The sequence below is a fragment of the Kogia breviceps genome, chromosome 5, assembly GCF_026419965.1.
Source record: "Kogia breviceps isolate mKogBre1 chromosome 5, mKogBre1 haplotype 1, whole genome shotgun sequence".
Taxonomy (NCBI): Eukaryota; Metazoa; Chordata; class Mammalia; order Artiodactyla; family Physeteridae; genus Kogia; species Kogia breviceps.
The window spans coordinates 51450962-51595140 of NC_081314.1; the positions used below are offsets into that span (position 1 = coordinate 51450962).

At 36.5% G+C, this 144179-nt stretch overlaps 1 protein-coding gene across 1 annotated transcript; it reads right to left on the reverse strand.

The window, feature by feature from the left end:
- Positions 1-1505: 1505 nt before the first annotated feature.
- On the reverse strand, positions 1506-118289 carry ZBBX (zinc finger B-box domain containing). Its single transcript, XM_059064171.2, has 20 exons — positions 118240-118289; positions 111140-111256; positions 107096-107209; positions 104581-104671; positions 97760-97808; positions 96777-96886; positions 90850-90945; positions 50128-50286; positions 45053-45227; positions 40546-40666; positions 31301-31410; positions 30820-30920; positions 29569-29648; positions 27794-27933; positions 22031-22338; positions 18445-18598; positions 17590-17706; positions 12070-12327; positions 3770-3908; positions 1506-1983 (listed from the first exon to the last, which is right to left on the reverse strand). The coding sequence occupies exons 2-20, from the start codon at positions 111205-111207 to the stop codon at positions 1860-1862; spliced, it is 2514 nt and encodes an 837-aa protein (XP_058920154.1). The 5' UTR covers positions 111208-111256; positions 118240-118289; the 3' UTR covers positions 1506-1859.
- Positions 118290-144179: the final 25890 nt, after the last annotated feature.

The window sequence follows — 144179 nt, forward strand, 5'->3', positions numbered from 1 at the left end:
GATGTGTGTGAATGCCTGTACAATTTTTTGATGCTGTGAAAAAAGTATCCAAGATTGATTTACACTAAACAAACATCAGTCTTGTATAAGGGGTTTCTACCCAGAATCTCAGAATTTAGAATCTTGGAGTACTACTCAGAAGGGTTTGAACCCCGAGATATGACTATGCTGTGGTGATAGCATAACCAACCTGTAGGGATGTTCTTCTGATAGGTCAACAAACTCCTTAAGGGGAAAGTGTCCTAAAATGTCACAAAGGGACATCCACAAAACTTTCCTCCCATGTCATCTTCTGCTCTTTTTTAAGCCCTTGCATTATAAAATTACATAAAACCTTGAACACCTACCAACCCCAAGATCCACTACCACTCAAGACTAGCAAAACACTTCCAAATGTGTTATTTTCTTTGGCTACCACAACAGTCCTTCAAACTGACTATGTTTGAATTAGTCAGGGTTCTCCAGAGAAACAGAACCAATTGTGATGGCTAGCAAATTCAAAATCTATAGGGCAGGCCGGAAGGCTGGAGGCCAGGGAAGAGCTGATGTTGCAGCTTGAACCTGAAGTCAGTGTGAAGGCAGAATTCTCTTTTCCTTAGAGGACCTCAGTCTTCTTTCTCTTAAGACTTTCAAATGATTGGATGAGACCCACACACACTATGGATGGTAATCTGCTTTACTCAAAACCTATTGATTTAAATGTTAATCTCATCTAAAAAATACCTTCATAGAAACATCTAAAATAAAGTGTGACCAAATATCTGAGTACCTTAGCCTGACCAAGTTGAGACAAAAAATTAACCATCACACTGATCCTCCCCAAATAAGATAATTAGGGAATCTTTTCTGTGTTTTACTAGAACAGAGAATGGCAAGTACTATGTCCACTTTATTTTAGGTCCCCTTTTGCTCTTCCAGCAGAAACTTTTTTTTTTTTTTTTTTTTTTTTTTGCGGTATGCGGGCCTCTCACTATCGTGGCCTCTCCCGTTGCGGAGCACAGGCTCTGGACGCGCAGGCTCAGCGGCCATGGCTCACGGGCCCAGTCACTCCGCGGCATGTGGGATCTTCCCGGAACGGGGCACGAACCCATGTCCCCTGCATCGGCAGGCGGACTCTCAACCACTGCGCCACCAGGGAAGCCCAGCAGAAACTTTTGATGTTACCAGAACTTCTGTAAATGTCAAAAACACCAATAGAAAAAAAAAAAGCTCTAATCACCAAAGTAAAAAATGGATTCCAGGCTCAATTAGTGATACTGCCAAGTATAACTTGGCTATCAAATGTACATTGATGACATAATTATTTAAAATGTAATTTAACAATTAGTGTTACTTTAAAGATAATCATGTACTAATTTATATATATTATACATCAAATGTACTTCAATAAAAATACATAAGTTAATTTTAAAAAGATAATCATGTACCATCTTATGATAAGTTTTTAGAGACATAGTTATAACTTACTTTTTATCATTTTCCTTTATTTTAAATTTTATTTTTTTATACAGCAGGTTCTTATTAGTTATCTATTTTATACATATTAGTGTATATATGTCAACCACAATCTCCCAATTCATCACACCACCACCACCCCCCTGCCACTTACTTTTTAAATTTCACTAAATTTTACTAATATGATCTGCAATATAGATTAGTATTTGACATACAATATACCATTTGGAAGAAAAAGCCCTTAAACTTGTAATTTCACTAACTTTTATCAGTCTGCAAACCTTGAAGTATCAGAGACAATAATCAAAGTCTCCAGCACCTGGACACGTAATCACTTGATTACTTTTTTCAGTTGTTCGCTTTATTCTGGGTACGAAATGGAAAAAGTAATGAACAGATGATCATTAGGTACTCTTTGACCACGGGAGTGGAATGACATGTTGCTCGTCAAGAAAATCTTCCTCCTCATCCATACTGCTTTCAGAAACTGTCAGCAAGGACTGGATTTCAGTATCTTTTTCAGAAGAGCTGGAAATACATTAAAAGATCAATACACAATATACAGAACCAGGTTTCAACTCTTCATTTATCTTCTGATCAATACTACAGTACACGCTGAAGTCATCGGAGGCAGGCAGACGTGAGGGGGCTCTCTTAGACTGAGACCATCATTTTCAATGTGCCCAATACACCAAGCCTCCTTGTAGTGAGAGATCCCCATCATTCTCCCTCTCCCAAGAAATAAAGCCACAGTGGAACCAAGGAGAGAAGATTTTATGGTCTCTTTTCGTGTCGTTCGTTGATGATTCAGAAGGTACTTCACAAACTTACAGAGCCTCCGGGTCATCGTTAAGAACATTCATCATTACATTGGCTCTTTAACAGAATCCCAGTGAATAGACTGCGAGTCTATTCTTTTGTGTACAGTAAATTAGGACTATGTGGATAGCCAGTCAAGATATGCCAAAGCCAAAATTAAGAACAGCAATTATATAGTTATTTTATTTTTTGCATTTTATGGTGGAAAGGAACTCGTGGAACTCTAGTGTGTTGCTGTCTGAGATTTGGGGAAAGACGTAGAATGGGGGAACAGAGAGGAGCCTGCATAGTTCAGATATTTTGGTCCAAGTTATCTAGAATTTCAGCTGATGTATGCTACTAAATAATATACAATAGTTCACCCTGTCACAGATAGAACTCTTCTTTGGATTTTATGCCCAACACAGGTTAAACCAGCATTTCCTAAACTCTTGTCGGTGGACCAATTCATATCTAACTGTGACTAAAAAAAAAAAAAAAAAGTTTTCACTGGTCTGAGAAAAGAAGGACAAGGTAATAATTTTTTTTTTCAAGGTAATAACTTTTTCATGAAATTTTTAATTGTAAAGAACTGTGCTTTATTCTATTAGTATATTCTCTCTATATTTAGTACTAAATGTCTTTCCTTTTATGAAATGATGGTGAGAGCATGAAGTTGATTTAATTACTTTGTTCTTAATGACATTTTTAGGGAAAAAATAGCAACTTTATATTGATCCCTTAAAAATATATATTCGTGATGTTAGAAATGCAAAAATCCTCGGACCACAGCTAAATGATTTCCTCCTTCAGAAAGACAAAGTAATGGACTCTTGATTCCCTTTTACTGCAATATTAGACTTCAACCAATCAAAGGAATTTACAATTCAAGGGACCTTTATTTTACATTTATCTCAGTCTTTCTAGAAGAATCCCTCTTCCTTTTTCAGGGAATTCCAGTATGTCAATAGTAGCCTGACATGATAGACTACTTTTCTGAAGATTTATTAGTATAACTCATGTTCCTTATAAACAGATCACATCTCTAAATAAATGTTCTTATGTAAGGAAACAATGAAGTTATACAGATTAAAATATGCTATCATCAATGATTTAGGCTTGATTTCAAGGAGACTTCTCAATATTCTATTCTATACATTGAGTAAGAGGCTATTAATGCAAAGTGTTGAAATTCAGTAAGTTAATGAATGCAAGCAAGGCAACTGTTTTTCAATATAAGAAGAAATGCTGAAGGATGATTAAATTCCAATTTTTTTCATTTTCCTGACACACATTGTGCAGCAGAGAATTATCTCTTCACGTTAAAGAACTTCATAAGCCTTTCACTAAATCCTGATAATAGATCAGCAAAGGACCTAAACATTTTACAAAGAATGACCATATAAAGTACACACATGAGGACAATCTTTCCTTTTGTAGTAAAAATAACTAGTTGGGGCTTGTCAAAAATTTTACTATGCACTGTCTGTACATATAAGCTGCAGATTTAACCTACCTCTGTTCCTCAACTTCACATGGGCCCCTCGCACGTGAGCTCTTATGGAAATTCCGGGTAGTCTGACTTGTATTCAGCGAATGGTTGTTGAAGGCTGGTAACTCTTCTGAGGTTAGGCTGTAAAGATTTTCTGCAGGATCTGAAATATTTTATTTCATGCATTGTCAACACATAAATTCAAGAAACAAATGTACAGCATATAGTGCTGGAAGTTTACTCAAAGTAAACTACAAGCAGTACAAAGATGGTCAGTACAGATTTTCAATCATCTCAATTTTTTAGTGTTGGTGGGGTGGGCTGAATGTGAGGTACGTTTGAGCTGAGATTCCAAATGAGGGCATGGATATCGTCACTTTAATCACACTGATTTATTTTTAGCAAATTCCCCAATTTTCTCAGCTTTGTTGAGATAACAATTGACATGTAACATAGTGTAAGTTTAAGGTGTACAATGTGTTGATTAGAGACACATATACTGTAAAATGGTTACCACCATAGTGTTAGTTTATACCTCCATCATTCCACATAACTACCATTTCTTTTTTGTGGTGAGAATATTTAAGATCTTCTCTCCTAGCAACTTTCAAGTATACAATACAGTATTACTAACTATAATCACTATGCTGTACATTAGATCCCCAGAAGTTATTCATCTTATAACTTATTCATCTTATAAGTTTATACTGTTTGACTAACAACTCCCCATTTCTCCCACTCTCCTCTCCTGGTAACCACCACTTTTCTCTGTTTCTATGATGTTGGCTTTTTCAGAGTCCACATATAAGTGATATTTGTATAGTATTTGTATAGTGTAGCATAGACAGTATTTGTATTCCTCTATCTGACTGACTTTACCCAGCCACATTGATTTTTTAGTATACGAATTTTGATTTTTTTGACATTTTAAGCGTCAAATGCCCTGAAAATTCCCAAAATTCCAACGAAAATCAAGCAAGCCTCTTTAAAGTTACAATATTGGGCAACTCCTAAACTTGCCTGAATGTTAAATACTTTATTATATCTTTTTATCTTCTAAGAATTAAAAGGTTTGCCCACACACAGTCTGAGGCAATGGTTAGTCTTGGAAAAGCTACCCTTTCGTTTTAGACTTCCTTGCTTTGTTTGGGTAGGTAATAGCCATCTGTATGTGAAAGGAGTGAAGCCTTAAATCTTCCTTTTCATGAAGCTGGCCAGTGATTCAGCCTGAATAAGGACAAATAGTGCAAGCTAAATAAGCAAATGTATAAGCAAACACATCTTTATACGAACTACCAAAAAGTCAAGTACAGAAATAAATACAATTGCTATGTTAGGTCATAATGCCCTCATTTTGTCATTGATAAAGTTGTAAGAGCCATCTAACTTATACATGAGGTTATGTTATGGAGACTTAAAACTGTTAAAACTACTGGCTGCTGTTCCTCCCTTCACTCTTATGAAAGCCCCAAGATCAGAAGGACCAAACACCAAACTGCGAGTATTATACACTTGACAAAAGATACTTTTGTGGTGGGGGGCTGGTAAGAAATAACTTGAAGTTTTTAAGCAAGCAGAGCTTCCCCTACAGAAGGTAACTTAGATTATTCCTCCTGCAAGATAGAGCTCAATACATTTACAACTGGAAGTGTCCTTAAAATCCCAGTGACTTCTAAATTACCATACATGGAGAAATTCCCTAGGCTGAGGGTTAAGGCTGCGGCTCCCACCACCACCCCAAAGCAAGCAGGACAGCTTTCCCTGGTCTCGTTTATGTTTGGGAACTCTCTATAAGATTAATTCTGAGAAAAACAAAAGATTCCTCAGCTAAAAGTTTTGTCCCATCCCCACTTGCTGGAGATTAGGAAATTGAGGGCCCACCGGGGATTGATAACTTATTCAAAGTCATGTACCTACATAACAGAAGAACTGGAACTCAACCTAAGCTCTTTTAGCTCACCAAAATAATAAATCACTATGTTCCAGAATCTAATTCTTTAGCATTAGGCTACTATCTTCTCTCCTGTTTTTCCACAAGATGAAAGAAAACAGGCAGGCAAGGTCCCTTCACATACCCCGGTGATAGAGAATGTTACCTGTGGGAAAGCAATCAATTCAGAATTTGGAATTGGTAGAACCACAGTGCTAACACTCAATGGTGATACTTAGATCTAAGGAATCCCACCAGGAGAGATATTCAACCTCTGTTAGGCATTTGAGTCCTAACTGAATGAGTGCAGAGCTAATTCAAATTGTGCAAATAGGATGAGACTATTTTTGTAAAATTATTCATTCTCAAAATTATATTTCAGAATACCTTGTGAAGTTAGCAGGAACAAAGGTGACATCACTTGACTTTCAAGGCAGAGAAAAATAAAACTGCTAACAAAAACCCTACTGCAGGTTAGCGTTAAAACCTAAGAGGTCAACCGTACAAAAACCTAAGTCTTCTGATTTTCCTCATACAGGACCAAGGAAGACTGCATTGATGTTTACATTGGAGATTTTACTTTATAACTGTCAAGTCAGCTGATTGTTGAGGAGTGGACTGAAGTTAAATCTTTTCTATCCCTGGAGTAAGAGTGTATGTTCTCTGATCACTGAAGAATCTCTTAAATGCAATAACAAAGAATGGCCAAGGAGGAAAATTGACTAAATACAAAGTTCTACAGTGTATTTCTAAAACTCAGGTCATTTAAAACATGTACATAAAACTTTATTCTACAGGGAAATAAACACATATGAATATGGGGATATATGTATACGTATAGCTGATTCACTTTGTTATACAGCAGCAACTAACACAACAATGTAAAGCAATTATACTCCAATAAAGATGTTTAAAAAATAGAAGAAATGAAGAAGAAAGGCAGGACCAAAGAAACAGGTTAAAAACTTCAAAGAACCAAAACAAAGCAGACAGGCTCTTTCTCAATAAGGAATTCACCACCAACAAAAAAAACAAGAACTAGATACACACAAAAAGGACACCCCATTGTTCGGGAGGTGTGAAAACCAGGACCCTCGCCCTGTAACCTGTGAGCCGGTGCCCAGCCCCCCAGCGTCTTCCTCCTCACCCACTGTCTTGCCTTCTTTATCCTCCATCCCTTCTCTCCTTTGCCTTCACTCTGCCGGTGGTAAGACAAAGGAATGTGGGGCAGATTTGCCTGGGTTTGTGCCTGGGGGCTTCTGAGCACCCAAGGGAGGCAGTTACTGCGCCATTCAGAGTCTCAGTTACTGTAGCCACACAGAGGGGACTAAAAGCAGCACTGGCCCCATCTACCTCATGCCCCATCAACCTCACAGGGTAGCTGTGAAGATCAAATGGAGCAACATTTCATGGAAGAATAAACAGTGATTATTACTACTCATTGAATGGTTTCATATTCCTTACATCAGAATGTATTTAATATGTTGACTTTCACTTTTATGTGTCACTCAATCTTTTCTTTCCGAAATTCAGATGCCCTAAAGCAAACAGACTGCCATTCTAACCCAAGTTAACCTGTCTTTACAAGGGTTATCTAGTTCATTAGCTAACTATAAATCCTGATTAGCCCTTTTACAGTTTAAAATCTTACTTGATGGTCAAACTTCTAATTACTCAGGAAACTACTGCCTCACTCTTTTACTTCACAGGCAGTATGGCTACATCTGCTAGTACCAGGTAGATTTTATTCTTTCTTAAGAAAAAATCTTTTCCTCTCTTTAATTACTTGGCTCAGTACCTTTGGGCTCGTACAAGCATAAGATTGCCATGGAAATGTAAGGACCACAAAAACTCTTAAACCACAAATCAGAATGAGTTTAAAACAAATGAATCATTTTTAACTATTGAAAAGATGAATGCTTTACTGTGTATTATTACTGATACTTTCTCATAATGCATATCTTCTGATATTTCCAAATTCTTCAGGCTATAACAATATCCAAAAACTGAAAAAGTGCCTTGGTAAGTAAATTATACTGGTATGTTGAGTTCATTAAGGGAGTGACTATAGTGTTATTTACAAAGATATTTGTGGAGGGAGTAAAAATACGGCCTGAACTATAGCTAACTATAATCCTCAAAGTGCCCAGAAAAAAACACAGTTCTAGAACAGAAACAGCTTTTATATGTTTTTGACTAAAAATTGGATGTGTCAAGTGCACCATACCTTACCATATGTCAAAAGCACCACCCATTGGTTTCTTATATAATTTAACAGTATTTTCAGGACAGACTATGTGCTAGGCACTTAAATGTTAAAATGCATGTGTGTGTGTGCATATGTGTGTGTGAAGAGAGAAAATGTTTATAAATATAATATTTAATATATACCTGTACTCAAATTCAATCATTGAACAATTTTATGATAGGGCCTATTATCATACTCACTTTTCATACATGGAAACTGATGCAGCGTGAGTTTAAGAAAGTAATTTGCACAATATCAAGAAGCTAGGAATTGGTGGTTCTAAGTTTCAGAGCTGGACCCCTGGCCCCAGAGCCTGATTCTCAACCACGCTACCTTGCTGCCCCTTGTCTCCTGATTCAGCAGGAAGTTGTATCTGCAACCTGCATACCCTTGCGCGCAAACACACAAACACGTGTGCGCACATCCCTAAGCCCCCTGCCGGCCCCACCTCCTTTTGAAATGGCTCTACTGTCAGCTTCAGCAATCAGAGTCAAAGGAGAAACTACTCAATGTATTATAGTTATTTTCTGTCTTTTCTTCTCCAGGCTCCTTGGCTCTTTTCCTAGAGCTTAGAGGAAGTGGATGAATCTATCCTAGAGCTAAGAGAAAACAAGTCAGAAGGTTTGCTGCTCACAAAAAGGCAGGTTTCACAGGGCTGCGAACTCATATATATTTGCTTAAGAGTCCAATTGTGTAGCTGTGTCTGTGTGAGACCAGACCTCATGAAGTTTTTCCAGAATGCACCATGAGTAGTGACATGTAGGCGGAATTTTTCTGCCCAGTGATGCCGAACAGAACACAAAAGCCTGTGCTGAATCAGTGAATTTTCTAGAATAAGGCCTGATTGCACCATAGCATCTGTCCCCTCACTGACTGTTGGGACGATTCAGCTGATGTGCTGTCCTCTTCCTTCCTCAGCTACAGGTGAGTGTCTCTAAAGCTGTGCACTCATCCAAGGCCAATCTTCCCAAATAGAAAGAGAGCTGTTCCTGGGTAGAGTGTGTATAAGTGACTGCATTCTGCTCCTGAACTATCAGAAAGCCCTGGCAGTTCACAGGCTACATAGTGGATGCTTACTTTTATATATGAAAAGTTATGCATTCTAGTGAAAATACTGGTGTTGGAGTACGAGGAAATGAGTGACATGGAGAAAAAGTGAAGCATGTAAGGACAAACCTGACAGAGGAAATGGAAAAGCTGAGAGGTTAGAAACAAAAAAGACTACTGTTTATAAAATATTTCATTTGTAAATAATGGAACTTATCAATTTATCAAAATAAAAAACCTTTCACCTTCTGATTTAAAATTGTACGATTATCCTTTTGATCCAGTTCAGAACTGACATGCTTCATTTTAGAATTGGCTTTTAATGCGAGAATTACCTCCAAGGATATTTCCATTTGATTTTTAGTAATGTGGAGTCAGGCAAATGAATGACAGGTAAAGATGGATCACAATCTCTCCTCCCCCAATCCCTAATGAAATGAATGGAAAAAGCAGAAAAATAAAAAATAAAATCAAATAAAAAAGAACCAAAGAAAGAGGTACAAGTTCACATAATAAACTTTGACAAGGGACAACCAAAGGAATAAACAGAAGATTCATTAAGGTATAGCTGGGGGCTACTGCTGTCCACCCCTCCCCTCCCCACCCAGTAAGCACACAAACTAGTAACAGGAAAAGGAGAGTCATCTAAGGTGCTGACAAGTCTCACCAATACCACACAAATTTAGAGAAAAGTGGATGAATGGGGAAGTAAGGAGAAAACATTATAAATATTTTTAAGCCCTAAACATCCACCAGAAGATCTCAGCAGAGGCAAGAAAATTGCAAACTCGCAGGTGTCCCCCCAGGGACAGAACACACTTGAAATGAGGTCCAGTAAATTTTGGTGTTTAATAAAATCCAGAAAAAAAAGACAAAAGAGCCCAGATCCTCCAACAAAAGAGGTTAAACTCCCCAGTCCTTCATGTATCCTTCCTGTGCCTTTGCGCCAGCAGGATACAGAAAAGAGTGCAACAGCCATCCCCCAAATAGTAGCTCCAAAGAGAAGATTAACACATCTCAGTACAGGTGGAGAGAGTTTCAGGGAGAATGTGGTCTCACTATATCAGAAAAGACAGAAGATATGAACAAAGCCACCCATGCATGTGAGCAAGTAAGATACATGGAACTGACAGCAACTAGTTATGCATACAAAGTGGAATCCAAGAATTCATAGCACACAAAGAATGATTAAATGAAAGATCAATCTGGTAGATAACAGATCAAAACCATAACAAAAATCCCCTATAAGTCCTTGGGCTACAGAAGAAATAATGAAAATGACATTTTTTAAAAGAATAAAACTAATATCAAAGATCAAACAACAACATGTCAGACATCAAAAAGGATAATAAATTAAATGATCACTTGTTCCTGGACTGGATCTTGCACCAGAAAATAACAAGCTATAATTAACATGACTGAGGCAATTTTTAAAAATTAGATACGCACTGTGGATTAGAGAATTATAGTGTATCATTGTTAAATTTCCTGATTTTGATCATTGTACCATGGTTATATAAGAAAATGTTGTTGTTCGTGGAAAATACACTGAAGTATTTTTTGGAAAAGGGTCATGATGTTTATAACTTCTTCTCAAATGGTTCAGAAAAAGTGTTGTGTTTGTGTGTACATATATGCAAATGAGGTAAAAGGCAAACAGGTGGTGAACTGGGTAAAGTGTATATGGCAGTTCCTTGTACTATTCTTGCGTTCTTGCAAATTATCTGTAAATCTGAAATTATATCAAAATAAAAATTACCAGAAAAAGTCAAAGCAATACCTGTAAAGGGCTAATTTATTAAGTCAATCAATAAAGAATGGACTAAAAACAGCTGAAAATTGAAATTCTGACATAGAAGATGTCAGTAAATGCAAAGGAAGATAAAAACAGGTTAAAACAGTTGAAGAAAATGTAAGAAGATCCAACATAAACAAAACAGGTCTCAGCAGGAGAAAGCCAAATGGAACAGAAAAGCAACTCAAATATACAATAGCAGACAATTTCTCTGAAAATAAGGAGAAACTTAAGCACTTTAAGAATGCTGAATTACTGACACTGAAACATAATCCTGGTCCAGTAACTGAATTTCAAAGATTAAGAAAAAAATTATTCTAACATCCAGTCAGGAAAGAAGCAAGTCACATGCAAGAGAGAGGGTGAAGTAAAAAATTGGAGAACTCAGACTATTTCACAGCAAATTCAGACCCAGGAGACAATGAAACAGTATGTTCAAGGTTGAAGAGAAAAGTGACCCAAAGAAATTACCGGCAGTCAATTTGCCATTCAAATACAAAGGTAGCAGGCATTCTCAAACATGACAGGACTCCAGTAATAGAGCTACCATGAGCTCTACCTGAGGGAAAGAAGTATTTGACAATTAAATTCAACCAAACAAAAGTTAAATGGAAAAACCATGCCAAAGGACTAACTAGCACCATATCCAGGGACAGAAGACACTGGAGAAATGTCTACTGAGTGCAGAGGAAAAGAACTGTGATCCACTAAATTAATCTAGCTAACTTGCCAATTGACCATAAAGATAAAACTCAGACATTCTCCAGAATGCCACAATCAAAACTTCTAGAAATGAATCAAAATAAAAGGTTCAAAATTGGGAAGTCATAAAAATGCAGAATCTCAGGCCCCATCCCAGACATAAGAATCAGAATCTGCATTTTAACAAGACCCCCGAGGGATCTGCATACACATTGAAACTTGAGGAACACTGCTTCAAAAGATTGAACAGCTCACTTCTCAAAGTGTGTTGGGCAATGGTTTTTATAAAGCAACAGAGATTAGCCACTCACTGAGTTTGTAGGAAGGAGAAAAAAATTGTTTTTCTGTCCGCATGAAGGCTGAAGGTCCTTAAGCCACAATTTAACAGTGTATTATGTGAGCTAAGGGGACTATCTCTGATATAGCTGGGCACCCACATGTTTTACAACATTTTCAGGGTGACATTGGGGGATAGTCAAGAAAACAGACACAAAAGTTGATGGTTAAAAGAGAAGGGAAAGGCTTGTTTTCTTGGAGCATGATATGAAGAATCAGGTGGAAGGCAGAGTTAATGTCGTCTACGGTGAAAAAAATAGCATTACCTGCAGGATTTCTCAGTGCATTTAATTCTTTTTCCAAATTGTCTAAGGTTTGTTGATCAGCAGTGTTGTCTAAGAAAGGCTCGTCATGGTCAGTATCATCAATATATTCAATTTCTGAAATTTCAGAAGCAGCTCTAGAGAGTGATCGAGCAGCTGTATTTCTTGACTGGGGATGAGAAGAGGAAAGGCGGCTGGAACTTCTTTTCACAGAGTTGCAAAGTGGTAAATTTGCTGTTGAAGGTCTCTGTGATGTCCAGCCTAAAATAAAAAATAAAAAAAAATTAAATCAACTGTTGTTAAAATTCTGAATGAGTGCTTTAAGATATAAAATACCAGTCCCCTGAACTTAGAACAGTTAAATTCATGCAACAGAGTTTATGAGAAAATGAACTTTAGATTATCATCCATTTTGGTTTACCTCAATTTGTGAATCCCAAATTACTTTCCCTATGTCATAAAGAACACTTCTGGTTTATTCTTCCCTAATTTTTTCAACATTCAGAGAAAGGCAAGCTAATTTTAACATTAACTAAAACAAAACATCTGTAAACCCAGTCAATTCCACAATTCAACACCCCAATCTTATCATCTACCCCATAGCCAACCACTGTGCCCTGTATCTCAAATTCTAGGACAATGCCACACTGTGTCTTGTAAGAGGATAGGATAAACATGGTACCACTCCCTAGTGAACGAATTTTATTTGATGGTGTGTAACATTCTTCTATTAAAACAGACATGGAGACAAAATAGACCAGTATGCAAAATCTTTTAGAAAAACACAGGCTTTAAAGAAATTGAGAGCACATCTCTAATTTTACTAAATATGAGTTCACTCTCAGCCACTTTATAGGGCGCTTCAGTGGAAAAGTTCCAGAAGCACAGATCTGAGTCAGGTTATCACTTTGTTCCAGTAGGGTAGTGACCACTTTATTTTGATCTATTTCAAAGGTTGACTTAGTTGGTTCCTTCAATATGTGTGTTTCTTTCATAGTAGGAAAACATAATCCATTCAAAATATACTAAAAGAACATAACTATGTATATCATTTGGTACTGCTCACAAGGTTCTTTAAAAAAGGCCAAGGGAATGAATATTCAAGGCATAACTTTGGAAATGCATAGTGCAGGTATATTTTTAATATCCTGAATCATTGTTCTGATTTAGATAAATATATATTAAATGTAAATAATTTATAAGATAATCTTGCATTCCCTTAATATAAATTGCCTTTGTGTAAAATATTGGATTCTTTAAAGAAGTGCTATTGTCATTATCATAAAAGTCATGATTTGACTTAACATATGCTATATAACATTATGCCAACTCTATTGACTCCAAGGAGAATGTAAGATTTAGAAGGGTGGCTACAGGCAATTGTCATGTATTAAACGGTTAATGATTATTGAGTTTGTCTTTTATTTTTAACTTAAAAGATCTATTTTGAAGGTAGCTAGTACCCTAAGAAGAATCTTAATGCAGTATGTAATTATTTAAGCAATTAAAACTGACTAAGGTAAGCCCCAAAGGGCACCAATTTTAATGAATATTTCAGAAATCAATTTTGAAAACAATTTTTGTGGGAGTGAAATTGTGAATAAATTAAGATTCTGACCTTTTTGTGTCTATTTGTGCTCAGAGACAATTCTGAAGAAAAATAACTGACAAAAACGTGCCTATGTTTTTTTAAAAAATAAATGTAAATATCCCTAAGATTTATTTTAATGACTAGAATTTGGAAATGATTTTACCTGTAATATGTAAGGAATCAATATTTTATTTATAGCCATCAAGAAAAGCAAACTTGCCATTCCCAAGAGTGAAACAGTTGTAGGAACAGTAATGGTGGAAGTAAAGGTCAGAGAGTATAACAGTAATTCAGCTATATAAATAGAAACTTCTAGATCTATGGAGAAAACCACACCCTTCGATTTGTATTGTGCTATGTCTCAGTCAAAATTAAAAGGAATTTAAAACTTGTTAAAATAAACAAACAAGGACACCAAGGGGGGAAATCGGTGGGGGGGGGGATGGTGGGATGAATTGGGAGATTGGGATTGACATGTATACACTGATGTGTATAACATGGATGACTAATAAGAAAAAAAAATATTTAAAAATTTAAAAATAAACAAACAAAAGAAGTTATTAGGAAGAACTGGACTTCTGCCAACACAGGCAAACATGAGGTGAGAAAAATTTAACATAATGTAGATGCCCTTCAGAAAATTCAGGAGAGTACAAACGCTTGCTGAATAACAACATCTGGCTGCTACAGTATTAGAGGTTAATTGATCCCAGTTGAGAAAAAAAAAAAGTACACTGGGGTTGGATCAGACTTATGCTTAGCACACAGCAAAGAGACACACCATCTTTCTTACTGGACATATACTCAAAGTGTAATTTAAAGTACCTAAAACATAGAGAGACAGTGAGGCTTCAGGTTGGTCCTTGATTTTATTTATTTTGTTCATTTAGGTATGTCATTTCCTCTGGTGTTTCCTGTATAAGCTTATTAATGTTATTGCTAGGGTTAAGATTAGAGAACCAGTTAAGAAGGTCACTAATGAAAAATGCCACAACTAAAGGGATCATCCCATATTTTTTTAAAAGTCCAATTTGTAGATTATAAAACATAAGAAATTCCTTTTGGAAGTAACTTATGCTATCATTGGCAATGTGAATAATATTCCCATATATGTTTTAGGAACTCTTAGAAAATACATTTTTTTAATGTATAAATTCTCAGTAATTTACACAGTGGAGCAAGAATATCAAAAGACAATAAAGTTTTGCGACCTTTATCCAGGTCGCAAAAAATATCCAGGAAAAAATATTGAGTCCTTTGGTCAGAATGTTACTTGTTATTGAAATAGTATGCAAAAAGCATGTTGCTCTGCTTATGTTTCATCCAATTCTAATGTTTTACTTAGAATAGTAATAATTACTGTTGTATTAAAGACTCTTCAGTGAGTGATTAATATTTTTTATATATCGGCATTCTTATGCCCATTAATGTAACCCAAAGCACCATTTTATATTATTTTCCCAATATTTCACTGGTCTTATAAGTAATCATAGCCTATATTCTTGAGCTAATACCAAGGACAATTTCTTCTGTTATATTTATAGTATAACTGTGATCAGTGTTCATCTATAATTTCCTCAGATTACAGAGATAGGAAGTTGGAGTCAGGGAGCAGTAGGTTTGGGCAGTGGGTGGGGAGAAGCATTGGACTTCCTGCTCAACACACATGTATTTCATAGCTATCATGTTTTTTCATTCACAAACTTAAAAATCTTACAGAAAGAGGCATTCCTTTAGATACTGGCATCAGTTCAGAACATAAGATTTCTGTAACTTGTGGCATAGTGAGGAAAAGTTCATTTTTATTTCAGGCCACTATCTCTGTCCAGAAAGCCATCTCTTTCCACCTCTAACTGGGAAGTCTTAATGCTTTAAGATTTGGCTGAAATGTCACCTACTCTCTAACATCTTAAATGTCAACATGTTTCAATGGCAAAGCAATTATTTTACTATCTCCATTCCTAAAGGACTGCACGTGCATCTACCTCTATTATAACTGATCATATGTACTATTATTAGTTACCTATCAGTCTCCAGAAGCATGTTACTCATGGTTCTGTCATAAACCTTTTATTATTAATACATATGGTACCATTTATGTATTTCCATGTCTATACAGCAGTTTTCTTGAAGTATGATTTTTGGACTGTCTACATCAGCATGACATGGAATTGTTGATAAAATAAATGCAAATTCCTGGACCTTACATCAGCCTTAATGAATCAGAATCTCTAAGAGCATGAAAAATCCTCATTGCAACAGGTTTCCCAGGTGATTATGGTCATGCTCACATTTAAGAGTCTTTGAACTGGACTCTAAACTCTCGGGCTTCTGGGAAGAAGGCTTATTTTATTTTTTATTTTTTTTATTATTATTTTTTTGTGTGTGGTACGTGGGCCTCTCACTGTTGGGGCCTCTCCCGTTGCGGAGCACAGGCTCCTGACGCGCAGGCTCAGCGGCCATGGCTCACGGGCCCAGCCGCTCCGCGGCACGTGGGATCTTCCCGGACCGGGGCACGAACACGTGTCCCTTGCATCGGCAGGCGGACTCTCAACCACTGCGCCACCAGGGAAGCCCAGAAGGCTTATTTTATATCACCAGCACCAGGCCTCAAGTAGGTGCTCCTTCAAACGTTGTTTACAGTAAGTTATTGATTTCAACTGATCACTCTAAGTTGATACTTAAAGGCATTTGGCTACTTACATATAAAGATTTGTCTTAGTAACAAAGTCTCATAGCATGCATGTGAACTTGTTTTTAATTAATATATAGTGACTTTAAAAAGTATCTTTGACTGCCTCAGAAGGAAGCAGCCAGAATATTTAAAGCTGCCCTAGACTTTGATGTGAGAATAGGTATCTAATTATAGAGCCAAAAAACATTTATCATAAATGAATGGATTTTCCACTAAAAGAAAACCTTTTAAAATCTGACAGGTTCTCAACATAAATGCACATGGAAAGAATCTAAGCTAGCCAACCAGTTTTAATCACCGGATTTAGGGCAAGAGAGATATATAAACCTTATATATTTGGACAAATCATATGTAATTAAATTTCTAGCTTGAAGATGGCTTTCAGACGAAGGCAAACAGTCCCCTTTGTCAAGTGTTTCTCCTAAACCATGGGCTCCCGAAGATCAGGGAACGTGCCTTATGCAACCATTTTCTCCCAGGACCCAGCACAGTGCTAACATACTCAACACGTGTATTGAATTGCCTTAATTCCTTAGTCATCTATTACAACTTCATATGAAATTCAGCACAAAGCAAACCTACATCAGAAGGTATTTTAGGATAACAATAATGATCTAATAATACTATTGATTTTAATCATGCCAAAATTCTCTGCATATCCTCGCTAGGAAAATAAAGCAATGAGCATTCAATATGTCGAAAGAGTTATCCTATAGAAAATCTTGAAATTATTTTGGCTAGAAAATAGAGTTAATGAACTGAAATCAAGATTCCAGGGCCAACATATTAAGCATCAGGTTTAAAGCAGAGGTTTCTTAACCACAGCAGCAAGTATCAATCTTACGGCTTTGTGTGATCATAATACAAATCAAGAAGAGGAGTATGCAAAATCTAGTATAGATATACTCTTTCCTGAAAGTGTAATGAAACCCAGCATGTATTTTATAAGAGTTGTTCAAAATATATGCCATATCCTGAGCTACATTTTAAAAATATTATTCTCTAATACATTGTTAAAGAAAGGAGCTAAGACTGTAAAATTTATGTTTTTGAGAAGAATAAAGACTACTCTTGGTTTTTTGGTTTTGGAAGAAAAGTCCAGGACAGTTTAAATGAGTAAGTTTAAATTAAGTAACTGCAAAAACGAATTTTCAGGTGCCTAGTAAACTGCTAAGAGACAAACTAATAAATGAAGTGAGCCACCAATATGGCACTGCAGCCTTAGAGCCAATCTTACCAGTCTTTTGCTGTGTTCTCCTTGATGATGGGTTCTGGGCCCGCTTCAGAACACCCAAGGCAACTGCATTATCAGCATAGGCACTTACGCTATGGTCTGGGATCCATTCTCTGTCTCCTATAAATGGAAAAATGGTAAAATTATATAAAGTTGAACAAGGAGACATCCATATTGTTGCTTTATTATATGTATTGCCTTACTGGATAATATTTAGCTAAATTAAAAAACATTTATAACAGTGAGGTATATATTATGAAAGAAAATCTCATAATTATACAACAAAAGGAATAAATTCTAAATTGCAAAGACATTGCACACACACGCATACAAGTTTGAACAGAAACAAATATTTTTAAAAGTATACAGCAATATAACATAAAATATAATCATTTGTATGTGAAAAAATATATTTGAATACATAGGAAATTTAAGAATACAGGTGACACCAAGACATGGCTTTAAAAGGAAATTATGGATATGTCTCAGAAATCTCACAGATCCTAAGATTTTAAGATGGCATTTAAGAATTATCATACAATAGTTAACATTGATTGATTGATAATCAATCAAGTGATTTGAAGAATTACTATTAATTTATTTAGGGCCACACTTCTAAAATACAAAAATAATCTCTCTCAGTCTCATTATAGCCATGTTTTCTGACAGTAGTCTTAAATATAAATATATGGCAACTCACACAGGGTTAATAATTCCAGACAGAAAAGAAGAAAATGATTTATTTGTTGAACAGAACTGCCCAGTATCTCCTAAGATGTTGACAAACTGTTTTAAAAAAAGGTGTCAGAAAACTGTTAGCTTGGTCCACCGGCCGTCTGATTTTATGTCTGAATTTACCTGCAATTGTAATCCTAGTACTGGAGTAGTTGCATTCTAAGCTATGAGAAGGAAGTAAGTTGAGTCTTTCATTTTTATCGAAAACAAAGAATCTTTCAAGTCCTTGATATTGTTCAGTTATGGGTTTACTTCTGAGGGCTATTTCCTGTAATAACTAGGAAACAAAATATTCAACAGTTAAGTTTATTTTATCTCATTCACACAAACCAGCATGTTAATTCACTGAGCACCTACTATGTTCTTGGCATGGATTCTGCCCACATCAAGTTTAGGTTCCAGTTGTGGAGACAAGTAATAACACAACATTTATATAGAGTAAATTCAGAAAAATGCATAAACCACAATTACAGTAATAATCTGAAAGTTGCCATCAAATCTAAGGAGGACAGAAGTTCATGAAAAAAAAAGTAGTTTTCCTATCTCTTTCCTTTATTTTCTTCCCTCAGTGTCTTTGCACATAAATTACTCTGGAAAATAGAGTCTCTCTCATATGCTATGCTTTTGTACTAGTAGTGTCTATGTCTATACATAAAATAAAATCAGAGACGAAAGTAAAATACTGATGGAAACAAATCTGATCTGATCATGGTCACAGAGAAAATCCAAATTAACAAAACATTCACCATGAATAAAATATACAAGTAGGAAACTGAGGCAAGGGTGAGCTAAGTAATGTGTGAAGTTTATACAGGTAGAAACTAGCAGACCTAGATTTTGAATATATAGATCTGGCTGATCTGAAGTCTAGGCTTACTCCAACACCCTATGAATTCATATTTTGATATGCTTTGATCCTAGGGAAGAATATAAATATGGGATTAAAATGTACATGGGTCTAGTAGGAAACAGATTAGAGATGTACCAGTGAGAGCTCTGGATGGACTTAAAATACAATCAGAGTGGCTATCAGTATTTAACAGTTCCCTAATGTATCTAACTAATGCCCAGATGCAGTCTGTTTCAAGGTGGTAATCACACAAAGAAAATTACGATAACTCTATTCAAATGTATAAATCATATAAATCATATTACAAAACCAAGCTAGTGACGAATAAAGCACTTCCTTCAAAGACAAGTCCAAATCCACCCTACTCATGACATCTTCACTGGCTCTCCCAGACACTGATCAAAAATTCACAGGACCCCTTCAGCTCTAGTGGAGTTCATATTTGGATTAGACAATTGAAAATATGGAAGCTTCTTGTAAAGTCTAGGCTAACAGAGAGCAATGAGAGTGAATCTGCTTGTTTGCCCAATGTCACCAAGTTAACTATTGGAAGTTTCAGATGCAAAACAAAGAGCCCCTGACAAGTCCATGTTCTTCCTGGCACATGCCCCTACCTCACTGCTGCTGCTTTACAACTTAGTACTCAATTCCACACCTTTATGAAGAACTCAATTTCTGGAAACTGAAGTGCAAAATGTACTGTCTTATACTCCATTTTGAAGTCAAGTAATGCCACTGCCTAAAATTGCCCCTACTGTCCACTCCTGAATTTTCTACTGGAGCATAACTGATTTCTAAATAGTTTCTGCTCAGGGAATGGTTTCTGCTAGGGCAGGGGAAAAGTAAAAGCAGTTCATGTAGAGTCATTAGGGATGAAAAGAAAGTAGATTCTACCAGTAAGTGTAAAGCACTGTGGTTCTATGATATGATCATTTACCACTTATTTGTTTTATAATAGTAGCATAAGAGATCAAAATTATTAGTAGTTTTTTAACATTTCAATTTTAATGATGAAATACATTAAATATATAGATATGTACAACACATAATATAACTTTCTCACACAATATCAGTAATTTAAAAGACTTGCTTCCAATATCTATACCAAAATATATATATATTAGACTTTATAAGTAGAATTTATTGCATTATTGTATTGAAGTTGACATACACTATTAACAATGTAAGTTTTCGACTATTATTTCATCTGAGTGTATCCATAAAAAGTTCCAATTATCTTAAATGTTTCCAAAAATGCCATCAGACTTATATATACTCTATGTATCCTTTCATATTTAAATTTTAACTCACATTTTTGAGATGTATCCACGTTAATAAAAGTAGTTATGTTTCATTCATTTTAATTGTTACATTGCTTTCCATTATGTGAATTACCACAGATTATGTATCTGTGAGTTTTGTCAAATGTCTTTTATTAGGTTACAGAAAATAATGTCCCCCCCAGGGCAGAGGTCAGGCAGGCTGACACCTAGTATAAAAGAATTGGGTTCTATATGCTCAGAATTCCTCTCTTATAACACAGCACACAGCATGTGCAGGTGTCACCTAGCCCTCTGCATGATGCCCTGTGGAAACTGGAAAATCAGAGTCCTTGTTTGTTCTGTTTGCAGAAATTCATTCTATGATTAATTGTTTTCTTCATTGGGGGAAAGGGAGAAGCTCATCTGCCATGGGTATTGATTTGGGGAATATGTTATTGGCTAAATTGTGGGAATGTCTTCCTAGAAGGGATTGGGGTTTACTTTTGCCAGATACATCAGGGCATCAATAGACATGGATCAACATGTCTATCAACATGTTAATTTATTGGCTTGCAGATTCCAAGTAAGAAATGTACATTCAAACTCTAAACTGAAGCTGGATTAAAGCCCAAGATTTCCATTTTTCAGATAAGATATTTATTGACTTGGGCCAGATCCCCTGCAGAAATCAGTTTTCTTTCATCTTGTACCTGTGAGTATGTCTCCTTGTGTATTCCTTCAGAGACTGAGCAGACTTTTAGGGATCTAAGGTTTTTGCAGAGGTCTCAACTCTAATTTCTCACTTTGAAAAGGAAAAAGACCTGTCACTAAGTGGGCATAGAAATCCAAACCCCTAAGCAGAAGTAGCAGCAACTCAATATTCATTCTTCAACTTTTTTGGTCCCTCCTTCAGTTTGGGCACCATGGAGATTCATTACAAATGACTGTAAAGTGTGGTTAAAGTGTTTAACTTCCTCAATTTCTAAATAATTTAACATTTGACTTGTCCAATTTCTAAATAACTTATTATTAATAATCATAATTACTTAAGATTTTTAGTACATAGAACAGAGATTCAAATATAGTTTTTAAATTTGGCAATAATGAACTGCTTTATCTTTTTTTCTCTAAGAAGAAACAAAAACTACACCCCTATTTCTTTATTAGCCATATTCCTGAAGAATGACCTTTCCAACCTTATATTTACATTAAGGCACAAAAACTGGTTTTATCTACAAAAACTGCATTTTTTTTTCATTTTAACCAGTGACTATAGAGTAGAAAGCTAGAAAGGATTTATTACAGTAAATTATTCATAATAATGAATTTCATTTAGAAAATTAACAGCACTCTTACTATGGTGCGTGAGGTGGGTCTTAAATTATTTGTCATAGAAAATCATTTGTTATAATGGCATTTACCATATTACAATTTATTCTGCAAGTCATTTATATTATTTCCCATGTGAGTTACTCTTCAACTATAAGGTCGCACATTTTAAATTCAATAGGAAGTAACATTTAAGAATATATGTGTCAATATGAATTTTTTATGTTTATTATAAAATTTTTAATAAATAAACATAATTGATATTTACCAGTGGTGACTCTGTAGTTTTAGAATCTTCAGAGTTTGGCCTCTCATGTAGATTGCTAAATTCCAAGGGCTCCTTGTCCTCTTGAGATAATTTCCCCTTAATGGAGGCTTTTTCTAAACCTGTACTTGGCAAAGAATCCTTGCTCTCAAGTGATATGCAGGAATCGTCATACTTTTGACTACTTTCTATATCTATGCTGTCCTCTTTGAAATTTCTCTCAAAAAAGCTGTTTTCCTCTAATTTTTCAACAGCAGGAGAGTAAGCATCAGGATTCACAATGTCACCAAAATCTGCACTTGAAGTTCCTGCTGTTGAAAACACATATTTACAAAAGTTAAATAAATAAATATAAACAAATAAATTGATAAAACTGTTCACTAACCAAAAGTTCTGTACTATAAACCTTTATCAAGAAACACTATTTTTTAAACCAATGTTTCTTTACTGAGTTCTCAGTGTTAAAATGCTTTTACATGGCTTATGTTCATAAATGTTAATTATATATACATATTCAAGCCTAAATTATTTACAGTAATGGAGGGAGACAAGATATTGTTTTGTAATGCAACCTTGAAATTGATGCAAATTTTCATTTCAGCCTGTGGTTCAATTCCCACTTTCCTACCCTCTCTCCCACTCAAGTTTTATATCAGCAATTTATGAGAAATAATACAGAGGGAACCTTATTTCCCACATTTTACCTCTTTTGCTTAGCATGACTAGTGATGAGGAGAGGGCAAAGGGAAATCTGCCAGATGAAAGAACAGCAGCATTTAGGGGCACAGAAATGTTTAAGCTGGGACACCTCCCTCTAAAAAACTACAAAATGAGCAAGATTATATTGGTCACCCACCTCATTATGTCTGCTTTAAAAAATCACTTGGTTTAGATCACTGGTTTTCAACCTGGCTGCACAATGGAATCATCTGAAGGTACTCTAAAACCGTCAGCGTATGGGCCTGACCCCAAACCTATTAAATCAAACACTGACAGTGGGACTTAAGTACTGTTTTTTGGTTTTTTCCCCCTCCACCAAGTTCTCCAGGTGATTATAATGTGCAACCAGGATTATGAAACATTGTTCTAGATTTTCTTAAGAATAAAAATGCTTTAAAAAGCTTTGTACCATATTGCTTTCATTATCTCTCTCTCTCTCTCTCTCTCTCACACACACACACACACACACACACACACACACACACACATATTTATCCAGACTGAATACAGCTTCATCTGATTATCCCTTATTCTCTTTCCAATATACATGTCTTATCTCTATAAATAGACTGTGAAAATAGTAGAGGCTATGACTAAAATAGTCTCCAGTGATACAAACTCTGCCTTACAGCCCAAAGGACTTACTTGTTGCAATCAAATATTTATACAATTCAGCAATTACACACAGTACTTAGAACTTCCACTTCCAGTATCACCTCTTAAATTGAACAAGTACTGTGAGAAATGCAATAAGTTGTATGTCAGAGAAATATTTTATAGAAAAACTTTATAAAAGCTATTCAATTGGGCTTCCCTGGTGGCGCAGTGGTTGAGAATCCGCCTGCCGATGCAGGGGACATGGGTTCGTGCCCCGGTCCGGGAAGATCCCACATGCCACGGAGCGGCTGGGCCAGTGAGCCATGGCCCCTGAGCCTGCGCGTCTGGAGCCTGTGCTTCGCAATGGGAGAGGCCACAACAGTGAGAGGCCCGCATATCACAAAAAAATTTAAAAAAAAAAAAGCTATTCAATTTAATGAAACTTTCATGGTAATGCTGTACTTTCCTACTAAACTTGAAAAGAAATTATCTGAATCTAATATTTTTGCAGAAAGAGCTGCCATTTCCTACGTATAAATGTCTACAACGAACCTCTACAATATTTTTGCAGGATTGTAAAATTCCATTAGGATTTATTGCTACTAAGAAGGTGAAAACACAGCCTCTTAATAATGTTTAAAATGCAATGCAGAAAGTATAGATATGATTTAATTTAGTCTCATCAGAAGCCCTTTTAAGTCATAAAAAATAGATGTCTTGGTTCAACATTCAAAAATCAATTATTCTAACCTGTCACATCAACAGGATAAAGAAGAAAAATCACAGGATCATATCAATAGATGCAGAAAAAGCATTCAACAAAATCTAACACTCATTCATGATAAAAACTCTCAGCATACTATAAACAAAGGAGAATTTCCCCAACTTAATAAAGACTACCTAAAAAAAAAACTACAGTTAATATCATAATTAATGATAAGAAACTAAGAAACTATTATCTCTAATATCAGGAATGAGATAAAGATGTCCACTCTTACCACTTCTTTTCAACATTGTACTGGAAGCCCTATCTAATGCAATAAGACAAGAAAAGGAAGTAAAAGTGTACAGTTTGGGAAGGAAGAAATAAATCTGATTTTGTTCACAGATTAGATGATTGTTTATGTACAGATCCAAAAGACCAAAAACTTCTGGAATTACTAAGTGATTATGGAATGGTTGCAGGATACAAGGTCAACATACAAAAGTCAATTGCTTTCCTACATACCAACATGAACAAATGGAATTAAAAATTAATAACACAATACCATTTACATTAACATGCAAAAAATTGAAATACTTAGGTATAAATCTAAAAAAATATAAGATCTACATGAGGAAAACTAGAAATCTCTGATGAAAGAAATCAAAAAACTAAATAAGTAAAGGGCTAGTTCACATTCATGGATAAGAAGACTCAATTTGTCAAGATGTCAGTTCTTTCCAATTTCATCTAAAGATTCAATGCAATCCCAATAAAAATCCCACAAGTTATTTTATATACATTGACAAAGTGATTTTAACATTTATATGGAGAGGCAAAAGACCCAGAATAGGCAACACAATATTGAAGGATTGACACTATACAACTTTGAAAATTATCACACAGCTATAGTAATCAAGACAAAGTGGTATTAGCAAAAATATAAAAATAGATCAATGGAACAGAATGGAGAATCCATAAATAGATTCACTTAAATATAGGCAACTGGGCTTCCCTGGTGGCACAGTGGTTGAGAGTCCGCCTGCCGATGCAGGGGACACGGGTTCGTGCCCCGGTCCGGGAAGATCCCACATGCCGCGGAGCAGCTGGGCCCGTGAGCCATGGCCGCTGAGCCTGTGCGTCCGGAGCCTGTGCTTCGCAACGGGAGAGGCCACAACAGTGAGAGGCCCGCGTATAAAAAAAAAAAAAAAAAAAAAAAAAAAAAATATATATATATATATATAGGCAACTGATTCTTGATGGAACAGTAAAAGCCATATAGTGGAGGAAAGATAGTCTTTTCAACAAATGGTGTTGGAACAAGTGGACATCCATACGTCCCCAAATAAATCTGGACACAGAACTTACACTCTTCACAAAAATTAACTCAAAATGAATGATAAACCTAAATGTAAAATGCAAAACTATAAAACTCCTAGAAGATAGGAGAAAATCCAGATAATCTTGGTTATGGTAATGACATTTTAAAATACAACACAAAAGGCAGGATCCATGAAAGAAATAATTGATAAGCTGGACTTCATTAAAATTAAAAACTTCTGTTCTGTGAAAGACACTGCTAAGAGAATGACAAGACAAGCCACATATTTGGAGAAAATATTTGCAAAACACATACATAAAATACTATTATCCAAAATATAGAAAAAAACTCTAAAATTTTCAACAGTAAGAAAACAGACAACCCAATTTAAAAATGTCCTTAACAGACACCTCATCAAAGAAGATATATATGGCAAATAAGAAGATATATATGGCAAATAAGCATATGAAAAGATGCTCAACATTATACATCATTAGAGAATTTCAAATTAAAACGAGATACCACTATACAATTATTAGGATGGCAAAAATCCAAAACACTGACAATGCCAAATATTGGCAAGGGTTTGAAAAACAGGAAGACACATTCGCTGTTGGTGGGAATGAAAAGTGGTAAAGTCAATTTGGTGGTTTCTTACAAAATTAAACATACTCTTACCAACAATTGTGCTCCTAGGTATTTACCGAAATAAGTTAAAAACTTATGTCCAAACAAAAACTCAAATATGGATTTTTACAACAGCTTTATTCATAATTGCCAAAACTTGAAAGCAACCATGATGTCCTTTAATAAGTGAATGTATAAATAAATTGTAGTACATCCAGATAATGGAATATTATTCAGCACTAAAAAGAAGTGAGCTATCCAATCCATGAAAACACATGGGGGCACCTTTAAATACCAATCTGAAAAGACTACTGTATGATTTCAGCTAAATGACATTCTGGAAAAGGCAAAACTTGAGACAGTAAAAAGATCAGTGGTTGCCAAGGGTTAGCAGGGAAGTTTGTGTGAAAAGACAGAGCACAGAGGATTTTTCGGGCACTGAAACTACTTTGTATTATTCTATAATGTTGGATACAAGTCATTATACATTTGTCCGAACCCAGAGAATGTACAACACCAAGAGTGAACCCTAATGTAAACTGTGTACTCTGGGTAAAAATGATGTGTCTATGTTCATTGATTTTAACAAAGTATTGTTAAGTAATTTGTACTACTCTGGTTTGGGATGCTGATAGTGGAAGAAGCTATGAGTTTGTGGAGTCTGAGGGTATATGCGAACTCTGTACTTCATGCTTAATTTTCCTATGAACCTAAAACTGCTCTAAAAAATAAAGTCTATTCAAATAAATTAAGTATCTTTAAAGTAACACTTAATGGGCTTTTGTATTCAGCATTTTCCCAAAGGCAATTGGAACTCCATGCTCCAGGTAGGTTAAAAATACCTTCTGGCTTAGACCTGGAGCCCTGTAAAGCCCTAAATTCCCCTGTGGGTATAGTTCATTGTATTATGATTTAGGGGTTTCCTATTCCTAGCTGAAAATGTTAAAATCAGCATGATTACTACAAATCATTGTTCTCTACCATCTGTTACCCAATGAAAAGGTAATCATCAGTTTTACAACTAGTCACTTTAAATAATGATCTCTGGCATCTCTCAAATTCTTCACATAAGATATATTTATTGGTTTTTCTGAAAATCCTAAGTAGATAAAATAAAATCCTAAATAGATAAAAGCAGATTAGAAATAATCTAGTTCCCATATTTTAGTTTTGGAAAGTGAGATCTAAGAAAGAAAGTGACATGTTCAAGGTCACACAGCAATTTAAGGCAGAAATGAAAACAAAATCTCACTCGCAGGCCAGGATACTTTGCTATGACTGTCTTTAAATGATGATCTCAAGCATCGAGAAATTAAAACCAGACATTAGCACACAGTATTCTAATCTGTAGATCCCAAGGGTACTACTAGCAATAACAATGTAGATATATAAACAGATGATTTGTTTTGGTTTTATCACTAATGTGAAACTTTACACAAACTTAAATATTTTAGGAAAAGATTTAGTGCAAGGGAGGGAGGACAAAAGAGTATCAATCAGACTTTTGTCACTAAAAGCCCATCTATGTTAAATGCTAGCTCAGTCCATAATAACTTTTAGAGTAGTCCTATACTGGCTGCTTTTTCCTCTGAATACAAATACCATTGTCCATTGACCAAAAAGAGTATTTGATAGAATATTATGTATTTTCAACCAATTTTCTCCTGAGGACTAAATCTTCTGGGTTTAAAATGAACAGCAAAATAGGCAAAGCTTTTATATACTGCAATACCTATTGGTTTTATTAAGTTACTAACATTCACCATGAATAATATTAAGCAACAACAAAAAAAGTTACCTTTTGGGTTATCTTTACAATAAGAAGTGTTGTTGCTCAGATGAAGATGTAAGAGGTGTGTTTTTCCCTTGGTGAAAATATGATGTTGATGGATGTCATTTTCATATAGAAAAGTATTCTGATAATCATGAAATGTGCAACTTTCATGTTTAGGGACAAGCAAAAAAATAGAGTTGAAAGAAATTATATATAAAAACGTTAAAAGACCCAGCTTATTAAAATAAATACAGTAAAACCTTAAGGGAATAGGGTTATTCACATTAATTTAATATTTCCTTCAATGTACTGTGGACAAATTCTAAACTACAAGTAACTAAACAGTATTATGAATTTAAAGGGAATAGGCAACGGGGACAAACCTGATTTAACTATAAATTTTTAATTGACAGTTTCTTGTTAAAAATATTCTGAAATAAGTTTGGTTTCTCATGGTCTTTCTTCTAAAAATGGAGAGTTATCTTTCAATCTCATCAAGCTCATGAAATCAAGGTTTTATTAATTAAATAACCTTTTTATTTGTTCATCATGAACTATATGAGTTCAAAAGCCTCATGTGGTATTTATATCTCAATTTTAATGAAGATTACCATATACAAGCATAATTACAATTGAATAACATTTTCTATAAATGGAATAATATATTTAATAATACTTGATATTTATGTAAGCTCTACATAGTACCATCATAAAAACTCATGGATAATGCTTAACCAAAAAGGTCCTCTTGTGTCACTTATGATGCTTTATGACTCTTAGAAAAGAAGCTCTATGGGCAACTCCAAACCCAAGATGCAAAACTATTGCCAAACCGTAATCAGTAACTTTCTCTGCCTTGTCTAACATGGAGGTCAAAGCAAAGACTTGTGATGTTATATAAAAGAATCAAGTTAGAGAGTAGAAATCCATTTCCTTAGTAGTAGTCGTGCATATAAACCACTTATATACTGACCAGAAGGTTGTCTCCTGCCAAAAGCACATTTGCTGCTAAATATCTGAGTCTATGTGTCCAAACGTGGGGCTTTTTGGGTCTGAGGGCATCACTTAGGCCCACTGCTGTTCCAAAATGCTGACAGGGGCCTAAGGTGATCTGAACATATAAACAAAGAATCGGTGTAGGGGCTACTTAATAGGAACTTCATTCTGCTGTTTACCCAACTTAATGCTTTGTAGTCAAAACATGTGAAATCCTAGCTAAAGTTTCAACAGCAAAGAGGAATTAGAATAATTTTTAGCATTACTAACAGATACAGCTAGATATTATTTTTCATTTGGAAATGAAAAAATTCTAAAAAAATTTTACAAGCTGAATCATTATAACTCATTTATTTAATTTATCACACAGTAAAATCTACCTAGGAAGTAATCTATAGTTTGGGGGCTTTTCTTGTCTCTCAACTTATTAATGTACCTGTTTTTATTTAGGGTTCATAATAAACTGAAGAAAAATCCAAAGAGTATCTTTGGAGAAAGTAAGGAAGTTCATATGAAATATATGACTTGGGAGGCCATTTCAAATAATAACAATTCCTAAATTCAGAAGCATCTATTAAATAATCCAGATATTAGGTAAGAGTATAAACATATCATTACAGATAATTTTCTAATTACTGAATGCTGATAAATATTAGGAATATTGTACCCAAATTTAAACATAGTTTAAATAAAATACATTCTAACATTAAAGTCACATTTTTTTATGTTGTGAATTTCTCAAGAGATAGTTAATTTTTTGTGAGTTTTTAATAAGTATCAAAAGTGAATTAGAAAGATCTTACCTTTGTTGATTGTCTGCATTTGCTAACTCAACTTTATAAGGCACAACATTTCCCAGTTCTTCAAATTCGGCTCCATCAGTCTTATTAAACGCATGTTGTATAATATTAGTATGTTCAACAAATTTATAATACATTAACCAGCTAATTTGTGCATAATATTTAGAGATTTTTTTTTCTCACAAAGAAATGTCATGAGCTCTCTGACTACATGCCATAGAGCATTAGTTCTAGGAGAACTAAACAAATTCAACAGATATTTGCTGAGGGCTTTCGCTGTGTCAGTACATTTATTACTACTATCACACCCAGAACCAAATATAACAACTTAGGTTTTATTTTGTAACTACTAAGTGCCAAGTAGGTCAGTGACTAAGATGTTTTTCATTCGCTGGCCAGCATGTCATACCACATGCATCAACAATTTAATGAAGAGCACACACAAATACACATGCATGTATGTATTTATTTGTTCAGAATCTTCAATTTATCCAGAGCAGAAATAAAAATGTTGCTAGGCAACACACACACACACACACACACACGCACACACAGCAGAAGCTATTAACCTCAAGAAGAAAGTAGTACTTAAAAAGGTACTTCCTCATTGTAGTCCTTCTCTGTGACAACCACAGTAAGAGCAACATTGAGGACAGGGGGTATACTCAGCTACTAGAGGACTAGAAAGTCAGAAATGCACTGAGTTTATCACAACTTAACCCTTCAGCCTGGAGCTCTAGCTCTGACTGGCTCTAGCTCCAGCTTATTCTTCCTGGTGTCTTCTAGAGGTTTGTATTCAAGTTATTATTATACTAAATCCCTTAAATCTTAATACTATTTTTCCTTTAAATAGAAAATATTAAATGACAATCAACAAACTAAATTTATACAAATTTTATAAAATAAATATCATATAATGAGAATAGTCTTTGTTAAAAAGCCTGATAACACAGAGAACTAAATAAAACAAACATTAAACTACATTTCTACAAGTTAAAAGAGTGAAACGTCTTCTCATCTCCCATACTATGACACAATATCAATTTAGCTCACAAATTTACTGTCTACATTAAAATAATAGTCTGTTGTATTCCTGTCACCATATTTAAATTCAAACTTATAAATTTATAATACTTGTTATATACTTGTAAATTTATTTCAACAAGAAATCTTGTTGAAAATAACATGTAGTTGTAACTGTATGTTATGAATTTCCTGTTTGTTAAGTAATATGAGTGGTCATTATGAACTTACATCATCCAGTTCGACTATTTTTAGAGATGGTTCAGGTCTCTCTCTGTTTAATTCTTCTACTGGCAGAAAAAGAGCTGGGGGTTGTATTTTGATATCTTCAACTAGAAAATAAGATTAAAAATAATATCATCAAAACATACACCTTACCTGATGATTCATCTTCAAATAACATAGGCAACAATAGAAGAAGAATGTTCTCCTGTGCATCCACACAAAGGTATAAATACTGTCAATTTTCCCAGTTCAAGTAAAATACACATTTACTTAACATTCAATTTTTAAATGAAACTATTTAAACTAAGGCAAAGTAAATCTAGAGAACGGCAAGGAGAGTGTGCATGATTTTGATCTGGAGATAAAGTGTACGCAGTGCAGTTGAGAATGATACAGTAAAGAAAACCAAAAGCAGATGCTGATTAATGCTCAGTGTATATAATTTGAAATAGCAAATTTGAAAATATCTAATCAAGGCTGAACTAACCATCACTATCTTCATCATTTTCATTCTGAGAACACTGTGTCTCACTACTGGTTTTACACTGAGGTGTAAAGGTGTCCAGTAGCATGTTTTGAAGTTGCTCCTGTGGAGTTCTACAAAACAAGAAAGAAGCAATTAAAAGCCTAAAGTACATTATCTGAAATTTCTCCAAACAAGATCTTGATGTATTTCACAAACAAGTGAGTCTACAAAATTAATAATGAAAACCATAGCCATACCTCTAATTCACAGAAGAAAAGTACAACTGTATAACATAATCTTAATCCACTAAAATAATTTTGTAAATCAAATTAACATCACACGTTTTTAATTTCATATCATATTGTTTTTCCTTTAGGATGAAAATCAAAGTTATGATAGAATTCAGTATTTTTGCAAAAAAACACATGGAATCCATGAAACATATCACACTGTTTAAAAAGCTAATTTACAAAGGTGTGTTGTACCTCACAGACTTGGCATTATGTTGATAGTTCTAAGAGAACGGAAGACATTTTTCTGAACTTCCACCAAGCCAGTCGGGTAATAAAATAGGCTTCCACGATAAGAATGTGAGGTGTTCCGGGTGTAGCATCTATTATCTAGTTAACAATGAGGTCTGATATGGCCTGTCTCACATACAAGGCAATGAAGCACAGGAATTCTTAGAGGTCTTGTGCATTTGTTTCCAAAGGATAGTCCCAAACAATGGACAAGGGAGTCACTTTTTAACTGCCCTGAAACCACACAGCTCTTCTAGATTATGCATGCTCATGGAGTCCCCATATAAAAGTCAGGGCCTTCTTAATAATATTAGCTGGTGACAATAATATAAAAAATGTACCAGGCTATGTTCTAAACAATTTGGGGTACTGAATCTTAACAGGAATATTAAATAGGCACTAATATTATCTAAGTTTGATGAGAAAATTAAAGCACAAAGAAGTAAACCAACTTGTTCAGTCATTCAGGTAGTAAATGCAGCACAGACAATTTGAACTCAAGCAGTCTGCCTCCCTAAGCCCATGTTCTTAATCATTACTCTATATTGCCTCTCTCACAATTTGCAAAGGTACTAAAAATTTAATGATCTCCTGGCAAACTGTGACTATGTGCATTTCCCCAGTATACATAATGTATATATCAGAACACTCCAAAATATTTATATATTATCCAGCTTTGAAAAGCATGTCATCTTACATCCATAATTTAATTAAATGATGGAAAATATTAAAGAGTAAAGGTCAAAGACAAACTGGCATCTGGTCACCAGAAACCTCTTTCCAGTTTGACATAGATATACTGTACTAAAAATTCAATCACTGATACACATAAATGTATTCATATCCAGACACTCCTTCATGAAGTGAAAACTTACCTAATTTTAGGAGGAAAGCCCTGAACCAAAGACTTAGAGAGTCCAGTTAATAGAGCACTGCAGCTGAAGGGGTCCCTCAGATTATTTATTCCAAACTCGATGTTTTTCAGGTGATAAAATGTGGACCAAGAGAATTAAAGTGATTTGCCCATGAACAAACAACTAGTTAGTCAATAAACTAACTCTACATTCTGGATTGCTTTGTTAAAAGATCATGCCACATAAATAAAAGATGACATATGCTTTAGAATAGGATTACCTTACCAGATTTTCCTCTTTTAAAATTTAAACAAATATGTATTGAGCATTGGCCAATTCATCTGGGGAAACCAAACTGACCAAATCATACTTGTGATGAGTGGTTCTAACACTGTGAATCAGTGTTAGGCTGTTTGCATCAGAATCACCAGAGAAGATCTTTTTGAATGCAGAGTCTCATGCCCATCTTTAAAAACACTGATTTTGGGGTCTGTCTGGGGCCAGAAGGAGAAATCAGCATTCTAAAAACCTCCCCCTATGCTTCTGATGATCAGCTAGAACTGAGAAGTACATATAATAAAAAGAGTAGGGGAACTGGAGTAGAAATACCAGCTAATTTTTAATATCCACCTTTAAAATACTCTACATCCAAATCGTATGATCTCTTTCATGAAACTTTCCTAGCATTTAAAAGATCCACTAGAAACATAAGAGAAAATAAACCAGTGGGACTACATCAAACTAAAAAGCATCTGCACAGCAAAGGATACCATCAACAAAATGAAAAGACAGCCTACCAAATGAGAAGATATTTGCAAATCATATATTTAATAAGGAACTAATATCTAAATAATATCTAAGATATATAAATACACAACAAAAAACCCAAAGAACCCAATTAAAAATCAGCAGAGGATCTGAATAGACATTTTTCCAAAGAAGACATACAGATGGCCAATAGGCACATGAAAAGATGTTCAACATCACTAATCATCAGGGAAATGCAAATGAAAACCACAATGAGATATCACCTCACACCTGCTAGAATGGTTATCATCACAAAGATAAGAAATAGCAAATATTTGAGAAGATATGGAGAAAAGGGAACATTATACACTGTTGGTGGGAATGTAATTTGGTGTAGCCGCTATGGAAAACAGTATGGAGATTGCTCAAAAGATTAAGAATAGAACTACCATATGATCTAGCTATTCCATTTCTGGGTATTTATCTGAAAAAAATGAAAATAATAATTTGAAAAGATATATGTACCCCTTTGCAGCTTTATTTACAGTAGCCAGGATATGGAAACAACCTAAGTGCCCAGCAACAGATGAATGGATAAAGATGTGGTTATACACACACACACACAAACACACACACACAAACACACACACACACACACACACACTATGGAATACTACTTAGCTATAAGCAAACATAAAATCTTGACATTTGTGACAACATAGATAGACCTTGATAGTATAAGTGAAAAATGTCAGAGAAAGACAAATGATTTCACTCATAAGTGAAATATAAAAAAATCAAAAATAAACAAACAAAACAAAACAAACACATTAATACAGAGAACAGATTAGTAGTTACCAGAGGGGAAGGGGAGTAGAAGATGGCGAAATGAGTAAAGGTGGTCAACTGCACAGTAACAAATGGAAATTAAGCTTTTGGTCGTGAGCAGGTTGCAGTGTATACGTGAGCAGGTTGCAGTGTGAAATATAATCTGCACACATGAAACATATATATAATGTTGTAAACCAATGTTATCTCAACTACAACAAAAAGAACCACTGGAGATATTAAGATTGCTATTAAGGTCTATTAACACTTACGTATTGGCAGGTAAAATACAAAAATCATTACTATCCAAATCAGAAAAGTGATATAAAAACAAAATGCAATAGAACATATATTTATAAGTCTGTTAAGCCTTTTATAAAATATGACAATTATAGACAGAAATGAAGTCAGTCATTTAACAAAAGTGTTCTTCTTTTAATGTATAGGAAACTCAGTGTGAAGGGACTTGAAAGGTAGCCACTAAAAAAGATAAGTGACCCTGGGATTACTTTTATGTACTAATTCCTAAGCTAGAAAGAGGCAATTGACAGATATACACTACTAAATTTCACACCTGAAATACTGTTATGGACATAATACTTTAAAAGAGATATAGACAACTTGGACAAGAGTTACATAGGAATAACCAGAATAGTCTATGTATGAACTTAAAACCCTGCCATGTAAACCACAATGGGATATAACTACACACCTATTAAAACAACCATCAGAAGAAAAAATAACCTGAGAATACCAGGCACTGGCAAGGATGTGGAGCATCCTTGTGTGGAACTCTCACACATTGCAGAAAAAAATGCAAAATGATTCAGTCACTTTGGAAACAGTTTGGCAGTTTCGCATCAAGATAAACATATATTTACCATATAACTCAGCCATCCTGGTCCAGGTATTTACCCAGTAAATTAAAAACTTATATTCAAACAAAAACTTACATGCAAATGTTTATAATAGATTTAGTCATAATTGCCCAAAACTAGAAACCAGCAGGATGTTGTTTAACAGATGAATGGATAAAATATATACCATGATTATGAAATACTACTCTACCATAAAAAGGAACAGACTTTGATTCACTCAAGAACATGGCTGAATCTTAAATGCATCCTACTAAATGAAGGATGCAAAAAGCTACATATTTTATGATTTAATTTACATGATACTCAGAAAAAGGCAAATGTATAAGGATGGAAACAGACCAAGAGTTGCCATGGGTTGAGGAAGAAGAGTTGACAAAAGGAAGAGGAAGCATGAGGGATTATGGGGTGATGGAACTGTATTCTTCAGTACTGTGGTGAACACATGGCTCTAGGCATTGGCAAAAGCCCATAGAACTGTACACAATTTTATTCAAATTTTTAAAAGTACTCAGGATATGGGCATACCCCCAAAGAATGGTAGAACCACTCTAAAAGAGATGGGAAAGTAATGAGTGCCGTGGCCTAAACAACTTTTTTGGAAAACAAGATTTTGACTGGATACTATAGAAAGCACTATACACAGTGTACTCTAATTGGTAAATTTGTTTCTCACAGTGATATTAGTTAGAGATTCCTAAATTTCTTTACACATATATTAAGGGTGATAAATTAATAAATACATTATAGATACTGAGAGCCAGGATTCTCACTGCAGGTGAAAGAAACCACAAATAAGCAAAGGGAGAATGTAAATGAACCAGTTGTTGGTTTGGATGTATGAATATGAACTCATGTTTACTTTAATAGATATCCAGGTAGACAGGTACAGAAGTAAATTTAGTTGTGTGTGTATCCTGGGTTAGTATATATACATGTATCTCCTAGATGTTCTCTGAGAAAACCTAGGATCTGTGCTCCTGAGTAGCAAGGTGCATACCTAAGTTGAGATCTTGGTTTCTGAATAACAGTCTCCAGTAACAGGAATCAGGTTTCCTTGGAAAAATGATTCCCAGGTTAGGACAGGAAAATGCATCTCAGGTGCTAGAAAAATAGAGATGTTCAATGCAAACCAACCAACAAACAAAAAAGGGCAAGAATGTATTGAAAGGAGTGAGAAGTCAACCTGAAAGAGATCTCAATGATCAAAGCAGGAACTTGAGTCAAAAAATAAATGACAATCGTATTGGATATTAATCCGAAATAAAATAAATATCCATGAGTCCACATAAATAAATAATTGAATAAATAAACCAAAGTGGGAAAAGAGATATTCTTCCTTGAAGAATTCCAATTAATAAATGTAGAAGGAATAGAGGAAATGGAAAATCCCCACTAGAGCAGCAGAGTAATAACTGCTATAGGCAAAATCCACTGACAAATGCTAAAATTAGTAGATGAAAGTTTAAAGAAAAACAGAATTTTGCATCATCTCAAAGTATCTCCCCTAAAATATTTATTACTATGATGTGATTATGTCCCCCCCCACCCAATTCATATGTTGAAATTCTAACACTCAGTGTGATGGTATTAAGAGATGAGGCCTTTGGGAGGTGATTAGGTCATGAAGGCAGAGTCCCCACATGGGATTAGCACCTTTATAGAAGAGGCCCATGAGGGCCCTGTGAAGACACCATGAAAAGATTTCTCCTATGAACCAGGAAGCAGGCCACCACCAGACTCTGAATCTGCTGGTATCTTGATCTGGGACTTCCTAACTGCAGGAACACTGAGAAATAAATGTTTGTTTTTTATAAGCCACCCAGTCTATGGTATTCTGTTATAACATCCCAAATGGACAAAGATAGAAATTGGTACCAGAAGTGGGGTGCTGCTATAAAATTCCTTAAAATGTGAAAGCAGCTTTGGAGCTGGCTAATTAGTAAATGCTGGAAGAGGTCTGAAGTTCATGTTAGGAAAAGGCTACATTGCTATTAATAGACCTTTAAAGACAATTCTGGTAAGGGCTCAAAAAAAAGAGAGAGCTGTAGAAAGAGCTTCAATAGTCTTAAAGAATACCGAAGTAATCCTGAATAGAATGTCAGTAGTAATATGTATGGTAAATGCCATTTTGATGAGGTATCAGATGGAAGTAAGGAACAAGTTATCATACAATGGAGGAAAGGCAATCCTTGCTAATAAAGTGGCAAAGAGCTTAGCTGAATTGCATTCATGTCCTAGTGTTTTATGGAAGGTAGAACTTGTGAGTAATGAAATTAGACATATGGCTGAGGCAATTTCTAAGCAAAGTGTTGATGGAGAGGCCTGGTTTCTCATGACTGCTCATAACAAAATGCAAAGAAGAGAGAAATGAATTAAAGACAGAATTAATCAAAAGAGAAGCAAAACTTAAAGATTTGGAACATTCTCAGCCTATTTATATTTATATTGAAAAGTATGACACAACCTATACAGGAGAGAATAGGAAGTATATGGCCAAAGGATCATCTCACAGGGAGATCAGTTAGCCATCTAAACAGAAGATATGACCTATTATCCAAGACAATGGAAGAATGATTCTGAAGGCAATTCAGAAATCATCAGGGCTATCTCTCCCATCACAGAGAGCCCCGTTAGAGCAACAGCCCAGTAAATCCCTGGGGGCAAGGCTGCCCTTGTGACCCCAGACTAGAACAGCCACACAATTCAAGCTCAGGGGAGTCACAGGCATGTCACCGAGCTCAGAGCCATCTTAGGAATGGGGCCACTCAAAGCCACAGGGCAGGGCCAACCAGAGCCTTGGGGGCCCAGCCCCTGCCAGGCAAAGCTGGGGGCAGAACTGCTGCCTCAGTGTGTCCAGAAGTGGGGCTTCTATCCCAGTGGGCCCGGACAGCAGCGGATACTCTCAAGATTTAAGGTCTAATAGCATTTGCCCTGCTAGGTTTCAGACTTGCTCATGACCTGTTACTTCTTTTTTATTTCCAATTTCTCCCTTTTAGAATGGGAATATCTATCCTATGCCTGTCCCACTTTTGTATTTTGGAAGCACAGAACATGTTTGATTTCATATGTTCACAGTTAGAGAGCAATTTGTCTCAGAATGAATCATACATTGAATCTTATCCATACCTGATTTACATGATACTTAGATAAAACTTTAGAATTAAGACTTTAGAATTTTGAGTTGATGATGGAAGGAGTTAAGACTCTTGGCGCTATTGGGATAGAATGAACATATTTTGCATGTGAGCAGGACATAAACTGGTGGAGAGCAAGGAGCAGAAAGCTCTCTCCTGAATGTTTGTGTCCCCACAAAATTCTTATGTTGAAATTGTAACCTCCAAGGTGATGGTATTAGGTGGTGAGCCTTTGGGAGGTGATTAGGCCAAGAGGGTAGCACTCCCATGAATGGGATTAGTCTCTCCCCAAGAGAGACTAATCCAAGGTGATGGTATTAGGTGGTGAGCCTTTGGGAGGTGATTAGGTCAAGAGGGTAGCACCCCCATGAATGGGATTAGTCTCTCCCCAAGAGAGACCTCTCACCACTTCTGCCCTATGAGGACACAGTGAGAAGACAGCCCTCTATGAACCAGGAAGCTGGGTCTCTCCAGTCACCAAGTCTGCTGGCACCTTGATCTCGGACTTCCCACCCTCAAGAACTGTGAAAAATAAATGTGTGTTGTTTATAAGCCACCCAGTCTATGGTATTCTGACAGCTTGAACAGACCACAATGTTAATTATGAAAGGAAAAGGGTGGTTTTGCAGCAGGGAACCTTGGTGAGTACCACATTAACCATGTGTTCAAGGTTAACATCCAGGTGATGAGATCTGCTGATAGTATGATCTGGTGATATCATGCACTGAGAAGGGTACATCCTCTCTGCGGCATTCTTCCTCAAAATGCACAACCTCAATCTAATTGAGGAAACACCAGATAGACACACACTGAGTATATTCTATGAAATACCCAGCAAGTACTCATGTCCAGGTCATGAAGACAAGGGAAGACTGAGGAATTGCAATGGATAAGGAGATTGGACAAAACTGCAATGTGAGATTCTGAATTGAATCCTGTAACAGAATAAGGACGTTAGTGACAAAAACTGGTGAAATCCAAATAAAGTGTGTAGTTTAGTGATTTATATTGTACTAATGTTAATTTCTTGGTGTTGATACATGCACTATGATTATATAAGATGTTACCATTAGAAAAGCTGAATGAATGGCAAGTGGAAATTCTTCATGTTGTTTTGCAACTCTTGATTGCATGTCTTATTTCAACATTAAAAAAAAATTAAAAGAAAAGAAATCTGCCCATGAAAAACAGTTGAAGGGGCGTGGGGGCAGATGGTAATCTGTCAAACAGAAGCTTCAAGGAAGTCATGAGGGCTGATTTTTTAAAATATGAAGGGATACCATGAAGAGGAGAAATTCATTTTACTCAGTATTGGTTTAATTGGTAGAATTAGGACCAAGTTAGCAACTAGTCAGAAAAAATTACAGCTCACTAGGAGATATCATAGGAGGCAGAATGTTCCAAGGATGGAGTGGGCCATCTCAGGAGATGGTTTTGTATGACTGGAAGTGAAGCAAGGGCTTGAAAACCACTCCTCAGGTACATTCTAGACAGGATTTCTAACACCCTGCTACTCAAAATGTGGTTCAGAGACTAGCATTATCCACGGCAGCATCACATGGGAGCTGTCAGAAATTCAGAAATGCAAAAATCTCAGGCTCCAGCCATACCTACTGAAGAAGAATCTGTATTTTGCCATAGTCTCTAGCTGATTCATAGGCACAATGAAGTGTGAGTAGCACTGCTATAGGGAAAATTGAGCCCATGGTCTTTAAAGGTACCTCCCAATGTGGTTCTTATATCATGGTAGAATAATGAATGACTCCAACATGTACTCAGTCATCATTTTGGTTTGATATTTAACTTTTAAACCATTTATGAAATGCTACATCTAATGATATAGCCTTTGAATAAAATATATTTGAATATTATTAATAAAACTATAAAATCAAAGGTCTGCTTAACTTAAAAGTAACATAAAAAGTAACTTAAAAGTTTCTGAAGAGTACAGCCTCAAAAATTACCTCTTCAAAGTAATCTTTCATTTATCACATTATTTTTGCTATTATTTTTAAATTCTATACCATATTTGTGCCTTGTTTCCCACATACACATTTCCATTTCTCAAGCCAAACCCTAAATCAATCAAACATTACATACATAAATAGAATTAAAATTCTTGTCAGAATGGTAGAAGCTTCACAGGGATTTAATATTGCTTTTAAATTATTTATGCAGCAAAAAAAAAAATTATTTATGCAAATGTGAAGTACATAAATAATATTGCTACAAAAAAGCATGTCACACACAGATCATAAATAGCTTTTACATTTCTTATTAATAATGCAAAAAATCAGAAAATACCTTCTGTGTTTTTTAAGCCATAATTTTTCCATGTAGGATAGACTGTCTTCTTTAAATTCAATCATAAGTGGTTCTGTCCAAATTCTCAGATTAGTTTGTACTTCACATTCTTCCAATGACTCTATAAAAATAAACATAATATGCATAATTAAAGTAACTAGTCTACAAATTACCACATCTTCTCTCAAGATATAGAACTCACCATTTTAGAGGCAAATGTGCTTTGATATTTGTCTGTATAATCAATAGTTCTAGGCTTAAATGATGCAAAAGTGTTAAATATTGGTGATTTATTATATTACTGTATAGATAGTTTTCTTCAATAATTTCTTGAAATGAAAAAAATCTTATGATTCACAAGGTTTTTTAAAGCAACTAATTATTTTACACGATAAATACAAATAGATTCATTATATATTCTATAAATGCATACACACAAAAAGGTATGTGTTAGAGCCACTGACAATAATATTTACACATTATGGGAAACAGAAAATAAATAACTCAAAATGGCACCTGGAGGAGACAACTGTCCTCATGAATTTATATCTACATGGCAACTTACTTCCAGATGCTTAAGATGTTTCTGAAGTACTACTAAATTAAAACCACCATTCAAAGATATTTAAAACTGATGGAGATTTCTGGGAAAGAAAGCAGCATAAATACAGAGTTACTAGTCTCTCCACCCTCCTAGATATTAGCCCTCTCTCCATAATGACTACAACAGGAGGAAAAATGTGGGAGAAGATAGAGAAGTAGTAAAGAGGGAAACAATTATTTTTTTTATAGACTGAAACTAGAGAATAATCCCAAGCTCATACTGCAGCCTTTAATAAATAGCTTTTAGCTTTTAGCCAAATGCCAGCAATAGAAATAAACCAAAAGAATGTAAGTCATCCACTCCTATTCTTCCCAAAGTTTAGAGCAGTGTTGAAGAAAGCAACTGGAGGATGTTCTAAGAACCACCATCAGAACGCATGAACTGAAAGTGTAGGAGTCAAGGACAAGAGCAAGTCATAGAAGAAAGGAGAGCCCTCCACTGTGAGTCCTCCTTTTCATAAGAAAACAAAATATTTCCTGGCAGGGAAGCCGAAAGAGAAAAAAAATGTGGACTCACTTTTTTTTCTGTCCAGGTCATGGAGAAGAGTCACTTGGCTTGAGAGATAACCCCCAAGTCTAGAAGGGTGATGAGGAGGAAGGAGATGAAGCATCTGACCTGTGACTCACTCTTCTCCCATCACCATGAATTCCATGAGTATGAGACTATTCCTATAACTTTTTCATAATAAAATGAGTGTCTTGATCTAAGACACTCATTGTGTAAGACACCACAGTGACAAATAAAGCTTCTGCTGGCAGATACACTACAGGAAGAGAAGGCAAATTCTTTTCTGAAATATGTAGCTTTTCCCATGAGGACAAATTACTGCCCTACCCATGATGGAAAGGGTCCAATATAATCATTCTGTAACAGATACTCCCTGTTCACAAAATCCACTTAGCATCATGCCATCAATCTAATGGGCAAACATTATCTTCTGTGCAATAGCAAGACAATCAAGGTTCTTTGGGACTATATAATGCTAGAAAGCTGGAGAGTTAATGTAGGTCTGAAGCAAGACTGTGAAGGTATACTGTAACCTCTGCCATATGATATCAAACTATCTCTGGTTATATTTATTAATAGAAATAGAAAAGAATACATTTGATATGTCAAGGAGCAGTAAATTATAGCCCTTGGGCCAAATCTGGCCCACTGCTTTTGTATGGCTTTCAAGCTAAGAATGGTTTTCTACATATTTTAATGGCTGAAAAAAATCAAAAGAAGGATAATATATTGTGACATGTGAAAATTATGTAAAATTCAAATTAGTATCCATAAACAAGGTTTTATTAGAAAATAGTCACTCTCGTTTGTTTATATATTGTCTTTCATGATACTGTGGCAGAGTTGTATGGCCCTTCTGAATGGCCCTCAAAACTTAAAATATTTACTATCTGTCACTTTACAGAAAAATCAACCCCTAGGCTAGGTCAATAGCTGTCTCCCTCCTCCAACCATGGAGAATGTGTTGGTTTTCTCCAGCAAAGATACGACATCCAGAAAAGCAACTGTGACCTGTATCATCATCATCGGATCAAGTTTACTCTAATCTGTAATCATTTTCCAAGATCATTGGCTTTTGTACCAAATAAGTAAGTTAAATGGGAATATAATAAAAAGCAGTATTCCTGAATCTTTCAGGTCTTTGATGTTGGCATTAATCTTTGCAATCCCCAGGTATTGCTTCTGGCATGGTATTTTATTAGCATGGACATTGGCAAGGGAGGGAGACAGTTCTAAGGTCTTCTACTTACGTACTACCATAACAACCTTCATGCCACAGGTCAGATCATCAACATAGGCATTATTCCTGTTACTAAGTATATCTGTTCCCAAGAATCAAGACTGGGAAAATAACCACATAATGGTCCCACAGTCCCAATGCACTATGAGATAGAATAAAGACAAGATTCTATCTATCATTCCACTTCCATAAATCTCTAAGACTGACTGGTGGATTATGGTGGTACTTAGGGTCTCCAGGGTCTCTAACTGTCAGTTCAGACCCAGAATCTAAAAACTCCTCTGAAGGTCTGGGCATTGCCTTTCCTCAGTGCATGTTTATCCTGGTAAATAGCCATAAGTTCTGTAGTGAAAACTTAGAGGAAGATTCATAGTGTACCCTCTAACCACACTACAAAATCCTGCAAAAGGACCCAACCTCTACCTCAAGGGGCTTCAGATTTGTGGTCTGGTTTAGGGCTGAGAACTTAATAAAAAACTCTGAATCCACAGTATGGTAGCTCAAGTTGGGTCTCCGTGCATAAGGATGGAAATTTTCTACTCAGATAGGAAAAACAGAAGTCTATACAAACTTTTTCATTCTTATGTACTCCAATTAGTACCACAGATCTCTGTGAACTGAAACAATCTAATTACTAGTCTTCCTTGCCCCTTATTTTGGTAATTTTTCCACTATAACTTTGATAATTATATGCCAACATCTGGCCTCTACCATTCCAGGTTTCCATGATTCCTTTGAAATCAGGCAGTTCAATTCCATTCAAGCATCTTTATCCACAATCTTCGGCCTATAGAGGAAAGCTACAACACATCAGTTCTTTTATTATTTTTAAATACTATGTCTTCAAAGTAGACAATCAAAAAGGTATTTCTATAGAAGACTTAATCCTTTTCAGAGTAAAAAAGTAAAAAATACATCAAAATGTGAAAGCACAAATAAAAGGGCACATAAAATAACATAGTCAATGAGAGTTATGTTGATGTGCATACTAAAACAGGGTATACAAATAAAGTCTTGGAAGTATTAACAAAATTGATGTATCATGAACAAATGTAGGAAAAATATTTGAAAGAGAACATTATTTAGTAAAAAATCAGATTTTAATTGGGAATAAGGTGTGTGATATCTTGACATTAGGAATTACACTATGTTACAAAAGGAGAGTTCCTTCACTGGGAAAAAAATGAAATAAAAATCATAAAATTGAATGCTGTTAACTAAGTTACATGATTTAAGTTTATTATCTAATATTTTATTTTTAATGAAAAGCAATTGGAAGCCTCAACAAGATTCTGAGTAATAAAATTAATAAATTGAATACTTCTAAAGGTATGATTTCCCTCAAAAGGTACTGGGAAACAAAGAAAAGACACTGTACACTTCGGTCATCCAGATCTTCAATGTCTAGAATATGGGTGTGAAAATTACCAAGGAAAAATAAAAACAAATATTTATTCAAAAAGAAAGAAAGGGCTTCCCTGGTGGCACAGTGGTTGAGAGTCCACCTGCCGATGCAGGGGACACGGGTTCGTGCCCCGGTCCCGGAAAATCCCACATGCCGCGGAGCGGCTGGGCCCGTGAGCCATGGCCGCTGAGCCTGTGCGTCCAGAGCCTGTGCTCCGCAACGGGAGAGGCCACGACAGTGAGAGGCCCGCGTACCGCAAAAAAAAAAAAAAAAAAAGAAAGAAAAACAAAAGACAAATTAATTATCACCCTGAACACTTCACAGCAGTCCCTGAAATATATTTCTCAAGACACATACAACATACAAGAAAATTCTCTATTCCTCTCATCTCATAGATCCTCCTGTTTTATGTGTTGTCATTACAGTTCAATAAAGGAAAAGTTGTTCTGACAAAACTTTCTGCTAGAAGAGGAGCTGAGAGAATCTAATTCTGTATTCATTTGACAGCCTGAATTTACATAGGAAACAAAGGCAAATATATCCCCAATGCCCAATTCAGGGGTTTATAAATATTAAACCACTAAACCAATGGTCATAGAGTGACTACTCCTTTGAAGAGTTATATCAAAACTACTATCCCAACGTTTCAGTGTTTCTGAACACTGCATTTATATTCACAGAGAATGGAGATAAAATAAATTCAGCTTTATTTTAAAGCATTCATTTTATTAAAAAAAAAAAAAAGCGGTACCTGGTTTTGCTGCATGTAACTTCTGTTTCTCATTGTCATCATGATGTCCAGTTCTCCATTGACTTAGAACTTCTTGAAAGGATTGGGCAGAAGCTTCTTCAACAAATGGCCCTTCACACAAGAGCCTATCTCTTGGATTTGCACATTCTTCTTTTTTTGTTGTTGAAAGTTCTACCTAAAACAATCAATAGTGTATCTAAGTGTGCTTTACTAAATGTTCTGTATCTACAATACAGGTAGCATTAATTACTGAGCATTGTGAATCACATATTATTTTCAAACTTAGAAAAGAATGTTTTTAAGTTGTACTTATTTATGTGCTTTACTGATTTCTTTAAAACTATAGACAGTTTTTAACGGTCTCTTCAGAAAGTACTAAAACGAGAGCCTACAGGACTGAGGGTTTATCATTATGTTATCCACCAGTGTTTTCCCTGGAAAGCAGTGATAGCCTTGTATCTAATCCTACTTCTCCAGTCTCCTGCTCCCTGCAACCTCCCTACAGAAGATAGAACAGTTTCTTAACATGTAAATCTGCTGTCACTTCTCTGCTCCAAACCCTCCAATGACTCTCTGTGAAACCCTCAGTTCCTACTAGGACTTACAAGGCTGTACACAACCTTGTACCCCTCTGCCTTTCACTTCACTTCCTTTAATTCTCCCCTTCATTCACGCTGCTCCAGCCTTTCAATTCTAGGAACCCATCAAGCATATTCCACTCGAGGGCCTTGCACTAGCTATATCCAATGCCTGGAATGGTCCCCTTCATATCGTCACACAGCCATTCCACTCATTTAATTCAGTCTTGGCTCAAATGTCACCTACTCAGAGAACAGGTGATGACGCTACTGATGACCCTAAAAACAAAGCCTCTTTCTCCCCGACTTTCCAATCTCTTATCTGCTTTATTTTTCTCTCAATAACTTATCTCCACAGGAGTTTACTCTACATGTTTGTTTATTGCTGGTCTCTCCCCATTAGAATGTAATGGGATCAGGAATGTTGTCTGTTTCCTCAGTGCCAAGAGTAGTGCCTGGCACAAAGTAGGTGCTCATTAAAAGTTAGCTGAATGAATGGACAAATTAATGAATGCATATGAAAAACTGCCTGCTTCTCAATGTAATGACGGGGGGAAAGGATGAATTCCGTGCAAAATATAGATCCACTGTGAACACACAGAAGAAAATAAAGGTAGGATTTGGCAGTTATCCACTGAATCAGAGAAAACAGCCAAATTAGGAAACTAAAGCAAGATAAGTTCTGCACCAATGCTGAATTATCAAATGTGTATTACCTACACTGATGAAATTGCTAAATCTCCATTGTGTATCTTCTAGATACAACAGTAGAATCCTCTATGTTCAGCCCTTAATTGCAAAAAAACCAGGCAGATTGTCAGAGGACAATTGAGAGAAAATCGTTAAATATATGCATATATAAAATTCAGTATAAAGAGAAAGCATCTGGAACCTACAGACACTATGCTAGTCGTTGACACAGAAACACAGAAATAGAAATGGGAGCAAAGAGCAGGAATTTAACTCAGATAAACAAGAATCCCATGGACAAAAAGTGGCAGGGGCAGTATTACAGAGTGAGAGAATGGTATATATGTTAAGGCATGGAGTTGAAGAACACAGTGGCATGGAACTGTATGCAGTTGTGTTGCTATAGCAAAAAGTGGTATATGAGAAAATATAAAGGGTGGAAAGACAAGTAGGGGCAGATTGTAAAGGATCCTGCCTGCCATCCAGAGAAAATTACACTTAAACATATTGGAAATGCAAACCTACTGAAGAGTCCCACCCAGTAGCTACTGAAGAGTCCCACACAGTAGTGTGTGAGAGAAAGAAATTGGAGAAGAGTGAGTTTGGATGCAAGGAAACCAATTAAAATTTACATCCATTTCTCAATATCTATCAACATTACAAATGCATAACCCTCTTCACCTAAGAATTTTAGGATTTTATCATATGGATATACTCATATATACGCAAAACAATGTTTTTCAAAATTATTTTTTATACTATAGTTTATACTGGCAAAAGATTAAAACTGTATAAATGCTATCAGAGAAAACATAGTTTAAAAGTTATTTTATATCCAATCCAGTATATAGAATGAGAAGCCTGTGGAATACACTTATATGGATAACAAAACTACTGTTTAGTGTAAAAAGCATGTTTACAGAGCAGTAGGCAACATACTAATATTTGTGTTAAGAAATACATACATACAAAAGTAGAATAATTATTAACTTCTAGAAGGGGAGAGAAGAAAATGCACTTTTCACTTTATAGACCTTTTGCACTTTAAGCAAAAGCTAATTTCAGTATTTGGAATAGCAATAAGAATAGAAGTGACAAAATATTCAAGAGTTTTCAGACGGTTTTAAGATGAGATGTGGTAACTGATTGGATATGAAAAGGAGAAAGAGAAATGACCTTAGAAAATAAATGTTCCTGCTGGCTTGGAAAGCTAGAAGAGAGGCTGCCACCAACAGTAGCAACCATAGGTTTTAGAGAAGACATGATGAATTTCGTTTGGAAATACTGAGCCTTAGAAGTATGTGGGAAGGTATTTACAGGTATTCAGTAAGCAGTATATGAATGCATGTGTATATGTATGCTGCACTCATGAAGATGCACTGAAAACTCAGTGCTTAATACAAAATGAGTCAAGTATTCTGGTGATTCTAGCAGCTTTCCATGGCAGCTCCTTTCCAAGCAATGAATCAGAGACATAAGACATTTGCATTTTACAGCTATGCCTATGGAATACTTGGCTTCCATGCAGCGGTGGCAGGATAAGAAAAAGCCAGAGGATAGTACATTGGTCTTAAATGTTTCAGCTCAGAACTGTCATATGTCACTTCCACTCAGAGCACATCGGGACCCTGCCCGATTCTACAGGGGGTAGGAAATTTGAAGAAGCACATGGAATCCAATGCTGTGCATCCATTACTCCTCTAGGCTACAAGATACCCCACAAAATACGTTTTAATATCCCCACTTTCCAGAAAAGGAAACAGAGGATCAAAAGGCTAAAGTAAACTGCCCGATGTTACAAAGCTAGAAAACCAGAGTCAGGATTTCAAACCCAGGTTTCAGTCTTTAAAATGAAAGTTCTTTTATGAACTGCACCCATTTCCAAGGACATCCACTGGCTTGAATCCATAAGAAAAGTCCTAAGACAGATATCAGGCTTTAGCCCCGTTTTGACTCTTCCAGGCATTCAAATTGCTTGGTAAGCCAATTAAAAATCAGATTCCTGGGCCCAACCTAGATGTAAAAAAGATCAAAGTTTGAGTGGCAGGCCAGGAATGCACATTTTTTACAAACTCACCCAGTGATTCTGATGCTTATTGCAGTTGGAGAACCTCTGCTCTTCAGCACAGAGCAGTACCAAGCATATGAGGGGGATACTGCTTTAGTGTGTGCACTGTGTACAGGTGCACACCTGAGGGTCGACAGCAGGGATGCCCAACCAGGACTACTCACCAGAATGACTGAGCAGGTGTTAAAACCACACGTCTGGACCCACCCAGAGAGATGCTAACCTCAGTCACGTGTGTTTCTCTAATGTTTCTCCAGTTGATTATAATGTGCATTCCTGGATGAAACCACTGAATTAATGGCTTTAAGTTAAGACCAGGGGTGGAGGGTCTATACAGTATACACAGTTACCAATGGGGACAAGAGGCAGCATTTATTTTAGGAATTAAAAGAGCAGGCAAAAGAGTAGCTCTATAGCTTTCTAGTAGAGCTAGTTACTTAAATCCTCTCTGGCTTTCTCATCTCTTAAGTGAGATAATAATAATGTAAAACTTATATGGTTATTGTGATTATTGGATAAGATAAAGCAATTAAAGGATTAAGCCTAGCATACAGTGTTTAATAAATGTTAGCTGTTGATTTAACACTATTTTTATTGGTAGGATAAATTAGATAAAATGGCAGGCAAGAAGGAGAAATCCTTAAAACCACAGCCTCTGGGTAATGGTTAAAAGCAGGTAATTTGGGGTCATAAGGCCTGGGTTCAAACTGAAGTTCCACTATCAATGATATCTTGGGCAATTTAAAAAAACTGCTTTGCCACTATTTTCTCATCTGAAAAAAAAGAAAAAAAATTTTAAAGGGTAAAAAGAGATAATACACGTAAAATATGTAGGATGGTGTCTGGCACATAGTCGGTCCTCAGTACATTATTATTCTAATAAGACTGTAACTCATTCAGTGATTATTCACAAGCACCCTTGGCAGGTCTGTTAGTGAAATTCATGCCAAACTGCTAACCTTCCTGGACAATTCAAGTATAGTTTCTCTGCTGTAAAGAGGTCCTACTACCATAGAGCATGTTTTCTTTTATGTTCTCTGAGCAAGGGTTAGGAACTCACCGGACTGAAGTTCAAGCCTGATTCTGTCACAAAGTAACAAGCTGTGTAACTCTGGCCAAGTTACTATTTCTGAACTACAGTGAAAAGGTGAGTGGCATCTAAAAGAATGAGGATTATTAATTACAAGGATCAAAATTTGAGGAAGTTTCTGTCTTGCTAAAGAATCAATACAGCAAGTCTATTATTAAAACACAAACATGAGCTGATGAAAGCTTATCTAGTACCTTATAGGATCAGTAATCAATCTGAAGGACCACACAATTTGGTATAAATCTGATTTTAAATAACTGTGAAATTGCCTGTCACCTAAAACACTTGGCAAGGTTTTATATTTTTAGCCTCTCTAAGATCCTGATTAATATAAAATTGTTATATTGCACTGTGGGTTTTTTTTAATATTTCTCCCAAATATTCATTTCCTGATGTGGTGAAAATGCCTGGAAAGCAATATGATCAAAGGATCATTCATCAAAAAACTAGTAGCCAGAGAAATCAAAGCTATCTCTTTAAACGGATTTTTACAGTGAAAGTGTTTCTGATTAATAAAAAACCAAATTCATATTAACCAACAATGTGATCAAATAATCTCCAAAACTCTACAGCTCTAGTTGAGTATATGAATGACAGTTTCCATGATCATGTATGACAGAAAATGTCTACTATATTTTCCTCAGCTTACCTCAGAGCTGCTCCCCTGAAGAAGAAGAGATTTGGTTTTATGCTGATTTTTACTAATCCTTTTTGTAGAATGATTCTCCCCTTTGGGTTCATCTGGATTAACTTTCTTTATAAACCGATGGGCAACATCCAATACATTGGATAATATTTGAGATTTTGCCTATAAATAAACAAAATAGGAATAAAAAGTCTAATATGTCAGCCTAAGTAATTTAGATATATTAAATCATGTTTTCATTATTCTATGACTGATAAAATGCAATGCATTTTATTTAATATTTAAAAATACAAATTGCCATTTATATCAACCATGTAATAGTGACAGCTGCCATCTACTGAAGGGCTAGTTTGAGCTCATACTATCCTAAGTATCATAAAAACATGTTATTTAATCCTCAACTCTAAAGCATAACTATTTTTACCATTGTTTTAGGGATAAAGAAAGGAAAGTTTTGAGGGTTTAAATAACTTGCCCTTGGTCACATGGTGAGTGGGTGGCAGAGCTGGGAAGTGACCCCAGGTGTGTATAATTCTAATGACTCCTACCTAGCCTTTCCACTATATCGACCCTAAATAGGTAGGTGTGCTATTTTGCACACATCACGGCTAAAGAACTAAATATAATCTAGAAGGAGCCTGAATAAGCAGTAATGAGTATTTTGTTGGTGTTAAAACATCTTTAGAAAGTATTAACTGCTCAGAAGTGCACATCCAGAAGTGCCCTAGCAAACTCCAAGTTGTTCTTCTCGCCATGCCTTTGCTCATGAGTTTCACTTACCAGGAAGGCCTTCCCTCCTCTATTATCTTCTTTGCCTGGCACACTCCTACCTCTCCTTCTAGATTCACCCCAAGTTACTCCCATGGGTCCAGGCACCTCTCCCTGCCGCCCTCCCACAGATGCATGAGGCGCCCATTCTCTGCACCCTCTTCCTACCCTGAGGAGATCCCTACCAGCCCACACAGTATTGATTTTATATCATCTTTTGATGTCTGTCTACACCATAAAAGTTCACAGAAGAAAAACATCATGTCTTCTTCAATCTTTGTGTGGCTACCACAGTGCCTGACAAATAGCATATGGCAAAATAACATAAAAATAAGGTGTTGGGGAAGAGAAAGGGAGAATTACAGAATTATAATAAATAACTGGGAAACAAGAATTCAAAAAGTCTTTTCAAGTGCCTTCAGAGTGGCCGGAAAAGAACAGGCAAATCTCAGGAAGGCCCTATTTTCTAAAGGACTTCCCATCGGCAATAAGCCCGGTTTGCCCAAGGAGACCCTGCAGGATTCTGGATCCCATCTGAGCTTGAACCAAACAAACTCCAGAGGGAAGATAGGCACTTCAGAGACTCTCTGAAAACCTGACATTAGGAACACAAGTAATAGGTCTTACTTCTTAGCAAATGTTCTCAAGATAGAGGAAAACTTCAGCAGGGATCAGAAATGATTATTTTATACTCTCCCATGAAAATGTGCCTATTTTAAAATTTTCATCTAGCTACCTATTTAAATAGCTAAGACTACTTTCCAGTTATGATCTTTAGTAAATCTATTAAGATTCACTGCAATCTGATTCTGGAAGAAATCAGTGAACATCAAATTAACTAGTGTTACTTCACACTGAATTAATAAATTTAACTATGAAAAATGACTAAAATGACCTATGCACACATATTGCTGTCCATATACAAACCTATGGCATCTGCTCCATATTTTCCCAAAGATCATCAAAAAGCCTTTACAGACATAAGCAGTCCTTATTTTTAAAAGAAATTCATATTTATAATACAAAATTGTTGTCTATATTCATTATACTGTGCATTAGATCTCCATGGCTTATTTACTACTTGTTGCAAGTGTGTACCCTTAAACAACATCAGTCTTATCCCCTTCGTGGCCCCATCCCCTGTAAACACCATTTTGCTGTTTGTTATGAGTCTGACTTTTTGGATTCCACATATAAGGGATATCATACAGTATTTGTCTTTCTCTGTCTGACATATCTCACTTAGCATAATGTGTTCAAGATCGATCCATGTTGTCACAAATGGCAAAAGGATATTCTCCTTTCTCATGGCTGAATGATATTTCATTGTGCATATATACCACATCTTTTTTATCCATTCACCTACTGATGGGCATTTAGGTTGTTTCCATATCTTAGATATTGTGATGATGCTATATAGGAGTGTATCTATCTCTTCAAAATCCTGTTTTAATCTCCTTTGGAACAGAATTTAATCTCCAGAACTGGAACTGCTGAATCGTATGGTAGATCTATTTTTAATGTCTTGAGGAAACTCCATATTATTTTCCATAGTGGTTGCACCAATTTACATCCCCAGCAACAGTGTACGAGGGTTCCCTTTCCAACACATCCTTGCCAGCACCTGTTATCTTCTTGAGGACATTACTTGGTTTGGGGTGAGTGGAGATTATAAAGAGGCACAAAGGAACATTTGGGAAGTGATAGAAATACTGTGTATTTATTTATACTGAAGGTTACACAAGTGTATTGTAATGTATTTTCAGAACTAATCAAGCTGCACACTTCAAAGGAGTGCATTTTACACAACAATGTGAACGTACTTATCATTGCTGAACTTAAAAATGGTTAAGATGGTTATGTTTACATTTTTTGTATTTTACCACAATTTTTAAACAATGTGGACACAGAAATAATGTGTGATTTTATTGTTCATAAATTAAACCTGAATAAACCTGATTTATCAAGAAAAAAAAGGAAATTAAGCCAAAGGTAATGTTTCGTTTTTCCAGAAACATCTGCATATTAACAAATATTTTTTTAAGAGAAGTAATCCAATTTAACCTGGTTTTAAATTCCCTAGAATAAAGTAATATTGACTTCAAAGGTGGTTAAAATTTCTAGTTTATATTTTTTAAAATATCAAAAAACAATAGTATTTTATATAAAATTATCAAGATAGAATTAACATTCAAATATATATATACATATTTAAATAGCACAGAACAAAGATTATTTCTGTCCTAAAATGAATCTTGCTATCAATGATTCAGTAATTTTTATAACAGTTTTAGGTAGCATATTAAGATACCCTTAAATGGCAAAAAAAATGATTTTATTCTTAAGTTAAATTTAGTGGGCTTCCCTGGTGGGGCAGTGGTTAAGAATCTGCCTGCCAATGCAAGGGACATGGGTTCGAGCCCTGGCCTGGGAAGATCCCACATGTCGCAGAGCAACTAAGCCCGTGCACCACAACTACTGAGCCTGCGCTCAAGAGCCTGCAAGCCACAACTACTGAGCCCACATGCCACAACTACTGAAGCCTGAGCGCCTAGAACTCGTGCTCTGCAACAAGAGAAGCCACAACAATGAGAAGCCCGCGCACCGCAAGGAACTAGAGAAGGCCCGTGCTCAGCAACAAAGACCCAACACAGCCAAAAATAAAAACAAACAAATAAATAAATTTAGTGCTAAAAAAAAGATAAATATCATGAATAACTGATAAATTGGAATCCTATACATAAATGTCCTAAGATTCCATTAATTCAACATAAATAAAATGCCAATAAATGTGAATTTTTTTTCCCATGACACCTTCCATTTAAATATTTTTCTTCTTGGTTGTTAGAGTGTATATGTATACTCTATTTTTCTCATTCTTAAAAGAATTTTACAAGGAAAGTGAACAGAATTGTGATCCCCATTACTTAGACAAGAAAACCCAAGCTCATAAAGCTTAGGTCAAAGCCAAGTGGATACAAAACGCTGCGGCCTGAGTTAGAATCAAGGTCTTCCTTCTTTCAGCCTAATCCCTTTTCCCTACCAAATTATGTTAACACAGAAAATATGTCTTACTTTTGACTTTCTGAAACTTAAAATTATTCAATTGTATCTCTAATAATGGATATGAACATTGTTCCTTCCATTTAACAAAACAAAACTACATATATCGTGAAATGTTTACCACAATAAATTTAGTGAACATCCATTATCTCATATAGATACAAAATTAAAGAAATAGGAAAAAAAATTTTCCTTATGATGAGAACTCTTATGATTTACTCTTAACAACTTTCATATATAACACTGATATATACAACTGTTTGTGCAGAGATTAGATTGCTGAGTTCTTGTTTTTAATTATATTTATTGTGCTTATTTATTTTCATGTTTGACCAAGCACTAGCACATTGAAGGGAGGAAAAGAGATACTCCTTTCACTCATCTCACCTACATATTGCAGGAGAGAGGGGAATTGGAGGGCTACATGAACTTTGAAAAAACAAAACTTTTGAGCAACAAAGTTAAAAGTATTCTATAAGAGTAGAATTATACAGCAAACTTAAGCTCTATCCCCTAACTAAGAGGTGTAAAATTTAACAGAATCATTAAGATTAGAAATTCACCACAATACTATAATATGCTTTTTTTTTTTTTTTTTTTTTTTTTTGCAGTACACAGGCTTCTCACTGCTGCGGCCTCTCCCGTTGCGGAGCACAGGCTCCAAACACACAGGCTCAGCAGCCATGGCTCACAGGCCCAGCCACTCCACGGCATGTGGGATCTTCCCGGACCGGGGCACGAACCCGTGTCCCCTGCATCAGCAGGAGGACTCTCAACCACTGCACCACCAGGGAAGCCCTAACATGCTATTTTATAATACTTAAAAGTTCCTACGTATGTGAAAAATATATCACTCATATGTTATTTTTAACAATGTTAATTATTCCAATGATTGCAGAATATCTTTCCATTTGTTTATGTCTTCTTCAATTTCTTTCAGCAATATTGTTAATAGTTTTCATGCACAGGTCTTTCATCTCCTTGGTTAAATTTATTCCTAGATATTTTATTTTTTTATTGCAATGGTAAATGAATTGCTTCCTTAATATCTCTGTCTTCTAATTTGTTGTTAGTGTATAGAAACACAACCTTTTTTATATTGATTGCAAATTTATGGTTTTTGTTTATTATTCTAATAGATTTTCAGTAAAGTCTTTATGGTTTTCTGTAAATAAAATCATGACATCCACAAATAGTGACAGTTTAACTTCTTCTTTTCCAATTTAGATGCTTTTAATTTCTTTTTCTTACCTAATTGCTCTGGCTAGGACTTCCAATACTATATTAAATAAGAGTAGTCTTGTTCTTGATCTTAGAGGGATAGCTTTCAGGTTTTCATCATTGAATATGATGTTAGCTGTGAATCTGTCATATATGGCCTTTATTACTTTGAAGTATATTATTGTATACACATTTTATTGAGAGTATTTATCATAAACGGGTGTTGAATATTGTCAAGTCCTTTTTTTGCATCTTTTGAGATGATTACTTGATTTTCTCCTTCATTTTGTTAATGTGGTGTATCATGTTGATTGAATTGTGAATGCTGAATCATTTTTGCATCCCTGAAATAAATTCCACCTGATCATTGTGCATGATCCTTTAAATGTATTATATCTGGTTTGCTAATATTTTGTTGTGAATTTTTACATCTATGTTCATCAGAGATATTGGCCTATAATTTTATTTTTTTGTGCTGTCCTTGTTTGGTTTTTGGTAACAAGGTAATGTTGGTCTTATAAAATAAACATTCCCAACTCTTCAAATTTTTGGAAGAGTTTGAGAAGGATAGGTATGAAATCTTCTTTGAATGTTTGGTAGAATTCACTCATGAAGCTGTCTAGGCCTGGACTTTTGCTTTATGGCAGGTTTGTAATTACTGTTACAATCTCCTTACTAGTGATTGGTCTATTCAGATTTTCTATTTTTTCATGATTCAGTCTTGGAAGATTGTTTGATTCTAAGAATTTGCCCATTTCTGCTAGGTTGTCCTATTGTTGGTGTATATCTATTTGTAACATTCTCTTACGATCCTTTGTATTTCTGTAGTATCCACTGTAATTTTTAGTCTTTTGTTTCTAATTTTATTTATCTGAACCTCCTCTCTTTCTTTTTTTTTTTTTTTTCTTTTTGCGGTATGCGGGCCTCTCACTGTTGTGGCCTCTCCCGTTGCGGAGCACAGGCTCCGGACGCACAGGCTCAGCGGCCATGGCTCACGGGCTTAGTTGCTCCGCGGCATGTGGGATCTTCCCGGACCAGGGCACGAACCCGTGTCTCCTGCATCGGCAGGCGGATTCTCAACCACTGCGCCACCAGGGAAGCCCCCTCCTCTCTTTCTTAGTGAATCTAGCTAAAAGTGTGTCAACTGTATCTTTTCAAAGAATGACCTCTGTTTAATTGATCTTTTCTATTGCCTAAAGTCTCTATTTCATTTATTTCCACTCTGAGTTTTATTATTTCCTTTCTTCTACTGACTTTGGGCTTCATTTGTTCTTCTTTTTCCAGTTCCTTTAGGTGTAAGGTTAGAATGTTTGAGAGGTTTTTTGTTTCTTGAGTTAGGCCTGTAATGCTACAAACTTCTCTCATTGTACCACTTTTGCTGCAGCCCATAGATTTTGGTAGGTTGTATTTTCATTTTTATTTGTCTCCAGGTATTTTTTTATTTCTCCTTTGACTTCTTCATTGACCCAACAGTTGTTCATTGGCAAGCTGTTTAGTCTTCATACATTTGTGACTTTTCCAGCTTTCTTCTTATAATTAATTTCTATTTTCATACCACTGTCAGCAGAAAAGGTGCTTCATATGATTTCAATCGTCTTAAATTTATTGATATTTGTTTTGTGCCGAAACATATGGTCTATTCTTGAGAAAGTTCCATGTGCATTTGAGAAGAATGTGTACTCTGCTGCATTTGGATGGAATGTTCTATACAAATTTATCAAATTTGTCTGGTCTAATGCTTCATTTAAGGTTGCTGTTTCCTTGTTGACTTTCTGACTGGGATGATCTATTCACTGATGTAAGCAGGGTGTTAAAGTTCCCTACTATTAACTAATTTTGTTTTGCTGTCAATTCCTCCCTTTAGGTCTGTTAATAATTGCTTTATATAGTTTGGTGCTCCTATGTTTGGTGCAAATATATTAATAAATGTTATATATTCTTGATAAATTGTTCCCTTTATCATTATATAATATCCATATTTGTATCTTGTTACTTTTTTTAGCTTGAGGTTTATTTTAACTGATATGAGTATGTTTACAATCACTTTCCTGTGGCTACCATTTTCTTAGAATATCATCTCCCATCCCTTTACTTTAAGCTTATGATGCTTTTAGAGCTGAGATGAGTCTCCTGAGGCAACATGGAGTTGGTTCTTGTTTTTCAATCCATCCAGCCACTCTGTGTCTTTTGACTGGTGAGTTCAATCTATTCACATTTAGGATGATTATTGACAGATGAGGACTTAGTACTGCCATTTTATCTTGTTTTCTGGTTGCTCTGTATCTCCATTGTTTCTTTTTCCTTGTGTTTCTGTCTGCCACTTTACTTTGGTAGTTTTCTACAATGTTTTTCACAGTTTTCTCTTGTTTTATATTTTATGCCTCTGCTCTAGATTTATGTTTTGCAGTTAGCATGAGGTTTATATAAAAGTTTCATAGATAAAAGAGTCCTTTTTCTGCTGATAGCATATTATTTTCATTTGCCTATTCAAGTTCCATTCTTGTCTTCTTCCCCTTTGTATGTTTTTATTGTTTCAAATTATCCATTTTTATGTTGTGAGTTTGTAACCAAATTGAAGTGTCTATACTTATTTTTACTGCTTTTTCCCCTTTAACCTCTATGCTATAATTGTTTAACAACCTAATCTGAAACAGAGTTGCAATTTTCTGATTCTATTTATCATTTTACTCAAAGTTTTGTGTACTTTTGCCTTCTGATTTTAGGTAGAAGAGCCCTCTTCAACATTTTTGGTAAGGCAGGTCTAATGGTGATGAACTTCCTCAGCTTTTGTTTGTCTGGTAAATGCTTTATTTCTCCTTCATATATGAAAAATAACTTTGCTGGGTAGAGTATTCTTGGCTGACAGTTTTTATCTTTCAATATTTTGAGAATATCATTCCACTCTCTTCTGGCATGTAGAGTTTCTGCTGATAGCCTGATGGGGGTTCCTTTGTAAGTTACTATCTTTTCTCTCCTGGTTGCCTTAAAAATTCTTTATTATTGCCTTTTTTTTTAAATTTTGTGGTACGCGGGCCTCTCACTGTTGTGACCTCTCCCGTTGCGGAGCACAGGCTCTGGACGCGCAGGCTCAGTGGCCATGGCTCACAGGCCCAACTGCTCCGCGGCATGTGGGATCCTCCCGGAACGGGGCACGAACCCATGTCCCCTCCATAGGCAGGTGGACTCTCAACCACCGCGCCACCAGGGAAGCTCTATTGTTGCCTTTTGACAGTTCTAATATAATGTGTCTTAGAGAGGTCTTTTTGCACTGAGATAATAATGTGTTCTCTTAATTTCTTGGATTGGTATCTCTAGATCCTTCAGATTTGGGAAGTTCTCAGCTATTATTTCTTTAAGTAAACTCTCTGCTCCCTTCTCCCTCTTTTCTCCTTCTAGGATACCCATTATCCTTATGCTGCCTTTCCTAATGGAGTTGGATAGTTCTCATAGAATTTCCTCATTTTTAAAAGATCTTAGTTCTCTCTCCTCTTCTACCTGAATCACTTCTATATTTATATCTTTGAGTTCACTGATTCTTTTTTGCATATGGTCTCTATTTCCAGTGCTTTCTAATGTCTTCTTCATCTCACTTATTGAGTTCTTCAGCTCTAGATTTTCTGTTTGTTCTGTTTTTCAGAGTTTCAGTTTTGCTAAAGTATTCCCTCTGTTCATTAATTTTATTCCTGAGCTCATTTGAACGGTCTTTCTGAGTTTCCTTGTAACTCACTGAGTTTCCTCATGACAGCTATTTTGAATTCTCTATCAGTTAGATTGCATTATTCTATGACTTTAAGTTTGATTTGTAGAGAATTGTCATTTTCTTTTTGTGATACTGTGTTATCGTGGTTTTTCATGGTGCTTGAGGAGTTGTTCCTCTGCCAGCACATTTGAAGTAGCAAACACCTGTCTTATTTAGATAAAGCTTTATAGCTTTGATTCTAACAGTTAAACAAGTTGGTATATATTAGAAGCATTTCTTTTGTTTTTCAGTAGGTGGCACTACAGCACAAGTTTTTGATTTCTCTTACCTGAGCTGCCTCTGGCTATGTTTGAGAATGGGCACTTTCCACCCTCCACTGCCTCTGTCAGAGGTGTCCTCAGTATCCAAGTTGTCTCTGCTTGGGTCTCCCGGGTTGCTGGTGCCTTGCTGTGCCAGTGTCACTGCTGTTGCTAGCACTGCTACTGGGGGCAACAGGGTAGTGGGCACCCCACCACATCCAAGGTCACCCGGAGTGTGGGGAGAGTAGCATGGGTCATGAGCACCCCTGATGCATCTGGGGTTGTCAGGTTCAAGGATGCCACTGCCAAAGGTAGGGGGAGGCCAGAATCACAGGCACCCACCATGGATGGAGGGACCATGGTTGTGGGCCCTTGCCGCCAGCACTGCTGCCTGGTCCCCTGTGGCCATGGGTGCCACTGCAGTTGGGATTCCGGAGTTATGTGCTCTGCTACTGGGTTCTCTGGGGCTGTGGGATCACCTGCCATGGTCAGCAGGCTGGGATCATGGGTACCACCTCTGCTATTCCAACAGTTCTGCCTCTTCTTTGTGTTCCAGTCCACTCACTTCCAGATGTACAGATGTGTGGAACTCTCTGGCTTCCTAATGTGTTGGACAGAGGAAGCTTTGCTGAGTTATGGATGTTTTACTAGTTGTAGACTGAAGGAGAGAGACAAACAGAGCATCTCATGCTACCATGATGTTGACATCACTCCAAGAGTAAATTGTTTATCCTTTTGAGATGATGTTTTCTTCCTTAACTAACCACAGCAAAAAACCTCCCATCTTCTGGGTGCTCTTATAACTCCCAGCTTACATCTATGCTGGAGCTTTGCTTTTCAGTGTGATCCATATATCAGCAGTATCACCATCACCTGAAAACGTGCTAAAAATATGAAATCTGTGTCCCACTCAGACTCATTGAATCAGAATCTGCAGTTTAATATGTAATTTAACATACATTAAGGTTTGAGAATCACTATGTCAGAACACTTAGTCAACTGTGTTGCAGTTGTTTGAAAATATCTATCTTCTCTTTTGTGATGATGAATTCCTTGAGAGAGGGGACCATGTCATATACATAAATGTGTACACACACATATATATATAAAATTCTCCTCCCTGCAGCCCTGTTCTTCATGCTTTGCAACTAGAACATTGTTTGATGCTGGTAAGTACTTGAGAAATATTGGTTGAATCTAATTTAACTGACTTACTGAGATTAAAATGACTAAAAATTCCATTTGAACATTCATTCCTTATACCCAAGCTATCTGAGTCAATGTCAACACATGCAAAATAAGTGGCACTATTAATAACAGCACAAAAGGGCAAATCATTTACCTCTCTAAGCCTAAATGTTTACACCTGTAAATGAAGACAACCTCTACCTTGCAGGGCTGTTGTGAATACATATCTTTTATGAAAAACACCTAGCAGAGTGATGACATAAGGAAGTGCATTCAAATGACTGCTATCATTTTATCTAGATCACGATAGCATACTATTTCTCTGTAAATAAGATAAATAGTTTAAATATCCCGAAAATAGAATTCCTGCCAAATTCAATAGACCTCTGACTACGGTATAATGAAGAGGTCAGTAAATCATTCTATCAGCATAAAACAAATGCTAAACTGGATAAATTTGTTAAAAACCATTTCAGAACTCTGGAAACCAACCAAAAGCAAACAAATTAAGAAATATTTATTCAAGAAAAACTATGCTGAAATTAATGAAGAACAGTAAAAGTGCAAGGCTTCCCTGCCTGGGGCTACTCCTATATTAAATGTTCCTTCCCAAGTTGGTCAATTACTAAGGCAAGACTGGCCTTGCTGAACAGGGAGTGTGCCTGATTCCCAGGGGAGGAAAGAGTCTTGAAGTTACATTGGCATTATCAGTGAACTAGAAAATTTGGTTATAAATGAATGGGGAAAACCTTTGGTTCTGACAGCCTGAGGTTTTGGTCCCAGTTGGGAAGAGCAGTGGACCAGACAAACACTTAATGGAATGATCCTGAAAATGAGATCTATATAAGCGCTGATTAAAAAATGGAAATCACAAAAAAAAACCCAAGTGAAAATTCTTGAGTATGACTTATATAAACTAACAATAGATTTGAAATGAAAGGAAGAAGATTCAATCAACTTGAAGACAGACCAAGATAAATCATCTAAATTGAAAAGAAAAATGTAAAAGATTAAAGAAAATGAACACAGCTTTAAAGACTTATGGGACAGCATCAAGCATCCAACATACATTTAGTGGGAATATCAGAGGGAGAGAAATGAGCATAAAAATATGAAGAAATGAGGGCCCCAAATATTCATATTTGATGAAAAATTATCACTTCAAAAATCCACAAAGCTCAACAGGTCCCAAGAAAGATAAACATAGAGAGATCCACACCAAGACATATCATAATCAAATTACTGAAAGCCAAAGACAACTAGAAAAATTTGAAAGGAAAAAGGGAAAAATGACTCACTACATATAAGGCTACTTCAGTATGAATAACAAGCTGATTTCACATCTGAAAAAATTGGAGACCCAGAAGGTAGTGGAATGATACAAAGTGCTGAAAGGAAAAACTGCCAAAGATAATTTTATATTCAGAAAGAGGGATTCATTTCTAGCAGATCAGCCTTACAAGAAATACTAAAGAAAGGTTTTAAGGCTGAAAGGTATTAAATCTACCAGAAGAAAGATAGAGGCCTGGAAGCATAAATACATGAGTAAATAGAAAAGATGCTTAAGTATTTATTTTCTTAATTTCTTTTAAAAGCATAAAATCATATATAGCAACATCATCAGCATTATCATTAACACTATGGCCTTACAGATTTTCTGCCTAGCTGTTGCATTAGAAATTTCAATACCTCCTTCTCAGAAATTATTGAAACAGCTAGGCAGAAAATCAGTAAGGCCATGGAAAACTTTAATGACATCAAGTAATTTGACCTAAATAACATTTAAAGAACCCTCAACCTCACAACATCAGATTACGAATTCTTTTCAAGATCACATGGAACATTCTCCAAGATAGACATATGCTCCACATAAGTATTAATAAATTCATAAGAACTGAAATCATAGAAAGTATACTCTCTGATCTCAACAAAAATATATAAATCAGGAACAAATAGTTTTGGGAAATAATAAACTATTTAGAAGTTGAACAACCCATTTCTAAATCACCTTTGGAAGAAAAATAAGTCACAAGGAAAATTAGAAAATTGACTGGAAATAAAAACACAACATATAGAAATGTATGGTATGCAGTAAAAGCAGTGGTTAGAGTGACAGTTATAGCTTTCAGTGTTATTTTGGAAAGGAAGAAAGACCTAAAATCATAATCTAAGCTTCACTTCAAGAAGGTAGAAAAAGAAAAGACAAAAGTTCAAAAGGAGGTAGAATTCACAAAATAAGGATCAGAGTAGAATGAATGAAATAAAAACAACTGCAAAAAAATCAAGGCAAGGGCTTCCCTGGTGGCGCAGTGGTTGCGAGTCCGCCTGCCGATGCAGGGGACATGGGTTCGTGCACCGGTCCAGGAAGATCCCACATGCCATGGAGCAGCTGGGCCTGTGAGCCATGGCCACTGAGCCTGCATGTCAGGAGCCTGTGCTCCGCAACGGGAGAGGCCACAACGGTGAGAGGCCCATGTATCGCAAAAAAAAAAAAAAAAAAAAAAAAAGCAACTAAAATTGGAAAGACTTAAAAATTTATAAACTTTTAGATAAACTGACCAAGGAAAAAAACAGACTAAAATACAAATTAACAAAATCAATAATGAAATAAGAAACATTGCTATAGACCTACAGTAATTTCTGGATTAGAGTGGAATTTGAAACATTTATGCCAACAAATGGACCACTTAGATTGAATGGACAAATTCAATGAAAGACATAAATTACCAAAACTGACTCAAGAAAAAGAAGAAAAGTAGAATAATAAGGTAAAGAAATTGAATTCATAATTGAACATTTTCCCATGAAAAAAATCCCAGACTCAGATTGCTTCACTGGCAAATTCTATCCAACATTTAAGGAAGAAATTAAACCAATCCAATACAAACACTTACAGAAAATAGAGAAGGAAATACTTCTAAATGAATTTTATAAGGCCAATACAACCCTGATACCAAAGTAGATAACCATATTTCAGGAAAACAAATCTACAGCTTAATATTCCACATGAATGTAGATACAAAGTTCCTTCCCAAAATATTAACAAATTCAATCCACCAACATGTAAATTATGCATCATGACCAAGTGAAATTATACCCCAGTAATGCAATCATAACATCTGAAAATCAAGTACTGTAATAAGCCATGTGAATAAAGGACAAAGAGCATGATTATTTCAGTAAGAGCAGGAAACACACACACACACAACAAACAGGAAATACAAAGGAACTTCCTCAAACTGATAAGAGCATCTACAATAAAACCTATAACTAACATCAGAATTAATGGTGAAAGACTATATGCTTTCCCTTAATCAGAAACAAAGCCAGGAAGTAAACACTTACTACTTCTTTTTAACATCTACTGGCAGCTCTAGCTAACACATTAAGACAAGAAAAAGAAATAAAAGGCATCTAGGTTGGAAAGGAAAAAGTAAAACTACTTTTATTTGTAGAGGATACAATCCTTTATGTAGAAAATCCCAAGGTACCTAAAAAATAGCTATTATAATAAGTGAGTTCATCAAGGTCACAGGACTCAGGATCAACATTCAAAAATCTATTTTATTTCTATATACTAGCAATGAACAACCTGAAAATAAAATTAAGAAAAGAATTACATACACAGTAACTTCAAAAAGAATAAAATACTTGGGAAAACATTTAACAGAAAAGCATAAGAACCTAAGGCTAAAAACCACAAAATGTTGACAAAGGAAATTAAATAAGATCTAAATAAATGAAATAAAATCATGTTCATAGACTGAAAGACAATATTGTTAAGTGGCAATTTTCCCCAAATTGATTTGTGGACTTCATAAAATCCTTATCAAAATCCCATGAAGATTTTTCTTTGTAGCAATTGACAAACATCCTATTAGGTATATGGACACAGTGAGATATCATCTCATACCCATTAGGATAGCTACTATCAAGACAACAGAGGATAGCAAGTGTTGGTAAGGATGTGGAGAAATTGGAACACTCGTGCACTATTAATTGGAATGTAAAATGGTTCAGCAGCTATGGAAAATGGGGGTTTCTCAAAAAATTAAGTATAGAATTACCATATGATCCAGCAATTACATTTCTTGGTATATATCCAAAATATCTTGAAGGGATATTTTCATACCCATGTTTATAGCAGCATTGTTTCTACCTCTTGGCAGTAGCCAAGAGGTAGAAATAATGCAAATGTCCATCAGTGGATGAATGGATAAATAAAATGTGGTATATAGGTACAGTGAAATATTATTCAACCTTAGAAAAGAAGGGGCACAAGCTGCCGGCCTCAAGCCTGGGCCGAAGGCCCACAGGGGCAGGACAGGACAAGAGCCGGTGCCTCCCAGCCCTGCGGGGAATGAGGTCAGTCCTTCAGCCCTCCATCAGCATCTGGGTAGCCCCTGGAGGCTTGAGAGAGCTTGGTGAGGCCTGAATGCCAGGGAAGAAGCTGGCGGAGGAGAGCAGATCAGGGTTAAAAGGAAAAGCAGAGAGACGGCTTAAAGATGGCGGAAGAGTAAGACGCGGAGATCTCCTTCCTCCTCACAGAGACATCAGAAATACATCTACACGTGGAGCTTCTCCTGTAGAGCACCCACCGAACGCTGGCAGAGGACCTCGGACCTCCAAAAAGGCAAGAAACTCCCCACATATCTGGGTAGGGCAAAAGAAAAAAGAATAAACAGGGACAAAAGAATAGGGACGGGACCTACGCCAGTGGGAGGGAGCCGAGAAGGAGGAAAGACTCCTACACACTAGAGGCCCCTTCGCGGGCGGAGACTGCGGGCGCCGGAGGGGGAAGCTCCGGAGCCGCGGAGGACAGCTCAGACACAGGGGTGCGGAGGGCAAAGCGGAGAGAATCCCGCAGAGGATCGGTGCCGATCGGCGCTCACCAGCCCGAGAGGCTTGTCTGCTCGACCGCCGGGGCGGGCGGGGCCGGGAGCTGAGGCTCGGGCTTCAGTCGGATCCCGGGGAAAGGGCTGGAGTTGGCAGAGTGAAGACAGCTTGAAGGGGGCTAGTGCGCCACGGCTGGCCGGGAGGGAGTTCGGGAGAAGTCTGGAGCTGCCGAAGAGGCAAGAGACCTTTTCCTCCCTCTTTGCTGCCTGGGCGCGAGGAGAGGGGATTAAGTGCGCCGCTTAAAGGAGCCCTAGAACCGGGCGCGGAGCTGCCGAAGGGACAAGAGACTTTTTCTTGCCTCTTTGCTTCCTCGGGTGTGAGGTGAGGGGATTAAGAGCACCGCGTAGAGGAGCTCCAGAAACGGGCGCGAGCCGCGGCTGTCAGCACGGACAGTAGAGACGGGTGTCGGACGCTAAGGTTGCTGCTGCCACCACCAAGAGGCCTGTGTGTGAGCACAGGTCACTCTCCACACCGGCCCTCCCGGGAGCCCGTGCAGTCCGCCACTGCCGGGGTCCCGGGATCCAGGGACAGGTTCCCCGGGAGAACGCACGGCGCGCCTTGGGCCTGTGCAGCGTCACGTCGGCCTCTGACGTCGCGGACTCGCCCCGCCCCCGTGCCACTCCCTCCCCCCAGCCTGAGTGAGCTGGAGCCCCCGAATCAACTGCTCCTTTAACATCGTCCTGTCTGAGCGAAGGGCAGTCGCCCTCGGACAACCTACACGCAGAGGCGGGACCAAGTCCAAAGCTGAACCCCAGGAGCTGTGCGAACAGAGAGGAGAGGGGGAGATCTCTCCCAACAGCCTCAGAAGCGGCGGATTAAAGCTCCACAATCAACTTGAAGTGCCCTGCATCTGTTGAAAACCTGAATAGACAACGAATCATCCCAAGTTGAGGAGGTGGACTTTGGGAGCAAGATATACTATTATTTTCCCCTTTTTTTTCTTTTTGTGGGTGTGTATGTGTGTGCTGCTGTGTGAGATTTTGTCTGTATAGCTTTGCTTGCACCATTTGTCCTAGGGTTAGACCGACCCATTTTTCTGTTTTTTTGTTTGTTTGTTTGTTTGTTTTTTGGGGTTTTTTTTGTTTTTTGTTTTTTGTTTTTTTTTTAAAAGGAAATTTTTCTTCTTAATAATTATTTTTTATTTTAATAACTATACTTTATACTACTCTGTCTTCTCCCTTTCTTTCTTCCTTTCTTCCCTCCTTCCCTCCTTTCTTCCTTCCTTCCCCCTTCTTTCCTCCCCTCCTCTCTTCCTTCCTCCCTTTCTTCCTCTGCACCTTCAGTCCTTGCTTTCTTGCTTCCTTCCTTCATTTCTTCCTTCCTTTCTTCCTTCCTTCCCTCCCTCCCTCCTTCCTTCCTTTTCTTTCCTCTCTATTTATTCTACCTTTTATTTTGAGCCGTGTGGATTAAAGGTTCTTGGCGCCCCAGCCAGGCACCAGGTCGGTGTCCCTGAGGTGGGAGAACCAACCTCAAGACACTAGTCCACAAGAGACCTCCGAGCTCCACGTAATATCAGACGGCGAAAATCTCCCAGAGACCTCCATCTCAACACCAAGACCCAGCTTCACTCAAGGACCAGCAAAGAACAGTGCTGGACACCCTATCCCCAACAAAGAGCAAGACAGGTCTACAGCCCCATCCATTAGCAGAGAGACTGCCTAAAATCATAATAAGGTTACCAACATCCCCAAGCACACCACCAGACGAGGACCTGCCCACCAGAAGGACAAGATCCAGCCTCATCCACCAGAACAGAGGCACTAGTCCCCCCAACCAGGGAATCTACTCAACCCACTGAACCAACCTTAGCCACTGGGGACAGCCACCAAAAACAACAGGAACTACGAACCTGCAGCGTGCAAAAAGGAGACCTCAAACACAGTAAGATAAGCGAAATGAGAAGACAGAAAAACACACAACAGATGAAGGAGCAAGATAAAAACACACCAGACCTAACAGATGAAGAGGTAATAGCCAATCTACCTGAAAGAGAATTTAGAATAATGATGGTGAAGATGATGCAAAATCTTGGAAATAGAATAGACAATTTGCAAGAAACAGTTAACAGGGACCTAGAAGAAATAAAGAGGAAGCAAGCAACGATGAGCAACACAATAAATGAAATTAAAAATACTCTAGATGGGATCAATAGCAGAATAACTGAGGCAGAAGGACGGATAAGTGACCTGGAAGATAAAATAGTGGAAATAACTGCTGCAGAGCAGAAGAAAGAAAAAAGAATGAAAAGAACTGAGGACAGTCTCAGAGATCTCTGGGACAACATTAAACGCACCAACATTCGAATCATAGGGGTCCCAGAAGAAGAAGAGAAAAAGAAAGGGACTGAGAAAATATTTGAAGAGATTATAGTTGAAAACTTCCCTAATATAGGAAAGGAAATAGTCAATCAAGTCCAGGAAGCACAGAGAGTCCCATACAGGATAAACCCAAGAATAAACACGCCGAGACACATAATAATCAAACTGTCAAAAATTAAATACAAAGAAAACATATTAAAAGCAGCAAGGGAAAAACAACAAATAACACACAAGGGAATCCCCATAAGGCTAACATCTGATCTTTCAGCAGAAACTCTACAAGCCAGAAGGGAGTGGCAGGACATATTTAAAGTGATGAAGGAAAAAAACCTACAACCAAGATTACTCTACCCAGCAAGGATCTCATTCAGATTTGATGGAGAAATTAAAACCTTTACAGACAAGCAAAAACTGAGAGAGTTCAGCACCACCAAACCAGCTCTACAACAAATCCTAAAGGAACTTCTCTAGGCAAGAAACACAAGAGAAGGAAAAGACCTACAAGAACAACCCGAAACAAGTAAATGGTAATAGGAACATACATATCGATAATTACCTTAAATGTAAATGGATTAAATGCTCCCACCAAAAGACACAGACTGGCTGAATGGATACAAAAACAAGACCCATATATATGCTGTCTACAAGAGACCCACTTCAGACCTAGGGACACATACAGACTGAAAGTAAGGGGATGGAAAAAGATATTCCATGCAAATGGAAATCAGAAGAAAGCTGGAGTAGCAATTCTCATATCAGACAAAATAGACTTTAAAATAAAGACTATTACAAGAGACAAAGAAGGACACTACATAATGATCAAGGGATCGATCCATGAAGAAGATATAACAATTGTAAATATTTATGCACCCAACATAGGAGCACCTCAATACATAAGGCAAATACTAACAGCCTTAAAAGGGGAAATCGACAGCAACACAATTATAATGGGGGACTTTAACACCCCACTTTCACCAATGGACAGATCATCCAAAATGAAAATAAATAAGGAAACACAAGCTTTAAATGATACATTACACAAGATGGACTTAATTGATATTTATAGGACATTCCATCCAAAAACAACAGAATACACATTTTTCTCAAGTGCTCATGGAACATTCTCCAGGATTGATCATATATTGGGTCACAAATCTAGCCTTGGCAAATTTAAGAAAATTGAAATCGTATCAAGTATCTTTTCCGACCACAACGCTATGAGACTAAATATCAATTATAGGAAAAGATCTGTAAAAAATACAAACACATGGAGGCTAAACAATACACTACTTAATAACGAAGTGATCACTGAAGAAATCAAAGAGGAAATCAAAAAATACTTAGAAACAAATGACAATGGAGACACAACGACCCAAAACCTATGGGATACAGCAAAAGCAGTTCTAAGAGGCAAGTTTATAGCAATACAATCATACCTTAAGAAACAGGAAACATCTCGAATAAACAACCTAACTTTGCACTTAAAGCAATTAGAGAAAGAAGAACAAAAAACCCCCAAATTTAGCAGAAGGAAAGAAATCATAAAGATCAGATCAGAAATAAATGAAAAAGAAGTGAAGGAAACAATAGCAAAGATCAATAAAACTAAAAGCTGGTTCTTTGAGAAGATAAATAAAATTGATAAACCGTTAGCCAGACTCATCAAGAATAAAAGGGAGAAGACTCAAATCAATAGAATTAGAAATGAAAAAGGAGATATAACAACTGACAATGCAGAAATACAAAAGATTATTAGAGATTACTACAAGCAACTGTATGCCAATAAAATGGACAACCTGGAAGAAATGGACAAATTCTTAGAAATGCACAACCTGCCGAGACTGAACCAGGAAGAAATAGAAAATATGAACAGACCAATCACAAGCACTGAAATTGAAACTGTGATTAAAAATCTTCCAGCAAACAAAAGTCCAGGAGCAGATGGCTTCACAGGCGAATTCTATCAAACATTTAGAGAAGAGCTAACACCTATCCTTCTCAAACTCTTCCAACAGATAGCAGAGGGAGGAACACTCCCAAACTCATTCTATGAGGCCAACATCACCCTGATACCAAAACCAGACAAAGACGTCACAAAGAAAGAAAACTACAGGCCAATATCACTGATGAACATAGATGCAAAAATCCTCAACAAAATATTAGCAAACAGAATCCAACAGCACATTAAAAGGATCATACACCACGATCAAGTGGGGTTTATCCCAGGAATGCAAGGATTCTTCAATATACGCAAATCAATCAATGTGATACACCATATCAACAAACTGAAGGAGAAAAACCATATGATCATCTCAATAGATGCAGAGAAAGCTTTTGACAAAATTCAACACTCATTTATGATAAAAACCTTGCAGAAAGTGGGCATAGAGGGAACTTTCCTCAACATAATAAAGGCCATATATGACAAACCCACAGCTAGCATCGTTCTCAATGGTGAAAAACTGAAACCATTTCCACTAAGATCAGGAACAAGACAAGGTTGCCCACTCTCACCACTCTTATTCAACATAGTTTTGGAAGTTCTAGCCACAGCAATCAGAGAAGAAAAAGAAATAAAAGGAATCCAAATAGGAAAAGAAGAAGTAAAGCTGTCACTGTTTGCAGATGACATGATACTATACATAGAGAATCCTAAGGATGCTACCAGAAAACTACTAGAGCTAATCAATGAATTTAGTAAAGTTGCAGGATACAAAATTAATGCACAGAAATCTCTGGCATTCTTATACACTAATGATGAAAAATCTGAGAGTGAAATTAAGAAAACACTCCCATTTACCATTGCAACAAAAAGAATAAAATATCTAGGAATAAACCTACCTAAGGAGTCAAAAGACTTGTATGCAGAAAACTATAAGACACTGATGAAAGAAATTAAAGATGATACAAATAGGTGGAGAAATATACCATGTTCTTGGATTGGAAGAATCAACATTGTGAAAATGACTATACTACCCAAAGCAATCTACCGATTCAATGCAATCCCTATCAAATTACCACTGGCATTTTTTACAGAACTAGAACAAAAAATTTCACAATTTGTATGGAAACACAAAAGACCCCGAATAGCCAAAGCAATCTTGAGAACGAGAAATGGAGCTGGAGGAATTAGGCTCCCTGACTTCAGACTCTACTACAAGGCTACAGTAATCAAGACAATATGGTACTGGCACAAAAACAGAAATATAGATCAATGGAACAGGATAGAGAGCCCAGAGATAAACCCACACACATATGGTCACCTTATCTTTGATAAAGGAGGGAAGGATATACAGTGGAGAAAAGACAGCCTCTTCAATAAGTGGTGCTGGGAAAACTGGACAGCTACATGTAAAAGTATGAAATTAGAACACTCCCTAACACCACACACAAAAATAAACTCAAAATGGGTTAAAGACCTAAATGTAAGGCCAGACACTATCAAACTCTTAGAGGAAAACATAGGCAGAACACTATACGACATAAATCACAGCAAGATCCTTTTTGACCCATCTCCTAGAGAAATGGAAATAAAAACACAAATAAACAAATGGGACCTAATGAAACTTAAAAGCTTTTGCACAGCAAAGGATACCATAAACAAGACCAAAAGACAACCCTCAGAATGGGAGAAAATATTTGCAAATGAAGCAACTGACAAAGGATTAATTTCCAAAATTTATAAGCAACTCATGCAGCTCAATAACAAAAAAACAAACAACCCAATCCAAAAATGGGCAGAAGAACTAAATAGACATTTCTCCAAAGAAGATATACAGATTGCTAACAAACACATGAAAGAATGCTCAACCTCATTAATCATTAGAGAAATGCAAATCAAAACTACAATGAGATATCATCTCACACCGGTCAGATTGGCCATCATCAAAAACTCTAGAAACAATAAATGCTGGAGAGGGTGTGGAGAAAAGGGAACCCTCTTGCACTGCTGGTGGGAATGTAAATTGATACAGCCGCTATGGAGAACAGTATGGAGGTTCCTTAAAAAACTACAAATAGAACTACCATATGACCCTGCAATCCCACTACTGGGAATATACCCTGAGAAAACTATAATTCAGAAAGACTCATGTACCAAAATGTTCATTGCAGCTCTATTTACAATAGCCAGGACATGGAAGCAACCTAAGTGTCCATCAACAGATGAATGGATAAAGAAGATGTGGCACATATATACAATGGAATATTACTCAGCCATAAAAAGAAATGAAACTGAGTTATTTATAATGAGGTGGATGGACCTGGAGTCTGTCATACAGAGTGAAGTAAGTCAGAAGGAGAAAAACAAATACCGTATGCTAACACATATATATGGACTCTAAGGGAAAAAAATGTCATGAAGAGGTTAGTGGTAGGACGGGAATAAAACACAGACTTACTCGAGCGTGGACTTGAGGATATGGGGAGGGGGAGGGGTGGGCTGTGACGAAGTGGGGGAGTGGCAGGGACATATATGCACTATCAATTGTAAATTGGATAGCTGGTGGGAAGCTGCTGCATGGCACAGGGAGATCACCTCTGTGCTGTGTGACCGCCTGGGGGGGTGGGATAGGGAGGGTGGGAGAGAGGGTGATGCAAGAGGGAGGAGATGTGGGAGCATGTGTGTATGTATAACTGATTTAGTTTGTTGTAGAGGGAAAACTAACACACTATTGTAAAACAATTATACTACAATAAAGATGTTAAAAAAAAAAAAAAAAAAAAAAGAAAAGAAGGAAAACTGATATGCCACAACATGGATGAACTTGAGAAAATTATGCTAAATGAAATAAGTCAGTCACCAAAAGACAAATATTGTATGATTCCACTTAGGTATCTAGAATAGTCAAAGTCATAAAAACGAAGTACAATGTTGTTTAATGGGGATGAAGTTTTAGTTTTGCAAGATAAAGTTCTGGAGATTGATTGTACAATAATGTGAACATACTGACTTATACACTTAAAAATGATTAAGATGGTAGAGTTTATGTTATGAACGTTTTATCACAATTAAAAATTTTTAAATGTATATGGAATGTAGAGGATCTGGACTAGCCAAAATAATTTTAAACAGAAGAAAAAAATTGGAGAACTTATACCACCTGATCTCAAAACTTCTTATAAAGCTACAGTAATCAAGACAGTGTAGTACTGGCAAAAGGCTAGGTAAATAGATCAAAAGAACAGAATACAGAGTCCAGGAATAAGACCTTATGTTCAAGCGACTTTTAACAAAGAAGCCAAGGAAATTCAATGGGAAATGATAGTCTTTGTAACAAATAGTACTGGGCCAGTTAGAGGGCAATATGCATAAATATGAACTTACAGACACTCACCTCACACCACATACAAAATAAAATGCATTGTAGCTCTAAATTCAAGGGCTAAAATTATAAATCTTATGAAATAAAATAAAGGGGAAAAGTTTAAGGACCTTGGATCAGGCAAAATTTTTAAAGATGACACTTAAAACATGACCCATGAAAGAAAGATAAATGAAGGCTTTGTTATGAAACTTGATCAATGAAACTTGATCTGAGAATGTCATATATTCTATACCAAAATTCCATCAGGTTTTGTGTTTGTTTGTTTGTTTTTGTAGTAATTGACAATCTTATCCTAAAATTGACAATCTTATTCTAAAATGTATATGGAAATGTAAAATATCTAGAATTTGAATTTTTAACTTTGCATTAAAAAATAAAGTTGAGCCATAGACTAGGAGAATATATTTGAAAATCATATATCTGATAAAGACATATATCTAGAATACATAAAGAACTCAAACCTCAATAAACAAAGACAAAAAACCCAATTTTAAAATGGTCAAAAGATATGAATAAACATTTCACCAAAGATATATAAATGGCTAATAAGAAAATAAAAAGATGTTCAACATCATTAGTCATTAGAGAAATGCACATTAAAACCACAATAACATATCATTACACACATAGTAGAACAGCTATAATGCAAAATACTGACAGTACCAAGCTTTGGCAAAAATGTGGAGAAAATAAAACCCTCATATGTTAATGGTGAGAAATGTAAAATGGCAGACTTCCCTGGTTGTGCAGTGATTAAGAATCCACCTGCCAATGCAGGGGACACTGTTTGAGCCCTGGTCCAGGAAGATCCCACATGCCGTGGAGCAACTAAGCCCATACACCACAACTACTGAGCCTGCGCTATACAGCCTGCAAGCCACAACTGCTGAGCCCACGTCCCACAACTACTGAAGCCTGCGTGCCCGAGAGCCTGTGCTCCACGACAAGAAAAGCCACAGCAATGAGAAGCCCGCACACCGCAACGAAGAGTAGCCCCCGCTTGCCGCAACTAGAGAAAGCCTGCACACAGCAATGAAAACCCAACACAGCCCCCACCAAAAAAACAAAAAAGAAACGTTAAATGGCACAGACACTTTGGAAAATAGTTTGATAGTTTCTTGAAAAGTTAACAAGTACTAACCGTGGGACTCAACAATTCCACTCCTAGGTACCTACACAACAGCAGTAAAAATATGTCTTCACAAGGACCTGTACACAAAGAAATATCCCTAGCATCATTATCCTAACAGCCAAAAGTCTAAAAAAAAAATCTATATGTCCATCAATTGATGATTGAATAAACAAAATATGATATATCCATACAATGGAATATTATTCATCATTGGAAAGCAATGAACCACTACAATGAACATGCAACGCTGTAGAAGAACCTCAGAAATCTTACGCTAAGTGAAATAAGTCAGACACAAAAGATTGCATAGGAATGATTCCATTTAAATGAAATTTCTAGAAAAGACAAATCTATAGCAACAGATAGCAGACCAGTGGTTGCCCAGGGCTGGAAGTGGTAGCAAGGATTGATTGCAAAAAAGTACCAGGAAATTTTTGGTGCGATAGAAATGTTCTAAAACTCAATTGTAGTGATTATTGCACAGGTTTGTAAATTTACTTTAAAAATCATTGAATTATTTCCCTGGTGGTGCAGCGGTTAAGAATCTGCCTGCCAATGCAGGGGACATGGGTTTGAGCCCTGGTCCAGGAAGATCCCACATGCCACGGAGCAACTAAACCCGTGCACCACAACTACTGAGCCAGCACTCTAGAGCCCACTAGCCACAACTACTGAGCCTGCATGTCACAACTACTGAAGCCTGTGCACCTAGAGCCCATGCTCCACAGTAAGAGAAGCCACCGCAATGAGAAGCCGCGCACTGCAATGAAGAGTAGCCCTCACTTATGGCAACTAGAGAAAGCCTGTGTGCAGCAATGAAAAATAAACCCAATGCATCCAAAAAATAAATAAATAAATAGATCTATTTTTTAAAAATCATCGAATTGTACAGTTATAATGTGAATTTCAGAGTATGTAAATTAAACCTCAATAAAAGGAATTTAGACTAAACAATAAAACAATAGAAAATACTAGGCTGACTGCAGCAGAGACTTGTATTAGGGTGAATGCTCAGTCTCTTGTCATGTCCCCTTCTATCATAATTTCTTCCTGACCCACAGCAGTGCTCATCCTCACCAGCCCCACCATGGAAAATAAAACTGCTCAACATATTTCTGCCCTCTGGGCCATGGTTCACTGGACAATAAGTGAGCACCAGGTTGAGCTCATGAAGATTTAGATTTGAAATCAAGAAAGCAACATTGGTCTCTCTGTCATTGATCCTCTATTATGTATCTTCATAATTTGTTAATTACAAGAAAAAAAAAGTAGATATACAGGAAAAAATAATAAAAGTGGAAGAAGGAGTCTGCCTAGTCTTTCAACAATTTCCAAAATCCAGTCCTGGTTCTTACCATGATTCAGCTACATGACCCCTACTCTCATAGAGTGAGACATCTGTGAGGTCTTTAATAACAAGAAAAAATTCTTTTTGACCAAGTTAGTGTAAAGAGTCCTAACTAATGCAAGGATCAGTGCTTTCCAATTGAGGCAAGGAAACCTGAAGATGTGGGGAGGTGTTTTGGGTTTTCACAAGCTTTGGAGAGCATTACTGACATTTAATGGATGATAACCAGGTTTAATACATATTCTGAAATGTGAGGAATGGTCCACCTCAAGAAAAGTTCCTGCCCCAAACACTCAAGAGATTCCCATTGAGGAATAGTAACACAGACCTAGACTTACACTAGCAACATTTAAAAAGAAATTACAGAAACCCAGTGAAAATAAATCATCATGCCATCACACTAAAAAGTAAGAAATAGAGGTTCCTTCCAATTCATGAATACTACTTCTCAGGGGTAACCACCATTAACAGTTCAGTGTATATCCCTGTAGCCTTTTGTCTTTGCTTAGAAGAACACATCTAGATTTGCAACACAAAACACATTATCTTTCACTTAAAAATATATCAACTATCATTTTAAGTAATAAGTAACCAAGGAACAAGAATGTAAAGGTTATTGTTATAAAATATTTAAAATAGATAACTATAAATGTTGTGTCATAACACTGTCTGATATGTATTATAAGATATTTTCAAATTTTAAAACTCAAATATTTATGTCAAAGAGTGTTCTGCCTATGTTTTCCTCTAAGAGTTTTATATTGTCCAGCCTTACATTTAAGTCTTTAATCCATTTTGAGTTTATTTTTGTGTATGGTGTTACGGAGTGTCCTAATTTCATTCTTTCACATGTAGCTGTCCAGTTTTCCCAGCACCACTTACTGAAGACACTGTCTTTTCTCCTTGTACACTTCTGCTTCCTTTGTCATAGATTGGGTGACCATAGGTGCATGGGTTTAGCTCTGGGCTTTCTATCCTGTTCCATTGATCTATATTTCTGTTTTTGTGCCAATACCATACTGTCTTGATTACTGTAGCTTTGTAGTATAGTCTGAAGTCAGGGAGCCTTATTCATCCAGCTTCATTTTTCTTTCTCCAGATTGCTTTGGTCATTTGGGGTCTTTTGTGTTTCCATACAAATTGTAAAACTTTTTGTTCTAGTTCTGTAAAAAATGCCATTGGTAATTAGATAGGGATTGCACTGAATCTGTAGATTGCTTTGGGTAGTATACTCGTTTTCACAATGCTGATTCTTCCGATCCCAGAACATGGTATATCTCTCCATCTATTTGTGTCATATTTGATTTCTTTCATCAGTGTCTTGTAGTTTTCTGCATATAGGTCTTTTGCCTCCCTAGGTAGGTTTATTCCTAGGTATTTTATTCTTTTGTTGCAATGGTAAATGTGTATAGCACAGGAAAAAAAAATAAGGTACAATCTGTTTGCGGGACATTTATTAAGTTAACCTTAGAAATACATTTCAATATACATTAGGTGCAGACAAATACTGTTTGATTCCACTTATACGAGGTACCTAGAATAGTCAGATTCATAGAGTCAGAAAGTACACTTGTTGATGCCAGGGGCCGAGGGGTAGGGGTGGGGGTGGGGTGGGGTTGGGGAGGAAGAATGGGAAGTTAATGTTTAAAGGGGACAGAGTTTCAGTTTCAGGAGGGTTAAAAATTCGGGAGATGGATGATGGTGAGAGTTGCACAACAATGTGAATGTACTTAGTGCCACTGAACTGTGCAGTTAGATATGGTTAAAATAGTATGTTTTATATTATGTGACTTTTACCACAATTTAAAAAAACATTAAAAAAACTCGAAGATAATTTTATTTCCATCTTCATGAAAATTTACATATAGCAGTACTTCATAGGTAGCAACTAATAGGAGGTGGAGGGGACTAAAATTGAATAAAATGACCTGTGCAACTTCTCTACATGCCAAAAATGTTTAAAAATCAAAACAAAACAGCCTTCAGGGCACATAGTAAATCATATATCTCACTGTGAGAGAGGCTTAAACTAAAGCCAAAGAATGTGATTTACTACCAGCATTACCAAAGTCCCCCACAGCCTTCACTACACTGCATGATGGTAGGATTTCATCTCGTAACTGTTCTAATTTCTCACCTGAACTTTTTTTCTCCCTAGAATGATATTATCTTTCAAATTACACTCTAGAAGAATTCATCACTCTGACAATGTATCATTAATCAAAGTAAAGAGGGTTGATATTTTATAGCATTTTGGAATGGATGGCACCTTATAGAAATTAAGGTCCAACAGTAAAAGTTTTAGTTTAGTTAGAAAAATGATATACTTTATGCTAGTGTCAGTGCTTCAAAACTCTATCATCATCATCCCAAACCCTGTCTATCCAGCAACATTAATAATCATGTTGACATAACCATGCATCCTTATATGATCCAGAAGTTCTAGCTCAAAGAAGTTCACATGTGATTTAGACCGACATTACTTCCTGTTTGAAAAAAAATGTTGAAATGTCTCTTTTCATGGTCCTAACTTTCACTGATTTTCCAGTTGCAAAATTTTAGAAGAGATTTACTGCAACCACAGCCTTGTATTAAAAATGGAAAAATCTACTGATGTGTATAAAATGGATGACTAATAAATAAATAAATAAACACTTTTTTAAAAAACAGAAAACTCTAATTCCTGTAGAAGAGTTTTGTTATTTCATTGGTACTTGCTAGGCAAATAGATAATACAGGTAGAGACAGAGGTATACACATATACACATACACAGAAAAAATTGTGTTACATATACACAGAACCCAAGAAACATTATGAATTCACTGGTTACAATGACTGTTGAACACAGTTGGACTTTTAACTATAAAAATCATTTCAGGAAGATGAAATTTGCACTAATGGAAATTTTTAAAAAGGAATATATATATATGTATATATATATATAATATATATGTGTATGTATATAGGGGTTTGGGGCCTTACTTTTGAGAAAACACTTCCCTCCCATATAGAGAATATTTTCCCAAGTACAGTTTTTTCTGGTTTCCTTGACGTGAATTAACTCATATGCAATTGGTAAATAGGGGAATGATGTCAGTATAAAACTATGGAGTTTTATTGATTAAGTTTTTCTTTTCCAGCATATTACTGTTTTGAGGCAATCGGGGGCAAGCTGTCTCACAATTAAAGCCAAAATCTTAGCAATATATAAAGATCTTAGGGAAAAAAGAAGCTGAAAATCTATAAAAATGCCTCCCCACAGTGCAAGTTCAGACTACTTTAATGACTTTAATGACCATGCATTCCACTAAGTTAAGCTATCTGTAAAAAATGTGAGTGCAGATAAAGAAGTAGTAAAGATACTCTCTGGGCTTCCCTGGTGGCGCAGTGGTTGAGAATCCGCCTGCCGATGCAGGGGACACGGGTTCGTGCCCTGGTCCGGGAAGATCCCACATGCCGCGGAGCGGCTGGGCCCGTGAGCCATGGCCACTGAGCCTGCGTGTTCGGAGCCTGTGCTCCGCAACAGGAAAGGCCACAACAGTGAGAGGCCATACTCTCTGATTTAAAACAATGGATTAATAAAGGAGGCAACAGTTTGATTCAGAGTTTTCATTTTGACAAAAATGACGTCATTAGAAGTGAATTCTACGAGGACCTATATCACAGAGAAGGAAACACAAGTCCTCAAGGAACATGTGCCAGTGGTTTTATAAGGATGGTAAACTGTTTTTGTTAGGGCTCTGATTGCAAAGTGCCATGGGATTTGAGTGGCCTTCCCCTAACCCTAATTTTTCCTGGAGCCCTATTAGATAGGTAGGGGATTATCCAGAATGGGAAGTTTTTCAGAAATTGTATATTGTTACGGCAGTAATACATGTACAGTAAAGAACTGTGCTTTATAGTAAAATATATTTTTTTATTAAAACTCATCAAAACATTTGCTCAATGTATATTTCTCCAAAGAAACCTCCAAAGATTATTTTGCTAGCATATTTCTATTTATATATTTATATATATATATATTAAATACAGTGCTTGATGATAATGTAAGAATCCTGTTAACTAAAATCAACAATAACAAACCAGACTAAATCTCTCTGAGTTGGAACTACATAGAAAAGAAGGAATACTAAACATACCAAGCAGATAAATTTTCTCAAATTATCATGTATCTATGATAAGATGCAATAAGCCCATGAAATTTCCTCCTAGTAAAACTATCTTTGCAGAGTAAAAATTATTTATAAAAATATATAACTATGAACATCCTAACCCAATAAACAAGAATGAAAAAGACTGAGATAAGAGGTGGATGGGCCCCTGGGCTGGACAGATGGTATTTGTCAAGCGGAGTAAAATTGGAGCTTTGTTTTCCCTAGACACTTCAAGGACCAAGTTAATGACAGGAGCTGAGCTCTGCTGGATTAAAGAAATAAGATGACCACTCTTGAGGTCAAGGAGACCTCCTTGACTGCACATGTGCAGAAAGGCTCCTTGGGGGTCAAAAGGGAGGGGCGCCACCCCATAATAGGTGCTGTCAAACCTCCCACTGGCCTCTGTGCTGGAATCCATCTTGGTAAAACATGCGCAGGCATGTTGGGGAGTGTCCTAGAACAGGTCAGATGTGGGAAGAGAAGTGAAATAATTGGTCAAAGGTAAACAAAGACTGGGACTAACTGCCCTGTACAAATGATTTAACCATCTCTTTACTACACTCCTCATTAGGGAGGACACCCACACCCTTCCTCTCCAGGTGTGTATTTCTGCCTTGCTTCTGTCTTAAATAAAAAAAAACAGTTTCTCTGTGTTCTCCCCCACATATCGCACTGTGTCTCTAATAATAAACTTTGTACCTGTTTTTACAGTTTTTGCCTCCTTAAGAAATTGATTTTTCAAATGGGGCAAGAGCCAGGGGAACTTTGCTTCTGGCCTCTAGCCCCTGGTGGCTAGGATTCCTGGTTTTCATTCAGGCTACCCAGGTTCAATTCCTGGGCAGGGAAATAAGACCCTGCTGCTGTCTCTCTGAGATCAAGATGGAGCTACATCTCTCAATTTTTTCACATTATTAAAATATATACTCTATTCTTAGAGCAAATTGTTATTTTGCTTTTCTGATGAATGCACCTTTACAGATAGTCTTAGTACAAATTTATTCCCTAAAAACAGGCTTTACCATAGGGTCAACTCTGAATTTTCCATGAAAGTTGAAGTAAAAGGTATCCATAAATAAAGGACTTGACCAAAGTTTTCGTCTACTGTTAGGATCAAAAGAAAGAAAGAAAAAAGTCAACTTCAGGCCAGCTGAAAGATAAAGAAACAAAGGACAGGAATTTCCATATAGCAGACACCAGAAAGAAAAACAGAGTTTGAGTAAAAGTCCCCGTATAAATACATGAAGAAACAGGAGAAAACTAAATATTTATAGGATGAAAGAAAATTGCAACAGAGAAACTCAAAACAGAATCGTTTCAAATCCAGTTCTGCTCATCATATTTCTAAAAACAGATATGAAATTTGCATGAGTAGTACAAAAATGTCAATGGTATAAAGAACTACTTATTGCAAGCTAGTTAGGAATCAAATCCTGGAAGTGTGAAATTCATGTGACTGAAGTTTATTGCTTATTCCAGCATCATTTCAGTATAACTTTAAGTAGAACTTAAAGGACCCTTAGATTTACCTTTCCTCTAAAGGTCTAATGGAAACCACAGGCTTTATTAATCAAAGATTTATGTGTTATTATTCCTCCTTGACACATAAGGGATAATAAAAAAATAAGCAAGTACCTGGACACAGGCCTCAGATTATAAATGCAATTTACTATTCAATAGACAGTAAATGTCAAATAAAAGTAATCTGGACTCAGTATTTAGTACTATCATAAAGTAATGTGAGAGTAACAAAATAAAACACACTAATGCCATTAAACTATTTAAAAACAAGACAATAAAGCATATAAATGTAATAGCTAAAAAAATAATATGTCAAAAATTTTAAATCACTTGATATTAAGAAAAATAACAAAATGTGATCTCAGCCTTTCAAATTTTATTACAACATTAAAAATTCTATTTAGACAGCAATCTTAAAAGTGAGCCAGGGGCTTCCCTGGTGGCGCAGTGGTTGAGAGTCCGCCTGCTGATGCAGGGGACACGGGTTCGTGCCCCGGTCCGGGAGGATCCCACGTGCCGCGGAGCGGCTGGGCCCGTGAGCCATGGCCGCTGAGCCTGTGCGTCCGGAGCCTGTGCTCCGCAACGGGAGAGGCCGCGACAGTGAGAGGCCCGTGTACCACAAAAAAAAAAAAAAAAAAAAAAAAGTGAGCCAGAATAGCAACAAGAAAACAATGTAGTAAATTCACACCTGCAATCTGCTTTCTATTTGCAGCTTTGATGCCATATAATTATGCACTATATTAATTATCTTAGCAAGTACTTACTATTGTTTTCAACTAATATTACATGTATAATGCATCCAGATGAGTTAGCTGCTTTTAGCAATTACGCATATTTGAGATACATGAAGAACAAATGATTTAATATGCAATGATTTGAATAACAGATTTTTAGGCATAGCAGAATAAACTCACTAATAAATAACAATCAATAATTTGTCATTCGTTTTCTTATACATAGTAATGCTACTACTATGTATAAGTAGTACATCACAATTGACAATGTTTATCCCATAAATACCAATGAATGTAAAAAATAGAAAAAAACTACTGTAAAATTTGTCAGACTCCATGAAAAACATGTAAGATAATATGGGTAGCACCTGTAAATTATAAAGACTCCTCAAGGGGCCTCCCTGGTGGCAGTGGTTGAGAGTCCGCCTGCCGATGCAGGGGACGCGGGTTCGTGCCCCCGTCCGGGAAGATCCCACATGCTGCGGAGCGGCTGGGCCCGTGAGCCATGGCCGCTGAGCCTGCGCGTCCGGAGCCTGTGCTCCGCAACGGGAGAGGCCACAGCAGTGAGAGGTCCACGTAACGCAAAAAAATAAAAAATAAAAATAAATAAAAAATAAAGACTCCTGAAATAATCAGCATCAATGTGATTGATTAAAGGTTCAGACAGGTGGTTAGACTAATGATTTTTTTTTAAATAACACACATTTATTATCTCATGAGTTCCATGAGTCAGAGTCTAGTTCCAGCTTAACTGGATGCTCTGCTCAAGATCTTAGAAGGCTGCAGGCAAGGTGTGGGCCAGGCTGCAATCCTTCCTGAGTTTGGGGTTCTCTTCCAAGCTCACAGGGTTGTTGACAGAATGCAGTTCCTGAAGCTACAGGACTGAAGTTCTGGTTTTCTTGCTTGCTGCCAGCCTGAGGCTGCTCTCAGTTCCTAGAGGCTGCCCACACTTTCTTGCTATGTGTCCTTCTCCCTCTCCCAGGCCCTCTCACTACAGGGCAGGTTACTTCTTTAAAGCCAACAAGAGGATCTCTCTGACCTCAGGGAGGGTCTCGGTCTCCCTTTTAAGAGCTTTCATGTGATTAAGCCAGGTCCTCAGCTCCTTTTTGATAACTCAGAATCAACTTATTTGGAACCATAATGACATCTGCAAATCCCCTTGACCTTTGTCATATTCTATTGGCAAGTCACAGGTTATGGTCCCCTCCAATATTGAGCTTCTATTATTTTCTATTTGCATAAGGAAGAAGTCTGTATTTTTCTAAAATTTTACCTCACTGTATTTTCACAAAAGTCTTCCAAAATATGTATTATTATAATACTTTTTAAAAATCCCTAAAACTAAAAGTAACAATTTCATTAATTCTTTAGAGTCATTATCATTAAAATACTTTGTTTTCTAGATTCTAAATTTAGATGGTCTAAGAACTGCATTGAATTTTTACAAATACTATATCCTGACTAATAAAACCTAATGCATGGAGCACCTGCTATGAGCAGAATACTTTTATATTTGTTGTCATTTAATCAGGTCCTCACAACATCTCTGCAAGCTTCTGAGCTTGCATATATGAGTTTTATCTTAAAGATTCTTTTAGCATAAATATTACAGAAACACCCTCTTTTCCCTTTGAGATGAATTCAGGCCACCTCTGCATTAAACCCTAGCACTGCATCTTCCTTCTCCACTGCATCTGTAACTCTGTCACTTGATTCTGTAATATATTCCCTGAACCATTAATGTTCTTCCAATTCTTCACTGGTGGTATCAGAAGCCATGCTCTTACTTTTCCACACACTTTTCAAATATGGTCTTTTCACTTTCCCTAGCTTTTCCTAGTACTGGCATCTAAAAATATCATCATCACAGATATGGTTTCACTGAAGTGCAGGTTATTTAAAATATGTCTCACATTTTGAAACTGTCTTCTCAAAAATCCTTATCAACATTTCTCCAAGGAAGATATAAAATGGCCATAAGCACATGAAAAGATGTTCAACATAATTAGTAATCAGGAAAATGCAAATGAAAACCGTAATGAGATACTACTTCACGCCCACTAGGTCAAAAAGTGAGATTAATAACTGTTGGCTAGGGCACAGAGAAATCACAACTTTCATATTCTGTTGATAGGTGTAAAATGGAGCAGCCACTTTGGAGAACACTCTGGCAGTTCCTCAAACAAATATTAGAGTTACCATACAACCCAGTAAGTTCACTACTAGAGATATAACAACGAAAAATTAAAACATATGCCCACAAAAACCTGTCCATAAATATTCACAGCAGCATTATTCATAATGGCCGAAAGATGGAAACATCCAAATGTCCATCAGACAGTGAATGGATAAACAAAATGTGATATATCCATACAATGGAATGTTATTTGGCCATAAATAAATGAAGCACAGATACATGCCACAACATGGATGAAACTTGAAAACATTATACTAAGTAAAGGCAGCTAGTCAAAAAGACCACATATTGTATGATTCAATTTATATTAAATATCTAGAATGGGCTAATCCATAGAGTCAAAAAGTAGATAAGTCGTTGCCAGGGGAATTACAGGGAGGATGGTAGGGGGGATGGGAATAGTAGCAAAATGGTACAGGATTTCTTTTTGAAGTGATAAAAATGTTCTACAATTAACTGTGGTGATAGTTGCACATATCCGTGAATGTACTAAAATCTATTGAATTATAAACTTTAAATGGATAAGTTGTATAGTATGTGAGTTATATATTAATAAAACTGTTTTTAAAAAATTCTTGTCTATGATGCCTCTATAAGTGCTCTTGATCTATCTTTTGGGTAACCCATCATTCTGTCTTTAGAAATTTTGGTTAATCAAAGACTTAACTGCAATGCCCTCCAAGGAGTCTACCTGGGTAAACTAAACTTTCAGACTCACCAGGCTGTCAGCAAACCACTCTTGGCAACAGTCTGCTCACAAGGATAAGAACAGGAACAACAGTTTACCAAGGGGATGGCATCAGTTGTTATTCTTGGGAGTCTTGCAATAGTTCACGCAGAAGTACAGCTCAGATAGATGAGGGGCAGACCTGGTTTAGAAGCCTTATTTCCCACCAGAGTCAATCCCCATCTGCAGGTTTCCAGAGCCCCACAGCCCACGTGCCAGCTACAAAGCTCGCCATGTTCAGGGAGCTGTGGCTTACCCCAAGTATTTATAGTCCTCCCATTAGATGCAATTTGCCAATGAGGAGTCATGTTTACCATGAATATTCTGTCTAGGAACATAGGTGACATTAGGACCTTTGTCTGTTTCCCAGGAAAAGGGCTGGAAAGTTAACTAAAGGTCAAATTCTCAGACACAAGAGGAAAAGCTTTTCTTAACCTTTCAACATAATATATAACCATACGTTCTTTTTTTTCAGTACGCGGGCCTCTCACTGTTGTGGTGGCCCCTCCCATTGCGGGGCACAGCCTCTGGACGCGCAGGCCCAGCGGGCATGGCTCACGGGCCCAGCCGCTCCGTGGCATGTGGGATCTTCCCGGACCGGGGCACGAACCCGTGTCCCCTGCATCGACAGGCGGACTCTCAACCACTGCACCACCAGGGAAGTCCCATACATTCTTTTAATTGTCCAATCTTCGGTTTTCAAAATTTAGAGAGAAATAAACTTTGCCATTTAAAATGTAATTATAAATTATTTCACGAGCTTGATCATATCATTCAGGATTTATTCATGCTTTCACTCATTCAAAAATGAGATTTTTACATGCCAGGTACAATGTTAAGCACTAATACAGTGATGAACATGACAGAAATAGTTCCTCTCCTTACAAGATGTGAAATTTATCAGAAGAGATAAAAGAGTAAAAAGTCAATAACAATATAGTTTAAAAAATCCTTTGACAGAAGTTCAAAGTTAAAATCATATTGAATCACATTCATAAATAGCAAATTTATAATTTTTTTAGGATATTGACATTATCTGGACTCTAAAATCATGTGAATTTATGATAATTCCTTTTTGAGAGAACATTTACTCCCCAACCTTATATTTCTATCTTATTTGTGAGACTGGGAGAAGAAAGTGAGTGTGCTGACCTCTGCCCCTTCCAGGTTCTCCAAGGGCTACCTGTCCAGAGAGGGATGTATTCCAGTCTAGATCTCCACTAAGGAGTTTTTCTGGGTAGGTCCTGCCCTGTCAAAGGGAAAAGTCTATAACATTGGGGTGGGGGGGAGGGCAAAAAGTTCAGTTCCAGGAAATATCAGGAAGCTGATCTGTCTGAACACCCATGCTACAACCACCAATTCTGATTGTATCAATAATAAAACTGATATTTTGATTTCTACTTTCTGACTCTAATACCTATTTCTCAATTGGTTTAGAACATGGAAAGTGAAGAAAGAGATGTTATATATTGCCCTTCAAAAATTGCAGTACACTCTAAAACTGGCCAACAATTATCTGTACTGTAATCTCATTCTGAATTACATATTGTCACAGGTCAGGTTGACCAAGAAACAAATTCTGAGATTTGCCTGCCTGACTTTTACTGGGGAGTTCTGTGAGAAGAACACCTGTGGGTGAGTGAAGGAAGCAGAACTGGGCAAAGAAGAGAGTTGAATTTGATGCAATTGCCAATCCCAAGGGAGGAGCTGTGATGGCCCATCGGAGTTGTCCCCAATTGAGGCAAGAGGTAGCTGGGTATTTGTACCCTAACACAGACCACATATTGGCCCAGAGGACGGGCTGCCTCCAGGGATGGAGTGTAGGCTTGCAGGTGGCAGTTCTCTTTGGGCAAAGTCAATTCCAGGGGAGAGACTCAACTATGATACAAATGCAGGCAACATTCCAGGCAGCTAGGGTAGTGAGTGTCTCATTTCTAAAGAAGATCTGCGTGGCACACATAGCATCTACATTATGTGTGTACACAGCATTTAAAATGCGTACATTAGCATCATCCAAGTAAGCAACCACGATATTATCCAAATGACCAGCTATGGCCTAAAATTACTGTATTATCCTGAACATTACAGAATAATGGTAGTGTGAGCCTAAAAGCTGATACTGGTCATTGTCAAATGAAAGAAAAAAATCTACCATTTTTCTACCAAAGTTGGAAAGCATAAATAGTATTATGATAACTGAGGTTCTGCCTGGTAATTATTTTCCTGTAGTTATGTTCAAGCAAACAAATATTCCCACTTATAATCCATATTTATGTAGGTATACCTTACTTTGTAGATAAAAAAGTGAAAACGCTGCATATAGATGCCTCATATTAGAAAACATAAAAATTCTACCTCAGTTATCTCTTCTCTCATTACTAACCACCCATCTTCCCAAGGTCTCTCCTTTCCAGTTAAGAAAATCTCCATTCTAATTAAGAAAATATATATTCCAGAATCTATTAATGATTTTCTTAATCCAGCCTCCCCTTGCGCATGTCATACTTCACAATGAAATGCCTTTTGTTTGTTTTTCCTCCTATTTTCCCTTATCTCTGATTAACCTTGTCTCTTCTTTGATCTTTTGCTGTTAAAAGGAAATAGGAATTCCTGATATATTGAGGCCTTATTTTTCACCAATGTGAGGCTTACCAAGTGAAAAAACCTTTTGTTTTAACCCTTAGTGTTGAAAATCATTCTAAATACAGAAGTAGAATTTTCATCCTTAGTAATTCCCCTCATGAATTTACACATCATTTTGCAGATAATTAACTATTTCACAGAGGTTAGAGAAGGTTAAAAAAAAAAAAAACTTGTGCTGAAATCACTTCCAAGTATTAATCAATCGTAAATCAAAAGAAAGACCCTTTGAAATTATGTTAGTCAACATGGAAATGGTAATAGTTTGTCTTCAATTTTTCAGGGATTTATCTCTTAAGTGAAACAAGATATGCCAGGACAAAATGGTCCCTACTGACTGTGAACTTTGTAAAGACTCACTGGTATGTAGGCTGGGGGCTGAAATGATTAACAACACTCAAAATAAGCTATTCTTCATAATAACCAGAAATGCCAACATAGGTTAAATAATATAAAGTACAGCAGTCATTAGCCTAGAATGCTTGCTTTTTATATAGTAATGCTTAATATTCAGATATAAGATGTCTGCTCTAACTTCTCAGATTAGGTATGAATTCAATAGTCAACAAAAAACAAAATCTCATGACTTCTTTTTCTTTGTCTTCACAGTTTGCGTATTTTTAAAATTGAGATACAGTTGCTGTACAATATTATATGTTACATGTGTACAAAAAAAAAAAAATCTCATGACTTTGACAGTTACCAAAGTGGTGGAAAACTAAAAATGCTATGGCTCGTTAATTAGGGCTAAACAGAAAGAGGTATCCACTTGCTGAACAATGGCCATCAGGCCAAGACACAACAGCATCAAGAACCTTACCTTAATGCACAGGGAAGAATGATGGAAACAAGAAGAAGAAAAGCAAGATGACTGAAAAAAAAAAAGGGCTAAATAGTAGACAGAAATAATAAGAAAATGGCAGATAGTTAATGGGACAATTGATTAAATTCAAGATGGGATGGCAGAGAATGGATAAGGCCATGATAGAGAAGCAAAAATAAAGTACTAACCAGAAGAGCAAATCGCTGAGGATGAATGTGTAGCGACACATATTACATCAGCTAGTTGAGACCTCCTATTAACTGTTATAACAGCTACTGGTCAACATAATGGGCAGGAGTCACCAATATATAGTGAGACTCTGTCCACTGTACACTTTACTAAGATCGGAGGGAGTAGGTTATATATTCTGAAATAGCTTCCTCTAAAAAAAACTTTTTTTTAATTTTAAAATTTTAGTTGAAAAAAATAAAGGGTCAAATTTACTTGAATTATGTAAAAAAAGATAGCTCCTTCAAAGTATTTCATTACTTAGAAATCTGTGTACATAAAATGATGTTATATACAAAGAGAGTAGTAACCATGTATGTTTAGCTCCCAATACAGGTGGTCTCTGTTTGCTCTTTTCTAAGGGTCAGCCTCACAATCTGACTTCCTCAGCAGACAATGAACTTCCCAGGAAAATCCTCAAGATAGCACCAAGTAGCAAGTTTGGTCTCCACAGACTAGAGGGCAATCCAGAGGAGTAACATAAATATAGAAGATATATAGTTATTTATCATTATTTAACTTTAAAATATATACATAAGAGAATCCCTGTATTTGAAAAAAAACTCTCAAGGATTCATTATTACTTGCTATGCTCTTTGATTTGTATACATATTATGAAATTCATTTATGTTAATTTCTAGAGATGAATGCATCTTCTACAATTAGAAATTCACTAGGAACTTCAATACCATTCTACTATTTCTGGCTTACCAACCTTTCCTCCCCTGCAACCAAAACTAGAAAATGTGATGCTGGGATGAGATGAAGCTTATATTCAGTAAATATTAATCCTCTCACTTCAGCATCAATTCCACATTTAGAATTTTATAAGAATATAATTTACAAAAATCATGTTCTTTTATGTTAAGATATCAAATATATCCATTTTAATGACATTAACATGGAATAGAAAAGCACTCAGTGTTTACTATAATATGCTATGTCACATTACTTTTAGTAAGCATGATTTGACCATGTCATATCTGCCTCTGGATTACAATAAACCATATCATGGCAAAGTCTGACAGTGTTCTGAAATTGAATGTGGGCGGGGGCGAGGACTGAGAGAGAGGAGAGAGGGGAAGGAAGGGAGAGAGAAAAGAGAATCCGATTTAGATAAATCTTGAAGGTCAAATACTGAAGTTGAGGGAAGGAGCCATGTCTGATTCTTCTTTGTACCCTCCACACCAGCTAGCACAGTGCCTAAATTCACTAAGCGGTAATTCAGAAAATGTGCTGAATAAATCACTGAATGGAAAATTCTAAGAATTCACACTGGGATAATTACACTCCTTACCCTTACAGTGGAGTGCCTTTAGTTAAATTCTATATTATTTGCATATTAACAATTACACTCACTTTTGTATACATTAATTTTCATTTCCTATGACTGTCCAGTCTTAGGATACTTCCTGAGGCAGGGGAGTAGTTGCTGGATTTCTTTTTGTTTTCCCTCCATCACTTCTGCCAGAAGGCTCTAAACACTGACTAGCCACTCAAAAGTTAACAGACTTCCGGTAAATACTGATAAAAGTAAGGTCAGTTTTATGCTTTGTGGTTATCATGACTTGGGTCATCAGCATCTGTGAGAGCTACCAATATTTATATATGTTGAAGCAACACGTAGATTGAAGTCTACCTTCTAAATACAGATAATATCAATATTAAAATTTACAAGATAATATTTAATCCTTCAATCCATTATACAAGGTACTCGATTCTCACTTTTATTTCCAGGTCCTTAAGAGGAGGATCCTAGTGTTATTCATCTGTGTAGGGTCAGTGCTATGCACAATGAATGAAATCTATGACAAAACAATGTATCATCAAACGTTAACTGGTATAATGTTATATCAATATTTAACCATATTTATTTTTTAAGTATTAGAATCTTAAAGCCATCTGACAGGGTTTGAGTTTAGGCATTTCAAAAAACAACAACTATATGAGGATAAATAAAAGTTTGTGATATGTAGGAGGAAAAGTAGAAACCTGAGAGATAAGCTTATTTAAAAAATAGTGGGGGAGGAAAAATTAAAGACAAATTTTTTTTAAATAAACATGAGAAGAAAACGAGATTTCTATTTATAAACTAGATAGAATAATACTTAAAACAAATCGTGTGTTCATTTGAAACCACAATAGATTAAAATATTGTCTAATTTTTAAATGTCAAGTTCACAGATTGAATGTGTAATGTAAAAACTCTAATCAAGCTAAGTGTTTCAGGAGCTATATTAAAGCACAGTTTAAACAGCAAAATAAAATCCAGATTAGCATTCAGTAAAATAATTTTAAGTTATATGTAAAGACTGTAGATAATAGAATTTTACAAATTAATGCAAATCATCCTAAGTTCTAGATAATTAAACATGTTTTATATGTCTTTGTGTTGAAACATTTTATAAATACACTACAAGTAAAGAGTTTTAAAAAGTCATACCTGCAAAAGAGTTGTTCTATGGAGTTTCAGTGCCCCCTTTTGATGAATTTTAGCAAAGCATCCTGAACAATAATCTTCTCCACATTCAAGGCATACCTTAAAAGATATTGAAAAATCATACAATCTTATAAAATATGACTTTGAGAAAATATTTGCATAAAAAATTCATTGCTGTCATCTTTACTTCTCCAATTACACACCTAGATGTCAGCAGAATTGAGAAGCCCAAGGAAACGGAACATTTGTCCCAGTTAAGATGTAACTCTGAGAAAAATTAACTTGTAAACTTTAACTACTCTCATAGCAAAATAAATATAATAGCTGTAAGTAGGTTTTAGATATATGTGTTAGGTGCATGTATGTATGTACAATTTCTGAATAAATCACTAAAAAAATGGCAACCTCAGATCAAACTTCGTAACCTGGTAAAAATTAACAGCAGTATCTCTGGGTCAAAAATGTTTCATTATGAGTTCTTTTATCTTTCTGTATGGATTTACATGACACAATTAGTTTCAAAGGATGTGTATACTATTTGTCTCCAAAAATCCACACAGTCTTCTTTGAACGGCACTACTTCACTGGTGATTCTCAAAATGTGGTTTTAAAAGCATTCTTAGAAGATTCCTCAAAGGAAAAAAAGTATAAGAAAAAAAAACTGGATGGATCTTCATCAACATGTCAGCAATGTTTATGACTGGTGAAATGGTTACAGACAAGTGTATATTTGTCTTGTAAGTTCTCTATGGTGCTAAAATGTCATTCTTTAAATTTGCGGATAAGTTGGAGAATGTGATCTACCTCTACCTATGATGGTGCCAAGCAAGGATGAAAATGAGAAAAGGAAATGGAATTTTTACTGCAAGAGTAATTACTACTGTGCAGACGTACAGCCACTCTAACACCCTTTACAGTATGGTAAAAAAATAGTGCAAATGGCTAGTAGCCCCCATTTTCTTGAGTTCGGCCTAGGTTGAGAACATTCAGTAGTACAAATAAGAAAGCATGAGGCCTGGAGAGAGAGTGACAGAAAGTCTGCCAAGGAGCTCACACTCCCTTTAGCTCTCTTTCATTTCCTCTCCCTTTAGGGTGCCCACCACCCTTCTCCCCCTCCTTCCTCTCCCCTCTCTCAGGGTATAATAAGCATAAAGCAGCTGGGGCAGACTGGGGAGAGACAGACCAGATTCTTCTGCCTTGTACGGGTCACTGGTGACCTGATGCGCAACTCAGTGACACTTCTCAAACTGTACCATGCATACAAATCTCCTGGGATTTCCTTACAGAGCACACGCTGGTTTGGGAAGTCTGGAATGGGACCCAAGATCCTGCATTCTAACAAGATCCCAGGTGATGCCCATGCAACTGCTGGGTGCAGACCACACAGGGAGTAAGAAGGCACTGGAGTGTATTGGATGAAGAAAAGGAGACTAAACTTAGGGGGATATAAATTAGGAGCTTGGGATTAACAGATACACACTACTATATATAAAATAGATAACCAACAAGGACCTACTGTATAGCACAGAGAACTATTCTCAATATTTTTAATAACCTATAAGGGAAAAGAATCTGAAAAAGAATATATATACAGGGCTTCCCTGGTGGCGCAGTGGTTGAGAATCTGCCTGCCAATGCAGGGGACATGGGTTTGAGCCCTGGTCTCGGAAGATCCCACATGCCGTGGAGCAACTAGGCAACGTGAGCCACAACTACTGAGCCTGCGCGTCTGGAGCCTGTGCTCCGCAACAAGAGAGGCCGCGAGAGTGAGAGGCCCACGCACCGCGATGAAGAGTGGCCCCCACTTACCGCAACCAGAGAAAGTCCTTGCACAGAAACGAAGACCCAACACAGCCAAAAATAAATAAATTAATAAATTAATTTTTTAAAAAAGAATATATATCTATCACTTTGCTGTATACCTGAAATTAACACAACATTGTAACTCAACTATACTTCAATAAAAAAAATTAAATAAAACCCAATAAGAGTCCATTAACTTTTTAAAATTGTATTGCAAGTTCCCACATGATGATTCAATTACCTACAATAATGTAGCCATGTTTATTAAATATGAAATGATTAGGACAACACTCCAAAAATAGGTTAAAAGAGTAGGAAGTTGTATATAACTAAAATGAAACTAAAAAGGAAGGGTCAAATAACAATAACAATATCCACAACATTCAGGGAGCACTTACTCATTGTTCTAAGGGCTTCGTATGTTCCATCTCATTTAATTCTCACAATAACACCATAAGGTTAGCATGACCATTGTACCTCCATTGTGAAGACGAGGCAACAAAGGAACATAATGATTGAGAATTTGTCCAGTCATACAGCTAAAGGAGACAGGATTTCAACCCCAGAGTCTGGTTCAAAGCTTAAGCTCTTACCCAAGACCCACATTACTAATAATCATTGACCATTAATTTCAGTATTAATCATTTATTAGAAAACCTTCATAAAATCTACAATAAAATAAATCCAAAATGTCAAATGATTGCATGGTCTGGTATTTATCAAAATCCAAATATATTTTTCAAATGTGATTATAGCTACACAGAACTGGATTTATAATTTTAGTGGAAGAAAAATAAATACTAATCCTAGTATGAGAACTAATCCTAGCCTTTCAACTCCTGTTTCAAGAGCTATAGACTCTTAGAGAAATGATGATACAAACATTATCTAAATCTATAATTTTTAAGTGCAAAATTAAAAGCTATAACTTCACATACACATATGGAAGTATTATTGTATTAATGTAGACTTCAAAATGTATTCTACAACATGTCAGCTAATATTTTAATGAATTTCTCATAAATGTTCGGCACCATTTTTACAATGTAATATAGAGGACTGAGAGTCAGTTTCAGCATATAATTCTAAGCCAAATATTTGCTAACAATAGACTTTCAATGAAAGTAGCCAAACGGATGTTATACTGGAAGATCAAAGCTGGAGTCACAGCGTAAGCTTATATATTTTGTTATACAAGCATATTTGGATTTAAATTGGGTTAAAATGACCACCAACTGGAAAATCTTTTTAGGTAGTTTGTATAATTGGCAGGAACATACTAAAAATATAGATAAGGATGCCATTCCATCACAGATGCTTCTTTGACGATGGAATACTAAAGTGCTGTTTTAGCAAATATTTTTTAATTTGTTCAAGGCTAGATCACTTATGCTAAGCCTTCAGAATCCATTTGAGTTTAATTAAATTATCCACATTTGCCAAATTAATATGCAATTTTTAACTATCCATTTCACTTTTTTAATGTAGAAACAGCCTAAAGACACGGGAATTTCTTTTAAAAATAAGAAATCTGCAAATTTGGGGTTTTATTTTTACCACCAACATATATGAATGCAACATATATAAAATGTGCCAACAACAAAAGGCATACAATTTACTATCTCTTCTCAATGTGCTAGGCACAGTGCTAAATACTTCACATGCATTAACCATTATCCTCAATAACTTTGAGGTCATTACACTACTGTTACCTGTTTTATCCCATTTTACAAATGAGAAGACAGAAACAAAAGAATTAAGTCATTTGCTGAAGTTCACATAGCTAACAACAGGTAAAGTTGAGATTCAAACCCCCAAAATGTAAGCTTTTACTCCCCACCTCCCATCCCTATACAATTTTCCCTGATTAAGGTCCTGTCATAAGATATAGAAAGGTTGACTCTGATTATCCAGTCAGCATGACCATCTAGAATGATGGAAGCTAAGAACACAAGGTAACCTCAGAGTTCAACACTGTAGAGTTCATTACATCTACTGAGCTTGAATTTTTAAATAATTTTTTTGCTTTTAACAAGTATCATGGGATATTATTTTCATTTCAAATCAAAGAATATCTTTTCTTAAATCTTAGTAAATTCTTTAAGAATGGTTAGGGCCTAAACCCCGACTTCTATTTACAACAGTTTTCAGGCAAATCAGTTTTGTAATCACTACACACTTCATCACTCTCATCTGCTTTCCAGCCAAGGCACATGCCATTTATACTGTCCGGGAATGTCCTTTGCTTGCTTTTCTTTCTCTCTGGAAAAACAGATCCTTTATTTCCTAGTCAAATCTTATCTACATATGCCATATTGTTTGAATTCCATGGCCTTTAAAAAGTGCTCAACATAGAAGATGATTAGTAAGAAATATTGACTCATAGCTCCTATGCAAATACTTTTTCAGATCATGAACAGTGGACTCCAACAATTCAGTTCTGCCATAAGACCTTTTAGCTTTCATACTTCAAACTTCAGGAATATTAGCATTTGTTTATATTTTCTAAACTTTTCTGGATAGGTATAACTTGTTAAAATTCCACCATCATATCAAGTAAGGAGAAAAATAGTATGATATATGATGTAAAAGTAAGAGCATTATACCAAGAGCCAGGGTTTTACATTTAATATTATTAGTGCTTTATCAGACTTACAGCACTCTAACTCTCTGAGCTCAGTTAAAACTGCCATGAAATAAGGCTAGTAATACAATCTTAAACCAGAAGTGATTATAACTAAATTCTCTGAAATTTAATAAATATTAGTTATAGTGATCCACAAACATTAGTCATAATCATTAAATTCTTTGGGGGAAAACTGCTTCCTAGGTATGTATAATATTTTAATTGCAAAATATATTGGATATCTTCTTTTCAGTTAGCTTCAAAGATAACAGTGTTTTCAATAACAGAAATGCTTTAAAGAAATGACTCATTCAACAAACATTTGTTGAGTACCTATTAAATTGCAGGCATAATTCAAGGTGGTAAGCACACAGCAGGGAACAAAAGTAAATCCCTACTCTCATGAAATTTACTTTGTAGGTGAGTGGAAAATAAACAAACATACACTAAAGGGTGATAAATGTTATGTAGATGAATGAGGCAGCTTCACAAAACTATAGAGAGTCATCTCAGCTGTTGCTATTTTATAAAGAGCTGTCAGGACAGGCAATGTTTGAGTTGACTTTTATTGATATGAGGAGATCTTCGGGGGAGAAAATTTGATGGGGAAATATTAAGAGTTGAATTTTGAACACATTTAATTAGTGATTTTGGTTAGACATCCAAGTAGCAGTGTTGATTAGGCAGTCTGAGTTGAAAGTTCAGGGGAGAGATATGAGTTAAAGATGTAAATTTGGGAACCATCAAAATAAAGATGGGCTTTAAAGCCAAGAGAGTAGATGAAACTACCTAACGAACAAGTATAAACAGACTAGAGAAGAGGCCTGAGGACTAAGCCCTGTGGCACGCCAACATTAAGAGGTCAAGAATACAGAAAAACAACAAAGCCTTACACAGAAAAATACATACCATACGATTCCATTTATATAAATTTCAGTAGGTCTTGCACCACTACATGTATGCTGCTAAAAATCAGAATAGTAGTTGGCTTTGTAGTGGGAGTTAATTGGAAAAGGCACAAGGGAACCTTCTGGGGTATTCTATTATCTTGATGGGGGTGTATACATTTAAGATTTGTCCATTTCTCAGTAGGTAAATTATACCTCAATAAAAAAAAAAGAGAGAGAAAGAGAATGGGAGGAGATAATGTGATGACAGCAAGTGTAGACAACTCTTTAGAAATGTTACTAAAAGGGGTACAAGGGGAAATGTGAGGATCAAAGAAGAATTTCTGTTCCAGTTTTGGTTCGGGAAATACTGCAGCATGTTCTTGTGCTGATAGGCACGATCCAAGGGAGAGAGGACAAAAGTTAGGTGGTGTCTTTAAACAAGAATGAGAGGATGGGATTCAGGGCATCGTGCAGCATTGGCCTTTCCTGGCAGCCTGCACACTTCACCCTTAGTAATGGTCATGAAGGAAAAGATATGGCTACCAAGCAGGTTAAGTCGGGACAGGTGTATGAGCCCATGTGAAAGTTTGATCTTATTCCAGTGTACGTACTAGCAGAGCGGCTTTGTTCTCACACTGCCCACAGACCTTCCCTTTTATCTTGGGTTTTTCATGTTCAGAAGAATTTGCCATTTTATAATTAGATGGTTGTTTCACTGGCTCTGAAAGGGAAAAAAAAAAACCAATCACATTAAAATACGATGTTCAGTTTTCTGATTGATAAAGGAAATTATGCACATTTCTAAATTCTCAAACAGTATATAAATATTAGTTGCCCAATAAGAATGGCATGTAGCCAAGTCTAATCTTCCCAGTAGACTAGGGAGCCCACAGTCTCCCTCCCACCCCCTGTGACCACAGGGCCACACATATCCACCCTTATCCATTCTGCTGTAAACTCAGTTGAACTGGACATGTAAAATTACAGAATGTTAAAAACTATGCTTTGGATAGAATTCCCATAGCGTTCTGCCCCATCTCTGGATCAAACTAAAGTCCACACAGAACAACTTCTATAATAAATGTTATATACATTTCTATAATTTGTTCTATCAAATTATCTTAACTATCCAAATTAAATGTTTATCCTCTATTTTTAAAATCTTATTTCTTTTAGAATTACTGTAAATTCAAAATTTCTTTTCGGTTTTTGCTATTTTCAAATAATGTATTAAAATATAAAGCAATTTTCAATATTCTTTTAATTTCCCAGGGTAAAATTTCAATCTATAATTTTATACTGCTAAAAGTTTCTTCCTAGAGTTTAAGGAACAATGCTATGACAGCCCTCACTTTTCAAAAATACTATTATTATGATCATATCCTAAGTTGATTTTTGACATAAAGTAAGCACCCCTCCCCAAAATACAGATAAAATATATTTTGAGTATCAAAGATAAAGAGTCACCATTTTGGGGTTTAGAATCTTTATGCTGCATGAACAGTTCTAGCACTTAAATTTTCTATGTAATTCAAATGTAAATAAAAAGAAATTATACCTTCAGCATCTAATAATACAATGGTAAACTGTTTACCTTGAAGCTGCTCCTTAAGTAATTTTAATTTCACTTTTCCAGCAGAAAGCTGTATTAATACAATAGACATTGTATGTCAGGTATACAAACTCAAATAAAGTTTAAGTTACTAATAAAAATATTATAAAGCCATAACATTTTGGTGTCTCTTGAACAAAACAAACATTTTGAAAGAATAATATGAGATCTTTAATGCATATATAGGAATATTAATTAAATCAAGAGAAAATTCATAAAATAAAAATATATTTTGGAAATATATATAAACCAGTTTTTTAAACAACCATGCCACAAATTATCTTTAAACAAAAATTACGTATCACCATGAAATAATTTTAGGAACCCACTAGCATTCAAATATTGTAAAGGCTCAGTAAGCCTTTTCTATCTCTAATCTTTCTGAAACACACAAAGCCTAATATTTGTGCAGACTGAATCCAAGCTGAATTCTGACTAAGTTATTCTGCTCACATAACTGTAGAAGCTAATATTATTATCTTAATTGCCCAAATTAGAGAACCACATGTTTAAGCGTCATAGGCATAACCTTCAAATATATTATTTGTGATCCCTGACTTTCCCAAGTTGTAGCCAAAAAAATTGAGTAAGTAACAATTATGGATAGGTATTTCAAATAAATAATCACTTAAAATCCCTGGATCTTAAGAGTTGAAGAAACGAAACAGACTCGCCAATTGCACATACTTGCCTTGGTCTTATTAAAACCAACATCTGAAGTACACAGACATTCACGGAGCATGGTACACACTTACACACACACACTGTCAATTCATGCCTCATTTTCAATTTTCAATTTGCATGCTCAATTGCCCAATTTGTACATGAGAATATGAGAACAATGGTTGCCTCTTTGTCTAAGGCTGTACCAACTGCAGTCATCTTTGAAAATTTAGGCCTAATTATTTTCAGTGAATCTAGTGGTTTTGCTTCAAAAGGGCATTTGTTTGTTCCCATTCTTTAAGGAGCTGCTCAGATGCTATGTACCAAACACAGCAGACAAGAAAATAGAATTGAAATAATCAATTTTTATGTGAACGACACTTTTATTTTTTAAACTGGCAGTGTTGTACAAGTTACAGATAATTTAATCCTATTTTTTATAACCAAATTATCCAATACTATTACCTTAATGATACATCTGAATTGCACCATGATCTATGTGTTTATAGGCTACCTGGGCAGAATGCATATACCAAAGCAAAACGAATTCATTATCAGGGACATGTTATACTTTGTTCTTGTTACTGTGAATAATATTTTTCTGCTCTATGAATATAGCCATATTTACTTCAAATGAATCAAACTGCATACAAATATTTCAATGAACAAACTGCTAGCTTACTATTTTTAGGCAAATAGAATTTCCTCCTAAGTCTGACTTTTATCTGTTGGGGAAAGAGATGAGGGTGGAGTAGGGTTGGACCAGGGATACACACACACACAGGCAAACACCATAAAGATACATGTATATGGATATGCATATGTGTGTATATATAAAACACCAGGAATTCAATATACTGAAGCCTATACCTTATTAACCCACTTATGACTCCACCAGGAGATGCTGAAGGGGTCCTATCAGGAGTCAGGGCAGCTTAGTGTCTCTACCACACAGACATATCATCTGGGCCCTTGGGGTCAGCTACATTGTATTCATCAGCCTCCCTGGCATTCACAAATGCCTCCATCCTGCCACTAATGTGCTAATCCACCGTGCTGGGCCCACACTCCTTCCACAAGCCACCTTTTCAAATATCCTCCTTCTTAATCCAATTAGCTACTCAACCTTTGCCATTCTCCACTACTTGTCCTTCTGTCCAAGCTGCTCTGCCCTTCTATGAAGCCCTTATTAAAGAGTCCTTTAACTATCATATGCCTTAAAAATTTCCTGAAAATATCTCTTCCGAAAGTTCACAGTACCTGGACCCACCTTTCCGCACACACGACCTTCTCCACAGAACTCTCCAGAGGAAAGAGCTCCATTTCTATCCCCTTTCACTCACCAGGAGAGAAGGAAAATGTTCTCCCTGTTGGCTCCTCAGTGCTGCTTCCAGAATACTGTTCCGCTCTCACCATTAGGCGAAGTTGCCTCTACTGAAGGTCCCCACCATCCACTTACTGCCTTTATCAATACCCAGGATCCTCTGGCACCTGAACCTCAGCAGTCTGTTCAGTATTTCTCTCCAGCACATTTCTGGGTGATGATCATGGAGACTTTACTGCTCATGTTCCCTTGACATCCTGATGCTGAAAACCCTCCCACATGCTGACTACTATGAACATCTAAGTGCCTCCTCAGCCACCTGACCATTATGACCAAACCTTGGACCTAAGCAGCAATCTGAATGGCCATACTTTCAAAATCCCAAACTCAGAGTTTCTCAGTGCAAAATGCAATCTCCTTACCTCCTTCCTCTTAGACCTCCCATTATCTACCAACCATTATGATGAAATAATAGCAACTGGGTCCCCTACAAATCCATGCTGAATAAGCCCCATGGGCTCTTATGGCTCTCCAGCAATCCATTCATTCATTTGCTACTAAACCTCAAACATGATTCTCACATGATTTGGCTACTCCAAATCTTCTCCATTCCAAAAAACTCAGATTCACCCCCATTTCCTTTCCTTAATCTAAACAGATGATCTTGTCTTCAGATTTACTAAGAATGTCAAGGTCTTCCTATTAATATTTTTCCACAGCTTCCTGCCTCACTGCCTGTCAAAAACAACCTCTAAAAATGTACCTTTACTGCCACCTGTTTTCTCTTCCATTTTTCTTGTCTCAGAGAAAATGTGCCCTCCTTCCCTTGGTCAAGCCCTCCTCAAGGAGCTACCTCTTCAAAGCCCTCAGCAACTGGCACCTCCCTCATTTGAATCTTCAATCTTTCCTCCACTAGTGAATCTACAAATTGGCTCACATCTTCCCCCGATTCTAAATATATATATATATATATATATATATATATATATATATATATATATATATATATACACACACAGAGTATTTATATATATAGTATTTGTTTATATATTTTTGTATTATATATATAAAGTCTCCTTGATCCTATTAAAGCCTTGAGAGATCACCCTCTGTTCTCACGTTTACTGAAACTTTAGCCTTTACTCATTGCCACCTGCCTTTCTTTTTCAACCACTTGAAATATATTTTTACATCTGATAACAATCCAACCATCAAATCAAATTTATTGTTTTTAAAAATTGTCATTCTCCGTAAATAAACATTTTAATGTGATTTTCAGTTAATATTACAATTGCTACACATATTATCTCACACCTTGCTCAAAACTCTGAAGTAGTCAGGAAGTACTGTTATGCATGTTTACAAATATGGCAACAGTAGCCCAAGAAAGGTTACAGCATTTGTCTAAAATCACAAAGCTAATGAGATGAGTCAGGATTTTAATCTATATTGTGGCGAGCATTGCCCTCTGAGGAATGCGCCACTGAGACCCTCATAAGCCTCAGGGCCCGATTGTACTCTCCTTGGTATGCATCCTGGACTTTATGGTATGAAAGTAAAAAAGGAGATGGCCTTTGGCCAGATCCTCCAGGGACCTGCTCAGATAATGAGAGTCCCTGGTTGTTCCCTAAAGCTAGGAAAAGCAACCCTGGAGGGGAAATTGGTGACTTTGTGGAACAAGCAATAAACCCGCTGATGCAGATAAGGTGGTGACTAAGCCTAAGATGAAAGACTAGTTCTATAGAACAATGACTATGCAAAGTCCCTGCTTTAGGGGTAGTATATATATGACTGTGCTTTGCTATTAAATTTGCCTTGCAACCATCAGTTGTTTGTGCCCTTCTGATCCCATACCTTGGTGCTTTCCGTTCCCTACCCCCTCTCGTCAATTGTTGCTGCACTTTGAGGACCCGCCGGCTGGCGACACTATATAGTCTAGCAAAGGGTTTCTTGTTCTTGGTACCACTGACATTTTAGGCCAAATAATTCTTTGTTGTGGGGTCTGCCCAGTGCATTGTAGAATGTTCAGCAGCACCCCTGGCTTGTAGCCACTACACACCATTAGCCAAAAAAATCCCTCTCAGTGGTGATAACTAAAAATGTGTCCAGGCATTGCCAAATGTCTCCTGGGGGACAAAATTGCCCCCTGTTGAGAAACACTGCTAAAACTAAACCCAACTTTTTCATTACAAATACATCAATCAAGGTTGACTTCTCCATTTTTTTTCCTAAAAATGTCCTCCTTTACTTTCATCTCCTACGAAATTATATTACTTTGACTCTATTTCTCCCATTTTTCTCTTCTCAGGCTCCCTTTACTGGAGAGCTGGCAAATTATCTCAGAACTAGTCTGAAAGCCTGCATTCCAAATCTTGGCCCTGACCCTCGTGAGCAAGTTATTTAACTTTTTTGATGTTAAATTACTTCATTTGTGGAACTGGAAAAAATAACAACTGCCTCTTAAGAGTGATATAAGCTTAATGAGATATAACAGGAAAAGCACTGTTGACTGGTATAAGACAGATAGTGAATAAATATTCAAGTTGTCTTTGCCTCCATATTCTCTGGGCTTTATCCTTCATACCTGCCCTTTATCCTTTACACCTTTCTTATCCTTTTTATAAATTCTTAGGGAGCACATTTACTCTCTCAGCTTCAACTAACACATAAGAATGCAAACAAAACTCTAAAATATTTGAAATTTGCTAAGAGAGTAGAACTTAAATGTTTTTATTTTTAAAAATGAGGTAAATATGGATGTGTTAATTAACTCGATAGAGGGAATTCACTCACAATGTATATCAAATCATCGTGTTGTACACTTTAAATATCTTACAATTTTACTTGCCAATTATACAATAAAGCTGGGAAAAGGAAGTAAGAGAGGGAGGGTAGAAGGGAGGGAGAGAAGGAGGAAGCCAACTATCTAGCTCTAAATCTAAACACCAGAACTTTTTTTTCCAGCTCCTTTATTTATTCTATCTCCTAGGCAATTCATCCTGGAATATCAGTTATATATTTGACTTCTTCTTTTCCTTTCTCACTGTGTTTTGGGTCCATGTTTCCTTTATATTTCTTCTGCTACGTTCTCAATCAGACTCTTCTCATCTGACCTTTTAATAGACTTAAAAATAGTCTCTCTGCTTCTGTATCAGTGGCCTCCAAAGTAGCATGTATGCATGCCTGAGGGAGCTCAGGAAAAGATCAAAAAGAAGCATCTATTCATGTTTATATCATCCTTGATTAATTTCCATATTTTGTTTTACAATGAACATGACATATTAGTAAATTAGTATATATATATATATAAATAAATTATATTTATAAGTAAATAAAAAATTCATGGATAGAAAGTCCATTCTCAAAATATATTCTTTATTGCTATGGTGGTACATGATCAAAAGAGTCTGAATATCATTTGCTCTATACTCTACTTATATAAACTTCAAGCACTGGATATTAACAAGATCAACCATCATACATCATTACCTTAAACTTGCTACTCTCCTGCTTCAAAGTTGTCAGGGAATTATATTCACCCAGTGAAAAAGTCAACACTCCTGAGTCTGGTATTCAGGCCTCTGCCCAATCTTATTTCTACTCCCGCCTTCTGTGACTCCCCAAACCCCCATGCTTTCACCCTCAATTATGAGGTTTATGGGAATGGGCATTATGACTTATTCATCACTTTTCCTTACAAATATATCTAGTACACTCTCAAATATTTGTAGAGCTAAACTATTATTTCCCAAGCACAAATGATTCATACACTACATGGCAAAAATTACATAGTGATTTTTCCTATAAATATTTTCATATGTGCATCATCTTTTACATTAGGTAAGGATAACCTTGAGAACAAGGATAATTCACTATAAAACAAAGAAGGCACTTAATAAATGCTATTGAATAAATAAATCAATAATCACAAAGAGTCAGCACTTTTAATATATTATATTTACAACAACATCTAAAGTATGGAACACTGTCTCAGAAAGATAATGAAAAATGCAAAGTGGATTATAAAACTTTTAATGCAAAAATTAAAGAAACATATCTCAGTAAGAGAATGACACTAAAGAATAAAATGCTTTTTCTAAGCCAAAAAGGTTAGAAGTGCCAAGATGTCTGTAGATGCCAAATGACCCAATGAAAGTTTAATGATAGGTATATAAAAAAGAAAAAGCTATATAAGTTAAAACTTACAAAGTCACAGATTTTGTACTAAAGAATCCAGAAGCAAAACAGTTTTCTTTACATAAGGACACTCATTTGTCTTTAACCTTAAATATTATGTAATACTATATTTTACAATACACAGTAAAGATAAAGCAATTCTATAGCTGGGAAATTTTAAAGCATTTTCCCTTGGGTATCTTCACATATGGAATCAACAGTTTATGAGTAATTATTATTCAAGCAGAACATAAATACATTAAATAAATGTGATATAATAAAAAGGCAGAAAAAAGTCAGTCCTTTGTTATATCAAATAATTTCGCTTTCACCTTAATATAGAACTACATAGTTCTATTTCACATACTTAAAACCAGAACTGAACTGAAGGGAAAAATTCAGCTTAGAAAATTCACCTGAAGATGAATTTTTAAAAATCAACTTTCAGATGAAAAACAAAAACATATCTGAATAATGAAAGTTGCATATTAGCCCATAAAATATAATTGAAAGCCAATAACATGCAAAGTTGTTAAAACAAGAATAGGAGGCTCTTAGGTATGGAAGGGAATGCAAGATCTGAAAAAATAATTTATATCTTCTCAGCAAACTGCGTAAGAATCAAATGGTATTTTCTTACCTTAATAACATTTCCTTTATTTTGTGACATCATGCATGATTGATTATCCAACCTGCCCACTTGTCCAGATTGCCAGTGACATCCACTTGACCTTCAATATATATGAACAGAAGACAAAATGTAATTACTAAATACATTTCTCCTTTTAATGAAAACAAATATATTTTCCCTGTTTCAGAAAATGGAAATTCAGTTGTTAACATTTAACAGATGACCACAAAATGAAAATGAAATATCAATAATGCCACAATATCCTCAGTAATTCTAAAATATAGCTCTGTTATATTTGGAACTTTTGAGAAGAAATGAATAAAAGTAAACTGTCCAAACACAGATGAAGAATTTCATTTTTTAGACATTTACAATGACTAAAGATAGCTTTACTGATTTATAGAAAATTTTACAGATTGTCATGCAGTTTTAAAGGCTAAGCATTCACAAATGTAAAGAGAAAAAGGAAGCAAAACAAGAGCCACCAAAATTCAGCAGATCTATTATGTGATGAATTCCTTATTAAGACTTCAAATTAGCTCCCACAGCAAAAGGTAACAGAGCTTGCAAAGAAGGCAAACTGTTTCACTTTACAGTTTTCAAAGCACTTTTATTTGAGCCTCACAAAATCTTTTGAAGTCAACAGAGCAGGGAGGCCAATTCCCATTTTTAAACAATAATGAGAGAAAAACTTGCCCAAAGCCACAGAAATAATAAATCATAAAACCAAGATTGGAAAACCGGACTTTCCATCTTCCTGACCAGTGACTGGCAGGTTCTCATTCTGGCTGTGACATTTACTATCTGTGTGACCTTAGAAAAGCATTTAACTATTCTGAAAACCCAGTCAAGCTTTAGAACATTTTTGAAAACAGCTAGAAAAGGTTCCGCAACTGATGAAAACTTACTCTTGGGGACTGATTTCAGGAACTCTGATTCACAGATATATTCATGATCCACGGAGAAGCCCAAACTAAATCCAAATTAGTGAAGGTTTAAAAAAATAAGAAAGAAAAAGAAAAACCAAAAAAAACACAATAAAAAAAGAAAACTGGCCATTGGATCATTAGGATAAGAGCAGCAAGATACAGAATAAACTTTGTCACCTGGAATGTACTACATTGAGATGACTTTGATTAAACCCATACTCTGATTATTAGAAAGGTTGTGTGTATAGCTCATGAATACTTTTTCAAAGAGTTAATCTCTAAAGATAAACACTACTAAAACTATAATAAACCTTTGAATTTTATTTAATGGTTCAGAAGGTACTTCATAGGTATTTGATAATCATCATTTTGAATACTAAACAAAAGCAAATTTAATACACAAAGAGTCTGATAATATTTAGTACCACCAAAAGCATATGAAATACTTCCACTCATTCTCTGTAGGAGAAAGTTATACACTTTTGAAGCCTATTTGAAAGAAGTTCTCCAATGTCTACCAAAATGTAAACTGCCATATACTTTGACCTAAAATTATATGGGTGGAAATTTATCCCATAGATACTCTTATATATGTAAGCAAAAATATATGTAGAAACATATTCATGGCAGCATATATAATCACAAAATACTGAAAACTTACTAAAGATTTGAAAAATAAATGCTATTATAGCCACACAAAGTAAAACTATGCAGCCACTAAAAGAATGAGATCACTGTGCACTGACGTGGCAAGAGCACTAAGATACATCAAGTAGAAAAATAGAATGTGAATCCACCCACAGACTTTTATAGATGAACTCATTTGAAAAATGTAAAAGACATGTTAGATACAAACCTACACACACACACACACACACACACATTCAAACACATATATACATAGGCTTGTACAAAGACAAGACATTTGTGGGAAGAAACATTTTAATTGTTAAAAGTGGTACTACAAAATGGGCTGGAAGTCAGCCTAAAGTGCAGAAGAGATCATTTTCATTATGTAACTATCAGCTATACTTGATTTTAATTATATTTATGTATTATTTTTACAACAAAGCAAAATGTTCAGTAAAATTAGTACAGATATGCAAGCATAATATTAGAGAAGTCTCATTAATAAAATTTCAGCTAAAGCACATTTGCTAAAAATATTTCAAACATACATGAGGGTCTGAATGATTCTTATCTATGTGCATGTTATCCCCTGCCCCCAAAAGTCTTTTAATAAATAAAAATGCCCTACACATAAACTGGCAATCTCCTACTGATGGCAATTTTATGGGAGCAAAGGGCAAGTTCTGCATTGTTGTCCTCAACATTCCAGACTGGTTCAGAAGAGGAATGTAAGAAGAGAAATAAGAACATGTAAGACCAAATAAGGTTCAGAGGAAAGGGACACAAATAGAAAAAGTAGGGGAAATTTTATATTGCTTGTTCATCAGGAAAAGCCAGAAATGATTCATTCAGGACAGATAATCATTAGAATGACAATAATATATAAAATAGTTCTTGGCATAAGGACTTCAGTTTATAATAAAATTCATTTTATTCCTCTAAAATCCTCTAAAAATGTCACCCACCCTCTTTCTTCCTTTTCTTTGCTCCCTGTTGCTTGGAATTCTCGTAGTTTCTTTTCCATCTCTTGGTTCTCCAACTCTAACTGCACTTTCTCCATTCTCAGTTCTTCAGCATTTCTGAATAAGATTTAAATGCAAAATGTTCATTTGGGGTAAACAAACAAACCCCCCAAAAAGAAAAAAAAAGGCAAAATAAGTTTATATCGTGGTTTGCCCTTAATTAAAATTATGAATAATAAATATGTGAAAAACTATTTTAACTACTTCCTTTGTAGTCTTTGAAATATGGTTTCTAAAGTTAGCATTTGCCTTTGATTAATATTCTCCTGAAGCAAAGTATCACTTCAAATCTTAGACTTTTGTTTTATTACACTGTTAGAGGTCTCAAATCATAATTCATGTTATACATGAGCTATGTCTTTATATGTGTATAAATATCCATGACACACAAATAGAAAATAAAATAAAAATTATTTTCTAATTTCCATACTGTCTTTAAAGGATTCAAGTAGTAATACTTTGAATCATAGTGTTTAAAATAACTATTCTGTATGGGCAGAATACACATTTTTGCTAAATTAATCATCTTGGAAAACTTCAATAAATTTCTACCTTTATGCCATGTATGTATAATACAAAAAGAGAAAGAGAGAGAGAGAAGGGCCTGCTTGGAGCCTATTAGGAAGAAAACACCTATCAAGGGTTTTGGAACAGGAGTCATCAAAGGGATATATGGGAACTGAGCCAAGCATCACCTGTTGTTTCCACTGAAGGAAAGCAACGAGAAGAAAACTTTCTGAGGACAGAGCAGAGCCCCCTTACAGATTCCTGTACAAGAGCTTTTGTAATATCTGAAGTTCATCAAGCTTTTGACACAAGCTGTAATTCTATAATTCTGGTCCCTTGTCAGCATTAGTCACTGAGTCTCTCTTTCATAGAAGTAAACCAACCTAGTTCTCTAGCTTTCATTCTCTATCATGAGTTTAAATCTCTTCCTTCATTATTTTATTAGTGTCTTATAATCAAGTAGTGTGGGCTATTTGGGTATGTGTGCCATGGCAAGGAACCAAAATAAGAATAATGAAGATAAGAGAGGGAAATAATTGAGAGGTGGTGAGCAATCCACCAAAGAGCAAGCAGGCCAAAGATATGTCCCCAAGTGGACAGTCCAGGAAGATATATGGAAAGTGACAGGAGGCAAAAACTGTCCAGAGCGTAATTCAGCCCCTACTACAAACAAGCACTGTCATAAGTGATAGAATGTGAGACCCAATGGAGCTTCCATCATAGAAAGAACGTAGACAAAGGTGAAGGTAATTGAAGTATAGTATAATGGTTTTTTCATTGGAGAAGTACAGGGAGACGCCTAAGCACACAGAAAGGGCACATACCCAGCTCCTGGGGCCGTAGGAACAGTACCTGGTGGAAGTGAAGACTAAGCTGAGTCCCAAGGGATGAAAGGACTTAGCCAGCCAAAGGGAAGTGGTGAGAGCAGTGTTCCAGGAAGAAAGAAGAGTGTGGGTACAAGTAGAAAAGAGTGATGTGTGGGTCCAGGAACTAGAAGCTCCATGTGCCCAGGCATTAAGTGCAGGACGGGGAGAGTGGCAAGAAATGGAACTGCTGAGGTGGACAGTGGCCAGATTATGAAGAGCTGTGTAGGCCATGATGAGGAATTGGGATTTGTATTTCTATGAGCAATAAGAATTTTTAAAAGGTTTTAAGGGAATTGAGACTTGATAATACTTGCACTTTAGAAAGATCACTCTGGCTGTATAATGGAATATTAATCAGAGGGTGTAAGGCTGAGAGCAAGGCAGCCAGTTAGGAGACTATCTCAGTAATCCTAATAACAGAGAGACTGTGCTGGTCTGACTGGACAGAGACAGTGGAGAGAAAAATGGGAACATTTGAGAAATATAAGAAAATAGAATTAACGGGACTTGGAGACTGAGCAGAAGTAGGTGATTGACCAAAAAAGGGACAAGGAAGGAACCTGAGATAATCTCAAGAGCAACCAGGAGGCCAGTGATGCCATTTCCTGAACTAATTCACTCTGGGGTGGGCTGGGGACACAGTTCAGGATTAGTGGCCCAAAGTCTCAGTGGCCCACAGCACTTTCCACATGGCCTCCAGAGGAAGAGTTCAAAAGCACACATGTGATTGTGTCACTTGTTTGCTTATAAAACTTTTGATGTTTTGAAAGACCCCACTACGGTAGAGGAAGGGGGTGCGACTGAAGAAAAGCAATTGGCCTACTGACCAAGTGGTGAAGTTGATGGTGCAATTCCGTGGGTCTGGAGCAAGACAAAAGATTCTTCCTGGAGACAGCCTTAGACACAGAGCCAGAAGGGCAACTAAAGTTGATCCCACAGGGACCGTGTCAACACAACAAATCCAAGAGGCAGAAACAGCCCACAGAAACAGTGTGGAGGCTGGAAAAGAGTAGAGAGGAATTGGAGAACACCAAAACGTAAGACAACATTAAGACAATTGTTGAGACAATGTCAAATAAGAAAGACTTGGAACAAGGAAAGGGCAAGAAAAGAAACTCCAGAGCAATTACCATAGAATGGGTGTTCCCGCCCTAGTTTCTATGGGTTGTGGTTCACAGGTGGACCAGGGAGACATGCAGGCCAGGGAACAGTGACTCCCCCTCATCTCCAAGATAAATCTCAAACTCCTTAGTGTGGCATACAAGTTAATTTATTAGCTATATGACTTGCCATTCTCACCAATTCTGTTCTATAAATCTTAGTGAACTAGATATGTCTGAAAGTCCCCAGACTATGTATCTGTGTGCCTTTGAACAAGTTTCACCCAGTAACTACTCAACTAACTAACTGCATCTTTCAGGCAAAGCTTGGAGACCTCCTCACCCCAGGCCTAGCAGTTTGGGCCATGTTCTCATAGCTACCAGTGCTTTAATATCACACCATGTTTCACACTACTTTGTAAATGTAATTTTACTTATTCACATCTTCCACAAGCTACCTGAGGACAAAGATTGTGCCTTTCTTCTTTTGTACCCATTGTTCCTTAGCACAGTATATAGACTATGTGTACTTAACAAATGTTTGTTGGATGAATATTTATAGGTATATACACACAGACTTAAAACATATCACCAAAATGCATTGTCCCCTCTCTCTTTGCATTAAAAAAGTAAAATTGGTAATACTAGCAATTGGATAGCTCCCCTCCCTACCAAAAACTAGTAAACCTAATAATGATAATGCCATATAACTTTTTCCAGTTGACAAAATGCTTTTCTACACAGTATCTCAAAAGTAAAGGGAGAATTAGGAAAGCTCTGAAAACACTGAGTAACCACAGGACTATTTATCTGGATCAGGGAACTCAGAAACTAAAATTAAACATTGACAGTCTGCCCCCAACCCATGATGGCTGGCCCTGAATCATATTTGAGAGGAAGGCCTTGGGAATTCCCAGTGACTCTAGATGATCTCAAAGGGAAATGGTCTATTGAACCTCTGATACCCCTACCATGTCCTGAAATTTCTAGGATACCCAGAATTGCTCGACTCAGGCCGAATGCATCTCCAAGGCAATCTAGGACAGAAAGTACCTGTCCTGGGAAAGGTGAATTCAACATAAAGTCCTTTAACGATGCAAAGTGCAAGGGTAGTTAGTGATTTCTATTCCCTGTTTAAAGGTCTCATCTCTCACTTTAACAGTCTCCCTAAATTTCAATTTCTTTCAGTTTCTTCAGGGTGATTCTTTTCTAATTTTGTATAAGTGTCACAAAAATATTTGTAACTTTCTGTTGTATTGCTTCAATAGTTGATGAACCCAATTCGCATAGATTCTTATGTCATAAGTATTTTTAGTCCTCATTTTTAAACCATTATAGATTTATATTTCAAACCTACTCTCTTAAAATAGAGCAATGTGAAGAAAATGGAGATGAGAATTCACAAAATTTTATTTCAACTCTAAACAGCCACATATGAAAAGAATACTTTAAATTATAAAATACAGAAACTTTAGCAACTATTCTATTTAAGTAATAAACACATATGCACTTACTTATATTTTAGCTTTACAGAATTTCCAGGTTTTCCCCATGGAAGAACCACAAAATCTTTGGTGTTCATGATTACTGTCTTAGTATTGTCTAAAAATTATTGTGATTTGTGAAAACTTCTGAAAAAGTAACAAAGGCAAAAGAATTATGTCAACATAAAGTGGTTAACGTTACAAATTTGAAAATACATATAACTCAGGAAAATTTTTAAACAAGAAAATGTTATGAGGGAAAAAATTGAATCAATGGTTAAACAATAAGAAATTATTATAAATGATAAATGTATTATGTTATACAAACATTTATATGCTAATATAGTTATAACTATAACATATCTGATGGAACTAAAATTTTACCAATAATTATATAGCAAAAGACTGTGGAAACTGAAAGTGAAGAATGAATTCCTTAAGACAAATAGAGCACATATTCTGGCTCTTTCTATTATTAAGATTATAACAATATATATCAGGTATTTGTTCCCAGCCAAAAGTAATACCCAAAGCTAGGTAGGTAGTGAAAAGAACCTTAGAAACACAATCCAAACTCGAAAACCTTTTTTTTTTACATATACGGTAATGTAAAATGAGAATTAAGGTATGCAATAATTACCCAAAGGCATTCAAGTATACTCATTTATCAAAGAAAAATTTAATGATGCTGTTTGCCTAAGATAAAAAATTAGCATGTTTAGAAAGAATTTTTCAACAAGAAATGAAACAAAAAAGATTTTTTGCCTAACTCCAAGTTAGCCAGAAAATTAAATTATTCAGAACACCCTATTTCCTGAGTATCCCAATTACTCATGGTTCTACAATAATTTACTCTGTAACACTGAACTGCTGAATCACATGCACAACTATTAGATTTTTATATGAATAAAAGTTTCCAAATTCCAAACACTCTTAAATATGAGGCAATATAATAGAGTCCATAGTCATAAATGCCCAAACCATTTGATACCGTCATTTTATATATGTGCTCCCATGTGCTCATAACCCCTATAAATATTTATTAAGGCTCTGCTACATGCACAGCACTGTACTGAGAGACATGAAGGAGTCAAGGCCCAAGGAGATATGTTCTCTGGGCTCAAATAGTGTAGAGTCAAATAGGGCATATAAGACCTATATATCAAAGCCATAAAACAAGGTAGGAATTACAAAGGCTATAAAACTTACAGATATAAGAGGGGAGCAAAAGAAGAGAATTCAAGCTGGCTAGCATTTAAAGTGGGGCTTTAAGGTGAAGGGGGGCTAATATATAAAGATATGGATGGGATGAACTTTCCTCACTGCTAGAAGAAAACAGCTCTTGAATGGAGGGGGGAAAGTAGGTGTAAACTTGGAAATGTAGGCTGAGGCCCAATAATGTGTGATGTTAAATCTCAAGTTAAAGCATTTGGAATGCTTTCTGTAGCTAATGAGAATCACTGAAACTTTTAGAAGAAGAACAGGAAATAAGCCTAGAAGGTATGCTCAAAGACTTAAGCAGAGAAGACATCAGAACAGGAGTAATCAAGTGTAAGTCTACGTGACATTAAAGTCAGCACAATCGAATGAATCGAATCTCTGGGAGATTATTTTACAATTCCAATGATGCAACCACTGATCAAAACATTTTTGGAATGCCTCTTTTGAGACTGTCTGCAGAGTCCATCCTATATCCAACAAACACAAAAATCTACTTGGCTATACCTCATTCAAAACTAAAAATTATGGTGGCCAGCAGGAGCAACTACTTTGTTCACTCAAATCTAGTTTCAAATTACTCTACCTCCAGAAATCAGATTTAGCCTGAAAGGGTAGATTTTTAATTCCTTTGAGGAAATTCTAAGGGAATTTATTCTCTGAAGAGAATTCCAAAATGGAATTATACAAAATAATTTTATACTGTAAGTAATGTAATGGCTGCATCATAGGACAAAGTATATTTGTGCCTTCAATCAACAGTTATTTAGCTGCTCCTTTGTGAGCCCTATTGTGGGTACTGAAGTCACAATGGTAAATAAGACATGGTGTCTTCCTTCAAAGGACTCACAATCAAGGGGAAAACACACAAATAAAGACAATACCATGCGACATTCTGAAAGAAGAAAGTACTTAGGAGAGACGTCTAACTCAGACTCATTTCTCACCCACCAAGTCCTGTCTCTCAAAGCTAAAATCAGTGTCAAAGAAAACCAAAGATACCACAGGAATGAAAAACAAAATTTGGTTTGCTTCTACCCCTTCTTTGTAGGTAAAACCTTTGTCTCATTTCTATCAGAGACTACAAAAGGCACCTTTAAAAAACTTCTAGGACATAGAGTAACAGAGAGTCTATGTATCCCTTTTTGATCTAAACCAGGAAATCCAACAGCTGGACACTCATCTACTGTCAGTAAATTTTTCGTGAAAAGTTCCATAATGTTATCATTACCATTATCATCAAAAAATAAAAGAATCCCCAAAGTTAATATGTCTGATTAATTAAAATAACTTAAATTGCCTTAACTTCATTTATGCATTGAGATATACAATTTTATATGTGTATGTACATTATGCATAAAGCTGAACTGACACACAAGGACTGAAGTGAATGAAAGAAAAATCCGTAAATTTCATTAGGATGAGATGATTCAGATTTATAGCTCTGCTGATAATGTGATTTAGCCAATAAATAGTCTTATTCAGGGGGCATTTCACTTCACTGAATGCAATTAGCAAGGCTTCTTCTCAATTAAATGTTTTATCAAGCCACAAACAAAGGCCAATTTTCTTGCATGAAGAAAAAAAGGAAGATTATAATTGTGAGTCATGCTCTTCCGCCTGTTTCCTTTCCTGAAACCAACAGAGAATTAGTCACTGTTCTTGGGACAGCAAGGATATAACAATGTCAGCAGGAAGAATAGCAAGGCACAAAACTTTAGTCACTTAATGGAACCACGGAAATACAGATATACTCTCTGTTATGCAAACCTCATAATTCCATGTGTCCTTTGATCAATAAATTTTTTCTTATAATTGAATACCAAAAGTTCAGTAGTTATTTGGAAATTTGTCTAGTTACCTGATTTATTAGACTGTATCATTTTTGTCCCCAAACTTGTTCTTCCCCAGACACATACACACAATATGACCCAGAACTGCCCATGATGGTTTGGATGATCCTTCTACATAAGTTCCCATTTGGGGAAAGCAACCCAAGCATCAAGGCCTCCCATGACAGAATGGAAACAAGGAATTTATGCTCTACAAATCTAGAAACTCAGTATGCAAGAGCTACCCTAGGCTCAGAGAATTGACCATCACACCATTGGCAGAATGGGGTATTTGGGAAACCACTGTTTTCATATAACTGAAAACTTATCTAAGGTTAGTTGATTCTTATAACAGCCCAGATCATCTTAGAGCTGAAAACTTAAAAGCCAATAAATAAGGATTTTTCTTTACTTTAGCACATACTTTCAAGGGGTCTAATAAGCAAGCTTTGGGGGGTGGGTATTTACCATAGTACTTAGAAATCAAAGGCCTAAGCAAGAAATGTTAAATGAAAATGAATTTAATTAAAAATAGTTAAATTAATAAAAGAATTTTAACAGTTTGTCTGCCGGATATAATCCTTATTTTAAATATATATATGTATATATATATTTAATCTAAGGAAAGGACTAATCTAAGGACACGTGGTCCTTAACATAACATCTTATGCTTGAGTGCCCTACTAAATAAATATATGTCATTTTCTCCTACCATAGACCCTGAAAGTAAATCAGAGATTAACATCCAGGCTGTATTCAATCTTTCAACCAACCAAAATATTTGATAATTAAACACTGCTTCAGGGCACTAAAACGGTACCCAAGTAACCCACTTTTTACCTTCTATGTGCCAATTCCCTTGAGAACAACTGAAAAAGTTTGGCTTTAAATATCAAGGGGCAAGATATCCTTTTAAGATAATTTCCGACTAAAAATGATAAGTAGTTCCATGAAGAATAACAATGGAATATTACTCAGCCCTGAAAAAGAATGAAATAAGGCCATTTGTAGCAACTGGATCAACGTACAGATTATCATACTAAGTGAATTAAGTCAGAGAAAGACAAACATCATATGATACCGCTTATATGTGGAATCTAAAAAAATGACACAAAAGAACTTATTTACAAAACAGAAATAGACTCACAGACATTGAAAACAAACTTGTGGTTACCAAAGGGGAAAGGGTGGAGAAGGGATAAATTAGTTTGGGATTAAAATATACACACTACTATATACAACATAGATAACCAACAAGGACCTACTGCATAGCACAAGGAACTATACTCAATATCTTGTAATAACCTATAATGGAAAAGAATATATATACATATATATATATAACTGAATTACTTTGCTGTACACCTGAAACCAATACAACATTGTAAATGAACTATATTTCAATAAAAATTGTTTTAAATAAAATAAAAACGATAAGTGATATTAAAAGATGCTTGGGCTTCCCTGGTGGCGCAGTGGTTGAGGGTCCGCCTGCCGATTCAGGGGACACGGGTTCGTGCCCCAGTCCGGGAAGATCCCACATGCCGCAGAGCAGCTAGACCCGTGAGCCATGGCCGCTGGGCCTGCGCGTCCGGAGCCTGTGCTCCGCAATGGGAGAGGCCACAACAGTGAGAGGCCCGCGTACCGCAAACAAACAAACAAAAACTAACTGAAGTCACTTTTATATGTATATGTATAACTGATTCACTTTGTTGTAAAGCAGAAACTAACACACCATTTTAAAGCAATTATACTCCAATAAAGATGTTAAAAAAATAATAATTTTTTTTTAAAAAATCCTGGGTTTAAGTTCAGAAGACCTTTGTGTTAGAGGGTCTCTGAGCTTAAAAACGTAGGGATCTCCCCCTCCCTAATTTGCAGAATACTGAACAAAAGGGCTCTGATTCGTGGCCTATAAAGGGCTTCAGAGTGTTCAGGGTTAGAAAAGGGGGCAGCCTTAGAAACTACCTTAAGAAGCAAATGAGGTAAACATCAAGGCTCTGCTTTACCCACAGCTGCCCTGATTTCATCTATTTTCACATAATGAGCCTCTGGGTCAGACTTAAAGAAACTCTTCTAGAGCTTAAAAAAGTTTGAAAGGCACAATAATAAAGTAATATATAATTATTATTCTGTATCAACTAAAAACTATATGATTATAAAAAATACAAGTTTTAAATTTATAAATCATACCTTTTAGAAACCTAAGTCCTTTTATATATTTATAGCTTATTTCTCCCATCCATTCTCATACAATCTACTGTTATCCTAGGTGCTCTCTTGTGAATATTTTAGGCATGGGAAAATTAAGGCACCATCCAAGAATGGTGACAAAGCCAGAAATTACAATTTTATTCTCAGTCCTGTTAGCTCCTCTTAGGATTTAAAATCTAAATTGTTCTACACACTTAAAATAACTAATGCATATCATTCAGATTCTCTCCCCCTTTCATACTCTTAACCTATCACAAAATGAAATCTAGAGTAAGAACTGTTTTACCAAAACTATTTTCTAAATTTTACAGCAATTTATTTAAACACCACTGAAATCCTTTTGAGTGTCAGATTGCTCTGTATTTTGTAAATAGTTCCCCCTAAACACAGGAAAAAAAAATACCCAGCTACTCAGCTTGGTACTTAAGATTCTCCATTATCCATTATGCCTTATGCTTTATTTTCCACTTCTCAGCTCACCAAGTTTTATTCTATTCAGTGCCCAGTTCAAAGGCCACCTCTGCCATGAAGGTTTCTTCCATCAGAAACGAGCTTCTCTCTTTTAAGGACATAACATGTATTACACTCACTTGCTACTATATTCTGTCTTGTGTTATTTTTGCTGCTTTGCTTATACAGATATTATTTCCCCAAGTATCCCAGATATTTCAGGGTAGTCCTACCATTGATCTTTGAATCCCTAGCAATTAGTAGAGTGTCTACACATACTGTACTGTCAATAATAATGTGCTAGGTTTTAGTATTTAATATTTTTCTACTGCTTTGAATATACTGTATAATCAACTCCATGAAAAAAAAAATTTAAAACAAACACACCCTCTTTCCCACTTCAACAAATCTTTTTGTTTTCTTTTTTCCATGTGCCAGGTATCAGGTTAAGCACTGAGGAACAAGGTGAACCAGACAGGTATAGTACTAACCCACACTAAACTTACACTCTGGTGAAGGAAGTAGGAAAAAATTTAAAAGCAAATAAAATAATTGTAGGAAGTATTAAATGTTTTGAAGGAAATAAAGGACCAAGATTCTTTCAAATAATTTGTAATACAACTGGCAATATTATGGGAGGTCAGGGCAGACCTCTAGTAGCCTCTAAGATAAGGTGCTAGAGGGAAGTGGAGTTGTGTGTGTTTTCTCATTTTCCATAAGCATACAGTTTACATAGTTTTAATCCTGGGTAGGCATCAACTTTATAAGATTTTTTTAACGAGTCTTGATAACTCCACAAATAAAAAATACATAACTGAACTTATACAGTATATCTAAGCTCCTCTAATGCTGATGGGAGGAAGAAGAAAAAAACTTCCACAGCTTCAGATTTCTCAGGAATCTGGCACCCCTCACCGTGACCTTTAGGGAGGAGTGGACTTCTAGAATTAAGTGTATGCATATGGCCACTCAGGCAGAAAGAAGGCTACAAAAGGAGGTGTGATAATGGTTTGTCAGGGCACCAGATTTTTCAAATAAGACTCAAAAAGACTTCATTCGAAAAGGCTAGGTTGTAGAAAGGGTACAAGTGACGTGACGAAGGCCCGGGTTTCACTGTTCACGGTTCACCTTCGTTCATGTCTCCACTAGCATCGAGGGCTGGGAAGTCTTTGCTTTGGAAAACAAGAAGACTCCCAACTCCGGGAGTCTAGGCCGCTTCCTGCAGCCCGCGGGCCTGGCACTGTGTCGGGCACAAGTCAGGAGCTCAACAAACACCCGCTGGGCCGGCGCCCCCAGCTCCCCTGGGGCCCAGTCTCCTTTCCCGCCTTCCAGCCCGCTCCGCTCACCACCCAGACCCGGCGTGCTGCCCGCTACGCCGACTGCGAGACCCGCCGCCACGGCAGCCAGCCGACCCACCTGGAGCCCCCGGACGTGTGCGTCACCGTCGCCCGCCGCAGCCAGCTGCCCGGAGCTTCCGCCTTGGTCTCCTTGGTTACCGCGTTACCTCGGTACCCATAGCAACCAGAAGGCTTGGTACTGCGGCTCTCGGCCCGCAGAGGGAGCAAGGGAGCCCTGCAGAGAAGCAGGAAGAGGGAGAGGAGGAGAGGAAGAGAAAGAAAGGGCAGATGCCAGAAGCTTTGTGCTGGAGTGGGTAACGTTTGGCTAACACTTACTGAGCCCCTACCATATTTCAGAAAGTTTTAATAACAACCCAAAATTACAAAGCTAGCAAATGGCAGACGCAAGAAGAATTAACCCAAGTAGTTCAGAACTCCCACATACATACTGTTCAGTCACTCATCAAAGGTCACAATAGGCAAAGTCAGGACTAGAATCTAAGTCTTTGACAAGCCTAGAATTCTCTTTTCCTTATATCAAATACAGGACCCATGGGGGTATGTGAGTTTAAGAGTTGAGAGAGAGAGAGAGATAAAGAGAGGGGGGAGAGAGAGAGAATATCAACTCACACTTCTCCAACTTTTCCAGAGTGTCACCTGTGGTGAACTTATTTTTGGCTTCCTAAGTATGCTGTAGTTTTTAATCTCTGTTTATATATGTGCTGCAAGTAGGATGTCTGGTTGGTTCTGCAGTCAGTCAGTCAGAAAAATTTCTATGCTTTTCCACACTGAATCTATCTTGTTACTGGACTAATAATCTCAAGTATTATAGTTAAGACACTAACTCTTGCACCACTGCTTTCCACATTAATGTGCCTGCCAATACTCACTTAAGAACACATCAAATATTTTCCCTTGGCAGTCAGCTATATGAGATTATAACCAGCATGGATAAGAAAAGACAATGATAGTCATGTGGCTATGACTGGGCTTTGAAATGAAGGCAGACCTGAGTTTGAGTCCTGGTCCTGCCACAACTCACCTACTGTGCGACCTTGGGTAAGCTGTAAGACACAGTTTAATTGGTTAAATGAGGTAAGGATACGTTTAGTTCACACATGGTGTAACATGGAAGAATAAATGAAACAATGTATGTTAAGTCTTTGGCACTAAGCCAGGCCAACAGTAGGTGCTAAATATTTGAAAAATATGGTGGGTTTGAGGCTATGGTGGTTATCTTACTGTTCATGGTATAAATTCACCAAGTCTTTCCTTTAAATCTATTACAATGACAACTTTCAAGTGGATGTGTAATACTAGAAGTTTCTTGTGCAAGACTGTGTTTCTCAGACAGCTGTGCTCTTTGAATGATCAGGAATGGTATTTCCAGTATGCATCCCTTGATTCATTTATTCAACAAATATTTATTGAGAGTCCACTGTTCCAGGTTCTGAAAATACTACAGTGAAGAAAACATAGCCCCTCCTGCTGTCCATCTTATATTTTCCTGCCAGCAGAAAGACAATAAACAAACATATAATTATAGGTCAGGGGCTTTGAAGAATAAGGATCAAGAAATAGAAAATAATTGAGCCCAAATTTAGGTTAGATGGTCAGAGAGGTCTCTGAATGCAGGGATAGAGGAAGACGTGGGGCAGTCAGAGCAAGGAACATTCCAGACAGAGGGAACAGTAAACAAACTTCAATTCTGACTCAATCAAGAGCAGTATGTTGCATAAAAACTCTGATCACTTCTGTACAGCACTTTTTTTACTTCATAAAAGAATTTTTCCAATGCATTGACTGGCGCAATAGAAAATTAAACTCATAAAAATATTGTATAAATTATTCTGGCACTTTTCAGAAGGCTTAAATGGACATTATCATACTTATATTTAGGGAAATATCTTAATTTATGCATACTTATGCAAAACAAAGCAGAGCCAAAAAATAATCCCATGCCAAGTTACATATAAAAGTGAAAAATATGAAGTGCTTGTTTTTCAAAACCATGATTAGTGACAAAATGAAATGAAACATGTAGAAACAGTAACACCTCTAGAGATAAAATATCCTTTCTGCTGAAGCAGAATGCATTGAACTGGCACACCAGCAATCGTGCAAACAGGTTACCACGTCTGTATCAGGAGGACAGTATTCCTGAGAGTTTGGGCAAATCCATGCTTCATTGTGTCAGTCTGAAGACAAGACCTGAATGCAAGTTTTCTGAACTAGAAATTCAATTTAAAGAGAGAAAAATTAACCATGAAGAAATTGAGAGCACAGACTTACTGAATTCAAAAAAATAACTGCAAGGTCATGCTTAAAAAGACACATTCTCTCTCTAGTACACACACACACACACACACACACACACACACACACACACACACACACACACACTTCCATTAAGCAAGCCCAGCTCATCAAGTAACCTTATTTTGTACTTGGTAGGCACTACCTGGAGGAAAACTGTGGCTGGTCTCAGGACTTTCTAGTTACTCACAGGTAATAAAAGTTCTTAGATGAGTAATAAAAATGTCCAGTCCCACATAATTGTCAAAACTCTGCATGTGACTTAACATTAAGCCTGTTCTGTTTCACAATGGTTGGGCCTCCTGAATGCAGGGAAGCCTGGAGTCAAGCAACCATTAAGAAAAGCTTGGGTTTCCAGTCCTCGTCATCCATTCATGTTTCAGTCTTACTGATTGCCTATGTTAGGATCACAGGAAAAGAAGAGGGTTAAAATAGAACAGTCTTAACTTGCCTGGTATGAGCCTCCCAGGTGTTTAAAGCAGACCATTCTCCAAAGACCACTCCACTCCATCCAGTGGGGACTTCTTACCTGCATTGCTCTGGATGCAGGTGGCACGTTCTCCTCAGACCTTTGCTTACTGAGCCCCTAGGCATCAAGTGATCATTCTCACTTCTCTCTGTAGGATATCAGTGGTCCTCCTGGAGGGAGTTTTAAATGACCCACTTTTCTCCTACGTTTTTGCATGTCCCATGTCAGACCTATAGAAACTCTCTTTCACCCTTTGCCCTGCCACGCTGTGGGAATGCAGGACAGACACATGCTCACCTCTCTTTGGCTCAAACACCAGCAACCCACCAGCCTAACAATTGCACTTCTGACTCCTCAGATGGAGTAAAAAACCAGCCAACTCTGTCCCCAGCTGCAGGGACCCACTGATGTACATCTTACCAGGCTTGAAATGACAGTCAGGGACTGTCAACAGACATTATCCAAAACCTGGAAATAAGTTAAAGGAATAACTACATGTCTTTTCAGATACACTCTAAGAGCCCACTCAAAGGTTATCTTATCCTCTAGGAAAATGTACCTTTGTGTGATCATCTTTTACTAATCATAAAGCTCTGTTTCTGAAGTTACATGTTAATCAGTAGGTTTTTTTTCATCTACAATTTTCACATCATTTGCATCTAGATTTTTGAACCATCCTGGTAGTTCCGTCCTTAATGAATAAAAGAAACATGTAAATTCTATATTTATAGAACATCATGTTTTTAAACCTTGAAATTATATTTTGATAGTAGGTACCAAGCCTTTCTCTTCTGAAGGGAGATGGGACACAAGGCAGACCAGAAACTGGCCAAAAGCACTCTTTCAATCTTCACTCCACTCTTGGCTTCTCAAACTTTTTTATAGGCAGAAGTTGATGGTCAGTTCAGGATTGTAAAACAGGTTTTCCACCATCTCCCTTTTACACGTCCTGAAATTTAGCTTTACTTTGAAATGGAGCATCTACTTTCTTCATGCCCTGGCAGACACTGACTATGTGTCCTATTACATATGTATGGGATTTTTCAAATTGCCAAGGATAGCCAAGCGTTAGAGGCAACATAAAATTACAAAAAGATTTATCATAAATGTAAATTAGTATGATATAAATATATTTAAATATATCTTAAGGACTAAACTTAAACAGGAAAAAGAAGAAACTTGTAGTTAGGAGGTGAGATTGTCCTTTTATAATTTTTCTCAGCATTGTAATTTCTGGCTGTCACCTATGACACAGAATTCTTCAGCAAATAAATTTCCATAACACAAGGCAATGATCACTGATGTTTCAAAAGTGGAGGAAAATCATCAGGGCATATGATAAATTCCTGCTTCCTGCAATATGCAGTCCTTTTCCAGTTGAAAAATAAATATATAAGCTTTTTGGATGGGCATATGTTTTTAACCAGCATTTATTCAACACCAGCTCTATTGCAGACACTGCCCTAAGAGGGACACAAATAGGAACAAAGACTGTATCTCTGCCCTTGAGGAACCCATTGTCTATTGAGGGAGGTGAGAGATAACAAATAATTAATATGTAATGCAGCAAGTATTATATTCACAAAGTATGGGAGCAAGACGTGTGTGGCATGGCCAGAAGTTCTGGGTGGTTCAAACATAGCATGTGTGGCAGGGAGATAGGATAAAAAGCTGTGCTGGGGTCAAATTTAAAAGCACCTCGGACACTACACTGTTCACAATGGAAATTACAAAATTGTTTTTAAAACAGAAATTAATCATCTCAGTATGCTTATAACAGCATCTTTTAAAGATAATTCTGGTGGGAATGTAAAAATAGAGCCAAAGGAGAAAATGGAGACAAAGAGACACGTTTAAATATGGTTATATTAGTCTGAGATAGAAATGATGAGTCTGGAATAAATCAATGCAGAGGGCACAGGCCAAAGATAATAGGTTCAAGGGGATTTCATAAACTCTAACAGGATTTGAAGACTGAAGAAACATGGTTGTCGAAGAACAGGGAAGAGTTCACAGAGTGAGGATTGAAGAGATGGCACAGAAATGAGTTCAGTTTTGAAGTTTTTACTTTTGAGATAGCAATTGGAAATAATAAAATGTAAAATATAGGTCAAGTTGTTGGGAAAGTGATGGAGGTGGCAATGTATATTAGAGTGTCATCAGCATATACAGAGTAACCAACGCTAAAGGAGGAGTTTTGAAAATGTCCCAGGAGCCTTCAAAAAACTATGGAGGAGGTGGTTTTGAGAGAGACATTCATCCGACATTGCTAAAATAGATGGGTATGAAACTCATACTTGCCCTTGTTTATCCAGCAGTGTTCATTGCAAGGTCCTCACAAATGAGCATGACACCCTGAATGAATTTATTAATGTGATCCTCAGTTATTCTCACTGTCATTCATATATTTACCGCTGAGAAGCATGGACTACATAAGTGGTAAAAAAAAAAAAAAAAAAAAAAAAAAGAACTGGCATTGGTCCCTGAAACATGTGTTGCCAATACAAGTACACCTACATACAACTTAGGTAAACAGGTTCAGAGTAGATGAAGTTAGAACTCAGGTGAACTAGAAAGACACTTTATTTGGACATAACATTATGTTCTTTCTTTTTTAAAAAATATATTCTCTAATTTAATATGAGGTTAGTATTTCTTGGTTCCATCCAGAGATTAATAAACACCTATAGTGCACCAATAATCTGCCCCTCATTTCCGTCCCTTTGCCTGGCAACAATCTGTGAGCTATGGCAGCCATGTTTTCCTGCACTACCCAGCCCACCCTTGTAATGATTTAGTGGATAGAGTCCATAAATACGTGAATAAATTCTAACAAGATTCTTTCTCGTGAGAATGTATATTTGAGACCGAGAGAGTGATTCTTGGGTTAACAATATTCTGCCATGTCAACTAGAGAAAGCAAAAAAAATGGAAGAAAGGACAAAAGGAATTTTAAAAAGGAAGAAGGGAGGGAATTTTATGGAAGCTTTCCCTTTCCTGAAGACTAGCTACTTTCCAGCCTTTGGGTTCCATGATATACTCTTATATCCTTAAAATAAATTCCCCTTTGTTACTTAAACTGGCATGGCTTGATTTCAGTTGTACAGAAAAAAAGAATCTTAAGACAACTGTCAGAATTGTAATACTAAGGTAACTTCCTTTATAAGGCAAGTCCAAAGTTAGATTCCCAGAGAATTATTTTAAACGATGGTTGAACATTAATCTATGTCTTTTATAATTTTAAATTAATATTCCTACATATACAAAGATAGGAAGGTCATTTGGCATTCTTTTGAAGCCATTCTATCAAAAAAAAGGTAAAATCTCTTGTTTATTTTTTAATCAGTTTAATTTCTTAGTTTATTTACTTTAAGTGTAGCTGTGCTAGTTTTGTTAGCAGACAATTATTTATAATTGATGTAGCTTTAGGGAAAAGCTAACCTTAAAAAGAAAAAATTTGGCATTTCAGAGAAAAAGGCATTCATTTTGATCCTTGCCAAGTTTTAATAAGTGTATTGTACTGTCTTCTTGAGATTTATGCACTGTTAGCTGTACTTCATTTGGAAAATTTGCATTTTTTTTCTCTTATGCACTCAAGCTGGGAAGCACAAAACAAGAGTTATAAAGTTTGTTTGACACGAAATGTCTAACAGTAAATTTCTTTCATCAGCTCTATTCTACAACTCTGATCCCCAAGGGCAGATTTTTCATCATATTTTGTGAAATATTTTATAACAGTCTTACCTTTGGCAGAAGTTGCTCCCAAAACATTCCAAAGGAGCTGTTACAACTCTTTCCACTATAGAACAAACTAGATTTACCATTCTTATGCCCACTGTGAGTTAACATGACCTATGTATCCATCTTCACATTAATTCAGAAAACCATATGCATCTAATGTAGCCAGCTTTCATGAAGGTGTAGACATTCACCAAGTACTTCTTGAGGACCTATTATGTCCCAGTTACTTGGATAAATAATGGCTACAATGATAATCAAGACAGATTTGTATTCTGCCCTTGCAGAAAAGACAGTTTAGATGGGAGGTACAGACAAGAAACTCAGAATATTAACTACTAAAACTGTATGAGAAATAACACTCTAGAAGCACAGAGGAAGGAAACTAACCCAACAGCTGAGGTTCAAGAAAGGCTTCTTAGCCTAAGTGATGCCCTATCTGGTTTTGGCCCAGTTGTTGAGTAGGAGCTCCAGACTGGTTTGGGGGAATGGGTGAAATTAGGGAGTATTCTGGGTAGAAAAAAAGCATATGCAAACATCCCCACGATGAGTTAGAATTGGTTAAGTTTAGAGAATCTAAAAATGTCCAGCATTACTGAAACTTGAAAGGGACTTAGGAGAAGTGGGAAAGAGGGAGAAAAGAAGTGACAGTCACACAACTCCGGCAAAGGGGAGAATAAAAGCCCGGTGCTACAGTCAGGCAGATACTAGTGGCCTAGGACAAGATAGCACAATTAAAAGAAAGTTTAAGGATCCAATATTTATATGAAAAATTCATCAGTGGACTTGGAATTGATTAGATGAGAGGCTGAGGAATAAAGGGTGATCCCTAGTATTTATGGACCTGAAGATAGGATTTTTGTATTTATGTTCATGAGAGATATTGGTCTGTAGTTTTCTTTTCCTGTAATGTCTTTTTCTGGTTTTGTTATAAGGACAATGCTGACCTCATAGAATGAATTAGGAAGTATTCCCTCTGCTTCTATCTTCTGAAAATAATTGTACATGATTGGTAAAATTCCTTCCTTAAATGTTTGGTGGAATTCACCAGTGTATCCATTTGGGCCTGGTGCTGTTTTAAAAGCTTATTAATTATTGGTTCAGTTTATTTAATAGATATAGGCCTGTTCAGATAGTCTATCTCTTCATATGTGTTGGCAAATTGTGTCTTTCAAGAAATCAGTCAGTTTCATCTAGGTTATCAAATCTGTGGACATAGAGTTGTTCTCTCATTTTGCCTTAGATGGCTTGGATAGAGGCTTATTGATTTTATTGACCATTTCAAAGAACCAGCTATTGGTTTCATTTATTTTCTCTATTGATTTCCTGTTTTCAATATTATTGATTTCTGCTCTAATTCTTTTTTTTTTTTGTGGTACGCGGGCCTCACACTGTTGTGGCCTCTCCTGCTGCGGAGCACAGGCTCCGGATGCGCAGGCTCAGCAGCCATGGTTCACGGGCCCAGCCATTCCACGGCATGTGGGATCTTCCCGGACCGGGGCACGAACCCGTGTCCCCTGCATCGGCAGGCGGACTCTCAACCACTGTGCCACCAGGGAAGCCCTCTGCTCTAATTCTTACTATTTCTTTTCTTCTGCTAACTTTGGATTTAATTTTATCTTATTTTTCTAGTTTTCTAAGGTAGAAACTTAAGTGATTGATTTTAGATCTTTTCTTCTAATGTATGTATTCAATACTATATTCTCACCTTAGCACTGCTTTCACTGTGTCCCACAAATATTGATAAATTGTATCTTCTTTTTTATTTCATTCAAAATATTTTTTCATTTCTCTTATATTTCTTTGACCCTTGTCTTATTTAGAAGTGTGTTGTTTAATCTTCAAGTATTTGGAGACTTTCCAGCAATCATCCTGTTATTGATTTCTAGTTTAGTTTCATTATGATCTGAGAGCAGACACTATGTAATTTCTATTCTTTTTGTTAGTGTGTGTTTTATGGCCTAGAATGTGGTCTATCTTGGTGAAAATCCATGTGAGCTTTATAAGAATGTATATTCTGCTCTTGTTGGATAAAGTAGTCTATTGATGTCCTTTTTACCCAGTTGATTGATGGCATTGATGAGTTCAACTCTGTCCTTACTGATTTTCTGCCTGTTGGACTTGTCCATTTCCGATAGAGGAGTGTTGCAGTCTCCAACTATAATAATGAACTTATATATTTCTTCTTGCCATTCTTCCAGTTTTTGCCTCACATATTTGAACATTGTTGTTAAATATAATATATAAATATTAAGAATTGTTATGTCTTCTTGGAGAACTGATCCCTTTATCATAAGGCAATGTTCCTCTTTATTCCTGATAACTTTCCTTGCTCTGAAGTCTGCTCTGTCTGAAATTAATATTACTTCTGCTTTCTTTTGATTAGTGTTAGCATGGTTTATATTTCTCCATCCTTTTACTTTTTTGTATATGGGTCTTTATTTTAAAGTGAGTTTCTTTTAGACAATGTATAGTTGGATTTTGGTCTTTGATCCATGCTGACACTCTTTTAATTGGTCCATTTAGACCATCAGTATTCAAAGTAATTATTGATATCGTTAAATTAATGTCTACAAATTTGTTACTTTTTTTTTGCTCTTGTTCTTTTTGTGTGTGTGTGTGTGTTACGCAGGCCTCTCACTGTTGTGGCCTCTCCCGTTGCAGAGCACAGGCTCCAGATGCACAGGCTCAGTGGCCATGGCTCACAGGCCCAGCCACTCCGCGGCATGCAGGATCTTCCTGGACTGGGGCATGAACCCGTGTCCCCTGCATCAGCAGGCAGACTCTCAACCACTGCGCCACCAGGAAAGCTCTGTGTTGTTATTTTTATCTTCCACTTTTTTCTACTTTTTCTGGTTTTAATTGAGCACTTTACATGATTCCATTTTCTCTCTTCTCTTAGTATGTTAGTTTACCTTTTTTAAAATGCTTTTTACTTGTTGTCCTAGTATTTATCATATACATTTAGAACTAATCCAAGTCCACCTTCAAATAACACTAAACTGCTTCACAGATAGTATAAGTATCTTATAATAACAAAATAATCCTAATTCTCCCCTCACCTCCATTATTTCACTGCTATCATTCACTTCATTATATATATACATATGAATATATATATATACTATATTGAATACATTGTTGCTATTATCATTTTGAACAAACTGTTGTCTGCTAGCTCAATTGAGAATAAGAAACATAAAAGTTTTTTCTTTTATCTTCACTTATTCCTTCTCCTGTGTTTTTCCTTTCTTTGTGTAGATCTGTTTCTGACCTATACCATTTTCCTTCTCTCTAAGGAACTTTTAAAAAACATTTCTTTCAAGAAAGTCTACTAGAAACAAATTCCTCAGTTTTTGTTTATCTGAAATATTCTTTACTCCTCCTTCCCTCCTGAAGGATAATTCTATGTTAACTCTTAAATTACAGAATTCTAGGTCAGTGGGATTTTTTTCTCAACACTTTAAATATTTCATTCCACTCTCTCCTGGCTCACATGGTTTCTAAGCAGTAATCTGTCTTTACTCCTCTCTAGGTAAGGTGTTTCGCCCTCTGGCTTCTATATCCTTGATTTTTTTATAATTTGAGAATGATATGCCTAGGTAAAGTTTTTGGCATTTATTCTGCTTCATCCTCTCTGACCTTCCTAGATCTGTAGTTTGGCGTCTGACATTTATTTGGGCAAATTCTCAGTCATTATTGTTTCAAATTTCTCTCTTTCTTCTCCTTTTGGTATTCCCAGTGCATGTATATTACACCTTCTGTAGTTGTCCCATAGCACTTGTATATTCTGGGTTTTGTTAGGCTTTAATCTATTTGTTTTTCAGTTTTGGAGGTTCCTATTGAGATAGCCTCCTGTTCAGAGACTCCTTCTTCAGCCATATGCAGTCCACTAATAAGTCTATCAAAGGCATTCTTCATTTCTGTCCCAGTGTTTTTGATTCCTAGCATTTCTCCTTGATTGTTTCTTAGAATATCCATCTCTCTGCTTACATTGCCCATCTGTTCTGGCATGATGTCTTCTTTATCCATTAAAGGTCTCACCATATCAGTCATGCTTTAAATCCTCCGAACTGATAATTCCAACATCCCTGACATATCTGGGTCTGGTTCTGATGCTTGCTTTGTCTCCTTGAACTATGCTTTTTGCCTTTTAGTATGTCTTGTAATGTTTTTCCTGATAGCTGGGCATGATGCACTCGATAAAAGGAACTGGTGTAAGTAGGCCTTTAGTAATGTACTGAAAGGTGTGGGAAGAGGGGAAATGTTCATTTTATGACTAGGTCTCAGTCCTTTAGTGAGCCTGAGCCTCTGGACTGTGATCTTCCCATATGCTTCTCAGTTGTTCCACCTCCCCTTCAGCTGGGACAGAATGACTAAAGCAAGCTGGAGTTGGGTATTTCCCTTCCCCCAGGTCAGTTAGGCTCTGCTAAAACCCCAGCAGGTTAGACTCTGATTAAATAATTTTTCCTAAGGGTGAACCTTCTGAAGAAGAACAGAAAGCTCTGGTATATTTAAAAACAAATTTTCCCCTCCCCTTGCCAAAAGCATAAAGGGTTTTCCTCCAATATTCACTGTGAGAACCTGGTAGAATTTCAGGAGGCAAAACACACAAAAGTGTGTGGTCCCTCCAACGACTGGGTCCTTCTGGAGTTTTTAACTTTCTGAGTTGTCTACACTGCACCTCCTTCAATTCTTCAATTACAGTTCAGGTGTCTTGGCCCTGGCACTGGTTCCCCAGGACGTTTCTGGTCCAGAAAGTTGTGATTCTCTGTATTTGCCTATGGGTCTCTATAATTTGGAGGCATTGGTTGGCCCTGTGACCTCACTTCTCTTGTGGATCTAAGAAGCACTGTTGATTTTTTGCAGATAATTCAGCTTTTTACTTGTTAGGACTGAATGGTGACTTCCAATCTTCTTGCCAGTAGAAGATCAGCAGACCAGAAACCAGAATCCTCTGTTTGTTTTTTTAATAGTTCATATGAGACAATCATAAAAATTTGCAAGTCTTAAATTTGAATTTACTTCATAGTGAGTTTAAACATTTTCTAATGGCCATTTGTATTTGTAGTTCTGTGAAGTGCTTCTTTTCAACATGATTGATTTTTAATTGTTACCATTTGCTCTCTGCTGTAAATAAGGTCATCTTTTCTTTCACCCAAATTATTGAGATATATACTTAAAATGTAATACAATAGATTACACACATTTTAAGATTACAGCCAATGAGTTTTAACAAATGTGTACATGTTACTACCACTAAAATCAAGATAGAGAAAATATATATCATCCCCAAAAAGTTCCTGCTTGCCCCTTTGCAGTTAATACCCCCAAACAACCACTGATCTACTATCTTCCACTGTGGAATACTTTTTCCTGTTCTAGAATTTATTATAAACATAAACATAAAGTTTGTTCTCTTTTGTGTAAATCTTCTTTCACTCAGCATAATGTTTGTGAAATTTTTCCATGTTGATGTGTATATCAGCAATTTGTTCCCTTCTGTTGCTGAGAATTATTTCACTGGATAGATATACCACAATTTGTTTATACACTCACCTTTTAATGGATATTTAATTGTATCTAGTTTTTGTCTCTTACAAATAAAGTTACTATAAATACTTATGTGAAAGTATGAGAGTTCAATTTACCACCACTTCTTTTATGGGCATGGCCTGGAAATTGCATGTATGCCTTCTGTCTACATCCCATTAAACAGGGCTTGGTCATGTGACAACACCTGGCTGTGAGGGAAGCTGGAAATATAGTCTGTATCTGGGAGACCAGGTATCTGTCTAAAACTCAGGGTTTCTATTACAATGGAAGAAAGTCAAGATGGAAATGTCAGGGATTGTCTTCAAGTGAAGGGGAGAAATCTAATCTGGCTTCTAGATTTTGGATGGGTGTTGGTGCCATTATCTGATTTGACATTTAAGTGGATGGATGAGTAAACTGTTCACTATAACACTCTGATATATTTCCAGCACTGATCAAAGCTGAAAATATAAATTTGGGCATCATCAACATATGGATGGAATTTAAAGCAATAGGATGAGATAAGAGTCCCTAGGGAGTAAGTGTGAGATATGGTTTCTATCTGATGATGCAATGATTTCACCAACTGCTTTCAGAGCCCAAGCTAAATATAACTATCACTAGCAGAATGCTAGTTAGCCTAAAACAAAACAAGACAAAAAATCCTTTTACCTGGTAATATAGTCAACTACTTAAGGATTACATTTCCCAGCCTCTCTAAAAGGTAGGTGTGGCTGTATGACTAAATTCTTACCAACAGTATGTGAGTGCATCTCCAGTCTGGATGCCCATCCCCAGACACACTCTTCTATAAAAGGAAAAACTAACTTCTTTCCTATTTAAGCCACTATATTTGAATTTATTTTTAGCAGCTTAAGTTTTTATTTTCAGGATCAGAGGGCCAGATTTAATAAATAATATTAAAGTTTGCAAAAGGCAACGAGTAAAAAAATTTGGATATTGACAAAGATTCACTATGAAGTCAGGAAGTTGTAGATCTGGTGTTTCTTTTATTAAATTCTGAGGACCTTTTACATCAGGATCACCACAGATCCTTCTTATTTTTTCCAATACAGATTTTGGGGCTCCACCTTGGATTTATTGAATCTCTCTCCTAGAATATTCATTTTAATAAGTTCCATAACTGACTTGATATAAAATTTTGGAAAATCAACTTTATAGAAGGACATAGAGCACTATTTTCCTCCCTCCTCAAGTAAATTAAATCTAACTTTGTAGTAAGGATTTGTCCTTGGGGTAGAAAATTTATTTTACTGTAACAATAGTTAGGAACTGGTCTATCAGATTACTGTAGCTGCTTAAGTTTTAACTGATTCAAGAAGTATATCCAATTATTTCTTATGCTCAACTAAATGAATCTCCACTGCCACTCATTTTATTCATTCTTATTGATTTTATCACAATCTTGGGGTTTTTTTAGCATTATTTACTTGGGTTTAGTTTTCAAAAAGTATCAGGTTGCTAGTATTTCTAAACTGCTCCAAGAAATAAAGATACTACCTTACAGAATATTAATGAATATTTTCTTCATATACTTGCAATTCTTTCCAGTCGTTGCCTCAATTAATTCTTGATGCTAAAGTTTAATAAATAATATTAAAATTTGTCAAAGGCAATGAGTTAAAAAAAAAAAGATAGCTAATGTGGTTGTCCTCATTTCACTGAAGAGGAAACTGAAGTAGAGATATCATTTGCCTATAAGAGAAAACCAAATTAATGGAGAAGGTGGAAGTAAAATGCAATTACCTCACTTCTGTCTTTATTGAACTATTGAATTACAAGTCACATCCAATTAAAAACATGATGTAAGAGCTAAGCAGTATAACCTGTTTATCATGTAAACTATGGACCCCAAAAAACTGCCCATAAGCAGTTTGTAAAATGTTTCTTTTAGTGAATTTTATTGACCTTTTCACTATTAAGTTTACATTAATATACATAGATATAAACAGATAGGTGAAGATGTAGAAACTATTTTTAAAACAGAAAATATATTCACTCCAAATTTTCCACACTTATCAAATCTGTTTATATCTGGATGTATTTTTTCCAGCCCTTTCTCTATCCATATCACTAATCATTTAATTTTCACATAATTGTGATCAAATATACATTCAGATGGCATCTAAAAAACATAGTGTTTCTCAGCACAAGTGAAATTCAACAGAAATCCATTGGGTGGAGTTGTACTATAGCTTAACATTTCGAAGTATTTCTCAACTGTCTTTTTAACTTTTTCTCTAGGCTTTATATAGCTTATGGCTAAGCAATATTTGCTATCTAAAGACCTAAAAAATATTTTATTCCAACTGGAAATTGTTTGGAGATTATTGGTTTAGGCATTATTCTCTTTTCTGATTGTGTCTAATACAAGTCACATGCAATTTAGAATTTAATAATCCTGTCAAAGAATATAGTTGCTTATTTTCCAAAAAATATGCAGATTAATGAGATTAAATAGAAAATAACAATTGGCTTGGTAAAAAAAAAATGCTGCTCTGTCTTTTCACCTCTCAAACTCATGTTTTTTCTGCCATCAAAAAAGACAGGTAAACATCTGATATTCCAACTCCTCTGAGACAAAATGCTATACGTACACCAAATATGCAAGGTTTCATTAATGTTCATCCATTCTAATACATGCTACAGAAAGTTGCCAAAAGTTTTACGTATTCTTGAGGAACAAGCTCTCAAAAAAAGTTTTGTACCTGCATACACAATCAGGTTAATTTCTCTCTGGCAGAGTTTTGGACTTCAGTGTGCATTAATATGAAGGACCCAATCTTAGAAATTCTGATTTAGTCATAAGAGGTGGATCTCAAGAATTTCACAGGTACCTGCGATGGTCCAAGGATCACATGTGAAAGCACCACCCTGAGGGAAGAACAAAGAAGATGGGGACTTGGCCTCAGTTAGTTCTCAGTCTTGAGCCATGGGAGGAAATAGAGGCATATTAAAACTGGCCTGTGACTCAATTATCCCTCCAATTCCATTCATTCGTCTTCATCTTCTTCTGAAGATGAAGGAAGAACTAAAATTTTCTCACTTACTCCCTAGGGTTCATTCCCCAACCCTCTCAAAAATGCACCAGCTACTTATGCCATTTAGAAGAATGAAGGCCAAGATTATAGTGGGAAAATGATGAGATATGGGAATTTACAGATTGTTCTAGATAAGCATTTTCTTTGATTCGTTAGGAATTACTTTCTTTTTTTTTTTGCGGTACGCGGGCCTCACACTGTTGTGGCCTCTCCCATTGCAGAGCACAGGCTCCGGATGCGCAGGCTCAGCAGCCATGGCTAATGGGCCCAGCCGCTCCGCGGCATGTGGGATCCTCCCGGACCGGGGCACGAACCCGTGTCCCCTGCATCGGCAGGCGGACTCTCAACCACTGCGCCACCAGGGAAGCCATAAAATTCTCTTAGGAAAAGATAATGTTCTTGAATGTTCTGCTTTTGTTCTCACAGTTTGTATATAATAGTTATCAATTTTGGTCCTAGCTGATTTCACCAGTAGTACTGGTCTTTTTATGCAGGAATAAGGTTATGAATTTTCTTTTGCTAGGTATACAGTAAGTATAGACAGGATTACTACTGTTAGAAAGCAGCCTGACACCATGGAAAGATCATAAAGAATCCTGAGATCTGAATTTGAATCTTAATTCCATACGTAGTAGCTGAGTAAAAAGAGGGGTAGGTTCTTGACATCCATGAGTTTCACATTTGTAAAATATCAATAATAGTGTTTTAACAACTTCATCATGATGGTTGTGATGAAGTTCTCAAGAGAGCAAATAATAAAAATACTTTGTAAGCTGTGAAATGTTTTGAAAATCACAATAACCTTGTTTCTAACAACATATTCACACCTCCAAGTCATTATCCAAAAGACCACTGGCTGTAAACTATGCATATGAATTGAAGGCTGGGAGTCTGTCAAAATGTTCATCAATGAACAATTAAATCAACACTGAACACCCTTTCTGTTTTCAGTGCAATGTCAACTCTGATACAGCCATGAAAGATATATTCCTCATGGTCCAGGTGATTACAATAGAATTATAGAATATTAGAGTGAGAGACACCTTATAGGTGTGTTTCTTGATCATAAGACTCACTTGGGGTGTTTGTTAAAATCTCCAGTTTCCTAGCCCCACATCAGATCTAGTGAACCAGAATCTCCAGGAGACCTGAGAATCCGTATTCTGTAATAAATACAAGGATATTTTTATGATCAGAAACAAAAACCTAGGAAACTGTTTCTAAGCCACTTTTTTCCAAACTCCTATACAATGTTAAGTATCGCCGAGACAATACCCTTTAACGTTTTGTTGACTTAAAAAAAAAATACATGCACTACATGAGAGCTGCGAGTTAAGTTTTCGGGGGGCAAAATGAAGTCTGCAGCCCTGGAGAGAGTGTTTCAGATAACTCTGAGAAACTACTCAAGGTGAGCGGTGGAGCCGGGATATATAGGAGTTTTTCAACAAAGGACAGGTAGTCGGGACCTCAAAAATTATTGTTAATTGAGGAAAACCAGATATCTCAAGTTAAGGAATTTAGTGTTTTTCTATGTATGGGAAGATGCAAGAGTCTTGGCTCACTGAAATCATTCCTCTGATATGCACCTCAGCTCTCTGGGGCCAGTACCCTGACACATCCTGAGTTTCCTCAGGGCTCACCACAGGGAGTGGCTACAGTCTGATGACTGCTAGATGGCAGGGATTCTTTTCAGCCCTGAGTTTCCTCGCCTCACATTGGAGGGTTGCAATCATTGATGACTGCGATATCCTTTGTTTATTGATATGGCAGGAAATATTTCATTTCTCGGTTTCAAAGGGTAATGTATTCTATCATTGGTCTTTCAGTCAAAGAGTTGGAAAGACAAGATCACATACATGAAACAGCAGCAAGCACTATAAGTGGTGAGTTTTGTGATGATACACACTGATGCCATGTGCTGGATACCTTTGCTCAAAGTAATGTGGACAAAGACATACCTAAAAATAAAGGCATCCAACTCCAGGTTAATATTTGGTCTGGAGAGCATGACATATGTGCTTCTACAGTAATAAATATTCAAAAGGAGTAAGGTTTTTACTTTCTTATTTTTATGACAACATCAGTTAACCTATGAGTGGCATTTTAGAGCTCATACCACACCCATGCCAGACACTGTAGAAAGAAATAGGAAAAATTACCTATTGGTTTCCTCCATTTACATGTGGGCCTGAGCTTCCTCAGAGCAGGCACCATGCCTCATTTTTCTCCCGGCCCCCTTTGCTCTGGGACGGAGAAAGAGCTGCACCTCCTTTCCCAACTCCAGCGTATAGAAGACCAACTTGGGTCATATTTTAAGAGGCTTTGAAACGGCTAAAACGTCAACACCTTGCTTTACGTGGGACCACCTTCTCCCTTCTCCTCCACTCAGTACAGGCTGGCCTAGGAGAGAACCAGTGCCTGCTCCCTCACCATGACTTGCCATCCTTCTCATCCTGCCTTGCCCACATAATTGTGAAGTCTACATGTACTGGACCGGCCTGAGGCTCACTCAAGAGGCAACTTAAACCAGCTTCTCCATTATCGGGGTGCACACTTTTTTTCCTTTTTCTTATCTCTCTCTCTATTTGATTCTGGCCCATCTTGCCTTTCTGCCCACACACATCATAAATTACCAGTTTGGAGGCGCAAAGGCACAAGTATGGAATTAAGAGAGAAAGCCATGTGGCCTGCTTTGGTTTGAGGGTTTGGCTTACTTGGTATATAAGGAGTCTTATTGCTTGATTCACTCTCATTAAAGTTCTACTTTAAGGCCTGAGTCCAAACCTCCATTAAAATAAGGTACTTCTTTGTTTTGCTTTGCCTTCTCCATATCTTCGTCAGGGATCACCTGAAAAGGAAGACAGTTGCCACGGCATGATAACCGAATTCCTTATTCTTCTGGCAAAATTTCTCCTTAATAGAGCCCAATTTAGTCCATGCAAAACTGCAGTCTCTGAATATATCTCAACTAGTGTGCTGATCCTGGGCCTGCTTGCCCTCAGATCCAGCTTTGCTCTCTACACTCCACTAAATGCAGTGGAGCCAACTGCTACAGAGGCATTTCCCCGGTCCACGTCAGCTGCTCCCAACTGGGTTCTGTTGTTGAATGAATAAATAAATGACCCTGGAAACAAAGTCTGTCTGCATGATTGTAAACGAGTGATTGAGAGAATGGGGACTACTACGGTATGAATGGGGACTACTACGGTATACAAATCCAGGGGACAACATTCACTTTAAAGTGTACCTGAATGACACGTAAGGGAATTGTATGGAAAGTAGCTCATGTGGCCATTTTCAAGGCATGAGGCAGAAGGCTGTTGGCATTGGCAGAGATAGAAATGAGAGGGGAAAAAAGAGTTTTAAGGATGATAATCGTAAAGGTAGAGTGAAATAGTGGAAAGAACCCTGGATTAAAATTGGAGAAACTAGTGGGACTTCCCTGGTGATACAGTGGTTAAGACTCCACACTCCCAGTGCAGGGGGCCCAGGTTCGATCCCTGGTCAGGGAACTAGATCCCACATGCATGCCACAACTAAGAGTTCGCATGCCACAACTAAGGAGCCGGTGAGCTGCAACTAAGGAGCCCGCCTGCCGCAACTAAGACCAGCGCAACCAAATAAAGAAATAAATAATAAAAATTAAAACATTTAAAAAAATAAAGTTAAATCTCCTCATCAAAAAAATTGGAGAAACTAAGATTGTTCATATAGAGGGGATACAGGGAAGTCACCACGATGGATAAAATCACAGAAGGAGAAAGTATGTGTCAAAATATACAACAGAGATAAGGTTGAACTTAGAGCCAGGCTAATATCCAGAATTAGCAGGGAAAAATAAATAAAAGGAATGCAGAAACAGGACAGATGAATCATCCCATGCAATGCTTTGAAAGACAAGAAAGAAAAAAAAGACCCAATGTGTCTAATGGACAGAGAGAATAGGGGTCTTCAGATGATACAAGATAAATGCAGTGCCTGGACACTGACTCTTAGAGTTAAAGTGGTTGTGGCAGAGAGACCATGTGCTTGGCTGTGCAGCAAATTCCCTGTTACAAATCCTTTTGCTCTATAAACTATTATAATTGCTATTAGGTTCCCTGAGTTTGTGATTAAGAGCAATGACAATATCTAGATTTATCTGAAAGCAATAGTATTTAAATTTTAGAGTGCATTCATATCACCCAAGGCTTGTTAACAATGTCACTCTCTAAGGCTCACCTCATGAGGACCTGACTACTTAGGACTTTCCCAAGCTTGTTAATTCAGTGTGACTCAAAGGACCAGTGTGAACTAGCAAACTGTTTGTTACCAGTACTGGAAAAAAGAAGCACAGATAATGAGAGGAAGGGACTAGAAACTTTATGAACCATCTGACATTGCTGCAACACCCAATCCCCACGATTAGTGAACTTGTCTCATTGCACAGAGCATAGAACAAAAATGTCAGTCCTCCACAGATTAAGGGAAAAAAGGACCTTCATCACACAGAGTTTAGGAAGCCCTGATCTAGATAATTCTGATGCAGACAGATAACGAACCAAAATTTGAAAAAATATGCCATTAGGAAGTTCCATGAAAATCTTAATTCGGTCACATTTGAAATGTATTTTATGTCTATAGAAAAGAAATAGTGTGTGTGTGTGTGTGTGTGTGTGTGTGTATGTGTGTGTGTGTGTGTGTGTGTGTGTGTGTATTTATTTATTTATTTATTTTTTAAAGTGGTATCCAAATGGACTCATAATTTTCAAAAGGTAGGTAAAATTGAGATTCACAAACCTAGAGATTTCTGTTATATCTTTATACCTAGATGTGACCTATCTTAAGAAGTAGCAGCTCATTTTGTTTTGTTTTGTTGAAACAGGTCATGAATGCCTGGGCATGTTATAAATATTTATGATTTATGACTGAGAGTGTGCAAATGACAAAGTCCTTGCAAAATAAACACAACGATCATGATACACTAAAGTCTTAAGGTTTTGTCAATGAACACTTTAATTGGAAAAATTACATTAGCAAATTTTTTGTGCCCTTGTCTTTCGAAGAGCAAAGGGTAAGGAAGACTTAGATATATCAATGACCTCAGAGAACTTAAACGATTCCGATTTGTCTCTGCTTTTCACAGGACTTAAATAAAATACCACCACAATGTCAGATTTGGTTGTTGTCACTGGAGAGGAAAGAGCAGGGAGAAAGGCAATGTGCCCTAGTCTCATATGGTAAGCATGACACTGCCTACCTGTTTTTTTTCTCTTTCTTAATCATTAAATCCTTGAGTATCTCATTTATAAACATGAAGAACTCAGCTCCTCGCCTGCAGAATTGTTGAGATATTCGTTAAGCACAGAGATTCTTGGTGGTAGAAATCTGGCTCCTTTCCACAAACCCTTTCTTCTACATCTCACTTGACTTCCCTCATTTCAATTTCTTTGCATTTTTCAGGGTTTTTTCTTCAGGCACCAGTTGAATTGCTAGGTTGCATTTGACTGAGGAAGAGCACTGCCCTAGGCTTGCAAAGATACACAAGTCACCTCATAGATACTGTATGGATGACCGATGAAAATAAATAAATTACTCCCTATCCCATTTCAACATAAGTGTGCACGCACACGCGTGCGCGCGCACACACACACACACACACTTTTCCTTTTCCATGTCATGAGAAAATTATCAGATACGTGTTATTTCCTTACTTTATCTTCCTTGGAACACTGCTTAGTCTCATATATTAATATTTCATTCCCAAATATAACATGTCAAAGTGGAGAGTTGTGTTGACCAGCAAGAAGTCAGAAGGTAAGAAATTGCCCTGCTACCAAAAAAACTATTGTTAGTACAGCAGACAATAAATAACAGGGAAAGGCAGGAGGGAGCCTTTTATGCTGAGAAAAATGCAGACGATGACACAACTTATAAGGCTAAGAAAAAACAAATCATCTTTAGGAGAACTTTCACTCAAAATGGTTTTGCCTTTCAAAAGGAAAAATGCCCTGCTGAATCAGCAGCCTTTGGGGGGGAAAAAATCTTATGCGGGTTTTCGAAATACTAAACTTAAACTCACTGGCAAAAAAGAAGGTTGTGTTTGTATGTAAAATGAGAATGAGTTTATGCTCGGCAAATTGCAAGTTTCAGATGAGGACAATCAAGCAGAGGGGTTGGGGAGAAAAGAAACAAAGCACTTTGGGGCTGGTGGCATCCTGACATACAATAGAAAAATCTACATAGTTGGGAGTGGGCCCATTTCACCCTTGCACTTTGTTTCATGGGTGTGCTACAAGATAAAAAAATGAATGAGTTCTAATTCTTGCTCAGTCATAGAGCCTTTCAGTCAAGCAAGATAACAGATAATGGACCTCTAAAATGGAAAATTGATTTGTGGGCTCTCAAATTCTTCATTTTGTTTATGCTTCAGAAATGTATAGATGTATAAGGATGCCCTACTAGGGTTTTTATTTTTCCTTTTCAATATTTTATCACAGCAAAAAGGGATAATTTGATTATCACTGTGAAATGCAAATTTATTTTATCTTGAAATGTAAGATATACTATTGTCAGTCTACAACAAACATAAAAAGGAATAAGATTCTCTGAAGGACTGGATAACATAGTCAATAATATGCTTTTACTGTGGAAAATAAAAACCCCCCTCCTTCAGAAAAATATTGTCTGGATTTTTATGAACTTTAAAATTACAGGCCATAAATTGTGATATGTATGTTGTATTAGCTAAGAAATATTTTCTATATGTAGTGACTTTATTATGTAATATGTACAAATCAAATATATAAAAATTTAATGAGTGTTTATAATCACTGCTGGTTGGTATTTACTCTGAATTCTTCTTTTTTTGTCTAAAGAATTATGATAGCACATGAAAGAAAGTTTAGTTTTAGATATCTGATATTTGCAACCTTTTAGCAAACTTTAAGGACATGTGAGACACCAGAAATATATTGTTCTTAAATAGGCAGGGTATTATCGTAGGCCAGTGCGGGTTCATTCCAAACCTCGTACAGGAGTAGATAATTAGAGCCATTGTTAAACTGATGAGAATGAGCAAATATCAGATACAAGAAAAGGTAATTTACAGAGATAATCCATACAAAAGCTAAAGCTGCTGAAAGTTTGATTAAATCAGACAGCTGTTGTTCATTCACTCATGAACTCATTCATTCAGTCACTCACTCAATAAGTATCTTGTGACTACTTCATCACAACAACTATTTTGTTAATACAGCATAGGGACAATAACTGCCATTTATGGAGTTCTGGTTATGTGTCTGGAGAACAGGAAAAAGATCAAGTTAGAGACGATGGCAGTGACTGAAGTCATTGGAATTGCTGAAATAACCCAATGGGAAAAGGTAGATGATACAGAACTCTTGAACTCTGTCATAGAAAAGGTAGACAAAGGATAAGGACACTGAGAGGGAGACTGAGAAGGAAAGAATGAGATGCTGACCAGAAAAACTATGTCACACAAAAAAACAAGGAAAGAGATTAATTCGAGATGAGTCTCCAAGGGAGCTAAATGCTGCAAGAGAATGAAGACTGAAGCACATTCATTGAAATTGGGGAATAGAAGATTGCTCCCGACCTCTAATAGGATATTTTCATGAAGACGTGGGATGGAAAACTGATTGCACTGAATTGCAGACTGAATGAGAGATGAAGGTGAAGAAAAAATTAATATAGGTTTTTCTTTCCTGAACTTGACTTTTAAACTGAATGGGAACTCCTGACCTGAAATTAGTAATTGAAGAGGACATTCCAGTGAGTCGTTGTCACCAACAATTAAAAAGCCTATGATGTAGCACAGGGAGATCAGCTCCGTGCTTTTTGCCCACCTAGAGGGGTGGGATAGGGAGGGTGGGAGGGAGACGCAAGAGGGAGGAGATATGGGAATATATGTATACGTATAGCTGATTCACTTTGTTACACAGCAGAAACTAACACACCATTGTAAAGCAATTACACTCCAATAAAGTTGTTAATAAAGAAAAGTCTATGATGAGAAAGATGCAGTAAGCGCTTTCTCCAACTTAAGCAACCAATAAATTCTTCCCAACTGGAAAAGAGATTATCATAGCTCCCTTTATGTCATGTTGATTTACAACCTAAGTGACATCTTCAGAGATAATTAGCCCTTAATAATATGCTTTTATGAGCACCACTTCTGTGTGAAGGGTCTAGGAAAGGCATACATTTATAAAGAAGAATATCAATAAATGCTTAAAGGCAATTTGGGCAAAAGCCAACTTACATTTTTCCCAACAGTGGAAAAGTTTAACACATCTTTCTTAGTTATTTATACAATGGAGACACTTTCCAGGGAGCTCATGAGATTGAAAGTGTGTATGGAAAAGATGTAAATGTTAAGGGAAAACTAAACTATAGGCCCATTAATAAGATGTTTCTTAGGATAGTTCTCAATGTAAGCACCATGGATATATCCAGGAAAATGTTTTACACTTCAGATTTCACTGCAGATTAGTGAGGCTCTCTCAGTTTTTCTACTGTGATCTCTAGGAAGGAAGGAGAAGGGAGAGGGAAGGACCTTGAGGAGTGGCAACCAAGAACTAAACCCTAACATTATTCCTGAAAAGAAGGCAAGGAATGGAAATTGTGCAAGGTGGAAAAGTTTTAATTTTGTGGGTAGGACTTAGCATTTGAAAAATAATCATCTAACTCAAGAGATCAGTTTTCTACTAGTAGTTCCTGAATGGCCTGTCTGCCTACTGACACAGGAACTGGGAGGACAGGCTATTGCTTGCGAAGCTGGAAGCTTTCCCATTCAGTCCTCCACTAGGAGTGCCTTCTGCCTGTTCGCTCCACTCTCTGCCCTAAGTGGCCACTATGTCAACGTTTACTTGGTCTGCTGGGTGGCGCCAGATCATCACATAACTACAGAATTCCAGCAGCATCAAGCATTTCAAAAACTTAAAATGCATAAGCATAAATGTACAACTTTCACTATGTTTTAAAAATTTTTCTAACAAAATCTATATAACAATGCCAGAAAGAGTATGAAATCTCTCAAGTGTAATACATTAATTTAAAATAGTTTTTTCTGGGCTTCCCTGGTGGCGCAGTGGTTGAGAATCCGCTTGCCAATGCAGGGGACACGGGTTCGTGCCCTGGTCCGGGAAGATCCCACATGCCGCGGAGCGGCTGGGCCTGCGCGTCCGGAGCCTGTGCTCCGCAACGTAAGAGGCCCGCGTATCACAAAAAAATAAATAAATAAATAAATAAAATAAATAAATAAAAAAAAAATAATAAAAAAAAAAAATAAAATAAAATAGTTTTTTCTAAAATTAATGCTAAAACATTTTTATATAGAAGGAATGCCCAAAAGTAATGTCTGTATCTACATGACTTTTCCAATCAGAGAGGCAAACAGAGGTGCAATATGGTTTATGAAAACAATATCCGAGTGTTATAATTACTGATATGCTCTCAGACGGTTCTGGGAAGATCTTGACCTGGTCTTACCACCAGCTCAGTGAAACATCTCCACTGTGCCCCAGTCCCTCATAGTGCCTCCAAGTTTATCTTTGGCTACCATATTCTCCTCCAAGCTTATTTTAGGCAACTGTAAACTCATCTCCATACCCAACTCATAATCAGGCCCAAGTAGCCTGCAGAGGGCTTATTCACTCTCTCCCCATTAAAAATATTCCTGTCGTGTGTCACATACTTTCAAGTTTTCACTAAAGCAATAGTTACTTTATTGAATTAATTATGCAGAAAATGTTCTGAATGATTCTATGGTAGATACTGCTACTGGTCTATCAAAATCCATACTCCTATTTTTCCCTAGTAATAGGGTTCAAACTGGATATGTGGCTATCTAACTAGAGACTATGTTTTCCAGACTCCTTTGCAGCTGGGATGTGACTTAGTTATCATCAAGGGACTGTGCATGGAAGTGATAAGTGCAATATCTACTTCACTGGTTTAAAAGAAAATTGCCTGTCTTAGACATCTGCTCTTTTCCCTTGCCTTCTGCCAGAACATGGACTTGTCGGCAAGTCAGCTTTAATTGCAGAGATGAAGACATTCCCTAGGAACTGACAGATTTTTTAAAGTCATTGTATTTAGGACCTACTTTTTTAAAATAGCAATTTAGCCGTTACTTAACTAATACAGATGTTAATAGAGCAGTGAGTTTCATCTCCCACGTTTGCATTTTTGACACAGGTGGCCCAGAGACCTATTTACTTAATGACAAATAGCACCTCTACTACAAGAATTCTCCACACCTTAGCAAGTCAACCATGTCCGCTACTCTCCCAGCACTAATGATTCGAAGGAAAAAACTATGTCTTTCTAGCTCTAGCATTTAGCACAGGTTTTAGTACAATGGTAGGTATAGAATAGATGTTTGCATAGAATAGATGTTTAAAAATATTGGGAATAGGAAGGGTTTACAGCCTCTAAAGTCCTGCCACATTGGCAGCCACTTAACCTACTTACACACAGGGTGAGCCCTGCAAAGGTTAGGCTTTATGAGAACTACTACTGCTACATTGATGGATATAATATCAAGCCAGGAAAAAAGATCATATAGCTAATGCATCCACATTTTGACCTTCCAGAAAATGTGGCAGCTCATCAGAAGATCAGCAGTAATATTGATATTGCTAACTTAACTGACCTCTGAACTGTGCTTAAATATTAGGTGTCATAATATTACAGGAATGGTGAGATACCTATAGCCTTAATTTAAAAAAATACTGTGGAATTAATTTACCAGATGAAAGATAATAAGAAATTGGGATCTTTAGCATTCATGTCACTGTTTGGATGCTGTATTAAAGCAATCATGGCTCTCTCTGGTGCCTCATCAAAGACTGTGTTTGGATAAGTTACAGCACACCTGGGCAACACTGACCTCAT

Coding starts and splice junctions, on each gene's coding strand:
- ZBBX (XM_059064171.2), bottom strand. CDS start 111,207: ATGAACACCAAAGATTTTGTGGTTCTTCCATGGGGAAAACCTGGAAAT. Junction 107,210..111,139: donor TCTGTAAAGCTAAAATATAA/GTAAGTGCATAT, acceptor AATCTTATTCAG/AAATGCTGAAGAACTGAGAA. Junction 50,287..90,849: donor ATAGAACAACTCTTTTGCAG/GTATGACTTTTT, acceptor GTTTATTTATAG/GCAAAATCTCAAATATTATC.